General features: G+C 39.7%; 2 protein-coding genes across 3 annotated transcripts; one reads left to right on the top strand and one right to left on the bottom strand.

The window, feature by feature from the left end:
- Positions 1-1341: 1341 nt before the first annotated feature.
- Positions 1342-74715, top strand: LOC306774200 (protein FAM184A-like; the record flags this gene model as incomplete). 2 transcript variants are annotated; one of them, XM_079264184.1, is made up of 24 exons in its annotated part: positions 1342-1506; positions 22407-22484; positions 25476-25610; positions 25859-25957; positions 28024-28230; positions 28648-28821; positions 28922-29083; positions 29448-29583; positions 31121-31302; positions 31399-31584; positions 39517-39639; positions 39730-39891; positions 46033-46154; positions 46417-46567; positions 59409-59523; positions 60181-60278; positions 62922-63075; positions 64871-64998; positions 65106-65290; positions 67764-67910; positions 68020-68137; positions 68324-68428; positions 73404-73519; positions 74601-74715. In XM_079264184.1, the coding sequence occupies 24 exons, from the start codon at positions 1342-1344 to the stop codon at positions 74713-74715; spliced, it is 3363 nt and encodes a 1120-aa protein (XP_079120310.1). The 2 variants fall into 2 exon arrangements, with proteins under 2 accessions (XP_079120310.1, XP_079120309.1); XM_079264183.1 differs by having other exon boundaries at positions 73164-73519.
- A 7076-nt stretch (positions 74716-81791) lies between these two features.
- Positions 81792-91216, bottom strand: pln2 (phospholamban 2). Its single transcript, XM_079263625.1, has 2 exons — positions 91145-91216; positions 81792-85333 (listed from the first exon to the last, which is right to left on the bottom strand). Exon 2 carries the CDS (start codon positions 85207-85209, stop codon positions 85048-85050), a length of 162 nt encoding a protein of 53 aa, XP_079119751.1. The 5' UTR covers positions 85210-85333; positions 91145-91216; the 3' UTR covers positions 81792-85047.
- Between the last annotated feature and the right edge of the window lie 30680 nt (positions 91217-121896).

The following is a 121896-nucleotide window of genomic DNA, read 5'->3' as shown; positions in this document are numbered from 1 at the left end:
GTCCAGGTAAAAGATCAGTGCATGTCTGTATCCTGGTGTACTATATTTTAAATTCTGTTTTGGGTGACAGCACACAAAAGGCAGCAATGAAGAGATGTGAGAATTTGTCCAGAAATTAGCTTTATAATAAAAGAAAATATTAAATGTGCAGTGATTTAAGCATGGACTTTTGCCTGTATTTGAACCTGCAGATTTTTTTGTCTTATGCCTAAAAATGTTCATATTAAAATAGTTTGTGGAACTACATGTTTTCCATCCTATTTCTTTAACCTTTATCAGTAGATGTCACAGTCACAGTGGAAGCAAATAAAACATAACGTTGTTTTTTTTTATTTTTATTTTTTTTTATTAACCATAGCAGGTCTTTAGGACAATAAAGTGGTATGTTAGTAATAGCGGGGAACACTTCCGCCGCAGCAGATTTTTAGCTTTCTTTTTAACCCTTTCCAGTAACAAACTGTTGCACTTCCAGTACATCGCCACCGGATGGCAGTGCAGGATTAGTCACATCTTCCAGCACTGCGTTTATTTCTGCACAACTAACAAATGACTGGATTAAGGCAACAATAAGAAATTTAGAAGAAGTAAAAGTAAAACTTGTAATGTTTTGCGACATTTCTTATTTTGGCCCCCTCCACTCTCCCCTTCCATAATTATTTGAACATACATACATTTAGCTTTTTTTTTTATGTACAAGTCTGCACTTTTTATTGATTTTACTGTATCATTGTTATGGCTCTTTTTGCACTATTGTGCTACTGTATGTTTGTCTGCAGCTGAACACGCACTATATAACCATGGCAAGTTCCCCCTTTTTGGTCAATAAAGTTGAATTGATTCATCATTTTAAACAGCATGTTTGTGCGGCACAAGGACTCTAATATGAAATTTAAATAATAATAATAATATTAATCTTACAGTAGCTTTACATAGTAAGTATTTGTTATTGTTTGGTGGCTCACAATGATAGATAGATAGATAGATAGATAGATAGATAGATAGATAGATAGATAGATAGATAGCGCAGCCACTGAACGTTGCATCAAAACGTGAACCAACTGGACACGAGCGCGCGCTGCTGGATGAGCATCTGGCGCGCGTCTCCGCTTCTCTCATCTCCAGTCCAGTCGCGGCTCGCGCCCGTCCGTTGTGGCTGCGTGCGACGCAGCGGTCTCGCGCGCCTCGGCTGGTCTGTCCCATCTCCCTCCTCTCAGTATTTCTCCCTCACCGAAGCCGAAGATTAAGCACAGACACAACCATGGGGGAGAATTAACGCCTCGCTGCCGCCGCTCCATTTTATCTAAATTTGTAGCGCCGCGTTTGGGCTCATTCCCGGTAAAAATGGCGACGGGGGCAGGCTGGCAGCCTCCGTACAACACCTCGTCGAGCAGCACCAAATACAGCACCTCTCCAACGTCCAGCATGTTTTACGACGGGAGTTTGACGCTGGAATACACGCAGGACCTGCATTTGAAGATGAGCAAGAAGATAGCTCAGCTCACCAAGGTCCGTGGACGTGAATGAATGACGTATTCTGTTGTGGTTAAGTCATTAAGTGCAGGTTGGGATGCAGATATTTGACAATATGAAGGAATACGCTCGTGCAATAATGCAGGAGAGAATACCATTTATAAGCATTTAATTGTATTCAGAAAATCTGATAGTACCGTCATGTGTATTGGCTTGTATTTTTTATTTTTTAAAGATGATTTAATACTAGACCATTTCATTCACTGCATCATTGCAAGGTTCAAGCCATTGTTAAATTAAACCACGCAAGATTTGTTTCAGACATGTGCAGATGAATCTATTCAATGTGGAATACTTGCAGAGAAAGAGTTGTCCCGTCCTGCTTGCTGGTAGTACCTTACTCATGCTTTACAAAAATTGCCTTTCATCAGTGATGTCACCAACGCCAAGGGCTTTTCATTTGTTTTTAATGCCACGCTGCTGTTTAACCTGCCCATGGTTCTCTGCCATCACTTTGCAGCCACATCAGCCACAAGGACCAAGAGGAATTATGTAATCTTAGAGGGATGCACTGGGTTTGGCTGAGCTGCTTCTCTTTGCAGTCTACCTGACACCAGGGTAGGATGTGTCCATACTACAGTGTGTTGTGGAGTAGTAAACGATTTAAGGTGGCAGCTCCATTTAAAGCGTTTCGCCTTTGTTCTGTTGTGGATCTGATGAAAATAAGGCATGCTGCGCCAGGAGAGAGAAAAGCAGGAGTGGAAAACAAGGTTTTACATAACACTTGTGATATTATCCCAATGCAAAGTTAATATCCGCTATATTTATGTGGACTGAATGAAAAATAGATTGATAATTTGGATTAGTGGGCTGTAAGTATTTAACTGATTAAATATTTGCACTGTACAGTGTGGGTGATAGAATAAAGGTTAGAAAAAGAAGAAACACAGCGTGTAATTATTCAAGCATATGTTTTTTTATGGATTAAGTTAATTTGAACCTTTTTAAAAGCTTTTTCTATTTTGCTTATGTTTGATGTGTTTTAAGGCAGACTGAAAGAACTTCAAACAGAATAAAATAATACTAGAATAAAGAGATTGTACACAGATAGGTTGGTCACCTCACCTACTATCTTGTCGTTGTACACTTTAGTACACAACACAACTTTCCACAAGAATCTGTCCAGAATGAGCAACAGAGGAGGGAGCGATCGAGCTCTCCGATATGTTGCACTACGAAAGCCTTACGTCACTTCCTCTCTGAACTTCACTGGATGATCTGTTTTCTTTCACACTGTAAGCGAACCACCACGGGGCTGCAGGTTATTGGGAAAAACTGACATTGCGATTTTTTTTTTTTTTTTTTTAACCCTGCGATATAGCACTTTGACTTGAATAGCGCTTTAAGTTGTGCTGCCCGCCCGCCATCCTGTTGACAGCGAACTTGCACTGATCTTCCCTCTTTTTGTGAATGTTGCAAATATGGTTTGTTTCTATCTGACAGTTGTTTGCTTGCATTTATTGTGCCAAAACCCCAGGAAATGTTTCATTACATCATGTTTGGTTCACGACTGCCTGCATTTCAGTAGTTGTAAAGGAAAATGGACGGGCTGCATGCAGGTCTTAGATGGACAGATGAGCATGATGAGTTTATTTGCTTCTGCATTGCACACCTACGATGTGACAGTTGCACATATGTCCATTGCCATGACTATGCTTGAATGATATATTGTGCAGGTCTAGTTATCTTACAAGTAAGCTGAGATCCATGTTTTTCCAAGCCGACCACATTTCTTTCGATGCGCACCAGAGTCTGAAAAGCTGCCATGTTATCACATGTTACCCCACAAACGGGCCATGTTATCTGTGGAAGCAGACCAGGGATCATTTAAAACAGATTAAACTGAATTGGTGTGAATGTGTTCTTGCGTTGCGTTGGTTCTGGATCCTAAGGTTTGGCTTAGCTTTGGCTTTTTGGAGTTTTGCCCATTTTTGCTGAGAATTGGCGACTTTAGATTACAATCCTTGAATTAAATGAGGGAAAGAAGTTCAGAAGTTATCATCATTCATATTCATAATTTCCTTATCTAGACATTTCTCCTGGTTGTTATGGGAACAAACCATTTTGGGCACCTGACTATGACTGGATCCCAAAATCATTGACTTGAAATGGAAACAATCTGCTTCACCACCAAATTACAAGCATACTTGGACTTTACAATCCATCACAAACTGACACAGATTTTTTACATCGCACACTTTCTGATTCTGTCTTTAAATCATCTTGTTTGTGAGTTTATACTAAACCTGTTTGTAAGATTTGAAGCTGGGACAGTTTTTTGATCAGTTCATCACTTCATCCCAGTAAAACCCTGGCTGCAGCCTGGAGAATGGGGCGGGCCTGGATATTGGGTGGGGTTGGACGTCCAGTGGGGTGGTTGGATGTCAAATGGGTGTGGTTAGGGTTAGAATTAGGGTTAGGATTAATCCAATCAAAATGTTGAGGGGGAGGGGTTGGACGTCCAACCCCGCCCAATATCCAGCCCCGCCTTATTCTCCAGGCTGCAGCAAAGACCCACTTGTTCATCCTGGGTCTCCTTACATTGTTGACCCTTTCGTTTAAAAGAAAAGGGATAATTGTTTGTAGCTCTTGAGTCAGTTCCTAGATAGCCTAAAATATTTGGCCCAAATGTGCATTTTTCTTTGGCCCACCTCAGGCTTCGACACATGGAGTTGACTAATTGTCAGTGTGTCTGCATGAGCAGCTCATGTGGCCTGTAAGAAACTTGCCATAATCCAAGCCAGGCTGGCAAGTGTCATCTGGTCCACTTCTGGCTCCTGCTAGTACCGTAACTGAGCCATAAATGCCAAATTTAGCCCAGAATTGGCTCAACATGTCTGCTATTTGGGGTCTACTCTTGTCTGAGTGAGTTTAAAAAAGTCCTTGGTCATAAGTTAAATCTAAAGATGGACTTTGCAGGTTATTTCAGGAACTCGCTTGTACTTGACCGCATTTCAACTTTTATGTTCTCAAGAGCAAAGAGCACCTCTTAGCGCTGCGCATCCAGATGTCTTCGCTTTTTAAAAATTGAAAATGCAACAGCAGAGTCATGTCTGTTTTGCTTGTGTGTGTGTGTATCTTCAAGCTACAACGATCTGTTTACTAGCCCTGCTTGATGTTGTGCATATGTTGCTTTTCCGCAGAAACATTTGCAGAAGGCTTTTGCTTTCTCTTTTTTTCAATCAAGTGAGTCAGATATTGCTTCATCTCTGAGGTTTTAATTTTGGCATAAACACAACACACGTGCTCACGGAGGCTTTCAGTTTTCTGCTTTCATTTCCAGAAATATTTCCACTTCTGTCAGTTTCCTACCTTGTGATCCCATATTACATTTACGCATTACTCTTTTCAGAGATTTTTAAATAGCACATAGTTTAGTTAGGGCAGAAAATCAGGATGTTGCATGTCTCTGGCTGCAACATCTGTAGGAGCCTTCGCATGCTTTGGATATTTACTAAAGATTTATTTTTTTGGTCATTTTGGTCATTTAATTCTGTTGATTCTCCCATTAGTGCATTTAATTTGAAATGGTTTTTATACATAAGAGACTAAGAGACAGAAGGGAAAAAATTAGGTTATTTTAAACAAAGCACTCACTGGTTTTCTTTCAGACAATGCAGCAAATTATACATACAATGTTTTACATCCCTGCATTGTATACATTGTTCAATAAACCTAAACCCATGTGTGCATTTAAATGCCAGATTTAAAGTCATGTCCATGTCGGGACAAGCTTAGGTGTATACGCATTTGTTTTTTCTTTATCATTTGGACATTTTGTCCATATTGAATCAGTAATTTGGAAGCTAGAAAACCAATTTTTTTAAAGCCATGTGGCTGGAGAGAGCTAAATAGATAGATAGAATTGATAGATAGATAGATAGACAGATTTGATAGCGGGATTGATTGCCAATTAGCCGTCAATATGGGGTGCATGATGGGGAAAATGGTAAAAGTTATGTAATGTGTCTTTAAAGGTACAGTATAGAAGAATTACTGACATCTACTAGCAAAGTTGGCCATAGGAATTATGAATGGATGGTGGCTGTTAAGTAAAATTCTTCCAGATGTCTTCATCCGTGTGTGAATCCTGTGGCCTCGTGCAGCGATGACTGCACAAGTAACTTCTTTAAAATCTTGCCTTGTAAGTTGTTGCTTGTATCAAATTAGTTTTTTGTACATTCAAATACGCTGTAGTGAAAAAAATGGTGGCTCAAATATGGTGTCTGCCATGTATGGTAGATTTATGGCTCATTCTTAAAGAATGAAATAAAAAGTTATTTTGGTAAAATGATTAGATAACAACAGAAACACAATTTGTTGATGATATCACTTTTTTTTTTTCCATTGGACTGATTTAGTCACATTATGCAGCTTGAACCTGCACCTGCGCAAACCTCACTAATACTAACAAAAATGGCAGGTTTCAATGTTGCCTTTTTGAGCATGATGAGGCTTTTACAGCTTAGTCAGTAAAAACAACAATAACAACAAAATCCTCACAAATGTGTAGGGGTGGGAAAATCAAACAAAAACAAATTAATATTGGGATTTTTTGCTTCACAATTTTAAAATAATTTATATATTTAAAAAAAAAAAAAAAAAAAAAAAAATATATATATATATATATATATATATATATATATATATATATATATATATATATATATATTCCACTATTTTTTTTATATATTCCACTGTTTTTGTCATGTTTATTGTTTTTATTGATCTTTATACTTGTCTTTTTGGACATTATAGCAGCAGAATGATGGTCTGGCATATTGTGTTGTTTTTTCTTAATTGAAATCAAGGAAAATGGCAAGCAAAATAAGTTTTGTGTGTTTTTTTTTTGTTTTGTTTTTAGTCTACAAAAATCAGCAATATCAAATAACTGTGAGAACCGCAATTTAAATTGTATCGGCACCCAAAAAAATCGAAATTGAAAAAAATTGGGACAAAAGCATATCCTTACAGCCCTACAAATGTGTCCTTTATAGCTAGTTCTCTATCATGTTGTTCTTCATGTTTGTTTACATCATGCAAGTTTATGGCGACGTTCCATTTCTCATTCTCTATATTTGCTGTTTTTTCGTGGCAGCGTTATGGTGCCACCTACAGGCCTGGTGTGTAGACAACGGTGTTTTCAGTAAGTAGGAACACACGTTTGATTCCACCTCCATATGGCTTAAGCCTAAAACTTGTTACATACTCCACAAGAAGCAAGAACTTTTGTCTTGTTCTCGAGGCTCCGAGAAGAAAATGATGTCATTTTGTTCTTGCGGAGGCGTTTGAAGACACTTCTTGACACATCGGGCTGGCAGAACTTTTTTCCTTGTGGGGCTCTGAGAAGTATCGTGTGATTGGTTGGATATTTGAGGTTGGATATTTTAACACGGAAAAAGCATGAAGCGGAGTTGCTGCTTCTGCGTTTTTGCTGTTGCAGGTAAAACGGAACGTTTTGATAAAACAGCTGATCGAGGTGGTGAGAAAGTACAAACATTTTTACATGTGGCTTTAAAATACTCGGACCCAGCTGCGTGCATGACCCACCCTGCCGCGGACGAAGTTGCTTGTTAAATATGAAACTAAAAAAGCAATCGGAGAGCGGAAACATCCGCCATGCACAATGTTAAAGAATCCTTTTAAAAAACTCCTAGATCCAAACGGTGATCCGGATCACCACCAAAATTTAATCAGTTCTTCATTTTCACATTTCCAACAACTCTTTACATTTTTATAAAAATCCGTCAGTAAGCTTTTGAGTTATCTTGAGCATAAAGACGCCGGGAAAAACATCACCTCCTTGGCGGAGGTAACAACCAGGTTCATTGCACATAAAGCAGACATCGCCCCCCGCAGTGACTCCTCCCCGCTGTAGACGTGTTTCTCGTGGAGTATGTATGGACCTGACGAACAAGGCGTTTTTTCTTGTTCTTGCAGCCCCGAGAAAAAGAACTCAGTTCTTGCTTCTCGTGGAGGATGTAACAAGCCTAAATCTTCAGTATTTTCAGCTCTGTATGTTCTCGAACATTTTTCCATTTTTCTAATCAGACTGCATCATGAGTCAAGAAGCAACATGTAAATCATCAGAATTATTTTGCAAATAATGCTGTCTAAAAAAATAAATAATCCTTGACTAAATTTGTTTTGAGTTCAGTCATACTTCAGTGAGAATATTCCTTTCTTCTCTGATAACATGTCTTTAGCATTCAGCTGAAATCTGTCCAATCCATAAAAACTAGTTATTTTATTTAAAGAAAGAAATAAAAAAGAAGGTACCGTATTTTCACAACCATAAGGCGCACCGTACTAAAAGGCGTAGTATCAGTTATGTACGCCCTTTCTGTATTTAACACATACATAAGGCGCACCTGACCATAGGGCGCAGGTTTTATATACCGGTACAATCCACGCCCACACTTCCCCCTTTAACATTCTCAGTTTAATTCTGCAAACTTAATCCTCACCAGTTTATGTATTGCAAAGCAAACTATCCTTCTAAACTGGAAAAGCAAACAAAGTCTGTGTATCCAGCAGTTCAGAAATCTCTTATTAGATCACATCAGTATCGAGATGATGTCTGCCTCCTCAAGGGATCAGTCGGCTGAACTTCATTCCCTCTGGTTCCCTGTGATCAGCTCCATCACTTAGTATGGGGGGAGAATGTGACCTTATTGCGCTCGGGGTTGGTGGCCGGTTGGGGGTCTCTGGAGGCTGTGGGTCTGTGGTGGGCTCCTGGGGGGGGAATTTGACTGCTCCACTGCTGGGGTTGCTAGGTTTCTAGCCCTACGGTGGACCTGGATGGGCCGGCGGCTGGAGTTGCCACGCGGCGGCGGGGCGAGGTCACTGGCGGGTGATGGGTTGGCGGGCTTGACTCCATAACGGGCGCTGTGCCGCCGTGGGGTGGGCTGGGCGGGGTCCCGGGCTCCGGTGCCCGGGGTTGTCCCTTGTCTCTTGGGGGTGAGGGGTCGGCTTGTGCCGGGGGGGGCTGGGCTGACCTGGACCTGCCGCTGCGGCGGCGGGCAGGTACATGCTCTGGTGCCTGGTTGCGACCCTGGGACTTGGGGAGTGGGGGGTGTTTGATAGTGTGGATGGGATGTGTGTGTGTGTAGGGGTGTGTGTTGAGGACTGGTGGCGGTACATAGGTGTGTGTGGATGTGTGTGAGTAGGGAAGTGTGATGATGCGTGTGTGGGGGGGGAGTGGCGGTGGTGCATGTATATGGGTGAGTGTGTGTTTGTGGGGGGGTGTTGTGGTATCTGTGGGGGGGGGGGGGGGGGGGGGGTAGTGCCGTGTGTGTGGGGGAGTGGGGTGATGCGTGTATGTGGGGAGTGGCGGTAGTGCATGTATACGGGTGTGTGTGTGTGTGTGGGGGGGTCTGTGTGTGTGTGTGTGGGGAGGGGGGGGGGGTAGTGCCGTGGCGAAGCATGAATGTGTGTGTGTGGGGGGGGGGGGTAGTGCCGTGGCGAAGCATGAATGTGTGTGTGTGGGGGGGGGGGGGCGATGGGCAGGGGTGTATGTATGGGGGAGTGGGTGGTGCATGTGTGTGGTGGGTTGGTGGATAAGGGTAGATGTGATGGATGGGGGTGGGGGAGATTTGGATGTGACGTGGGGGTCAGGAGGATGGTTTTGAGGGTGGGCTGAATGTGTGGCTGGGTGGACCTGTATGTGTCGGGAAGTGTGTGTGGGTGTAGGTGTGTGTGCTGAGAGAGTGGCGGATGTGTGTGAAAGTGCCGATGTATGGACAAGGGGGGACTTCATGTCCCCAGGTGGGGGTGTTCTCTGTGAGTGAGGGGGCGGTGGACAATCGGTCTGGGATTCCCCTTCTGCCGCCCCTCCTCTTCTTTGTCTTCATGCCCCCCTTCTGCGTGTGGTGAGTTGGTCCCCTCTTGGGTCGGTGATGACTCTCTGGTTAGATTCGCCGAAGGCTCTGGTTACGGGGATGGCTGTCCCTGGCTTGTCCTGGTCCTTGGGAGGCCCTGGGAGGGGGGGGCATGCCTAGTGCTGCTGGCAGCTCGCCTTCTGGAGGAGGGTGAGCTTTCCTCCAGACTTAAATCCCTCGACCCCTCTTCCTCCCCGCTCCCCATCACACACAGGCAGGGTATTGGGAGGTGTGCATGTGGCGCTGGGTGGTGAGAAAGGCCATCAAGGTGGTCTTGATCGCTGCACCCAGCCTCGGCTCACCTCCCAGTTTTAATTACACTTAGACATCAAAACACCAAAACACTGACAACTCACATGATTAGGGGGAAGGGCATGCGGTGTATGGTGGGCGGGGCTGCTTAGGTGGTCCCTCTCCCAACACCGCGTGGCACTTCCCTCAATTTTAATTGCAACTAATACATACTTCACAATCAGTCATAAGCGGGGGGGAGGCAGGGACGATAGGGTCTTCTCATGCCCCTGCTCTCGGGGCTTTACTGGGGGGGGGGGGTACGGGTGGGGGAAGAGTGCCGTCCATTAGGCCTAAGTCTGGGCTGGCCTGGCTGTAGGAGGGTTGTCGCCGGCCCTGGAGGAGTGAGGGTATGTGTGTGTGTGTGTGTGTGTGTGTGTGTGTGTGTGTGTGTGTGTGTGTGTGTGTGTGTAGGGGGGGGTGTATATGCGGAATGGGATGTGTGAGTGAGGGTGAAGTTTGGAGGGGGGCTATGGGTGGTGGAGGGGTGTTTGGTGGGGCATGTGTGGTTGGGTAGAAGTAGAGGGATGGGGTGGCGGGGTGTGAGCGTGTGTGTGGGGGGGGTGAGCGTGTGTGGGGGTGGGGGCGATTGGGGTTCGTGTGACTTGGTATGGGTGAGTGAGTAGAGGTGGGGTGGGGTTGTGTATGTGATGGATGATGTGCATGGATTGCAGAGGGTTGTGTGGATGGGGGTTGAGAGGGGAGTGCGTGTTTGGGGGGGGGGGGGGGGGGTATGCATGTATATGTGTGAGGGGAGTGCGTGTTGGGGGGGGGGGGGTATGCATGTATATGTGTGTGTGGTTTGGTGGTGGGGGGGTGGTGTCCTGTACCCGGGGGCGCAGCTGGTGCACTGGGGTGCGACCTGGCTGCCGCTAGGTGGCGGTCTGGGGATCCTGGTCCTCCGTCGGTGTGGGCTGTACCCTCTGCCTGCGGGGGCGGGGGGCTGCTCACGGGCTCTTGGGGCCCTGGGGCCTGCGCTCTGTCTGCCCTAGGTGGCTGGTGCCCGGCGGGATCGGCCCTTGCCGGCCTGGGCCTGCTGGGGCCTGTTCCCCCTGACTGCGGGGGACTCTGGTTGGGCACCTCCTTCGCCACCTCCTGGGCAGATGCATGGCTGGCTCTGGAGTGGGGGGGTTGGGATCTGTACCTGGGGGTGACTGTCGGTTACCCGGGTCTCTGGGTTCTCCTGGCCTTCCTCTAGCTGTAGGCAGGCGGGGTCACATTGGCATGATCACTCTTCTCTGAACACGTTCCACTCTAAATGTTCTGCATGAATGTTCTGCATGTGTCACAGTCACTGAGTCATCCAGCAAGTTTATTCATTAACAGCAGGTAGCTCTCTTTCTGTCTTTTTGATTTAACTTGCTAGTTTCTGATCCTCCTGATTGTCAATGGTTTTGTTCCCCACAGGGACCATGAATCTAGAGTTGGCTTGTGTGGGTGTATATATTTATGTGTGTGGGTGGGTATGTGTGTGTACATATGTATGTATATATATGTATGTTTGTGTGTATATATATATATGTATGTATATCTATCTGTATGTATGTATGTATGTATATATGTATATGTATATACTGTATGTGCGAGTGTATATACATATATATGTAGGTGGGTATGTATGTGCATATACGTGTATGCGTTGATCTCTCTTTGTTTTTTATGTTCTCTTTTCTGTTCTCTTTCTGCCCCTTTCCTGTCCTTTCCGGTCAGGTCCAGCAGCATAAACTCTGTAACTAACTATTAACTATTTAATAGTTAGTTAATAATAATAGTTATTAATAGTTAACTATTATCCAAAGCAAATAGAAAAATAAAATAAGAATCAAGAAATACAAGGGGATCATTACATCTATAAAAGTTCCCCTTGGCAAAATAAATTTGCTCAGCAGAACACAGCATCCAGAACATCAGTCTGCTTGCTTAAATGCTGGAAAAGACAAAAAAAAAAAACATTCTCAATGCACACAAGTATACAAGTATGCCTTTTTAAAAATAGAGCGGGAACAAAACCGAGTTTGGTTGTGCTTTATTTAAGTATTGATTACAAAGTACTAACATTTTTTAATCATCAATCAATCATCAATAGGCGCGGGCATGGTAAAACACACGGATAAAACAAGCACACAAGTGTGCATATTTAAAAATAGACTGGGACCAAAACTGAGTTTGGTACTCACATTTTTTTTACCGGTAATCGTCATCAGTCAAACCCATCAAAGTCCTCATCCTCGGTTTCTGAATTGAACAGCTGCGCCAAATCTCCAGCAAACATGGGAGGTTCACTTTCTTCACTGTCAGAGTCACTTTCCGTGCCGTGCGGCTCCTCTGAAATGATGCCGGCTTTTGCGAAAGTGCGGACAACAGTGCCAGCAGACACGTTAGCCCAAGCGTCTGTCCTCCAACTCGGGCCACCTTGCCTTATGTCCACGGAAACTCAGCTGCATCTTCTTTACCTGTCGGAGCACGTTTTCCATCTTCCTCCACTTGCGAACCATCGATTCATTAATATTAAATTCTCTCTCGGCTGCTCGATTTCCATGTTGCTTGGCGTAGTTGATGGCCTTCAGTTTAAACTGTGCTTCATAAGTGTGTCTTTTTGCCATTTTCAGGGTTGTTAGAAAAAGGTGTTCTGCATAACGCACATACCTGTTCGCGATCAACGCCCACACTTCACCTTTTAACGTTCTCATGGTGTTCTTTACTACGTCCGATTACAACAACAACAACACGCACACAAAGGGCGCACTGCACTATAGGGCGCGCCGCACATTTTGAAGAAAATCTAAGACTTTTATGTGCGCCTTATGGTCGTGAAAATACTGTAATAATTTCCCCTTTTTTCCTGAACCAAGCTATTAAATCAAGCCTGCAACAGATGTGCTGAAGCTTAAACATGTTGTGTGACAGTAATAACCGCCCATTTGTAAGATGCCTTAATATTATCTCAGTGTCACTTCTCTATGTGACTATGAAGCAAAAATTACAACTTTAAATGCAGGATTTCTCTTTTATTGAAGCAATTTAGCAGGGGAAAGAAAAAAAAATAAATAACCGCTCATTAATGCAAACATTTAGGTGTTACACTGAAATTACATCTCTGAATTTATATCCATGAAATTATTGATGATTGTAAACTCCTCAACATATGTGTAATCACGAAACCCACCCATATTAATTTGCCCTGCTCCTGTGATATGTGCTGCTCTCGAAGAAGAGGCCATTCTGTTTCAGTCGTTGTATCAAACTCCCGTAACACAGAGCTGAGAAACAGAAACCTTTCCAAAATAGTACAAAAAACCTCTTCTCCTGTTTGGGGAAAGGATTTGAGGCAGATCTTGGTCAGAACTGTCCGAACTTCACTTACACCGGTTTCAATTAGAGTCCATGTCCTTTCATCTGGATCCACAAGTTCTTGTCCTGATCCTGGACATGAGAAAGCCAGAAGACTCAGAAGTCCTGAGTATAGGTCAGCTGTTTGGAAAGTTGTAATTCCTAAGATGGCTCTGCTCAGTTTAGTTTAGTTTAGTTTAGTTCAGTTCAGTTCAGTCATTTGCAGGATATAAAACCACATTGGAAAACAGTTGCAAGAGCACAACATACAAAACATACAAAACACACGTAGAGACATCCTAAAAAGCAGCACTTAAAGCTGGGGTAGGTAATGTTGGGGAACTAGCAAGATTTGAAAGTGGTACCCTGTCTTGGCTCCTCCCCCTGTGGTTTTGTTTCTTGCGTGATCCAAGGATTTTTTAAAAGAAATTAACAACTCAATTTCGGTCCAAACGCTTGGATTGGTCAGTTTTTACAGATTAACAGTAAACAGAGAGGTCTGACTCTATTTCTTATTGTTCATGATTACAGAATGTATAGACTACTATCAGGACGAGGAACCACTTCACCCAGAGTGAAATGTCTCTGAGCAAGATTACCTACCCCAGCTTTAAAACGCAGCTACAGTAAAACGATGAGGTGCGTGTCAGAAGATTTTCAAAGTGATTTAGAAGTGATAGCTGCTCATAACTGTGGGAAGAAACTTTTGGTCTGTCAAGATGTTGTACATTTGATCACACAATATTGTTTACCTGAGGGGAGGACATGAAACATCTCTGTAGCAGAGTGGCCGAAGGCATCATTAAGGATCTGTAAAGCTCTTGTTAGAAGTCTGGATTTGTAAATGTCCTCCAGGACAGGTAGGTTGCAGCCCATCGTCCTGTGAGCAGAGTGAATCACTCTCTTTCACAGTCACATAGAGCAGTGATAGAGCTGGTAAGAAGGCTTTCAAACCAAAAAAGTTTTAAAAAATGGTTTTGTTTTAAGTAAATTCCCTTCATTTATGTTAAAAGAGGAGATGCTGGCGAGCCTTTTTAGCAGTAGGTGCATTTCCATTACACCTGGAATTGTGCACAACTAAAGATCACAATAAAAAAAACGATAATAGAAAAACCTACATCTCGAAAAAAGTCTCAAATATCGCCAAAAAGTTCTTACGCTTCTCCTGAGGTGGTTTTTCAAACATTTTGATAGAGAAATATATGACAAAAGTCTGATGGAAACACTTTGCATTTACGTGTACCTGGATGGGACGTGATGGGTCGTGACCAGTTCATTTCCGGTAAAAAATGGTGCAAATGTGGAACTAACGACAGCGAATTTTAGAGTTCTAGAAAAGAAAATGAGGAAGAAAAGCTTCAAGAAGCCGTAATAATTACAAGTTGAAAACCCCAAAATAACGCCACGTGCCTACTTTGCATAACACTTAATTCTCGCAAAATCTTCTCACCCAAACAAGATTTTGCGAGAACTGAGGAAAATGCGCTACATACTGTTCAACGGAAACACCTGCAAATTGCAATTGTTGTTTGTCAAAACTTAGTAATATTGCTTTTGTTTTGCGAAAAAATGTAATGGAAACGCAGCTAATGTCACTAGTACATGACTGTCAGCTTTCATTTTTGGAGAGAGTGACACCCGAGAACTTGCATTTACCCACCATTTATTTCACAAGGTTCCAGGTCTGACTTAGTTCCTCTGAGAAGTTCGATTCCTTTCTGTGGCTGCGAGACCACAGAGGCCCTCTCTCCTTGCAGGAGTCTGTAGAAACGACGTATAACTACAGGTTGCAATAAGTTTTATAAAACTCAGTGACACTACATTATTAGTGGACACTGGTCATGCATGATACATCACCTGTTACAGACATTTGTAGTCTTCTACCTTCAACTCCATGGCAACACATCATACATAAACCTCAACCTTTACTCTAGTCATTTACTTCGCTGACATTTATCTGTCTCCGATTGTCTGTCACATTTTCTGAGTATTCCTTCAGGGCCCTATTTTCACTCACGTAGCCGACTTCAGCAAGTCTCATGGTCTTTACTGTGTCAAAACTTGAAGTTTTAACCAGCACACATTCAATAAGTTACATGTTGCATACAGTTCGCTCTTATTATTGACATTTGATTTCTTAAATTAATTTAAGATATCCTTCGTCTATATAGGTGCACACTTCAACACAACATTTTGTTAAATCAGTGTCCTCACAGCCTGTAAGATGGTCCCTCTTTAAGACATCTGCTGTCCAGACAACAATAAGAAGGGTGTTAACAGGCCTAAAGAGGCCTGTCTTCTAAAATGTCACTGTTCGACAAAATAGTCTGGAGGTACGGTATGTCGCTTGCTGGAATTAGACTGATCGTTGCAAAGACCATCATATTTTTCTGAGTCTTGTGCACATTTTAAAGCCTCATATCTGTGAAACATTGTTGTTACATATTGATCACTTACTAGAAGTTCATATCCTCCACTGGATATTCCCCACATGAAGTGAAGAACTGACAGTTCGGTCCAGATTGCAGACACTGATTTAGGCCACATGATTGGTTGAGTATAACATTTTAAAAATTCAAAAAGCAACAAATCAAGGTGAGAGCTGATATGAAGGCTGTTGTTTGTGCCTTGAAAGCATTTAATTTAGAGAGAACTAACAAAACAAAGGCCAGTTGCTTCACATCAAGGGACTTGTTCTCAGCTTGCACACCTTGAATGCCCTTGCTTTCACTTTGTGTGTTTCTTTACGTGATGGAAGGTGTGTGCGCTGGCTGTCCTTGGAGTACCAGAGCAGCGTAGCAATGACAAACAGAACATATGCAAAGTGCATTTAAAAGAGGACGACATGGCATGTGCTTTGGCTAATTGGTAGCAGACGCCACACCTCGTGGCATGTCTGATGAAGGAGAACACCAAACTAAAAGCTCAAATTTCAAGGGATCCCATTAAGACCGCAGCACCTCTGAGAGTCAGACTTTTATTAATCCTGTAATTACAGAATATGATGGTAATCCTTGGAAAATGATGAGAGTGGAGCAGCAGAGTTTTGTTTGAGCCAGTTGCTGCATTTGTTCTGCTCCAGTCATTAGTGGACTTTTTTTTTCAAGGGGGCTGATCAATAGCGATTGACTTTCTTCTCAGAAACGCCCCTCTTGGGTGCCTTATTGTCATTTTTTCCCATCGCTTCATTCGTCTTGCACAGAGCAACTCTCCATTTGACATCTTGGTGATGAAAGGACTCAGACTATGAATCCGGCTTATAATTGGCCTTTCAAGTGAAATTTGCTTTTGACCAATCCTTCACCCTCCTCTGATGATAAATACAGTCTGGTTGACTTGATTACATGACTGGAATTGATCAGCACCGTGCTGATTTGGGTGGTGATGATGGTGGGAATACTCTTTGTTCTTGTTTCCTGTTTTACTTTGTAGTTTTTCCTCTTTGTGCCTTGTTCTAGGTTCATGTTCATTAGCTTAACTGGGTTCATTTGGTTAATTTACTTCATGATGGTGTCCTGTGTATATATACCTCTTTGCTTTTAGTACGGGTTGCCAGTTCAATTCTGTTTTTTCATGTTAGGTCAAGTCTTTATCAACATCTTCTTCCTGCCTACTGCCTCTGTAATTGAATAGTCACCTCTGACAGTTTGTGACAGTGATCTACATTGTCTGGTGCTTTTAGTTTACTAAGTGGACAAACAGTGCTGTTTCCTCTAGAAACATAAAGTAAAAATGCTGCGAGACACACGATACTGCCCATGCTATTAGTGTGTAGCTATAGCAGTTGTTTAAAAAATTGGAAGAGACCCCCAAAGCTGCCTCAACGTTGTTCCTGTTTCATTAAACTGTGAAGATGTGAATGCTAAAATGTCAAACATACTTTTATTAGAATGAGCTGTCTCAAACAAGAAATATTTTAGACACTTTTACGTTGTTGTGGGTCAGCAGGACCTGCTGAGAGGAGGACACGAACATGTTGCATTCAGTATTATTAAAAATTTTGTCTGCATTCATTAAAACTGCCATGCATATTCAATTATTGAATTTCTCCACAGTCTTTGGGTCCAAACCAAATCACAGGAAGTTCTCATTTTTCACACTTAATACAAGAAAAAAAAAAAAAAAACTTTAAAAAAAACAAAAAAAAAAAAAAAAACCCCAAAACACCAATACCATTAATGCCATTTACACAACATACCAAAATAGAAATTTTACAATATGCACTGACATTAATACATCGATGAGCACGTAAGCATTGCTTAACCTTAGTCATGTTATTTTGTATTTGTTATTTTAATCTTCCTCATTTTCTTCATCCTTATATTTCAGACCAAAGAAGTGGACTCGGTTCGCCTACAAACGCAGGTCTTGGCACGTTTCAAGCGGACCAAATACAGGAAGCAGACTACAAAAAAAAGTCACTTCCTGCAGTTGACATAACATTGCATCACAGGGGAATACATAGCAATCGCATTAAGGGTCTTCTGCCTCCTCTTTTGTTCATACTTCGTCCATTGCTACAGTGTATTTCTGCAGTATACTTACATGAGACAAATTTAAAAACCCAAAACAGCGATAGTTTCGTGCTTCATGTTTAACTCAGAGTTTTCTTTTTCATGTGGGTCTTGTCCTCTCCTTTGCTATATACTAGTGCAGCACCACCTTTGGTGAGAATGAGGATATATTATTGTCAAGGTTTGGCACGTTTGGCCGAAGTGCAGCGTGAATGCAATCTCAGTCTGAATGGATACACCCTGCACTACAACTGAGCCAGTCGCCAATCAGACCGAGTCTCGCAGACTATCCTGATGTGAATGTATCCTTAGATACAACAAAACAAAGGTTAATAGCAAATAAGAAAAATATGACTAATTTGAACATATAAAAATAACTAAATTTGAGTTCTTACTAATAAAACTAATACTAAATAAATGCATAAATAAAAAGTTTTATAGAAGGATAGTGCAGTTTATGTAAAGGTGAGAAAACGGAAAATGTTAAAATATGTCGGTGGATGCGGGGAAACAACTTTTTGTAGATATAACTCAAATATAACACTGTAATAACCAAACAGCTCGTCATATGTCAGCCACAAGATGCATTTATTTCTAAAGATTTGCATGAGACAGAATAACCAACTCTGATAGTTCTCTAATAGATATGATGCAAAATGAAAACACACCCAGTCTGATCTTTGTGTAGATGTTGACAAGTAGCACCAGAGATCCATAAAGTTTTAGCATTATTTCTCCTGCTCTGCATAGCTGTGTGCAGCTCCTGTAGCTGCAGGCTGTTGTTGCCTTTAGGCTTGTTTTGGTTTGGAGCCTCAGACTATGAAAGTTCCCTGACAAGATTTTATTGTCACTTTGAACTATGTTTCTTTCTCAGTGCAAAATTTGCAGTATCTGGAAGCTGATGTGTGCACACCCCGCTTCACTTTTATTTCCTTCTCTCTGGGAACGAGCTCTGTGAAGTTGTTAAAAAAAAAAAAAAAAAAAAAAAAAAAAAAAAATCGCATGAAAACAGGAGATGTTGCACACACTTTTAACCATCTCATGGGCACGAGACACACACAGGCAGCAAATATATAGTTAGTGCAACAAAACCCACCGCAGTCATCGCGACCAATCGTGTTGTTTTCTGTTACTATACACGTTAATCAGCTTGTCACAGCTTGTCAGGTTGCACCTGTCTGCCTGACAGATGCCAATAAAGTCTGTTGAATCAAATCTGGTCCCACTGCAGTGGAACCAACACATTTCACACCATATTTACATTTTCATACATTTAAAACAGCTGTGACTTCATCCTCAGTTTCAAGCGGAGACTTGAAGAAAATTATCCCACAACATCGTTGTTGTCAGACTTTTGAAACTGCTGAATCACATGGTGATAAAACACCCAGTGTTAAAGGAATTAGTTGAACTTCAGAGCAGCCACTGATATCTGATATAAGCAACATGAAGAGGGGAAAAACCTAATTTTGGATTAAGATAAGAGCCCTAAATTTGCTCAGGCTGTTACTACTTCAAAGAAGAGTTGAATGAAGACCAACAGTCTACATCAGGGTCATATTTATTCTGCCCTGAGCACAAGTGCTAATAATATTAGTTGGAAGTAAACTCAGCCAATGTTCAACAGCTTTGCCAATTACCAATAATGACAATTATTTAATTGTCCGCATCTAAAAAAAACTGTTTGAATGAAATAATTGTAACTGGAAGAATTCAGTTGTTACAGGATCATTAGAAACAACTGCATTTTGAAAGATTATTGATTTAAAGTTAGCTTGACCTCGAATAGCCATGCGAGGTATCTCCATTCAAAGTAGAAAGAGAAACTGGAGAGGAGGTGGATGACGAACTAAAAGGGAGGAGAGATAAAAGGATGAAAGGGAAGGGAAAGTGGAGAGACAGATAAAAGCAGCAGGCACACCAGCGTCATTAAAATAATCATGTATAATTGAAGGAACATGGCTGACTTAAGGCTGGAAATCGAAGCTTACGCTCAAAGAGAGCAGCAGCTCATTGTTTACCTTCCTCCCTATATTACCACATGAGACGCTCACACACTGTCCATCGAACACCAGCCCAAACATCCAGGTAGTGATCATTAGTGGGCAAATAAAAATAAACTTTGTATTTTGAAATGACATATTTTATAGATAGGCTATATCAGGTCATATTAATTAGCAGGATGAGTTGTTTTTTGTTGTGTTTAGGATCTATGCCAGGTGGGCTGTAACCTCGTTTTTCAGCCTTGTTCTCTTCATGCAGCAGTTAGTTGCAAAGTTGTGCTCTCATCTCTGACTGGATCTAACTTGTAGCAACAGAAAAACATGCTTTACATGAAGTTCTGGTCTTTCACAGGTAAATGAAACCAGTACATGGCCAAAAATTCCAGTTGTTGCATTTTAGGTGTAGAAAAAGGGGTATCATCAATGGCCTTTGCCATCGAGACAAAAGTAGGGGAATGCTAACAGCACTAGCGGCTAACTTAGCTTGAAATAAGAGCAATAGCCTAAAAGCACCTGATGGAGCTTCTTGTTAGAACTCAATAAAGAGAAACTTTACTTTAAGCCGATAAGTTAGTGACTGAAATCACAGTCTGTTGAGTTCCAGGAGAAATTGCTTTTGTCACTTTTGATTTTGGTCAAATTTTGAGAAATAGGACCTCAGCACCCCAGTGATCAACCCAGAGCCCATGATATGTCTGAAAGACAAATCCTTCTTAGTTGCATGTAAGGAATGTGAACGTAGAGAAAGAAACAGAAAAAGGAAGATGAATGAACTTTGGGCAAATGCAAAGCAGAAATGATAGAAATGTAAATAAATTCTACAGATTCCAGAAAAGGTCCATAATTTCATTTAAAACACGTTGTAAAATAATAAGAAAACAAGGAGAATAATCTAAATTAAGCGATAAATAAATAAATAAATAAACTTCAGAGATAAATAAAACAAAAAATAGATTATTATTTACATATTCATTTACATCTTTATTGGCACATTACACATTAGATTAATATTAGATCAGCAAATAAATTGATAACATAAATAGTATGGGTGGGAAATCAAATAAAAAATTTGAATATTGGGATTTTTAGCTTTACAATTTTAAAATGGACTTCTTTTGTTAAAAAAAAAAACTATTATTTTTTTAAACTTTTTTAAACTTTTGTCATTTTCATTGATCTTTTTACTTGTCTTCTTGGGCACTATAACAGCACAATGATGGTCTGGCTACTGTGTTGTTTGAAACGAAGAAAAAAGACAAGCAAAAAAAAAGTTTTGTACATATATTTTTTTTGGTTTTAATCTACAAATATCAGCAATATCGAAGAATCGTCACTATTTACATTGCATCCGCACCAAAAAAATTGGAATCAAATGGAATCAGGACTAAAGCATATCATCACAGCCATAACAAATAGAGGTATTAATGGCTAAAATAAAATACAGCGTCTGTTAGTCATTGCATGGACACTGTGGTTTATTTAAAGTATTTATTGTTTGTTCATTGGAGCATCAAGATTGTTTTTGTATTCATTTTATATTATAGCAGTTCCAGTCCTCCACATAAACAAGTAAACAAGACTTGTTGTCTGACTGAAATGTCCTTGGAGAGGAGCACCATATCCTTTGATCGTAACATAAAATGTGATCTTATCTTTACAAAGCTGCTCTCATGCAGTTTAGGTATTAAATATTAATAAGGCAGCAAACCAAGAACAAGTTGTTTATGCAACGTTACTTTTGATTTAACATATCTGTTGTGTCCACTGACTTTTAGAGGTTAGAATTCAAATAAACGGTGTGAGTTAAATTATTTATAAAAGGTGCGAGGAAGCTGATGCAAGATGTTTTGCATGGTTATCAATCAGGCACAGTCCTCTTTCGCTGGTTTTCTACAGCAGACTGTATGCATGGTATTTTTAGATCACAAAATAATGCACGTTTCTTGGTTTTATTCTTCTACCATCACGTTGTTTGGAATATTTGCTCTTTCTTTTGATCTTATATGTCTTAAGGGTTATTTTATTTGCACACAGTTCAATTATAATCAGAGGTTAAGACACAATATATTACAGGGGTTTATAGGAGCAAGTAAAACCCTTCAGTGGTTATTACTTATAGGTGTTTATTCAAGTTGTCAAATGTCAGTGAGTCATGATTAAACCCGTGTATCTTTCTATATAAAAGCGGCGCATGGGTGTAACCTTGTCACCTCACTTTTAAGTGGAACTAAGCGTGAAACTGCTCTGATCTCAGCAGGTCTTTAATTCAGGCCGTGGCTGAATATTAGCAGCTCACAAGGAGCCTCAACCTGCTGAAGCTTAAGCTTTTCAAAGCTCCTGCATGTCATTTACTTCCAGCACTTGTGAAACCTGCTTATATTACTGGAAGACCAGCGCAGGCATGACTGGGAAGGTGTTATTCACTTTGGCTGCTGAAGTCAGAAGAGGAATATTCATATTTAAGGTTCATGCAGGATTGAAGGAAAACATTATCTATGTTTACTGAGGACCTCTCCTTTGCAGGTAGTTAATTTATTTTAACCAAAGACCTTTGCTGCATGTGATGTCAGGTTTGGGTTGGCTTTGTATGTGTTGCAATCCAGACTCGGTTTGTTTGGTCGAGGAAAATCAGGCGGACATATTTTACAGCAGCTGCTGTAATGCAAAGCTTTGTCTTGCCTTTAATCAGAGTGTGAATTATTTTTCTCCCCTTTCCTGATGTTATTGGTATCGATTTTGCAGCACTTCAGATACAGCGCTAATCTTCTTTGCCACTATAGACTTGTCGATCTTATGTTGAAACAGTTAATATGAGCTTTCTTTCCCATCTTCATTCTGTCATCTCCTCCTGTCCCCAGGTAATTTATGCTCTCAATACCAAGAACGACGAACACGAGGAGGAAATTGAGTCTCTGAAAGAAGCCCATGAAGACGAGGTACTGGCACAGCCCCCACAGCTATGATTATATGGAGACAAGTGCTGCGTAGCTCACATAAGATTAAACTCGTGCTGCACAATATGTAGAAAAGTTAGCTTTAAAGTTTTGCTATCACATTTGATTTAAAATTGGCCAAGTGCAACTCATTTACCCCTTGTCATATCAGTGTAATAGAAGACTTGACACTTGCATGATGTTTTATATATTGTATGATATATTATTATCACAATATTTAACAATGACATGGTGCATGTTTTTAATCACATCACTTTGTTTAATGAAAGACATGAACACAACACTTAGCAAAAAGCCACATTTCCAGCTGCCTCTTTAGGTTTTCCTTCAGCATATGTAATGTCGTGGAAGGATGGGGTCAAGTTAGTGGCAAAGTGGGATTTTGCTGTCAAAGCTGAATTTATTTCAAGCATTTCCCACATGAACCAGTTTTAGTTGGGTCTATGTGGGAGCAGATTCCATTACAGTAAGGTTTTGTAATGTCTGCACAGTTTAGGTGTAAAGCTTTTCTCTTTCAGCCCATTTCAAAGCCAGTTGGAAGTAGGTGCGATACCGCAAGATTTGGTATTGATCCACTACCAAGTGAATAAAGGGCTAGTGTTTAACAGGACTATCAAATTTAATGTGCTTTTGTGTTTATTATTCTGTGGGGTAATGCATTATTTTGTGACACAATAACCCATAAAGCACAAAGCTATTATTCACACCATCACTAGCCACTTTATCTTTATTTCATATTCTGATAGTTTTCAAACTCGACATGAGTAGTTTCCAACTCCGGTCATGTGAGCTACCATCCTGCCGGTTTCAGTGTTTCCCTGATACAACCGGCTGTTACAGCCCTAGCACATGTCGATAATTGGCCGCCCATCCTGGTACTCTTTTACCATCGTGCCTCCGGATTGGTGGACTACTACCTGGAGTTTTATCCCATTGGCCACAACCTCCGTCACTCCTATTTAAGGACGATCAGCAGCATCATTCGAGGCAGCTGTGTCTGATGGTGATACAGTTTACCTCCTTATTTGTAAATAAATTCATTCTTGAACTTTTAGTCACCTGTTCCGTTTTGTGTTACCACCCCCTTTTACCCCGAGACTCCGCACATGCACTTGCCTGTTAATGAGCCATTGATTTGGGTCAGGTGTGTCACAGCAGGGAAATATTAAAACCTCACAAGGACCAGAGTTGGAGACCCCTGCTGTAAAGTATCAATGTCATCACACGAGTATCCACTGATATCAATACCAACGTTGGTGTCGATATTATAAATATTTGGATGAATTCACCCAACATTAGTTGAAAGTGGCTTTGGCAGATCAGTGTTTTGTCTTTTACAGAGCTGTAAAAGAAAACACGATTATTCATCTAAATTATGTTGTTCAAGATCCCAGTCTGTGTCATTACTGTGATACTGATATGAAGGAAACCAAATTCCCTTCATTTTTCTGTACTATTAGAATGTACATAGAACAATATGCATTCATTATTCAGCTTGTTTGTCTATAATTAGTCACAGGTAGGCACGGACTCCATCCACAGTCTTTTATTTAAACGATAAACAGCAAAGTGTGGTGAATTGCCTCATTACTTTTTTACTTCAAATAAATCTTGTTCAAACACCACAATGCTGCAGCAAAAGAAATCTGCTGAAAACCACACAGCAGCAGCAGCAAGAACATTTGTTATCTCTTTAGGAGAAGTACAGCCAGATTGCACACATTGCTTACTTATATTCTCCATTGCTATCGGGAGAAAGCAGGACAATCCACCCACCTATAATACATATGACCTAGTATATACATGCTTTAACTGACTTTTTTCAAGTCAAACCTTAGATGAGACCATAGACTGAATATAAAAAGATGGACGTAGCCTCCGTGACGTCACCCATAGATTTCTGAGGAGCTGAATTGAAGCTCGGTGGGCGGTTCCATCGCCATCTTGGTAGGGGCATGCGTGTCGTCTCGCCTGAAAAATAAAAATATGGGCAAAGAGGTGGAGCTGAGGGGGGGGCTGTGAGCGTCATGGTGGATGATTGACATTGAGCGAACTCTGAGCTGCCTGTAGCTAAGAGCTAACCTAGGTAACCCGAAGATAACAGGTGATAACCAGCTAACGGAGGTAAGCGGGCTAAAGCAAAGAAGTCACGTAGTTCACCGGCTAAAAACTGCAGTTGTTCTGCATTCCTCTTACTTGAAGCGGGAGATCGGGTACCTGTCAATCAAAAGGACACGCCCCAAAATATGCCGAACTTTGAGATTAAATTACTTTTAGACCGGCGAGTTACTAAAAAAATTCCCTCCCCCTACAGTTGTCATGAAGGTAAACCTGACCTATTAAACCGAAAATGGATTTTTGAACCAGGCTGTAAACATGTTTATTTTTGCTGTGAAGTTGGTCTTTTTAACATGGGAGTCAATGGGGATTCGCTCTGGTTTGCAGCCCCTAGTGGATGAAGGGGAAACTGCAGTTTTACGCACTTCTGAACAGGCTTCACTTTTAACTGCTGGAGGCTCCGTCCATCTTTCTTATACAGTCTATGAATGAAACACTGTTTTTTTCAGTGACTTTCTGAAGTCTTGAAGCATTATAGACCTGGTTTAAATGTAGCCCATTACATTCTTTTCTTTCAAAGAAAAGCTTTCAAATACCAAGAAATATGTTGTTAATTTAATCAGTCCTTTGTTCAAAGTAAGATGTTTCTGTCCTGTCAACATTTCCTGGAGGGAACAGCGTTACCCTCATTCCCAGTTTCACTTATATCAACATTTTTCATACATTGTGCAGCCAAACAAAATAATTAAGATCATTTTACAAAGAGCTTTTTCTGTTCCTGTACATTGTAATCTAAAGTAGCTGAGCATGCCAAAGTCAAGCTTGCTGTCTTCAATTCCTCAGAAATCACCAAAACTGTGTTAAATGATATCTGCCACTTTGAAGATAATGGCTGGTTTATTTCCTCTCGTTCAGGTCCAACACATTGTGACAGAGACCAGAGACAAGATCATGCAGTACAAGAGCAAAATGGCGGACGAAGCGGACCTGAGGCGACGGCTGGCCAGTCTGGAGGAATCTGTCGAACTTCATGAGCACATGAAAAGACAGGTCGCTCACTGCTGCCGGGCACCACAGAGACTTCATGTAGCTGTTGGTCATGTTTAGTGAGGCTTCGCCTTGCACAGTCACAGAGCTTATATAAGTATATATATATATATATATATATATATATATATATGTGCTCTGTCACAAGTCTCCAGCATTTTAGGGAATGCATTTATTCATCTTACTATGTGTTGTAGCAGTAGTGGTGTCGAATGACTGTTGTAATGCAGAAGATATTTTGTCACCTTTAGGCTTTAGCGGAGTTCGAGATGTACAGGCAGAGAATGGAGGACTCGCAGCTCTGCACTGAAGCCCAACACACACAGAGGGTGGTTTCTATGAGCAGAGAGGTGAGGCTTTATGCAAAACATGATGAAACACAACTCCTAAAGCACAACCTCTGAGGACTTGCATGCTTATAGAATGTTTGTGTCATTCTGCCCATGCACATTTAACTGAGTTGTACTGAAGCAAAAAAAGCACAAAACACAGTCAACATGCAACATGGTTCCACCAGCATTAAATCGCTACTTATTGTAAGTGGTATGTGCAGTAAATGTTGCACGCTGTGCTGAATACATGACTCATATCACTTATCTTCCACTCATATTTCTCTTCTGTCTGCCATGTTGCTGCTTTTACAGCTGTGTCTTGTATAAGCTGATAATTACATCAGGGACAGCTGCCTTGGTTGTTGTTGTCCTGCCATGTTGCAATGAAATTTTACCACTTTCACATTTAATAAGCGGGGAGAGGTGTCACGAAGCAGCAGCAGCACAGCGGCAGTCAGCAATTACATGCTGAATGACAAAGTATTTTCACCTTTTCCAGGTCTTTTAAAGATTTTCTCTGGACTTTTTGGGCATTTTTCTCAAATTTTCCACCCAGTTGCTGAAACCTGACCATTTTAAGATGATTTTTTTGTTATTGTTAAACTGTTTAAGTTTGATCTTTGACACAGTTAAGCATTAAAAAGGTAGAAGAGGAAGAACAGGTAATGTGTTTACATATATCAGACTGCTTAACAAGGAACCCATTTAAATTGCATCTTCAGGCACTTTGTGACCAGTAGCTTAATCGTAAGACATAATTGGTTCCCATTTGTTCATGTGAATTAATGAAAAATGCCAAAGATTACAACATTGGACATAAAATAGGATTTTTGCTCCATCAAACTGATTCTTAAAGAGACATGAGCTGATGACTAAGCACATAAAGACGCACTTTCAGTTGATCCATTTGCCATTCTTCATCAGAATTGGTCTCCATGGAAGAATGACTGTTATGAAGTCAGTTTCAACAAATAAAAAAGGCTGAATACAAGAACTGGACAGATAATCAGTGACAAAAGGGACGTGGTGTTTGATTATAGGACAGGAGAAAAAATCCAACCAACATCCACAGAAAAGCTTGAAGTCCTTCAGGAAGCCTGGAGAACTAAACCTGAAGACTATGTAGATCAATTTCAATAAACTTGTCTAAGAAGGTTAAAACTGTTAGAAAAAAAGGGTTTCAATAAGAAACACTGACTTTTAAGCTTGTTAAAATGATACACACTCTGTTCTTGCCTTTTATACTGTATTTCCATTCATGTTACACATATTTCTGCAAATTACTGCACCCACTGTATAAATAAAATGCATTTAATAAGCCATTATCTAATCCCTCCTGGCACATTTTCATTCAAAACCAAGAGCTTAGAAAGCAGTAAAGCAGCAGGCTTGCCCTGAAAATGAGATGCTGCATGATGCAAAGTTTCATTATTACATAGGAGGAGTGATTATTTGTTTACACACAACCTGCTTGGGTAGCAGGTGATTTAAAAAAAAACTTCTACAGATGATATAAACTAAGCCAGTGATCTCTGATTTCCCAAAACTGTATGAAGTAAAGACTGTAAGTAGGATGTAAAATGATATTTTTCATATCACATCATGTATCATGTCACAAGCTTTTCTTTTTTTTTTTTTTTTTTTTGTCTGAATGCAGATGGTGCTAAGAAACATCTGAATGAATAAGCTCATCATTTTTACTTTATCTGTGTTGGGATCAGGACACGTTGATGTTGGTCTTGTCCCTCATTTTCCACTTTTGCAGTGCCACCAATAGCTTCTGCTCCCAGCCTGATGAAAGAAATTCCCTCCTCAGGAACCCGAATGAGCCCTCAGGCATCACATGGCATCGCATCACACTACATGTTTACATATTTTTTCCATCCTCTCAGCTCTCCTGATTGGTTGCTGCCGTTTGAACAGAGCCAAAGAGAACAATTTTGTTTTGACGCGAGAAAAAAAAAAAAAAAGAAAAATCACCAGGTTTGAACTTTTGTCACCGAATTGAACTTTGCAGTTAGAAATCGGGGTGTCCCATCATGAAGCATCCAAACAGAATAGATGATGTTTCGTGGTTTCAATAGGTGGAAGAGATGCGTCGGGATTTTGAGGAGAAGCTGCGAGCTTTCAGCCAGACTCAGGCCCAGTTTGAGGCAGATAAACGGCGAGCGCTGGAGGAGCTGAGGGCCACCCACCGGCAGGAGGTGGATGAACTGCGCAACAACCAGCAGAACCAGAGCGCCTCCTCCACTGAAGACCAGGAGAAACTGGCTGAGCTTCATAGACAAGAGGTGGGCTACGAGTACGAGAGACAGGACGATAGACGTGCTCATAAGGAGCTAGATCTTAGCTTCGTTTGACGCATGTGTTTTAGGGCTTTTTGTGGAAAGTTCATGCAGCAAGTTACTCTGTGGGGTAATTGCTGTTTTAGAGGATTTTTAAATAAAAATGAAAGAAAATGTTGCCAGACCTTTTCTTGCATGTCATCCCCTTATTTTTCTGTCATTTTTATTTCCTCTCAACTTTTTACCGATCTAATTTAATACATTTTCTCAAAGACTGACTGAAAAAAGTCAAATAAAAAGAAACATAAAAGAGCAAATTAAAACAAAATAAACCAAAGTTAATGGTTTCTTCCAAAATTTCCTGAATATTTTAGCAGTTTTTCAGCCACAATGCTTGATGTCTGTTTGTCCATGTCTGTGCAGGTGGAGTCACTGATGGAGAGAGTGGAAGAGCTTTCAAAGGATAAAGTCCATCTGGTGGAGGAATATGAGGCCAAACTGGGCAAGGCTCAGGAATATTATGAGAGAGAGCTGGAGGCCATGAGGAGGACACACCAGCTCACCACTGAGAACCTGCTGGCCTGGAAGAGGACGGAGGTGAAACATGAGATTTCAAGGAGCCAAAAAAGATCTACAAATTCTTTTAAAGTTGATTAAACATTGTAGCGATGTATTTTCTGTATTGTTTCACGTGAAGGTTGAGCTCCGAAAGGAATTCCAGGCTCAGGAAGCGGCGCTGCAGCGTTCGCTGTCCAAGCTGAGGAGTGAACTTCAAAAAGCTCATGAGGAGGCTCGGGAGAACCGAGACAAGACCAACAGACTGCAGACATCGCTGGCCAACGCGGAGGGAACCATTAAGGTATAATAAGCAGATATTTAGGCTTAAATTAGGTAAATAAGAACCCAGATCTGCTCAGATCTGAAAACTGCTCTACAACTGGTGCTAATTGTTGCTATTTAGTGTTCCCTAAAATGTTACAAATAGTCTGAGTCTTCCCTTAGTTCAGGTTGGGTTGACATTGAGTTCAATTGAATGAAAAAGATTTGCCAAAAACAAAGAAAGAAAAAGGAAAAGCCTCAGGGTTGAATCTGTTTTCAAGGATCTTAAAGTGATGGGAAAGGTAATGTAGTGTGAGCTGAAAGGCCTGCAGGCAGATGCGTACAGGAGGAAACTTTAAATACAGAAACGTTTCATTGCTGCTGTGGTTGTTTATGTGCTGCAGAACCTGCACAAGCAGCTGGAGGAAGCCATCCAGGATGGGGAGATCTGGGTGATGCAGCTGAAGGACACTGAGTATGAACTGGAGGGCAGCAGGGAACGGGTTCAGCAGCAGGCTACAGAAATCCTCCACAAAGCCAGTAAGATGGGCTTCTACCTGCTGATCGTCTATCCAGCTGCAACAGCTGCTGTGCAAAACCTTATGCAGTTTCACCCATTTACACCTGGATTTATTAATTGATTATTTATGACAACAACAAAATGAATATGAGAGAGTAAGAAAAAAATGAACATCAAGCTGTTTTTATATTTAAAAACATTGAATTTTTCTTTCTAATTTGATTTGAGTTTATTCGAACATGAGGGCAAATATCAGAAGAAAATTAAACTAAAAAACACAACATGACAAAAATATTCAGGAGTGAGAAGAAGCCAATGCTTCCTTAATCCCACCACGACTCAGTATCCCGCTATAAACACTGCAGTTTGCGTTCATTATCAGAAATATTAATCTACAGTACATCATATTATCATGCAACTGTGCTGTAATAATTATGTAGTAATGATGACGTTAATACTGACAGTAATATATAATTATTATTTAGTAATAATGCCACAACAATAATTACAATAACAAGAAACTCATGGTCAGTGTGCATACCCCAGTCCTATTATTTAATAATTACTAGGTAATATGGCCATAGGACCACACAGTATGTTATACTAAACTGTACAGTAACAACAACAATATTATGGATGATAATTAAGAAAAATAGTTTTTGGCCAATACAGTATTAGTATCAGTCCCATCTTAAACAAAACACATTAACTGAATATGAAGCTTTGATGTGGTAATGATAATAATTATTGTAATGACAACAGCGTGCATAAATAATTGTAAATAAATCAAACTGCATTAATTTATTTACTCAATAAGAGGACATGAAATGTTAACCGGGATGGGAAACTTGTGAGACAGTTGTGTGCCAGTCACTCTGAAACACCTTTTACAGAGTTTGTTTTATCATAAAGTCTTATTAAAAAGGTCTTTTGCACATTGCACAAATTTTCCATTACACAAAGCACATGGGCTGCAGTTATATATTGCACCAAAAATGTTTATTACAATCGTGGAGTATAATTGATGATGTGACAGAAATTGCAAAATAAACAAAAACCTTGTCACGGTGAGCCACCTCTGCAAGTAGTCTGGTTCGTTTTATGGTGAATTATGTGGCCTCTTCTCCTTTTTACACCTCATATTAGAGTCGCCTTGCACACAAAACACATGTACAGTTTGTATGAAGGAGGAACATCTCGACACATAGGTTGTGTGTTTATGCATCTCTGTTGAGATATTTTTACACTTCTGATGTTCTGTTTCCATGAAGCAGGACTTAATACAAGATGTTTTCACAGCATCAGGCTTTGGAATGAGTGTCAATGCTGCAACTAAACTTGATGTTGCCCAGAAGTACCACTTACACAGTAAATATGAGAAGAACCTAAATAGACCCTTGAGGTACTCCACAATGCCATAATGATGGTGTTGTTGGCTTTTTAAGTTTGCATTTAGCAAAAGTGGTTAATTCATTGTGTTGAACTGGTCACATTGGACCAGATAACAGTCTGTAAGGCCTGTTTGACAAACTTCTGGTTTCACTCTGACTATTTCAGGCCAGATCGGTTCCTTGCAGGCCACCCAGATGGCTCACGAGGCCACCATCAGGAACCTGGACCAGGAACAGAGCCGCCTGAAGGAAAAGATCAGCCGGCTGGAGGAGGAGAGGGAGGCACTGCTCAACCAGAACCAGGCATCCAACGAACAGCACAAACAGCAAGTGCTCAAGCTGGAGCAGGTACTTTACTTACTCATTTGTCCCAGTGTGAGGATAGACACAAGCCAACAGTCATGTAAGGTTTTTTTTTTTTTTTTTTTGTTCCATCTACCTCAGTCTCTGCGCGAGGAGCACCAGGGCTACGAGAAGGAGCTCTCCAGGTTGAGAGCACATTACGAGGAGGAAACGCATCGCTTTAGGGAGGCACAGGTCCGAGCGCTGGATGAGTTGGAAGACAAGCACCGGGCCATGAGGGAGGAGGCCCAGCAGGAGAAAGAGGAGGAGAAGAAACTCCTCATAACGGTGAGTTCAGTGTGAAGATTTAGACGTTTGTTTTGTTTTGTTTTGCAATTTCAACTAATGAAAACAAAGTTTAATCTAATTAGAGAAAAACGGTTATGGAGATTGTGTATATTCATTAACCTCTCTGTAAAATGTTATTTATGGAGTGATGGGACAATAAAAAACCAGAACTGAAACATCACCATTTAAAGAGTTAAAGCAGTAATTAAAATATATACAGCGCGAGTCGCTTTAGAGCGTGTATCTGTCTTTTTTTCTGCACACAAACACAAGTAATTAATTTATATCCTAAGAGAAAAGTGGCCTGAGTTGTTAAAGAAATATGTCTCTAAGAAAAAGGCGGCCCCCTTTACTGACCGCAAGCTTTTAATAAGGTCAACATCAAGCTGAAGACTTAAAAACAACATTGGTGTCTGTTTATTTCTGTTTCTTTCTTTTTTTCCTCCAATTTGTCTTTACGGCCCCCCTCCTCATGCTTTAGCATTTAAAGCCGCCACATGAAGGCAATACATAAGACAAGAGAGGTTGAACTAATCTAAACCTATTTACCTTAATCTTCAACGTAGATTCTTTGAAGAAGCCACTGTTTACTCCTTAATCTGATAAGGAAAGGAGACTGGAGATAACGGAGCGTGGGGGGATTAGGAACTGTGGTTTGGGTGGTCCAGACCAGACCATTCCTTACTTTACCAGAATTACATGTTGGACTTTGACAGGGATACTCATCCCCTGGATGATTTATACTTTGTAGAAACCTGTACGCATCCTTTCGTTGCCAACCACAGGACTGGAAATAAAAGGTGGATGTACTCGCTGTTGTCAGGCAGTGGTGCTTTCTTGAAAAAATGTTATCATAATTTTGTAACCAGAAAGGAGCACATTTGACATCATGGAGGAGAATTTCAGTCTCACACAGTTTTACAGATGCACCTAAATACACCACCACGCCATTTTGTTCAAAGCAGAAACACATTTAACTGGAAAGAGTTTAGTTCTGTAATTGGAGATAAGAGTCAGAGCTTTTACGAACTCTCCAGAGAGACAGCAGAGTCGTAGGTGATGTTTTACCTGCGAGACACGAATGAACAAGTTTCAGATTTGACTGACAAACCTCTCTTTAAAAGCGAACAACTGTCTGACTATGGGGCCATTTTTCCCCGAAGACCACCGGTACACTCATCGATCTAGGGTCATTTATCTGATGACAGTTTTTAGAGCCAATGTCAGTAGTTCATCACTTTTGTCTCTTCAGCATCATCTTCACTTCTCAGACCTCCATCTTTTAAAAAATGCTATGGCTGGTATTTATAGCTGGTATGGCCGGTATTTATTAGTAATCAAATTATACATCTGAGGTCAGGTTGCACTGGCAGCAACTTAAGCAGGGAAGCTTAGATTAGTCTTTCTGCTCATCTGGGCAGATCCCAAGGTGTTCCAGTGTGTCCTGGGTCTTTCCCAGTTTTTGTTCCCAGTGGGATGAGCCCAGAAAACCTCAACAGGAAGGAGTTCTCCCATGAGGCATCCTGACAAGATGACCAGGCCAGCTCTTCTGGCTCGTCTCGATGCAGAGAAGCATCTCTTCCACCCTGAGCTTCTCATCCTGTCTCTCAGGAAGAGCCCAGACATCTTACTAGGAAAACACATTTTGGCTCCTTCAGTAATGTAAATATATTTATTTAGGTTTTTATGCTAAATTCCACTAAATTGTACAAACATGCTGAAACAAAAACTGCAACCATCTTTATGTGTTTTTTGCTTGTGGAGTATAAAAAGCAGAGGCATGAAAGTAAGTTTGGGCTCTGTGCTGTCAGAAAGAAACGCTTACTTAGGTAATTATACTGCTTTCAAACATAATGACACTAATAAAATATACATTTTTTAAAATGATTAATTAATCACAATTTATACAACAAAGAACTCTTGTCTAAAGTCAATACACCAAGTAATGAGCGATACAACATGTCTTATTGGTGACAATGACAGCCCTAAAATCAAGGCCGAATTATCCAATGAGCATTAATGGCACAGGCCCAGGGGCCCACGCCCACTTGGGGCCCATGCGGAGCCCATGTGGGGCCCATGTGGGGCCCACGTGGGGCAAACATCAGCAGTTTGGACATGAAACAAAATGTACATAAAAGCCAGGTAGTTATAACACTGTCTAGTGTATTGCTATTGGTACCATTGGCTGAGAGATGTTAGAAATGTTGTTTCACAGTGTATAATTCACAATTTTCAATTCAATTCAATTCAACTTTATTTGTATAGTGCCACTTCAAAACAATGTTGTCACAGGGCACTTTACATACACAAATCAACAGACACATCATTTCGAGCCAATTCATACATATCCTATAATAGAAACCAACTGATTGCATTGAGTCATGACTTCGATCCAATCCCCCATCCTGTGCATGGGAAGGAAAAAACTCCCCTTTAACAGGAAGAAAACCTACGGCAGAACCCGGCTCAGGCAGGGCAGCCATCTGCATTTAAGTGGTTGGGGTGGAGACAACAGGAAAGACAGATCAACATGTACAATTGCACTTAATCAGGAAGACCTGCGGAAAAAAGGAGAAATAAGTTAGAGATGGCAATATTGGCATATATTTATACATTAAAGAAATAGAGCGAGGTACTTCTCAGTGCATCAGGTAACATCCCCATTGCTACAAAAGTAAAGGTTGGCTAGACTACCCATAACTATAAGAGCAATGAGCATAACGTGGACAGTTGGGTCCCGTACATGCAGACTCCAACTCAGGAGATGCTCATATCCTAACTATAAGAATCATGAAAAAGGAAGGTTTTCAGCTCGATCTTAAAGGTGTGGAGGGAGTCTGCCTCCCGAACCCACGGTGGGAGCTGGTTCCATAAGAGAGGAGCCTGATAGCTAAAGGCTCTTCCTCCCATAGTACTCTTTGAGACTCTGGGAACCACCAGTAAACCTGCAGTCTGACAGCGAAGTGCTCTATTTGGAATATATGGAACTATAAGATCTTTTATGTACAATGGAGCTTGGTCACGGAGAGCTTTATATGTGAGGAGAAGAATTTTAAACTTTATCCTGGATTTAACAGAGAGCCAGTGTAGAGAGGCTAAAACTGGTGAAATATGATCTCTCCTGCTAGTCCTCATCAGAACCCTCGCTGCAGCATTTTGGATAAGCTGGAAACTTTTCAGGGCACATTTGGGGCAACTCATAAATAAGGAATTGCAGTAATCCAGTCTGGAAGTAATAAAGGCATGGACTAATTTTTCTGCATCTTTCTGAGGCAAGATTTCCCTAATTTTTGCAATATTACGCCGGTGGAAGAATGTGGTTCGAGAAACCTGTTTTAAATGTGAGCTAAAAGACAAATCCTGGTCAATAATGACTCCAAGATTTCTCACAGTGGTACTGGAGGCCAGATTTATGCCATCCAGATTAATTACACAACTGGATAATTTTGGTCCAAGTTTTTCACAATGTTGCGGTGGGGAAGGGGGTCCCTGGAACACTCTGGGCCCAGGGGCCTGTGCACTTTTAATCCGGCCCTGCCTATACCACATTTAACAGTGTGTTCAGCATCTGAAAGCAACAAAGATTGTTGGTTTTAATCTAAGCGCCAAAGAGAAGTTGGTTATTTGATTGGTAAGTCTTTAAGTCTTCCAGTGTGGCGCAAGAAGTGAATGGCATATTTTTCCTTGAATTCATTGTCTGCAGTACATTTCTCCGTCGGTGTTAACTCTCACGTGGCTCCAGCTGCATGCAGTAACCTAGTTCAAAAGAGTCTTGTTCACACTGAAGCTCGCTGACATCCAGTCCGAGAAAATTAGAACAAAGACTTGAAGGCAACATGATATATAGCAGCTACAGAGCGAAACAAAACACTTGGTCTCAAAGCTTGCTTTAAATGAAGACATATTTTCTACCTCTGAAATGACTTAAGACTTCATAAATTTGAAGTAATTGTGAACTTGGTTTGCTCTCTCTGCCTCTTTCCATATTCTCCCCTTTCAGAAGGGAAGAATATGAGCTCATACTTGGGATGCTGTTTGAAGCTGGCTGCTAATTGGTTGATTTTCACTGACATTAAATCCTGCCTCTAAGCCAAGCGAGAGCCCTGTGTGGGTGTGTGTTTATGGATTCCCTGAAAGAGAAAGTGAAAAATTATTATTATGCAAGTCAGAGCTGTGCCTTCCTGCCTTATCACGTTGAAATGAACGTCCATTTTTATTTGGAGTGAAATCTCAGAGGAAGCAGGAGCGACCTGGGCATTTTTATAGAGCTAATTTAATCTTAAGCATCTTCCACTTATTACTTCATGTCTGTCAGCAAGATATTAATGAGTTCCACAACCAAAGCAATGAAATGGCTAATTTTACAAATTGCCTGTGATGTACTAATTCATAATTTACCACTTTATGCTCAAGGCCAAAGGAGACAGTGGGAGAATTAAAGGGTTTATTTATGTTCTTAATCTCTTCACAACTCATCAAACTGCTGTGGATTCATATTGACTTAATTCATCAAATGCAAGTTAACATTTTTTTCATCATTATTTATGCTTCTGTTTTTCTGAATCAATGGTTTAGTGTTTTGTTTAAGAGACAATTCCCCCATTTCCTTGATTTATACCATCAGATAGCTTGTTTTCTTTTGTCAAATGCCTCAATACAGAATTTGTTCAAATTACTGCAAAACAATTGAATTAAATCTGTAAATTCATACTTTTTTTTTATTGTCAGAGAAATGATTTAATTTAATTCAGTTCAGTAGTGCCACTTCACAACAATGTCATCTCAGGGCTCTTTACAGAAACATCAATTCAGGCTAAGTCCTAATAAATAGACAAGCTAAGAGAAATCAACAGATTGCATCGAATTTATACTTCGATCCAGTCCTACATCCTGAGTATGCATGAGGCGACAGTGGGAAGGAAAACTTCCCTTTTAACAGGAAGATAAAACCTCCAGCAGAACCCGGCTCAGGGTTACCACTAGTTGGGATGGAAAGGACAGGAAAGACAGATCAAGATGCACCACAGTCTTTATCCTAAAGGAGATGCGTTAATTTATTTTTATAACAAAATAAATTAGTAAAATCACATGAATACTCCTTTAAACTCTTTAAGTTTTATTTATTTTTGTCTTTTGGCGCCAACATAAATAATATAGTGTCATGATTCTGCAGTCTTGGTCTTGAGTCCAATATTCACCTGCCGTTACAGCAACAAGGTAAAGTAACAGGTGGTTAACAGATCTGCTTTGTAAACAATAAATAAGTCCTACATATCACCTCTCTTTGCCCAGATTTTGGAGGTTTCTTTCTGCAAACTACATTATGAATATGTTTTTGATCATGTCTTTTTAAGCTGAGTACGGAGTTTAGAAAAAGTGAAACAACACTGAAACATTTAAAAAAAAGGAAAAGACCATATATAGTAAATTAAATGAGATTTCTTCTTCATGATGAGTCAAACATGTTTAAAAACCAAAACTGTCAATAATATTTTCCGTTTTTGTCATCTGTATGATGCAATGTCAGTGAAAGCACTGCAAGACCAACTGCAATCTTACGAAATTACAAAACTGCAAATGAAATGATAACATTTCATTTCACTTTAGGTAAACATGAACCTGATTTAACGCAGTTGCGGTGCATGTAACACCAGTTTACAAAGCAGGGTTTAAATCCTTACGATGGTAAAACATAATCAACATATTTTATATGGATTTTGTACAACTTTGTTTTTGTTTTGTGCGCCATTTGGTTCAGACATAATCCTTTATAGAAGGTGGATTTAGGGATCTCAATGATTAAATAATTATGGCATTTAATACAGCAAATTGTTGTAAAATTAAGTAATCATGGCAACATTTATTTAAAGGGGTGCTATTATGGTATTTTGATTTTCTGAGCTTTCTACAGTGTTACAGTGTTGAATCCTCATCAGACATGTGAACGGCACTGTTTTTTTATCACCTAAACGCATGTTTGAGTTTGAGTTTCAGCACTCGCGCCGTTCGGTTTCCATGGCGACGAAAAACGCGTCGTTTTAGAGAGTTTTTTCTACTTGGAAATCCTTGTGACATCCCGGGGGATAAGGTTGGGTGTTTGGTTATCTTCTACTGGTTAACAAGGGCATGTACAAATACATCAGGCGGGTGGAAAACGTGGGATAAAGTTATTTCCAACGATGGCTGGTGAGTTTACCAAAGAGAGACATCCTGCTGCATTCGTTGCTGTGGGTTGCTGTTTTCCACTTCGTTTTCAGGGTCTGATTCAGGTTCCAACATGTAGGGCTGTATGCTATGTGTTGACATTGTATTTTGTTTTTTTATTGAGTTCATATGAGCCTAATCCTTCTGTTTATGAGACATTACAATGACGGCGAAAGCAGGTGCGGTGCGCGCTCCCGATGTAGTGCAGTGGCAGGAGGCGGGGCTTAATGTGGAAGAGTCTCAATCCACTCGTTTTGCCCACAGGCTGATCTGACAGCCTACGGAGAGGGTCGGTCTGAAGTAAATAAAGCGATTTGTGACAATAACTCGATCAATCCCAGCCCTTCTGGGCTCAGAAATAAAAATAAATTAGCCTGAAATGCACATAATAGTTCCACTTTAAGATTCTACCGTGGTCAGTGATGATTCTAATGCCAACTGGCATGCATTATTTTTGTCTATACGCACATGTAGTTCGGCAAGTTAAATCACTGTAATATCACTCTGTTACAAGCGTCACCATAGCAACACGTTAATTAACTGATTCAGATCAGCTTGATTTTGACTGGTTAACAAGAGAAACACGCTGTAGCTTGCTTGGTGATGGTTATTTAGCATAAAAAGCACATAAAGACCAACATTCCTATACTTTAGCATATTCAGTAAGTTTTTGGGAGAAAAAAAACAAACTTAAAATGTATACTGTGTAAGATCATGGTCTCAGGGGATTAAACAACTCGGATCTGTGCATTGCACTGTTATAATGCGCTGCACCTTGTGGTGTTCCAGACTCCGCATCGTGCATTATACCGTCACATGCACGACTCCTCGTTGTTTGATCCTTACTTACCAAACGAGTGTGTTTGTCACATAAAGGCGCAGGAGTGCAAGTAAAATGTTTCAAAAATCATTGCAATAAATCTGTTCTTTGCATGTAGTTGCAGCATTAATAAAAGTAATAAATGCATGTCGCCATTTGCATTAAAAAGGCAGATGAAGCAGGAAGAACAGGAAAGCAGCATCTACTTTATTCAAATATTTAAAACACAAAGTGGTCATGTGGATGTAAGACATGTAATATTTAATATTTGAAAGTCACTGTAACAGTAAATGTAAAATTATCTGTGAAGAATGGACTCTGTGTGACCGCTGCAATTTTCTACAAAGCACAATAACGTTTTGTATGTTATAAAGTAGCGTTTATGGTGGAGATATCAGAAATGAATGAAAAGGGAGAGACGTAGAGCAGAGACGATGACCAAAGAAGGAAAAACAGATTTTCCTCAGTGAAATTCAGAGTGACCCAGAAAGGATTTGATGCTCTGGTTTGAGGGATTATAGAAAGCAGTGGGTTTGACAAGATGGCCTTTTAAGTGTAAATGACAATTCACGTGTCCCTTCTTCATTCAATAGCCCTGTGTCACACTCAGCAGTTGCCATGACTTCACATTACGACACAAATGGGATTTACAGCACAGTTCCTTCTTAAACCTTCCACTTCTTTTTGTAGAGATTATATTTGTGTATTTCAGAGGAAAAGGGACCACCAGGCTTTCGCAGAATATGCACACACTGATAATTTCATGTGTCACAATGGTGATCAAAACCCTTGTTTGAAAGATGACTAACCCATCAGTATTCTCATTTTTTGTCTTGTCATCTTCTTGTTTTCAGCGTCTTCTCATCTTTGTTTCCTCGCTTCTTTTTCTTCCCTCCCCTCTCTAGAAACTGAGTCAGGAGTTTGAGATTAAACGTCTGTCATTAGAGGAGCAGAGAGACCGTCTCCAGCAGCAACTGGACAACTTGAAAGAGGAGCTCTCGGCCAAACTCAACATAGCAAATCAGGAAGTAAGGAACTATTTTCCATGGTTCATCTTCCTTATAATTCATTTCTCATTTTTCAGTAAAGAAATGGCAACCATCTGGTTATATTCCCAGGTGTCCCATCTTCAGGAGCTTGTGAGAGAGGGGGAGCAGAACCTGAGCTCAGCTCAGACACAGATCACCTGTCTGAAGGAAACTCAGGAGAAACTCAGAATAGAGCTGGATGCCACCAGAGCCAGGGTCCGAGAGACCAGCAACCTGCTGACTGACCTGCAGGTGAGGGTGAAACCTTGTAGTAACACTATAATTTAGCTTAATATTGACACTCTAGCTCACTTGAACTCATTTCTTACAGAGCTCAAGGATACCTCAAACAGTTGGTATCAAAATGCGAGGTGGTTCCTGGTTAGATCCAAATAAATGCGACGCAAATGTGGTTAAAGTTTCACAATATTTGAAGAAAAATGGCAAATTTTGTTTCCATTTTCTCAGATCTTTGTATGCAAAAAGTCCATCCATTTTCTTAACCACTTCGTAAAAGTCAGGGTTGTGGGGAAGCTGGAGCCCATACCAGCAGTCACTGGGTGAGAGGCAGGGTACACCCTGGTGAGGTCATCAGTCCATCACAGGGCCCACAGAAAGACAAGCAACCATTCACACTCACTCCTAGGGACATTTTAGACTAACCAATTAACCTAACATGCATGTCTGTGGATGGTGGGAGGAAGCCGGAGTACCCGGAGAGAACAAAGTAGACAGGGGAGAACATGCAAACTCCACAAAGAAAGGCCACGGTTTGAACCTCCCCCTGCTGAGGCTTGAGCCTGTGACCACAGTGCTAACCAGTACTCCGCCATGCAGCCCATGCAAAGAAATCATGTGTTATATTCTTCCTGTGCACCCATGATTGGCCCAACAGTGACGACCATAAATAACGGTCATCTAGCTTGTATTTCTAATAGCATGTTAGAGTTGCTGCGGTGGACTGGTGACCTGTCCACGGTGTACCCTGCCTCTCGCCTGCTAATTTCTGTGATTGGCTCCAAATTCCCTGTGACCATGATCTGGATTAAGCGGTGGAGAAAATGCATGAATGAATATTAAATTTGGTCATTTCATGGAAATGGTTAAAAATAGGTGATGACTCATCATCTGAAGCTAATGAAATGCTTATGTTTATTTTTTTTCTCTCATTTAAAACTATGATAGACAAAGTCTGAGGGCTGCACTAAATAGCTTGATTTCCTCTTATTAAGGTGACTGTTGAATAGCTATGGCGTTAATGCTGGCTCACTTCATATGGGGTAAATCACCATGGTAACTAAAGCTGAATGGCTAACCTGCTCCGGAGCAGGTTAAATTCTGGAAAAGAAATCAACGATGGTAAAGCATCACCTCCTGGCCAAGCAGTTGTCTTGGAAAAATGCCTGCCCATTCTTATCCTGTTTCACAGATCAAAAGTGGAGAACTTAGGAGAAAAAGACTTTTTAGGCATAGATGCAGTCCTTTTTATGTTTGTGGTGATACTATGTGAAAAACCATAGATTTTCATTGGCTGGTGCTACATTTATCCATACAACAGACGCAGTGTGAAGAAATGAAGCCATGTCTTTCACCGCCTTGAGGAATGTTTTTGACTTCCCAAATCTGTTTATCTCCACTGGGGTTGCAGCTGAAATAATGAGGTTAATGATAATGGCCACATATGGCAGAACTGCAGAACCATGAATTTATGGAATGCACAACTACTCATGTCATCACAGTGGGGAATTAATATTCCAACATAAAACATGCTCACACAGGGTGCTGAGCCTCAAAAGATCTTAATGGAAAATGTAATGGAAAAGGAAGGAGGAACCGAAACGTCTGTCCCCTAACTTATGCATTAACAGAGTTGGCAATTTTCCGCCTGCATTCTTGCTATTGACTGTTGCTGCGGCAGTGTTGCTTTTAGCTTGTATGATGTGTTGTAAGCATAGACTGTATATGAAAAGATGGGTGGAACCTCCGTGACATCACCCATAGGTTTCTGAAGAGCTTAATTGAAGCTCGATGAGCAGTTCCTACCATCGCCATCTTGGCAAGGGCATGCGTGTCATCTCGCCCGGAAAATACATATATGGGCAAAGAGATAGAGCTGAGAGGGGGGCTGTGAGCGTCATGGTGGATGATTGACATTGAGCGAACTCCGAGCTGCCTGTAGCTAAGAGCTAACTGAGCTAACCCGAAGATAACAGGTGATAACCAGCAAACGGAGGTAAGCGGGCTAAAGCTAAGTCACGTTGTTAACCGGCTACAAACCGCGGTTGTTCTGCATTTTTCTTACATGAATTGGAAGATTTGGTACCTGTCAATCAAAAGGACACGCCCCTAAATGTGCAGAATTTTGAGATTAAATTACTTTAAAAACGGGTGAGTTAGAAAAAAATTCACTCCCCCACAGTTGTCATGAAGGTAAACCTGACGCATTAAACTGAAAATGGATTTTTGAGCCAGGCTGTAAACATGTTTACAGCCTCATGCTGTGAAGTTGGTCTTTTTAACATGGGAGTCTATGGGGATTTGCTCTGTTTTGTAGCCCCTAGTGGATGAAGGGGGAACTGCAGTTTTATGCACTTCCGCATAGGCTTCACTTTTAACCGCTGGAGGTTGCCGCTTGGTTGTAAGTCGTCATATGTTTAAAGAAGCATTGCCTGCTCCTCTGTGGTGAAGTATTCTGCTCTGCAGGGTTTTTTATGTTCATAGTTGTTCAGACACTACAAACACCACGTTGATAACCAGCTTTGAAGTTCCTCTTATCAGGATTGCGAATGTCTGGGTAAGTGAACCTAGGTAACAGATATTCTGGGTATGTTAATCCCACGGTGTAGTACAAGGCTCTGATCAGGGCAGCAGAACTGACTAATCAGAACAGACCACGTCTAACTCACCTCTAATTTTGAGGGCTGCTTTATTGAGACGTATTGCAGGTGACGCTAATTTTTCTGTCAGAAATGCACATAAAAGTCTGCAGCAAGATGACAGAATTAAGAGTATGGGCTGAGCTTCAAAGGCTGAATTATTTTTCTTTGCTTGAACAGCTAATGTTGCAGCCATGTGTTCTTGCAAGAGCTCTGATAACAGGCTTTTGTGCATTTGCCACTTATTCACTGAACTTTAGCCGAACCCATTGCACATAGCTGCATTTACTTTCTGTAAATAAATTAAGTCATCACACCCAGAATGGAGCTCCAGAAAGCTTTCATGCCCAATCTTTGCTTTTGTTTAACCGGCGTCAAACGACGAGCCTCTAAAAGTTTGTTTCAGAGTCTCTGTAATCTCTGATAAATTGGTCTCCAGACTGCAGCTGTCACACCACTGCAGTCATGCAGAGTTAACAGGAACAGAGGAGTACCGTCTGAAAAATGTTCCAAACTTCAGCAGACATCACCTGGGATGTGATGATGGTTCTGATTGGTGCAAAGTTGATGTGACATAACCCTTTGGCAATCCAGAGGAGGTTAACACAAGGTTTCATCATCCTCAGTCAGGTTTCCGGGACATAATTCATAGGATTAACTTATTAATGTGTGTAGCTTTTTAGTTTTTCATGTGGTATGTTCTATTTTTTCATCATTTCTCTGCAATTTAAATTCGTTTTCTTTCGTAATTTCTCTTTAGTGTGTTTAGCCTCTCTTTAGAATGACATTTGATTTTAATCGCTTTTGTGTTTCTGATCATTTTGACTTTAAAAGTTGAGGCTCGTCTAAAACACGAGGAGGAGCCTGTAGCCCCAGAGCTGTGTTAAACGCTGCATAACGCTGCCTCAAAATAGACTTTAAATGCTCAAAAACCAGCCGTCCTAATAGCTTTAAAATAGTCCCCTTCAGTCATTCGCTGCCTTTGCTTTGATTTCCCCTTCAGCCATGCTCTTAGACTCTCCATTTATAATTCAAGCGTTTCACTTGGTGGACCGTCATCATCCAAGATCCAGATAGGTTTGTTGAGCTCGCAGAGGATTTAGCAACTTCTCCCAGAAGTGTGAAAGGAAAACAGGAGGGTGGTGAAATGGGGGCACTGAAGAACATTTTGAAAGCAGGAGAGCAGGAAATGGGAAAAACAAGTGCAGCTCTGATGGCCAGCTGTGACATGATGATGATGATGATGAAGCTATTATGAGCTGAGTGGTTTGAAAGGAGCCCTGCTGGTTTGAGAGAGAAGAGCATGTGTCCAAGAGAGAAGGCGGGATGGGACATTTTTACCCAAATTCTGATCGTCAGGGCTGTTAATAAGAATTATGTTTGCATGGAAAAGATCTGCTTTATTAGGCTGTTACGTTATGAATAAATTCTAGATAAATGAGAGGAGAAGAAAAGTGAAGCGTGAGCACAAAGTATGCGAGAGAGAGACTAAATGAAAGGCGGTAATTAGATGAAATTGCACTCGTCCGATTTGCTTTGCCGCCCGTGTTCTATATACAGAAAGGGATTTTCAGGGTAAAAAAGCTGAGCTGAACATTGGATTGTACCTTTTATTCACTCTGAGCTCACAAAACCAGTCGAGGCCGGCTTCTCAGTAAATTTAGACCAGCTATTGTTTAGCAGGAAACCAATGGTTTAGTCTAGAAAAAAGAAAAAGAAAACTGAGAAGAGGACTTAGAAGTTAAGGAAGTTTTGATGTTTTATCGTCGAGTTTTCTTCCATCTCTTCAGATTTGACCTGGAACTGTGGAAATGTTGTTAGAAATGTTCATAACTTTATTTTCTGATGTGAACATGACAGAAACATTGTATCCTTCATTCGCCAATTCACCAACACCTCTTCTAACTTCTACTTTTGGAAATATCCAGCTGTCCTCGAAGTCTAAACCTCACAAATTCAATTCAATTCAGCTTTATTTGTATAGCACCACTTCACAACAATGATGTCACAGAGCACTTTACATACACGAATCAACATACACATCATTTCGAGCCAATTCATACATATCCTATAATAGAAACCAACTGATTGCATCGAGTCATGACTTCGATCCAATCCCCCATCCTGAGCATGCACGCGGCGACAGTGGGAAGGAAAAAACTCCCTTTTAACCGGAAGAAAACCAATCACAGAGATGGCACACATTTAACTATGTTGTATGTTCCAAAGAAATGTGATCTCACAAGTTTTTCTTCACTATAAAAGTGAATAATCAGGCTGTAATGGTGTGTAATATAACACCAACTGGTATTTTAAAGAGTAAATAAAAAATCAGTCAAACACAAATTTCTTTTTTCTTTTTAATCTAAATATATTTACATGTCCATTTTTTACAGTGTCCAAACTTATTTTTTGAGCCAGAGTTGTATTTTTTATTTAGACTGTTATTTTTACTTTAATTTTTCATCTTCATTTTTCATAATGTATGAAGCTCTTCTGCAGATCGGTAGTCCTCTCTTAAACTCAGCAGGATGTTTTCTTTGGAACTCTTTGTTTTTTGTTTTTTTTTAACCCCGACACCCCAAAGCTTTATTTTGCCACACTTTAAAGAAACTTGAGCAAAGACTTTTGCTAAATTTGCAAAATATAGATCCAGATCATTTCATGTGAAGTCTTTCACCTCATCTGTCTGTTCTGTCTGAATGTTACCCACACAGTGGCGGCTCTTTACCTTTATTAAAGCACAATAACACTTCCTTCACTCATGCTATAAAGAATCATTTGGCCGTCGTGCAGATTTTCTATTTTCAGCAAATATCAGTCGTTACAGTGACTCATACTTACTATCATACGTGTCAGAGAACAATGGAAGGATCAAGGGTTGTTATTGGACAACACTGCAATGAATTTGGCCTCTTCTTCATGTGTGTGTTCTTCTTTGGGACTGTTTGCCAACTCTCCGAGGAATCCTGTGTGTCTTCCTGAAGCAACACAGGATTAATCACACTCAGTTCAATGTCTAACATTCCTACAACAGCTTACAAGCAAGGAGTGATGGCTTTGAGCAGTGAAATACCTCGTCTAGATCCTTCTCTTCCTACATATGTGATTCTTTAAAACACGTTTAGATGCACAGAAATGTAAAGTGTCTCTTTGACGTTACTTCTGTGGTCCTAAAACGCTTTTCTCATGGCTAAAAAGGTCTTTAGGTCTTTTAATGAGCTCTTCAGCACATAAGCCCTGCAGCTGCTACAGTAGCTGGAAACGGCTGACGTGGTGAAGTCTGACTTGAAACCAGCACTTTATAAATGCCCGGTAGCTCCTGCCTTATGAATAGATGTGTAGGTGGACATGACAGTGTGAGTCACCCAGCCTCAGCTACTGAATGTGGACAGACATGCAGCTTTTGGACGTGAGTCAGGACTCTTGCACCCAAACATATGTTGTAACACCTAACAGATTTTAGGCTTTTAACTGGTTAGTTAAACACTTCAAACCATCTTCTTTTGTGTTTTAGGAGGAAATTGAGACCCAGAAGCAGCAGCACGAGGCCAGAGTGATGTCCATCAGAACGGAGGAAAAACAGAAGATGGACAAGATGGCAGATGACTTGGATCAGAAATGGAGAGATGCACTGCGGTAAATAATAAGAAAACTAATTTCACTTATTTGTTCCCTTTTCAGTCTTAGTTTTCACCCTTTTTTTAACAGCAGAAGAAGAAGAAGAAGCTTTTTACCAGAGTCATGGATATTAATGAGAACAGAAGGAAATGAACACAGTTGGACTAAATTTACTGAGACATACAATATTTACAGATATCCTACAGCAAGAAACAGTGAGCACACTCATACACACAGTGAAACTAATCCATTTGATCAAACTGAACTGTTCTTTGTGCAGGGAAGAAGTGCGCTTGTTGAAGGAGGAGCTGAATGAGGAGTATGAAGCAGACAAACAGGCATTGCTGACTCAGCTCTCCCAGCAGAAGGAGCTGGAGATGATGGCAGCCAGAGAGGGGTGGCAGAGGAAGGTGGAAGACCTGCTGGAACAGGTACAACACACAGACTGACGCCTGATTCGGGACAGATCATGCAAATAAAAACATTTTGCTCAGTCAAATTTTTATGTAGTAATTAAAAATGCAAAGTTGATGTCTTTAATGACTTCAGCTTTCTATTCCGCAATTAACAAACATTAATTTTTCACATTAACTTGTAAACAAATATGACGAACAGCAGCAAACAAGTGTTGGCATCACTCCCTTCTGCCATGTGAACACTTTGCAAGCTGTAAAGGAGCTTGCTGAGGACGTAAAGAAATCAAATAGCCAGTAGACTGAAACCATGAAATGCTGTTTGGATTGAAGTATCTTACAGCAAAGCAGTCCTGTTGTATAAAACATTCCTGCTTTTTATCATATTTGGACTCAGATTTGTGAAGTTTAGTGGTGTGTGTATGATTTTTCACCTAAAACCTCACAAATGAACCCTCTAGCCTTTTTAGCCTTTGTGTTAATGTATATATAAAAATATATCTTTATATTAGGGCTGTGACAATGTGCTTTTGTCCCAATTTGATTCGATCCCGATTTTTTGAGTGCCGATTCAATTTAAATTGCGATTCTCACAATTCTTAGATATTCCTGATTTTTGTAGACTAAAAACAGAGAAAAAAATGGACAAAACTTTATTTTGCTGGTTATTTTTTTGAAGTTCAACAAGGAAAAAACAACCCAGTAGCCCGACCATCGTTCGGCTGCTATAATGCCCAAGAAGACAAAGTAAAAAGATCAATAAAAACAACAAAGATGACAAAAATGTTATATTATATGTAATCACATTTTAACAAATTTATTTTAATATTGTGAAGCAAAACATCCTAATATTTGTTTTTTTTTATATTCTATCTCCACCCCTAATGTGTATATATATGTATGTGTGTGTATATGTCTATATATATATATATATATATATATATATATATATATATATATATATATATATATATATATAACTGCATCTCATACAAATCTATGTCCATCTGTCCTTTAATCAATCTTTTTTTAGCATGAAGGGAAAATGGCACCAATGAAAGCTAACAAAATGCTTGGTGTCCCAAGTTGAAAACATCTAACAGGATCATAAAGTCTGACTGAACCATGAAGTGAGAGCGATGGCAGCATGAAGTCGAGACTGACATCTTTCATTTCAGTGCAAAGTGTGTTAAGTTAATCTCTAAGGAATACAGCACAGAAGCTTAAACAAGTGTGTTGGGCTCTAGACGAAAACATGGCGACTGTGAAGCTTTCAGAGCCACACGGCTCTACATGGAGCATGGAGCTCTACATAGAAACAGAGAAAGGAAGACTTGGAGAGTCACTCAGACAACATATCTGTATTCAGCTGGTCAGTGTACCCATCATAAGTATAGTTAAGTCAGCTAGACTGGGTGAAGGTTCTTGTAGACACTCTGCTCGCTTTCAGAAGAGCTTTTTCACTTCTGATGAACAGTTTTCACCTGATTACCAGCTGAAAGGATGCCGGAGCTTTGTGGGAAGAGAAAGGGAGTTACTGCTCTTGATCTGTAGACTCCATTCTGCACATTCCCGTCTTCAGTCCAGGAAAGGTCAGGTTGATGTGATCTGTGAAAACCTGCACTTCTTTGGCATTAATCTCGACCCATTAGTCAGTCGAAGTAATTACCTCTTCTGTGGTTAATTCTAACGTTATGTTGATGTTGATGAAGTAAAAATATATATTCTTTATGATGGCTCTACCGTCACCATGGTGGGAAAAGATCATTATTTTACAATTATTTTACTTTGAATTGATGGAAAAAAGAAGCTTTTTTCCTTTATGTGGCTTTAAGGATTCAAGGTCATGGCTTTTAGCCCTCCTTCCACTGTGAGAACGTCTTTGAGTGGCAGCCCCACTCAAAGCGAAAAACAGCCTGTCCGCGGAGAGATGCAAGCAGCGCGTCTCACACTCGCTCTCTCAGGCTTCCTCCTCCGTTAATGACTGTGTGGAGATGATTAAAAGCAACGCTGTGAGCTGCACCTGCTTTACCATTCAGTCAATTCCCACAACAAACACATTTGTACAAAAACAGGGAAGGGTTTAACTTCAGTCGCTGTTATTTTTGTCCAGTTTTTTTTGTTCTTTGCCAACAGCGACGCAGCCAGAGAAAGAGAAGAAAGCTTGCTGTTTTTAATTAGTTTTTCCCTGAGCTCCATTTCTCTCTGACCTTCTGTACATTTGCATGATGAACACCGGCACTTTGTACATAAACCGAAGAAGATCTGAGGGGTGTGTGTGTGTGTTTGAAACTGATAGCATATTAGTTTTTCTTCCCACTTCGGCTGCAGCTTCTGGACTTATTTCTAAGAGGAATGGGAATTATCAGAGTGTCTCGGGTCCGAACAAAAGCGCCGCAGTGGCGGAGAAAGGTTTGACTGAAAGCTCAGACACGTCTCTGCTGGAACTGGCGTCGCCGTTCGTCTGCGGGGAATACGCAGCTTCCCCGAGTCAAAGAGGCTCGTCCTGATTTCGCCAAGACTGGTGGCTTCAGATAAATATTTCCTGAGAAGATGGAGTCAGCGACCACCGCTGCCAGCTTGGCAACGTTTCAGACAGACTCCCAACCGGATCAATGATTCACTGCAAAGTTAATAAGCAGTTTGGCATTTTTAGGATGTACACAACAAACAAGATCATCGTTTGGAGCCAAATTTGTTTAGTTTTTTATTAAATGTTTGTTTAAAAGCGACATAATTTCTGGCATTGTTCTTGGTTTTTAGACTCAGCTTGTAGCTTCTTATACCGTCAGTCCTGACTTTTTATAATCATAAGTCATTTAAAAAGTCATTATTTAATCAATCAAAGTGAAAAAGACTGAAGCAGGAGCTGCTAAATGCATGATGCAGTCTATATGCTGGAGCTGTGTGTGGATGTCACAATACAAAACGCTGCATTTTAAACTCATCGCGCGGAGAAGCCTGAAAATAAACATCAAACAAGGTCACGGGAGAATACCTGAGGAGATTATAGTCGCTGCATAGGCATGTGTGTGTGTGTGTGTTCGGCCCAGTGAATGTGTGTATGTTTTCGTTCTTCAAAGCGGGTTTTTTTTTCAGTTGTGTTTTTTATTTATTTATTTAACACATAACCATTCGAATTGTGCGCACACACACACACACACACACACACACACACAAACAAGTCAGCACTAAATCGTATAAATTACAATTAAAATATACTTATTAGTTTGTTTTTTTTTGTAGACACATCCTGATTTGTGTTTCCCTTTTCAGACCAGAATGTGGGAAATCTCTTGGTCTAAGTCAGGGTCGTGATGCGGGGGGCGGGGGGTGACCCAGAGGAAACCCTCTGTTTCCTCAGCTGTTCCCAGGCGGTCTAGAAAACAGACTCTATATCCTCTAACTCTTCTGGGATGAGAGAAATGTACTCATAGAAGTGGGAAATTAAAATCCCGCTGGATAATCCTCTGCTAGCAGATTTCAGAGACTCCTTCGGGCCGATCAGGCCTGTCACACCTTCTCCCCCGACATTTTTCCAACTCACAGACCAGATGGTCATCAGCTCAACACTCTGCCCTGTTTTCCACCCTTGAGTTCGGAGTAAAAGGCATCATATCAGGTCATAACCAGGCCACTCCTGCTGTCACTGCACTTACTGATGATTTTTAAACATTATTTTTTGACATCTCTGGCATCATGAGCTAATTTCTGTTGTGAAATCTGAAGCTGCATGTTGACCAGGTTACGCCTTTACCTTAACCTAGTCTTCCATCATCAACCCCTTTTTTTATTTCCAATTGAAGAACCAGGAACCAGACAAAGTTTCTGGGAAGATATTTCACCCCTGAAACTAGCTCTGCGGTATGTGATATCACCCAGAACCTCCAGGCTGAGACACTTTCCTGTTTAACTCCTACCTTTTTTGTCTTTTTTTTTTTTTTTTTTATCTCCTTCACAGCTTGTAATATCTTTGAACCTTATCGGAGCAGCGGTTAAACAACATTCAGACTCAGTCATTCATGTCTGATTCAGTCAGCGTTTACGCACTGGCACACTTTAAGCTGCGGTGGCTGAGTGAGCTCCATGCTGGACCCTGCCAGGACCGTTTAGCCTCAGACTGTCACAGCAAGACGCTGATCAAGGAACGGTGGACTTAGGAAGCGATTTAAAAAGACGTTTTTCGTTCACATGTTTAAGTTGGTTGAATATCTGGTGCAATATTTTAATCTTATTGGCCTCATGTTTAGAATTCTACATCATCCTCTCAGCTTTCAGCTCACTGATGGCTGAAAGAATAATGCTAATGCTAAAACAGGTGAACTCTGAGGATAAGAGTGGAACCCTGAAACAGATCAGAGCTGTCAGTTCATAACTGGAAAATGATCTATTATACTGATGATTTCTGTGTTGTTTTGACCAAAACTTGTCACAAACATTTAAATCTGTTGAAGTTGTGTAAGCTTGTGATATGTCTCCTTTAGAGTTAGCTAAAAATGTCCGACATCCATCTATATCAGGAAACAAAAAGCCCAGAAGCTCTTATCTTGACTGCACCAAAAGCATGCACACATGCTTTACCTTGCATTTATGTGCAGAATATAAATATTGCATGTAGGTATTAGTACAGTGACCATTTGCTGTATTGACCTACTTAAAGCTTTGCTCAAACACCAACAAAACTGCACACTTAAAAATCCCTCATAGCAAAAAGAAACTCACATCCGTTCTCAAATTAAGAGCTTTATCACAGTTTTCACTATGAAAAATGAGAAATAGTCTCATCATTCCGTATCATTAATAATCTGTTTTCAGTGTTTTTATAAATTCAAGTTTTCTCTGTACTGCAGGCTATTTTAGTCAGAGAACTTCAACCACAACTGTTCTCAGTCATTAAGATGAGTGGCAGCTAATTTACAAAGCTTTTTATCCGAGTTGAAATGATCTACACACAAACTTTCTTCAAAATATTTTTATTGAAAGCAGTGAGTATTATTAACAGCTCTTCTATATGACATATGCTGCTTTGATTTTTTTCAATATATACACACAAAGAAAAAACAAAGAAAGTCACTAATCGTGATAGTAATAGTAATAATAGTGATGATACAAAAAAAAAGAAAAAAAATAAATAAATAAAATAAAATTATACATACAAATCTTCATCCAACGGACGAGGTACCAAAACACAGCAAAATCCCCCACCCAAACCCTCCCCATGACTGCACAGATTAATGGTCTCCGAGGAAGGAGATTAAAGGTTTCCAAATATTTTCAAACTCAATCATGTTATCATAAATAGTATGTCTTATTTTCTCTAGGTGAAGTGTATTTACTAATTCTGTGATCCACATCTTCAAAGAAGGGACGTCTTTTCCTTTCCAAAATTGGAGAATCAGTTTTTTTGCTAGTATTAATCCATATGATATAAAGCAGTGTTCCGCATACCCCAGCATGTCCGTTTTCTGTGTTATTCCAAAAACTATAAGAATTGGATTTGGACTTATCCTCTTTTTTTAGAACTTTAGCCAGGTAATCAAAGATATCACACCAGAAAGATTGGAGCTTAGGACAAAGTGCAAAGCTGTGTAAAAGAGTACCACGTTCTGTGACACATTTTTCACACAGCGGTGAACTTTCTGGGTAAATTTTACAGATTTTCTCTCTCGAATAATGTAGTCTATGTACTATTTTATATTGGATCAGGCAGTGACGTGCATTTATAGAAGCATCCTTTATCTTACTCAAAGCCTGTCGCCAAACACCATCTTCCAAAGGGGTACCAAACTCTTTTTCCCACTCTCCTTCGATGTGAGCTGTAGAAGGATTGGTACATTCTTGCAATGTATTGTAAATAACGGAAATATTATGTTGGTATATTGAACCATCACTTAAACATTCATCTAACATGTCCGGTTTGGCTGATTGAAACTGAGGAAGATGGGAGTGGACATAATTTCTGATTTGAAGGTATCTAAAGAAATGACTGTTTGGTAGCCCAAACCTCTCTTGTAGTTGTTGGAATGACATAAAAGTGTCATTTGAATATAGTTCTTTTAGAGTATACAATCCAGACTCTCTCCAGATGTTAAAAGCTCCATCAACACATGAAGGATGAAAGGAAGGATTTGATGAAATAGGAATGCAAAGCGATAGTGTTTTAAGTTTGAAGTTCCTAATGATTTGTTTCAGAATTTTTATAGTATTATGAATTACAGGGTTCTTGTTATAGAAAGTACTGGCCAAGGTGGTGGGTGATAGCAGTATAGCTCCGATAGAATAAGGAAGGCAATCCTCCCGTTCAATTTGCAACCCTTTTGAAAGTAGAGCTGTGTCATCAAGTAACAGCGAAACTATTCTGACATTGGTTGCCCAATAGTAATGCTTAAAGTTTGGCAATGATAGCCCTCCTACTGATTTATGCTTGGTCAAATGCTCCTTTTTTATTCTATGTGATTTATAGTTCCATACAAATGGCATAATAATTGAATCCAACTTTTTGAAAAAGGACTTTGTTATAAAAATCGGCAAGTTTTGCAGCAGGTACAAATATTGCGGAAGAAATACCATCTTTATTGCATTCACCCTACCTATTAGAGAAATTGGAAGAGTCCTCCAGAACTGAATGTTTTTCTTTAATTTCTCCATTAGTGGGTTGAAGTTTTCTTTTAAGAGGGAGGGATATTTTTTTGTTATTATAATTCCAAGATACGTGATTTTTTCAGGAGTCACTTTAAAGGGAAGAGTTGTAAGCCAGTCCTGATTACCCTGTTTAACAGGCAGTAGTTCACTCTTTTCCCAGTTGATTTTGTATCCAGCAAACCTACTAAATTCATTGATAACAGAGAGAATTACAGGAATGGACGTTCGAGGCTGTGTTATATACAATAAAATATCATCAGCATATAAAGAAATTTTATTTGCCGTGTATGCTGTGTTGAAACCATGTATTTGTGGGTGTTTCCGGATCGTTTCTGCCAGTGGCTCTAGTGCCAGAGCGAATAGCAGTGGACTGAGCACACATCCCTGTCTTGTGCCTCTGGAGAGGATAAACTGTGTTGACACTGTCTGGTTTGTAAGAATTTTGGCTACTGGGTTTTTATACAATAATTTTATCCAAGAAATGAAATTATTACCCAAATTAAACTTTTCCAAGACAGCAAAAAGGTATGGCCATTCGACCTGGTCGAATGCCTTTTCGGCATCTAGACTTAGCACTACCAAGTCCTCTTGATTGTTGGATGAATAAATTATATTACATAATCGCCTAATATTATGAAAAGAGCATCTACCCGGAATGAAGCCTGTCTGATCAGAGTGCACTAATTTACTTATGACTGTACTTAGTCTTCTTGCTAGTATTTTTGTCAAAATCTTTTGGTCTGAGTTTAATAAAGATATCGGTCTGTATGAGGCTGCTTGTTCCGGATCTTTACCTTTTTTGGGGAGTACTGTAATTATTGCTTCATTTAATGTAGGTGGTAAGGACTCATTTTCGTATGCCTTATTATACATTTTACATAAGTACGGAATTAATTTAGCTTTTAGACATTTGTAAAACTCGTTGCTCAACCCGTCTGTACCTGGGCTTTTACCATTTTTTAAAGAACTAATGGCTTTGTTTATTTCTTCAAAAGTTATATTACCATTAAGGACTTTGCGGTCCTCCTGATTCAACATTGGGAGATCACACTTGTCTAAAAAATTTTGCATTTCCTCAGGTCTTGCAGTCATACGGGATGCATAAAGTGATTTATAAAAATATTTAAAGCTATTATTTATGTCTTTGTGAGAAGTAAGAAGTGCTCCTCCCTCAGATTTAATTTTATGAATTGATCTGTCACTTTCCAGTTGCTTTAACTGTCTTGCTAAAAGCTTTTGCGGTTTGTCTCCAAACTCAAAGTATTTTTGTTTCATGTAAGTGAGAGTTCTACTAATGTTGTATGATAAGATTTGATTAAGCTGATATTTTAACGCACAGATAGTATTATATTTATCAGTTGAAGGTATTCTCGCATTGTCTGCTTCTAATTGTTGTATTTGCCCCTCCAGTAGAACTTGTTCCTTTTTATTATGTTTCTTTTGGGAAGCTTGGAAAGATATACAGCCTCGAATAAATGCCTTATAGGTTTCCCACAGCAGACACGGTGAAACATCACTCTTATCATTTGTTTAAAAAAACAGCATAGTTTGCGAATTTAAATATTGTTGGAATTTGGTATTATTCAAAAGCTGAGGATCAAACCTCCAACTCCTTTCCGATTTTGTTGGGTTACAGACTTGTAATGTAAATGTAACCGGACAATGATCGGAAATAATTATGTTATGATATTTTGCAACACATACATTGGGAAGTATCCTCGCATCTAGCATAAAATAATCAATCCTTGTGTAAACATTGTGCACTTGAGAGTGAAAGGAATATTCTCTCCCTGTTGGGTTCAATGCTCGCCATACGTCACACAGATTAAAATTTTTCATGAAGGTTTTGATGAGGTCACTTGCCTTACAATATGTTATTTTACGTGTGGATGACTTGTCTAGATATGGATCTAATACTAAATTTAAGTCCCCCCCTATAATTAAATTGGCATCAGATATATCTGGAATAAGACTAAAAATCTTCCTAAAAAATTCAGAATCATCGAAATTGGGACCGTATAGGTTTAACAAAATAACTGGATTGGCATGCAATTCTCCTGTTACAAGTATATATCTACCATTTTTGTCTGCTATTGTAGATGTCTGCCTGAAGGGCACACCTTTTTTTTATCAGTATAGCTACACCTCTAGCCTTTGCTGAGAAGGTTGAGTGAAAAACTTGATTAACCCACCTGCACTTAAGTTTATTATGAGAGTCGTTTTTTAAATGTGTCTCTTGCAAAAAGATGACATCTGCTTTAAGACTTTTAAGATGAGATAACACTTTGCCTCTCTTTTTCGGCTCATTTACACCTTTAACATTCCATGTACAAAAAGTTACATGGCCCTTTTTCTCACCCGCACTTGAATTTGGTCCTGACATCACCAATTATTACATGTAAATAATGCAACTTTGCAGTCATCCTCCTTACCCCCACCTGGGTAAACCCCCCTGACAAAACAAAACAAAACAAGACAACAACAACAACAAAAAAAAAAAAAAAAAAAAAAATCAAACTTAAACGCTGGAACATAACCTCCAACACGAGGAAGGTTTCCAAGAAAGTACTTGATCTCGAACTCCCTGACAACACAGGCCCCACAGCTGTCTACTTATTTGTAAGCAAAACAGGCATATCTTAGTAGTTATCTGTGGACCCTAGCCAAATAAAAATAATAACTGAAATAAGTGATTATACGGCAAATACCTTAACCACGCCATGCCCTCGAGAGTAATAAGAAGTGTCCGTAAGTCAAGACTTCAGGCTGTATAATCACAGGTGTCCACATGTAAAGGACCAATTTAGGTTCCAAAGTTCTCCAGCGCGAAGCGACGAGCAGCAGCAGGATCCGTAAACACCACTTCCTTGCCGTCGTGGGTCACTCTCAGCTTGGCAGGATACAGTAGACCGAATTTCACCCCCGGTTTGTCCCGCAGCAGGTTTCTAGCTGGGGTAAATGCAGCGCGGCGTTTTACCACTGCCTGGGGAAGGTCTCGGAATATCTGGATGCGGTCCTCCTCAAACGTCAGATTTCTCATAGCTGTGACCTTCCGCAGTATCTCATCCAAAGTTTGACTGTAGTGGACCCTGACGATAATATGTCTCGGGGGGCCATCCTCTCCGCGCGCTCTTAATGCTCTGTGGGCTCGGTCTAGCAGTGGGGTATCGTCCAGATTCAGCGTTGTTTTCAACAGTTGTGCAACAAAATCACTCACACGCTGCCCGTTCTCTTTTCCTTCCTTCACTCCGGCAATTCGTATGTTCATCCTCTTTGAGCGTCCCTCGAGATCCGTGCACTTCTCTGTTAGTTGTTCAACTTGGCTCGCCAGATGCTTGACTTTGCCCTCTAGGTCCGCTACCGTGTTAGATGTAGCTTTAGCCGAGTCCGCTATATCCTCCAGCTTTCCATTTTGACTAGCGATCTGCTTTTCCAAACTGGCGATAGCAGCGGTATTCTCAGCTCTTAGGGCAACAATTTCACCCCGAAGAGATTTGCAAATATCTGTTTTCATCTCCGTCAACTCAGAGCGCAAAGTAGCAATAGCATCCAGTACTTCTTGGTTGCCGGTGGTATGCGCCTCTTCAGTGGGGCACTCGGAACTTGACTCCGAGGGCTCACTAAGGCCTTTATTCCCGGACCCCGCCAGCTTCGTCGCGCTTGCTTTCTTTGATGGTTTTTTCGGCGGCATTTTTCACGCCAGGAGCAGTGCACCTTATAGTTCCGAATTAGTAAGAAAAAATAAAAAAATTAGAGCCTACTTTGCTGAAAATCGAAATTTTAACAAATAGCTGCGGGAGCTTCGCACTCGCACGTCTTACACTCGCATGACCGGAAACGGAAGTGTCCCACACAAACTTTAAAAGCTCGCCAAAAGCTCAGACTGCATAAGTGACCAGTGTCCTGATGAGTTTCTGATGTGAAACATATGTAAAAGTGTTGAGCTTCATGCAGCTGCCTGCTAAAGTTAGAGAAAGGATAGATGTAAACTGTCTTCCAAATCACTTTCCATATGCTGTTTTTGTTTGTTTTTCCTCCTATAATCTTTAGAAATGACAGCGAAAACAATTTTCTAATCATATTAGGTCACATAATCTGGATTTTATTCACTAAACCGTTAAAAAAGCTCAAAATAAAATGTTACAAATTATTCTGCTTAACAGATTCAAAGCATTAAAATAATGATGAAAAATCTGCTGTATGTTTTACATTTTTAATGTAACCCTTCTGTATAGAAGCCCTGATTGGATTTCACCTTAACTCTTATCATCAACTAAACTTGGAAGTCCATAGGTAGCTTCTGCCTACATCTCATGTGAGGATAAAGGCTGTTTGGACGTATTCTTCACTCATCTTCCACAGGTTCTCCATAGGGTTGAGGCTTTGCAGCACAGGACGGAGCATTGTCTTTACTGGACTGTTAGAAACTGCACAGAATATCCAGAGGTTATTATGACACCCTCAGGCAGCCTAAATGGTCCTTTTATCTATATTATTGTTGATGTGTGTGCTGGAGAAATCTTTGTGGATGAGAAATAACAATGTCGAGTCAAAAACTGTCTTTGTTGGTTTTTATTCACACATGTAGGTTAGCACATGCAGAGAGATCTCTGCAGAATGGAGAAAACCACCAGTTTATATAGTTTTCCTAAACTCCTCCTACGTTGCTGGGCAGATCACAGAAAACATCATCCTTATCTTGTTCAGAACTAAACGGATCTTACTCCCTAACCTTTAACCTCAAACCTTTAACTTTAAGCAACTGGTCCAGCAGGCAAATGACTAGAAACAGATGCACTGCAGGAACCTCTTCCTGTCTTAGTCATTGTCAGCGTATTCCAGTCAAGACTATGACTCAAGAAAGCAGTTCTCAAATGAATACAATGTTTATACTTGATCTACATGGACTACAAAATACAACAGAATCGCAACAAATCAATGCATATATGTCTAATACTTCATACATGATAGTTTTTCTCCTACACGTGGGCTTGGTGTCACATGGTGACCATGTACCAACCATCCGGAACTCCATCCATCCCCATAGATCAGTGAATACAACTGTTTGAAAATGAGTCTTTGTGTATTTCTACATGAAATGTGCTGGAAATACATCTTTCTGAGCACTAGAAGCCTCTGGAGTGTCCTTAGAGTTTACAGACACCAGCAGCTTCAAGACGCTGCTTGCTATATTCGACTTTTGAGCCACAAAAGTCGTGTCTATAAACCAAAATGAGGACTCGGAGGATATGCAAGGTATGGCGACGACGCATAATGTTTAAGTGGAAAAGGAATCACTTACCGCATATAAAGGCACTGAGGTGTCCCTGCTGTGTATGCAGGCGGATGTGCCTTCGTTATCTATAATGACTTCTTTTTCATTAAGATATTTTCATTACAAGATTCAAACCCCAGGCTGCTGCTTGTGTGTGTAGGTGTGTGCGCTTGAGAGTGGAGTTAATTAACACATAAAAGGTTTCTTTGAGGTTGCTCAAGGTGTTTTGTTCATCTTGCACATCGCGGCAAATGTAGAAACGAAGGGAGGATGAACAGAGCAGGTCAACTGTCCGTCTTTTTAAAAGAAGCTCACATGCTTCATCCGAGCCGCGCTTCTGGTCCTCCCACTTTTTAAATCCATCTTACCTTTTCAGCTTCTAATGTCGCAGTAAATCCCACAGAGGATTAAACGGTTGGAGCCAGAGGAAGAGTGGCGGTTGATGGACCAGAGCCGACTCTCTGCCACTCATAACTGCTAATAGGTCCAATATCTTGCAGAAACCAAACGGTTTTGTGTGTTCTGACGAGCTCATGCCAGTCAGCATTTGCTGTTTTTTGGGCCGTCAACTTGAAACTTTCCAAAGAAGGTTTGTTCATGCCGTAACCAAAAGAGAGGAAGAAAAATCTACATTTAAACAATCATATTAAAAGCGGGGAGGTTTATAGAGAGAGAGACATGCAGGAGGAAGAGCAAACGGAGTGATAGTGTTGACCTAATTAAACGAGCGCAGCCATTTGAGCGACTCGCTCCAATCCTGACGGTATGCAATCCGTTTGCTGTAAAAGAAGCAATCCAGTGGGATGTTGGTGCATAATTTGCCCACAAATGTGCAGCCCAGATGCACTGACCTGTCCATGTTTTCCTCTCAGCATCTGTTCATTCTGCACTTTGCATGAAACGAGCCTCATTGTGTCTGCTTCGTGTCTTCGCTCTGCCCAGATCTCTCTGCTCAAACAGTCCCTGGAGCTGCAGCTGTCACAGTCGCAGTCCGCTCTCCAGCAGCTGCAGTCTCAGTTCAACCAAGAGAGAGAGCTGCTGAGCCAACAGCTTAAAGGTAAGCTGGGCCGAAGTGACAGCTACAACTAAAGTCACTTCCTCGCAGCTGGAAATCATTTAGATTCCAAGCAGCTGAAGAAATGCTTCATCATCATCATCATCATCTCTGTGGAGCATTATGAAAGATCGAAACATTTCATTTCCCACTACTTCCCTTATAAAACATTCAACCAGAAACCCATGAGCTCATTTCACTGAAATCAACCACAGGAAGTGGAAGGTGTTACTGAGGTTAGAGATGAATGATCTCTACAAGAAAATATTGGTTATTTTAAATCAGGCATTTGCAAGAGAGAACTGGTTGAAGCGAGAAGCTGTTTGATGTCAAGCTGCAGTCGACAGGCTTTTAATGGGATTGCAAAAACCTCCAGTAATACCTTACAAGCCCTGGACTGTTTGAAAACTACTCAGGACATCTAAACAAGACGATTTTGTCCTAGCTTGATGAGAAGATGTTGTCTCTGTTAGGCTGCAGTGAATCACAATCATAGTTCTGATTTCCAGCCAGGGTTTTGTTGTCACATTTCTGCTCAGTTGTGTGTTTCCTGTTGTTGTGTGCCCAGAACAGATTGTCACATCGTCTGTCTTCTTACAGGCATGTCAGCCTTTGATGTGTCACAGCGTACATGCTCAGATTCTGTGTGTGTGTTTGCAGAGATGCAGAGAGAACACCAGAGGAGGGAGCATCGGTTACAGGAGGCTCACTGCTGTGCCCTCAGCACCATGGAGGAAGCCAGACAGCACCAGATAAGAGTATGATCTGATCACAAACACTCACTTCTGTGTACATGTTGATGCGCGGATACACCCCAAATCCCTCTTCTAGTTCCGTCACATGTTCACAGAAGGTGAAGCAGGATCTAAGGACATTTGTGCCAGATACTTGCTTATTTTAGTTTTTTTTATAAGTAAACTTTTCCTGTATGAACTGTAGGAAAGGGAATAAGTCAGACCAACTCATTAGTGCATGAATAGCATGTTACATTAACAATACCTCCTCTGTCACCTGCAGATTATTGATAATCCACCAGAAAGTAGAGGAACAACCTCCATTCTGTTGTTGCAATGAAACATAAATCATTATTACAAACTAGACTTCATTTATAAAAACCTGCTTGTACCTGCAGTAACCATCCAGGCCAAACCGGGTCCATTATCAATGTTTAGTCCACGTAGTTCTTCACTGAGGAGGGATTTGATTATAAATGCGCCGACACATTTTAAAGCCAACAGTCTTGTGCCAAACGAATGACTAATAACAGACACAGCCACTGGACTCTGGCCTCAGGACACAGCATTTAAACACTATGGGAAAAACTTAGTCTTACGTAGTTTCTCTTTGATTTTTTTCCACTTTTAGAGTGTGAAGTGAGTTTTTTTCCAATATTGCAAATGTTTGGCTTCATTCAGAAAACGGGAAGATAAAAAATAATACTCCTAAAAATCCCTTTAAAAGTTTTTTAAGTCCAGTTTTCCTTTGCTGTTATTCTCACAGCCTTCATTTCATGAAAGTAGAATGAGAGGGAAGCATCTGTAAAGAAAAATTAGAAATGTATCGACCGATATCGACATTACAATGCAATATGGAAAATTATCAGTATCGGTTTTTACTTAAATAACAAAATTTTTACACAATATACACATAATACACATCAAACTCTGAAGCTATTTCTCCTCTAACTCCATATGACAAAATAAAAGAGATGTCATCGATAGTTTTCCAGATATTTTTGTCTGTTTTTCACAACCTGCTACAAACACATCAGTATCGGTTGATATCGATATCGGAAATTAGGAGTTGTTCTAAATTGTTGGATATCGGTAAAAAAAAACAAAAAAAACATGGAACATCTCTAAAAAAAAAACCTTTAAATGTTGGCGAACATTTGTTATCAATCAGAATCAGTCCATAGAAATACAAATAAATGAACATTACTGCTTCGATGCTGCTTTGATTAACAAACTGCAAACTGGTGGAGAAAAAGTGTGATGTGAGATGAAAGATCACCAGAAAGGATGAAAAGAAAGGTGGTTTTTCAATCTGCAATGTTGGAGCCGGGAAACCCTGAGGAAAAGACAGGAGGCAGAAACTAAATGTTGAGGCTTTAATGCACTTTTATGATTTATGAGGCAATCTCTTAATGGAAGATCTGAAAAGGAAAATAATCTTTACAAACTACATACAAACCAGATTTTATAAAGTCTGTATCCCGAACGGTCTCTTAAGGATTAATTTGGCTGCTAATCAGCACTGCAACAACCTTGATGTCAGTGCCAGCGATGGTATCCAGCCTTATTGTTTCCTTCAAGAAAAATGTCCCGAATGATGGAAAGATTTCATTATCAGACAATAAACTGAGATGTTTGGCAAAAAAAGGGAAGACTAAACCGTAACGTGGGCAGCGACCTGAATAAATATTCTATCTTGAGAGTCTAATGGATTCATTTCAACATATGCATATTTTTTAAACATTGCAGTCTGTGGTGAGCTGAGGTCAGGTGAGAGGAAAAGCCTCAGTGGGGCGCTGTCGAGGAATTAAAGGCTTCCTGGCGCGTTACTTCATTTGTTGTTAATGACTCCATCCTGCAGTCATTTTCTCCTGAGAGGAAATTAGTACTTCTTAAAAGTCAAGGCTGCAATTGGGATTATCTTTGTTCCAGTTTAGTCCACACCAGCTTAATGATTATGTGAATGTGAAGAAGAATTTTAAGCCACAGTTATATTAGACAAGTGAGCCTCAATGAGTAAAAATAAAAATGATTTCCGTCGTTCTTTTGTTGTTGATTTTAATGAAATGACTTTATTCCTGCTGTAATTGGACTCAGCAAATCTATAAGTAATCAATCAAATTACTAAAAAAAAAAAAAAAAAAAAGCTACGTCAGCTATAATTGCCCTCATTTCACTCTCTAAATGAGAGAGAAAATGAGTCAGGATAATGGTTTATTGTTGAGTTTATGGTTAAAGCCCTCTATAATTACTCTGCAGTCAGATTTGCAGCTTTTACCGCCCTGATGAGCAAAATAACTAACAGTATGACAGGTGCCTGTTTATGTCTCAGTTCCTCCTCTTTCAGGCTGTGGAACGCCCATCACTCCTTCACAACCAACAAACTGTCAAATAGATCTGATGCTAATGGGAATAAAGATATATATATATATATATATATATATATATATATATATATATATATATATATATATATATATATATATATATATATATATATATATATAAAGATATATAGCACTCGTGGTGCGTTCAAAGGTTCTGGCATCGTAGGAATTCAAAGAACATGTTGGAGGACCATGAGAGATCTAAAACTTAAACTATTCACAGCTTTTTGTTTCTTCTCATTTGTTCTCCTCTCTTAACTCATCTACTGTCCTCTTTCAGGCCCTTGAGGAGCGTCTGAAGCAGGAGCAGCGGGAGGAGGTCCATGCTCTGAAGGAGGCCCACAGGAGGACCTTAGAGATCCTCAGGCAGCAGTCGGAGCAGGAGCTGCAGACGCTGCGGTTTGAGCTAGAGGATGAGGGCAAAGCGAAGCTGGGTACGTTGACATTTCTGTATTTGTAGTTATTTTATTGGTCTTCATGTTGACAACCTGTCTGTGGGATCATGTTTTCTGCTTTCAGCAAATCTTATTTTCATGTACTCTTACATACTGGAAGGTTTTACTCAACTGTGTGGATACTATGTAAAATAAAAACTTTTATGAAGTCATATTTTTCATGTAACAGGACATAGTGGAGAAAAAATACCAGGTCTTAAAATGAGGAAAATACAAGTTCAGATTAAGAGCAAAAGACTTACTACACCGTGTCATCGCTAAGTTAGCAAAAACAAGCCAGACGCAGAAAGGAAAAACTCAGTACACTCCGTGATTCATCAGCCTGCATTCTGGTCCCATGAACGCATCAGGACCAGCATCCGTGTGGTAGTGTCTAAAAGAGGAAGTGATACACTGTGAAATAAATATCACTGTAAAACATAATCTCTGTTAACATAAATCTCCATCTGCAGCATCCAAAAACATCCAGCATCCGTTTAAGATGCACATCTGATGTAACAAAGCCTGTCGGTGAGTCCGAAGTCCGGTCAGTAGGTGCGGGACAAAACCTCCATCGCCTCGTCAAGCTAGCATTAGCCGCTGATGGTCCATTATCCAAACCGCTTGGTCCGACAAATGGTCGCGGTGAAGCTGGAGCCGATCCCAGCAGTCTTTGAGTGAAAGGCGGGGTCCACCCTGGACAGCTGGCCAGTCCATCGCAGGGCCGTTAGAAATACCAATAATAAAATTGGAATCCCGATCGACTGCTGCTTGTTCTTAAATGAATGAAAAATAATCACATTTCTCTCCTGAGGAAAGGAAAATAATAACGTTTGGAAATATTCTGCTTGTAAATGACCAAGTTAATATGAGAAAAACATTCCTGTCATCTTATCATTGTATTAAACTGGACATCAGAACAGAGACAGACTTTGTTAAAAACATATCGGTGCTCCAGAGTTTGAAAGAGTCCTCCTGAGACTTCATAAATATGAAGACTTTTGTGAATATCAAAAACAGATCTTAAGAACGTATTTGTTCACATGGAACACTGTTCCACTGTTCCCACTGTGCACCTGGACCCGGTTTGTTTAGGTGCAACTTTACAAACTTAACTGTGCTGCCATGTTCTGTTTAGAAACAGTTTCCCTTGGCGACCCTTTCTGATTGGACTATAAGGAATAAAAACATGTAACCTGCTAACTAAAACCTGTAGAATCTGTTATGTGGGACTCTTTGGACTGGACATACTGGGATGAATCCTAAACGTTTTCTGCTTGTGAATGTTCTTTGTAGCCATGCATTGACACGTAAAACACTGGATTTGAACCATAAGCTTACTTCCCATTTCACTGTATGACAGCATGCTTGTAGTGATAACCAGAGAATCACCTCCATTCTTTAACTTGGAGTGTTACTGGTGCTGCATAGGAGAATAACCAGCTGTGAAGAAATGCTCATCACAGGCTGAAGTGTAATAGCCTTCAGAAAACTCCGCTGGATGAAAGGATTAAATTAGCAGACCTAACAGTGCTAACAAAGAGGTAACATCTCCCATCTGTGTGATCAGTAAACATGTACATTTACATTTTAACATCTCAAAGAGTCTGCATCTTTCATCTCTGACAGCGCACAGATGTGTGTGCAGCGGTGAGAAGAAATACCTTTTAAAAGCTTTCATTATAAGGGGGAGATAAGTCAGCAGCACTGAGAAGTTCATGTGGTATTTACCGCACCACACTTTGTGCTGTGATGTTGGGACTGTCCCTTCACCGGTGGTGTCTCCGTCTGGCAGCTTCTCTCCGTGCAGAGCTGAACCACCTCCATGCTGCAGCGGTAGAGCATGTAAAACAGATCCACATAAAAGAACACACTGCAGCCAAACGGGAGCTGGAAAAAGCACTGGAGCACAGCCACCAACAGGTAACCGTGACTGCATCCTTCTTTTTTCTTTGGGTTATATTTTCTCCTGTGTTGCTCTAAATCCTGTTAGTTTCTTAATATCCACTATTTGTGTTGGTCTTTTCAAGGAACAAGAACTCCTGGTTCGAATCTCTGACCTAGAAACAGAGGTGTGCTCCCGTAGCAACCGCATCACCGATCTGGACCATGAGATCCACTCCCTTAATGAAACTATTGACACTCTAACCAGAGAGCTGGAATTGAAGGGCAAAGAAGTGCTTCGGGTTCGCAGTGAAGCCAACCATCAGATAAGGTACGAGCACCAGTCGACAGCTTGACATCGATTTCACTACTACAGGCTACGCTTGGTTTCTTGCAGTTATCTATAAAAGGTGGAATATATCTGATGTGAAACGTTCCCATTTCTGGTATTGTTATCCAAAAGGCAGAACTAAGCCATGACTGTCATATTATTAACCATCTAAACTGAGTTTAGGATTAAAAAAAACATCGTGCTTTGAAATTTGAGGACATGTTCTAGCAGATAAAACACATCAAAGGATATACACACAAACCAAAGCATACACTCTCTATGTCTTTAGTGGCATCCTTTTCCAGAACAAGTAGTCATACTTTGTCTCATTGAGCGATGAGCTGTTTGTAAAGCCAGGCAACAAATTATATGGAAGACTATGTAATAAGCAACACACATTTTATCCACTGTGTGCAAACAGTTTGTCCCTCATCACAAAACAGTTGCAGTAACAGTGTAGGTTAGGGGTGGGAAAATTGAATCGAAAAATCGAAAATTGAAAAATTGAAAATCTGGATTTTTTTTCCCTCACAGTTTTAAAACCGATTTTTTTTTTTTTTTAACAAAAAAAATCTTTTTTTTTTTTTTTTTTTTTATTAAGAAAAAAAAAATCCAGTATAAAATTTTTGACCTAAAGTCAAGATTGGTGTGACTCTTACTGGCTGGAGAAACCTCAGGGAAGACACAGGACGCAAGATAGTTGCAGAATTGGTCTTCATTAAGGGGCAACACAGAAAGATGAAAATCAGAGTTGGACTTTAACATCTGATTTTGACATGGACCATGACAGCTGAAGCAGTTGGAGGGTTGGTTCAAGTCCAACCTCTCTAAAAGGATTAATGATTGTAATTCTGGCTCTGTTTGCTTCCAATGGGGAGTGCCACAAAGCTCCATTCTTGGACCTCTGTTCTTTTCTTTCAACCTGCTGCCTTGGGCTATTTTTTCTTTCATTTTTTAAATTAGAATTTATTTCAAACTAAAGAAAAACTTTAAAACAAAATAAATATTGGTTACAACCAACAAAAATCTTCCAAAAGAGTTTTGGAAGAAGATAGAAGAAAATCATATTGAAAAATCGAATATTGGGATTTTTTGCTTCACAATTTTAAAATAGATTTTTTTTTTTTTTTTTTGTTGAAAAACCTGTATTTTATTTCAATTAATAAAAATAATCCATTTTACAATTTTTGTCTTTTTTTTTTTTTTATTGATCTTTTTACTTGTTTTATTGGGCATTATAGCAGCAGAATGATGGTCTGGCTGCTGGGGTGTTTTTTCCTCACTGAAATCAAGAAAACATTTGTTTTGTTTTTAATCTACAAAAATCAGCAATATCGAAGAATTGTGAGAATCGCAATTGAAATGGAATCAGCACCCAAAAAATTGGTATCATATCTGGACAAAAGCATAATGTCACAGTCCTAGTGTATGTGTCTGTCCATGGCATGAAAATGCAGATTAATTTATTCCCAAAGTTTATCTTTTAAGCCACAGTGGGAACTAAATTATCCGTCTGTTGAGAATGAATTCTATATTGTGTTTAAACCTGAGATCAGTCCTTGGAAAATAATTTGCCAGTCCTACTTGTCAGGTGTGATATTTGTGACAGCCACATATCAGGTTGTGTTTATGTCACAAGCCCAGTGAAGGCAGCTTCTGACAGGAACATAGTGGCACGGGGGCTGGATGACATTAGGCAGTGTGTGAACCCGTCTAAATGGTTGTGTTTACCCAAAAATCTTTCTTTGACACTAAATCCGCTTGCAGGCGATTCAACCAAGACCTTCCACATCCTCAGGGCTGGAAATAAACTGCACTCTTTCAATAATTCTTTTATTTCCCATACGCCCATGAAACACACAAACTATTGTCCACGCACTGACCATCAGACGTGTGTGTGCGTGTGTGTGTGTGTGTGTGTGTGTGTGTGTGTGTGTGTGTGTGTGCGATGCCAGTGTTTGATCATTTTTTCCCCTCTCAGATTTATGAAAATCCAGTAAATGTATTTTGATTTTGTACAAATATGAATGTAACATAATTTGTGCTCTGAAGACGTGATACACATGCTGTTATCTTTTGCGGATAAATCAAAACCGTACCTGTAATTTTTCTCAACTATCCTGCAGAGTTATTAAAATCACAATTTGACTCTAGGGCTCCTGATCCAAGTGGAATAAGCTCAGGTGCATTGAAAATTAAAAACTGAGCCACCTAAACCCCTTTTTATCCCTTTTTTTTTTTTTTGCTTACATAGCCGACATGCAACATTAATAACCTGGTGCTGATGCAGTAGCCATGGATACCATGTATTTAAGCTCTGTAGAAGCTCTGCTTCTTGTCCCAGCTGAGCTCAGTTTGCAGCTGCACATCTCGCTGAAGTCCTCTATAATTTAATGAGACGGGGTATCACTGTGTTGGTTCCCAACCATGAAATCAAAGAAGTCTAAAATCCTCTAAACCTCTTCTGCCACAGAGCCCACGAACAAGACCTTGCTAAGCGGCACGAGAGGGACCTCGGGGAGCTGCATGCTGTTCATCACAGAGAAACCCAGATCATCTTGGCTGATTTCAACAAGGCTCAGGAGGTTCTCAAAGACAAAATTTCTGCTCTACAAATACTGTAAGCCACAGAAATATGTGTTAAGGTTCCTTTTTTCCAGGCTTTGTAACTTGATAATAACATGATGTAATTCTCACTTTGCGGGGTTTTTATGTTCATCTGTGTCCAGGTTGGAGGGGACGGAGGAGAAGTTAAGAAATCGAGAGAGCCGACCAGAAGACTTGCATCTTATAGCAGAACTGAGAGAGATGGTCACCGAGAGAGAAGCTCTGGTCAAAAAGCTCGTGGTGAGTGGACTGGCTGGTATCACGGTGCAGAAAGATGACATCTTAGCACATTTAAAACAAAGATAAAACATCTACAGACTGTTCATTTTTGCAACACAGTATGTTAAAATGCTCAGTTTGGATGGGTCTGTTTCAGAAGTTTAGTAGTATTGGAGGGTTTATCACTTAAACGTGTTGGTTTTATAGGATGACAAGAAGTTCTACCAGTTGGAGTTGGTCAACAGAGAGACGGGCTTCAACAAGGTCTTCAATTCCAGTGCCAACGTTGGTGTCATCAACCCTCTTATCAAGGTGAGGACTCTCTTACCCAGAAGCCCTCATCAGGGTCAGTGGCATGAACAGCCAGAATGTTATTATGACACCAAACTCACAGAAGTAGAATCACAAATAACACAACTCCCACACATCGTCTCAGAAGTATGAAAGTGACTGTTATGGATGCTTCTCATTGCTCTGCCTTAAAAACAGCTTGCAGTTTGGCAATCAATCTCCAAGTGGAAAAATATGTTTATATGGCGCCCTGCGATGGACTGGCGAACTGTCCAGGATGTACCCTGCCTTTCACCCAAAGACTGCTGGGATAGGCTCCAGCTTCCCCGCGACCATGACTTGGATAAAGCGGTTGGAAAATAAATGAATGAATGTTTAAATGGCACTGCTCCAACAACCTTTAGAGTAGTTTTACCACCATGCTTTATGCTCATGAGAAACATAGTTTCTGAGACATTTGGCATCACTTTATGGTTGAAACTTTGATCAAAATCCTGTTGCACACAGATTAGTGTCTTCTGCCACTTACACTATAATAGTTTTTACATATCCCATGATAATAAATGATAAATATACCTCAGAAATTTGGTACTTTTGTTTTACAACTTGCTAAAAGGACAAATGCAGACCTTATGTTAAAAAAATCAACTTATCTTACCATGTTTTTATTGGGCTAAAAACACAACTCAGCAGTGATGTGGCTCCCACTTTTAGAAGCCCGACTATGCTGTTTAATGCCATACACACTTAGCAAATGGGTCAAAATGATCACATAGTTAGGATATCTGACATATTCAGACTGCATTAAATAAGTAAATAGTTTGTCTGAAAGTATTAGAGTCTTTAGAAAAATGCAGAACTGTCTAAGTGGGTTAGAAAAAAAATACAAATAAGTATCTTGAAATGTTGGATCTGCATAAACAAAATACTCAGGATGATGAACATGGCAAAAATGATTGACTTCATCACAGCTACCACAGCTCTCTGTCATCTGTACTTGTCAGTACTGGAACAGAGACGCTGTTGAACATTAATGTATTAAATCAATAAGGAACCTTTCAGACACACATTTCCAAAACTCATGAGACATGTCCAAATATCACAACCTGCAAGCTGCCCTTTAAGGACAACATTTATAATTAATGAATGCTCAGAATTTTTATTTGTCGCTGTACACACAATGATTTATAACCACACATATGGAAAACATGCTTTTTTTGTAGCTTTGTGGTTGCAAACATCGTTTCATGTTGTCAGATAACAACTCTTTAAATGTGAGATTAGATGATTTCACCTCCTGAACAAGTATATTATAACTTGAAATTAATGACAGTAGGCATATTTAATCAGAAACGTCTCAGTGCTCCCAATCAGCATGTTATCATTAAGTTTTTGCAGACATTTCAGCTCAGTTAACAACCTCTTATCATTGCCAAAGGTAAGAAGTACTAGCATAATGATTCATGTCTACTCTGACTGCGTATGATTAAAACTGATCTGCAGACAGATCTTAGAGGAGATTCTTGGAATTTAACTTTTTGATTTAGTTTTATGCTTCATTTTTATGCTTCCAACCCTGTTTTCTGTTAATTCTTTCAGCGTTTAGAATCACTACAGTGCCACACACACTCTCACATCAAGTTTGTCATGAAGACTGATATCTGCTTACAGAGCTGCTTATTATCCCTCATGTTGTGTGTACACAGCTGTCACAGCTAATGTCATTCAGAAACAATAAGACTTCTCAGCGCCGGCTCATCATCTTCTCATTTTCCATCCTCCTCCTCATAGCCATGTTGCTCACTGTGGGTTGCTCATATTAAATTACAGATTCATCCTTCTTTCCCTTAATTACACCTCTATACTGAATGAGAGAGATCAGAAAATACTTGACTTGTGGAAATCAAACGAGCCACTGTGGCGTCCAATGTATCCCCTAAAGGAGCAGTGAGAGGTTTTTCTCGGCACACTTGCATATTGAGCCTAGATTTTCTTATTTAACTATTATTCAAACACATTTTTCCAGAAAATGTGAGTATTATACTGTGGAAGGAGATAACTCACCTAAATTTGTGGATTTTCTTTTTTTTTTTTTTTTTTTTTTTTTTGTATATGTGTTTGTTTTATTTTTGTACATAACCAAACTAGAAAAGAAGCGTGGTCACTGGGTTAAATGGTTTAACTGTCGGTAAAGCTGTGGTTTCGAGGTGTATGCAGCTCAACTGGTTGAGCAGCTCCCTATGTACAGAGACTGCAGCTCCTTGGCAAAACCAGCCAAGGTTGCGAGTCCTGTTCTGGACCACTTTGTTACATATTATGACCCCACTTACCTGTCCAGCTGATGTCAAGAAGAGACCACTGGAGCCAAGATGAAAAGCTAGTTCATGAACAGCAAGCTCGCCACAGTAAATGATTACTTATAAGTAATGGAGCTATTGTTTGATAGCACATAATTAATTTACTTAATTTTTATTCTAAATGGAGTACTTTTGCTGGTGACAGTCTTCTACGCTGCAAAACTTCTCTCTTGATTCTGTTACTGTATATTCAATTGTCTTCTGATTTGGACAAGTTTACATTTCAGTTCATTACCTAGGATAGCTTTACAACAAGCTATCTGGATAGTCCTGTCTGTTCAATGTTATTATAAACATAAGTACATAAAATGGGTTTGCTACCATACCATTTTATTTCTACATCGTTTTAAATGCTCTGTCTCCTTGATGTATAAAATATTTTATTTAATATTAAAAGCATCTGGCCATCTGAACTGAGAGCATGTGATGGCATTTAAGAGGGAGGCAGCTCAGAAAGACTAAACAGGGCAAGGCCAATAAGACTTTAATAAATAAAATAATTTGAAAATGGATCTAAAAAAGACAGGAAGCAGTGAAGGGATGCTAGAACTGGACTGAAGCCTGGCTAGTAGCGCTGTGGCAATATGCTTTTGCCAATTTGATTTGATTTCGATTTTTTGGGTGCTGATTCGATTAAATTTGCCATTTTCACAATTCTTCAATATTGCTGATTTTTGTAGATTAAAAAAAACAACCAAAAATAAAGTACAAAACTTTTTTTGCTCGTTATTTTTCTTGATTTCAATGAGGGAAAAACAAGACAGCAGCCAGACCATCATTCTGCTGCTATGACGCCCAAGAAGATATGTAAAAAGATCAATAAAAAAAATAAAAATGACAAAAATTGTAAAATGGATTATTTTTATTAATTGAAATAAAATACAGGTTTTTCAACAAAAAAAAAAATAAAAATCTGTTTTAAAATTGTGAAGCAAAAAATCCCAATATTCTATTTTTCAATATGATTTTCTTCTATCTTCTTCCAAACCTCTTTTGGAAGATTTTGTTGGTTGTAACCAATATTTATTTTGTTTTAAAGTTTTTCTTTAGTTTGAAATAAATTCTAATTTAAAAAATGAAAGAAAAAATAGCCCAAGGCAGCAGGTTGAAAGAAAAGAACAGAGGTCCAAGAATGGAGCTTTGTGGCACTCCCCATCGGAAGCAAACAGAGCCAGAATTACAATCATTAATCCTTTTAGAGAGGTTGGACTTGAACCAACCCTCCAACTGCTTCAGCTGTCATGGTCCATGTCAAAATCAGATGTTAAAGTCCAACTCTGATTTTCATCTTTCTGTGTTGCCCCTTAATGAAGACCAATTCTGCAACTATCTTGCGTCCTGTGTCTTCCCTGAGGTTTCTCCAGCCAGTAAGAGTCACACCAATCTTGACTTTAGGTCAAGGTTGGTCTTTAGGTCAAGATGGTCTTTAGGTCAAGATGACTTTAGGTTATCTCTTTCTGCCTTTCTTTTCCTCGCTTCCTCTGATAATGTCCTCTTTTGTTTGTTTGCTGACTCAGCCTACATATGCATTTAAAACAGCCACTGCGCTAATACCCAGTTGCCAGGGTGTGACAGTCCGGTAAAGCATAATGCGTCTTTAGTGTGATGCCGTTTGTCAAACTCGGGATGCTGCAGGAAGAATATACATAATGTGTGTACCATCAAAATGAGTCAGAATCAGAAATGAGTTTTAAGGTCAGAAAATTTACAATTGACGATTGAAAAGCACAAGTAAAACACACTCTCCAGAATCCATTACTATAAATATACCACAAAAAATACTTCAGAGTACCTGCTGTGGTACACTGAAAACCCAGACTGGAACACTTCCAGAGTTTTTTATTCGTTATGTTTTTTTAATGCTCTAACAAATATCAATACTAATATCAGTAGATAATCTTTTATTTTTACTTAGTCATGGAGAGAAAGAATGAATGGAATATAGTGGTCATTTGTTCAGCCTTTTCTAACCAAGTTAGAGTAAAATAAAATGATGTTTGACTTTGGCCATTTCCAAAAATGGTGTCTTTGTATAGAAAAGGACCACAAAATCAAATCTTAAAGTTTTGCTCAATGCTAAAAGTAAAAGTAATGCAGAGCAGCTAGTTTGATTACAGTTGGTTTTAACCAACGAAGCCAAAGCAGAATGAACGTCAGTCATAAAACGAGCTTCCACCCTAAACCCAGCCTGCATTATTCCCGCGTCGCTATTGCAAATTCCTCCTGTCCAGTGGTGGGTCAGATTTCAGTAAACACAAGTTTGGCTGTATAAAAAAAACATTGTTTTTATTCAATAATCTGATTTTGAAAACAATAATTAGTTCCATTTGGTACAATGTGATCAAAGTTAGCGGGAGATAGCTAGCACTCACATCTCGCCTTTCTATGTGTGTCTATAGTCAAAAACTGGTGGCCAATCAGATCGCCGCCTCACCAGCTTTCCTAGCCAGTCAGCTCTCCGATTCGTCAGCCCTCCCACCGTGAGTCATGAAGGCCAGGAAGAGGAGGGACAGGAGGTGGAGGAGGTAGGACCAGGAGGCCGCTTTGTGCCTCTTCACTCCCCCCTCCAGAGGTCCCTCCCCCAGGTTAAGAAAGCCCTACAGCTGCTCAGCCCTCTTCCTCCTTCTCCTCTTCCTCAGCATCCTCCTCCTCTTCCTTCTCCTCATCCTCCTCATCATCCCATGCCAAGCCTTGCTCCTCCTCATGTTCCTCAGGATCCATTTGTGCAGCATCAGTGCCTACAAAGCTTTAGGAGGTGAGAACGAATGTGAGTTTGTGCCATCGCTGCCCACAGTTCACTTTCACTTCACAAATACTGGGAAGAAAGCATGCGACCTCTGCTGCCCCTACTGTCTGCATCTCTTATCTTCCCATATCCTCAGCACCTCCCGTCCTGGCCTCCTGTTTGTCTGCTTTACTGGAACGAAGGCTGAAAAGTCTAAACTAAAACTAGTTGAAGTGTCAAAGTCATTCACTAAACCAGAAAACTATAAAAAGTGTAGTTTTAGAGTCGATCTAAAGTTTATTAAACTTTTGTTGTGATCAGAGACAGTGGCAAAGTGTGTGAGCCACATAAGATTTTAAATTGGAATTTTAATTTAGCCCGGAAGCAATCACCGAGCCCGACACTGATCTTTTAATTTCACTCAGTGCTGCAGTCTTACGCCATTAGATCAGGGTCAGTACACAAAAATAATGAAGATGTAACCCCCCCCCTTTTTGATCCATTATGCCTCAACATCAAATCTTCCATTTTTTTCCCCCGTTTACACCGAGTGGCTTCTTAAATATGCTGCACATCCTCCTTGTCACCCTCGTCTGCTTTCTGTTTCCAATAATTAAAAAAAACCTTGACATGTTGTATTTACATATCAGTCTCTACAGGACTGAAACCTTCAGGAAAAGGTGGAAAACATCACTGCTGCATAGTTGTAATGACAGAAATTGGTGATATTTATGTCTGCAACAAAAAGCATTGGACTCAGACAGAAGGATTGATGTTTGCTACAGCCACTGATTAGGAATCACTGGAAGGTCGACCGCTTGGGGGCGTAAACTGCAGCTAAACCAAGGCTTTGGTTTCAAGTCTTCGGGTTTGCTCATAACGGCTGAACCGCTTTCTGCTGTTTTGGCCATCACAAGCTGTCACTGCACCCCCCTCATCATGCTCTGGCTCTGGCTCTGGCTCTGGCTCTGGCTCTGGCTCTGGCACTGCCCGCAATTACAACCTTCAAGCCAATAACTATTATTTTCAGCTCTTTCAAGCTCCTGAGCCCGACGATTTCTCCTTCTCCTCCCTCTTCATCGTTCTAACAGATTTTTCTTCCTTTCCTCAGCCTTCCTGAAGCCTACACTGTAACACCACCAAACCCGAGGGGGATGGAGGCAGAAAAAAGCAGAGAATATATTACAAAAGAAGAGGAGCAGTACTCCCAGTACTTCTCTTTCTGACTGGCAAAAAAAAAACAACCACCCTAATTGTGTCATAAAAATGAATTAATGGGACAGAGAGCTAAAGTTGGACAGCAATCAAACTGTAGGTTCAGAGTTATTTGATGGATGCAGATGGGTATCACACATCCAGTCCTAACCACAGCACTTCCATCACGCATTGAGATTCCAATGCAACCTTTAACTTTAGGGCTTCCATATATGGTGAGCTTGATGAAGAGTGTCTTGTCAGTGCTTCATTGTAAAAAGTGTGTGTGTGAGCAGATTGTTTGCCTCATGGTGGAGACCAGATGCAATTCTGCAAAGTGTGACGTTTTTATGGGCTCTACCGCAGCACAAATCAGCTTAAACTTGCTGTTACTTTCAAGGTAAACTGACAGTGGCTGCAAAGGATAATTAGTTTTGTTAGTCCGTGTAAATAATGGTAATTATTGACCTGTAGCGCCTCCCTGAGGGCAGAATGTTAAACAGGTGGTTGTTGTTGTGAGACCATTACTGAGAGTTTTTGGTGTCCTGCAGTGAGGGAAGAGAGCAGCTAATGGTTTTTTTGAGCTGTGTTGAGGACCTCCTGTTGTGTTTTCATGAGAGCTGCTGAGAGGCCGAGGTAAGCAGTGAGTCAGGATGCATCAGATGTGGAGCAGTAAAAGGCCACCAGTAGCTTTTCAACCATGTTGTTCCTTATTACTCTCAGGATGTGCAGACACTGCTGTGCCTTTTGTACAACAGCTGGATAGTTAGTGGATGTTTTGAGGAATTTAAAGCTGTGAACTCTTTTCCACACATGAAGAAGAGAAAGGAGGGAGGGGGTTGCTCTGCACTTCCTGCAGTGTAGGATTATTTCTGTTTTTTCCTTTGTAGTCAGTGTCAGACTGTGCACAGAGCACCACGTTGTCAGCCTCTGGATCCCATCTCCATAGGCGGATTCATCATCTCCCAAAGTGAGTCTGCCCACCATCATGTCATCCTCAAATTTTATGGTTGAGATGGAGTTATTGTAACATAATTTTAGCAAGTTCAGGTCATACAAAGGTAGTCTGAAGCCTCATAAAGAATGGCTCCACATCTTTTCATAATTTGGAAAGGCATTAAACCGAACCATTCAGTTGTCTAAACTAAGCACAAAAAGTGAGGACATTTGTATTTCCTTGATTATTTCTCCCCTGTAAGAATAGCAATGGAAAGCCTGATTAGTCACCTTTACAACAAGTTATAACTTGTAATGATTGTCTAAATGGATTTTAACCCACTTTTAATGGGCACAACCTACATGTTTAGCTGTGTTGCTTATTTAGTTGTAAAGGTGACGAATCAGGCTTTCCACAGATGTGTAATACAACACCAGTTTATATAATAAATGTAGATAAATAATTAACCAACTCTCTAAATTTCAGTTTATTTTGTGTAGCACTAATTCACAACAAAGTCATCCCAAGGTTTTTTCCTGACACTGTCTAATGAAATACAACTAACTGTAGTCCTATTATATTCCAATTAAATCCACAATAGTCCAATTTATAGCATCCTTGTGTTGGATAAAAATATCTCAACCTTTGCTATAGGAATGACAGACAAAAGGTAGAATAAATTTATGTTGCAAGGAGTTCATTATCAGCACAAATACAGAAGACAAGACGATGTGAACTGAATGTGAGATAAGAACAAACTGTAGAACAGGTGCTAAAGGGTTAAAACTGCATTGTCTTAGCAAAGTCATGTTCAATCCTGTCCATGACAGGCATTTAACAACAAACACAAGCTATTTATTACTCTGTTATTACATTGCTATTACATCAACAAATGAAGAATATGTCCCAGGTTCATATTGTACAGAATTATCCAATAAATCAAGTCATTAAGATAATACGTGTTATTTTGGGTAGGACAGTAATTGCTTCGTTGAATAAATATTTTTATTTTTCTGAAAAGGTACACAAAAGCTGACTGAATTTGTTTGTAAATAATTTTGCTTATGCAAATGTTGACAAATTTCAGTATTGTAGTCAAAGGAAAATACTTGCATAATGTACAGTCAGAGTTTTTCTTTCTTCATCGGTATGTGTCTTAAATCTGACAGCGAGTGAACCCAGAGATCGATGCCTTGATACTCATCTTTGTACTTTCATGTTGTGGATCCATCTGGAGCTTATATCTGTATTTCTCATTCAGAAAAAAGAAAGAACTCGGAAGACCTTGCTGTAGAATTTGGTTTGGGTTTTTTTTTTTGACAGGGCCGGATTAAAGGTGCACAGGTTCCTGGGCTCAGCATGTCCCCCGGGCCCCCCTTCCACACCACAACATTGTGAAAATTGTGAACGATACAGTGTGAAACGACATTTCTAACATCTCTCAGCCAGTGGTACCAATAGCAATACACTAGACACTGTAGTGTAACTATCTGGCTTTTGTATACATTTTGTTTCATGTCCAAACAGCTGGTGTATGGTCTCCAAATGGGCCCCAAATGGGCTCCAAGTGGACGTGGGTCCCTAGGCCCGTGCCCATAATGCCAACTGGATAATCTGGCCTTGGTTTTTGGGTTCGGCAGTGGGTGAAACTACAGTACATCCCAATATGGACACCAGCAAAAAAAAAAAAACCAGACCAACTTTAGCTTGCTGTCCCAGTGCTTTGACTGTGTACATACACCATGTGTTTGAAAGTTTGTAAGTTACCTGATAGGTGCTTGATTTGCTGTTTCAGACACCTCGGTAGTCTCCAGAGACAAAAGAAATCAAGCACCTCTCAAATTTGTCTTATTCCACTATTTCTACTGTAAAAAGCTACTACTGTTTTTCTGTGGTCTGTTTTTGATGCCATTGGACCAGAGACATAAAGACGAAGAGTTCTGTCATTGATATTAAGACATTGATTGACTCCTAGCCTTTTTTTTTTTATTTTTTCCAATAAAAAAAAAAAATCACAGCAAACTAGGAGTTGATTTCTGGGGCTGAACTCTTCTGCTGCATCTCTCTGCCTGCGGGGCAGACCATAGAGCATGTGAAAACAGAAACACTCATAAAGCTGCTGTGGCTCACTTGAAACCCTCATATCTCCAAGTCTGTGGTGTATTGTCCTTTTTTTTTTTTTTTTTTTTTTTCTTTTACTTGACTTGAAAGTTTACATCGTATCCGTGCTGGATTCCATTCAGTAATCTGTAAAGTTTCCAAACCGCATGGTCATCGTCATCAGCATCAGCCTGAAGGAGACTGTTTGATACTTCTGGAAAAGCAGGCGGAGGAACTTCCTCTTGCTCTCACGCCACACGTCCATTCAACAACACGCATATTTCAGTTCAGCATGAATACTCGTCTTCCTAACAGAATCGACTGAAGCTTCAGTGGCTCAGGAAGTGTTTGTTCTTTCACTGCCTGCTATAGTTCCGACAGCTACATATAGCCTAGTAGATTTACTCCTTACCAGATGTGAAACACTTTGTTGATGACCTGTTGTATTGAGTTTTTATAGGTCCGAGTGTGTTGATATTTTTTCATCCGGTCCTTGTAGATATTTGCAGAAATGACCTGGAGTTCATGTTCTTATTTTAAAAAACAAAGTTTGTTTTGTTCCTTTAGAAACTGTGCCGCGTACTTAATGCGTCTTTGTCCTCTTACCTAAAGCCAACTGAGAAGTTATGCCTCCACTTTAAACAGAACAATAAACTTTTACACGCTGTACATCACACAGGCTTTTAGATAATTCATTTTGATACCATGGTACAATATAAACAACCATTATTTAAATCCAGTTTAAAACTTCGTCCCTAACTAATTGCCAAGCATTCAAAGTCACCTGATTTAGTCTGTTTTTGTTGTTACAATTACAAAGCTGTGACGGTTTTAATTAAAATGACTAAATTTACATTTCGGGCAAGCTGCCTGGATTTAACCTTTTAAAGCCAAATGTATCTTATTTGATACACAAAGTTTCTGAGATGTTTTGCATCACTTCATGGTAAAAACTTAAGTTTTTTTCATTTTGTTCATTTTTGTTTAAGGGCCAAGTAAATACCTCATTAAAACTAATTGGATTTTTCTTACCATTTTTTCATGGGCTTTAAAGGGTTCATTTTACCATGTATAAAAGCATAACTACTGAACTTTGTCCACTTTTTGTGCTAATTTGGCCATCTTACATCCTGTCTCTTCTCTGAACTCTCTCCAGCCTGTAAATGTCAGTCTGATGTTACCTCTCTCACTTTTCTTTTTTTGCCCCTTCCTATAACAACCTTTTGCATTGCATTGCTAAATAAGGGTTCAAATCAGCTGATGTGTTGTACACATCAGTACTTTCTCAGCCTGATGATGCTGCAGGGCAGCGACGGCTGCAGGACTGTACGTAATAATTGTCTGTGTGCCAGAAAAGCGATTCAGTAACAAACAGTTTTATGTTCAGAAATGAATGTAATGTTGCTTAAAGTTACTTCAAGCCTGTGAAAAAATTAGGCTGGTTTTAGACTTTCACGTTAGTTTTGTGTTAATTTAGTCCAATATATTGATCATCTTTATTGGCTACAATATAGTAACAACAAGCTAATCGCTCTCTGGTTGTAACTCAGAATGAACAGTCAGCAAATAGACTGTATCATCTTGTCTAACTCTTGATAAGAAATTGATTGATTCTTTGATACTCCCTCATGTTTGGGAAACAATCTTTACAGCTTTCTTTCGTTTTTTAAAGTCCAGAAATAGTACTTCAGGTGATTTGATCAATTCAATTCAAATCAACTTTCTTTATATAGCGTCAAATCACGGCAATGCCATCTCAAGACGTTTACAGACAGGGAAAAAAAACAAAAAAACAAACAAACATAATGAAAGCCAAATCATAATAGCCTATACAAGAAAACCAACAGATTGAGTTGGAGGCTCCAACTCAATCTCCCATCCTAAGCAAGCACACTGGCAACAGTGGGAAGGAAAAAACTCCCTTTTAACACGAAGATCCAATCAAAACACAAATATATCGCAGATATTATAGATATCGTGGCTTACGTTAGGGATTAATTGATATATTAAATGTCCAATTTGGTGTGTGAACTAATGTGTAATAAGGAAACTTCTCATTTGGTTGGTTGATAAGATGACAATGAGGCATATCTCTCCTAAGAACTAAGCCGCCTCATGCAGTGAAGACTAAAGCACTTCCTGAAACCAGGTCCAGACATCTTCCTGACATGTTTGGGTGTTTGTCGCATGCGGGAAATAAAAGTGAACCCATCATTTAGGGAATTCTGTAAATATTCCACAGGACCAAAGGGGCTGTAATCTGATGTGGTGACTCTGACAGCGGAGCAGCTGTCCTGTACAACAGGAATGACACTGAATCTGAAGTTGTGCTGAATGTTACTTAGTAGAATAAGAAATGGTCTAACTGTAAATACCGACCTGTAAAAAAGACTCGTGAAAGAAAATGACAGTAACCTCTAAGGGACTGCAGTTCGGATACACTGAACCACAGCTGGTTCTTTCCTCCATGCACACTGTGACGTTTAGATTTATTTAACAACGCTACGAAGTATTGACATGTTAGCTTCGACGTCTGCATCCCACAATGCAGAGATCTTTTCTTTATTTATTTCTCGTTTTGTTATAAATATATTTTCTCACAATCATCAAAATGTTACTGCATCTTTTTCTGTTTTGCTGCTGGAGATTTCAACAAGCACATTTCTGTCTCCTCTGACATTTGGCTAAAAATACTAACAAGCTGGGAAAAAAAGACGCACATCCTGTTAGACTGTTCTGCCCAGCAGGGATAGTTAAAGGAGCATTTCCAAGTTTTCAAGATTACAAATAAATTATGTTTGAATGTTTTTCCATGATGTCATTGATTTTAGATCACTTTTAATTAAATAACACAAAGACTTGAACATTGTTTAAGTTTAATTATTGAGAATTTAATTTCATTTATATATTTATTTTTTGTCTGATTTAAAATAGAATAAATTAATATTTGTTTCTTTATTACAGATTTATTGCTTTTTTGTTTTCTATGAAAAGAAATCTGTTTGTTATTAAGTTTCTGTCCTCCTTTGTTTTGTGATTCTTTCAGTTCTTTTTTTCACAAACCTGCAGAAAAACTGTGAGAGATTTTGGCTTCAGTAAAATAATAAATAATCAACCTAAAAGTTATCTGATGTAACGTTATGACTTATCATTTGATGATCTCTGTCTTGCCCTTTTTGAAGTAAACACATATAATAGTTATAACAATAACTATTTATATTTATATCATTTCTGTTGTATGTTATGGAACAATAAAATTCTGATTGTGAGATAAAAAAAAAAAAAAATGCTGGTGTGCTCGTTTCCTTGGCAACAAATACGAAGCCTAATAGTCAATATTTGGTGTGACCGCATTTATTATTTATCCCATCCCTGTTGGAAGAGCTTTCTTATGACTTGTTTAAGTGGTTTTCAGGCTTCTTGAAAGACATTTCAGAGCTTTTTCTCTCACGTTGGCCGCCTTTTCTTCCGTTTCCTGCCAAGATGATCCAAAACTGCTTCAAGATTGATGAAGCAGCACAGGATGTTTCATTCCTGTTACAATACAGTCATTAATTAGTTAGTGTCTTCCTGCAGCACCGAGGTTGATCTCCAACTTTGGTTGCGTCTAAAATATAACATGCAGCTATTTGCAGTGATTTTATGAAGAACTTCACACACTGCACACCCTTTGTTGCACCAGTACACGATACTGAAGAGAAAAAAATGGAAATAACTACTTACATTTTCCTACAGCCCTTCCAGATGGACACCTTTAGATATTGTGTTGTCAATTAATGTAAACTCAAAGGCTATTTTCTTTTTTAAAAATGGTCAAATAAAGCAGCGTTTTAAAGGCTACCGTAATTACAGTACTGTAGGATTAAAGGTAAGTTTCAAAATCTGTGAATATAAAAATAATCTAGTACGACTTTACCTGTATTCAGCGCTAAGAGAGATTTTACATGATGATTTGAAAATTACGAGACAGAAACTTAAAAACTTTGAAGCCATTTAATTCAAATTTAAATACTACAATTTTAATGAATGCAAAAAAAAAAAAAGAATAAAGAATCTTTTTGTAATGGGATGGTGCTGCATACATAAAGTCATGTTTTAATCATATCTAGGCATAAAATTGTGTTAAAGTATAGTTTGAAATTAAGCTACCATTAGAGTTTTACACATTTTTATTTGTTCAAGTCTTCCAGCAGATGGAGATGTTTGTCTCAGACAGTTTTCTTTTCTTTGACCACGCCTGCAGGGTTAGTCCCACCCATAACTGACCCACCTGTTTCTGCATGCCTATTAGTGTGAAAAGTGAGCCAGCAGGTGGGAACAATAAGCATATAGAGGAATTCCCCCTTCCTCCTGAGCTCTGCCTACACAGGAACTTCTTTTGGATCACTTGGCTGCTGTCTAACTACCCCTCAAGGTGTTGAACTGATATTTACTGATGTGATCCTCAAATTTTCAAATCCAAGTCAATGCAGCCCAGCATACACTCAGGTAATATGCATCCCTTCCTTTCAACCATGAACAAGAATGAACTGTTCACAGGTGATGGCAAATGGTAAGAAATGGTTTTACAGTAAAAAAAAACAAAAAAAACAAACCAAAAAAACATAGCTGGTCTGGTTTGACTGTAAAGTTTAATAATATGGAAAATAAAAGCTAAATGACTATTCTTGAAAAATTTGCTACAAACCATTTCTAGCCTTAAAAAAATTTGTTTCAAATAAATATTTGTCCAATGAATTAATTACCTTTACTATTAATTTATTTAACATTTTATTTTAAAATTTATTTATAATTTAATTGTATTATAGCAAATTAATTTTTGTTTGTTCTTTTTTTTTTTTTTTTTTGCAATGTTTGTATGTTTTTATTTAATTGTAAATAAATCCAAGCATTAATGGGTTAGAAATAGCTGCTGCAGCCTTCAAACACAACACAGGAAGCATAGTTGTGCTAGCTAACATCAGGAAGAGGACACAGCTGTAAACAGCTGCATGTGTGGCTGCACTGAACAACTGGAGGAACTTTTAGCTAATTTAGTCTATTAATAATAGGTCAGTAATATCCGAGGCCATGAAAAGAGCACCAGAGAGGCAAAGTCTCTCATTAAGATCGTCAGAGATTGGCAATCTGCAAAATACATTTAAGAATTTATCAAATAGAATTGTAAAAACTTTGAAAAATCAGCAAACGCAGAGGATAATCGTTGTCTATTTAAGTCATTTTAATGCAGAGATCTCTTGAAGCTTATATTGGTTGGTATGGCAAAACCTGGAGCATGTTCTTGTGAAGTGGTCCAAAGTCTGTTGCTTTCCCAGATATGGAAGCCTCTTTTTTTTTGCCCTAGGCTTTTTTTTTTTTTTTTTTTAAATTACATATTTGGTTGTGTAAATTATTGATTGTAAATCAAATCCATTTTCTCTCTATCGGAGAGGCGATGTTTTCAGCTAACTGAATAAACAGCTGTGATTGCACTGACTGATCCAACACCAGTATGTCGACTAAATCATTTAAGAAGTTTTGTTTAAAGGCGTGGTCTAGACTTTTAAACATGACAAGCTAAAATGCATAAAGACCAAGTTCAGTTGCAAATGCAAAGAAAAGAAGCAACTGCAAATGTATTTACATGCAGTTTATTTGGTATTGGACAGTTTGAAAATGAGTCTGCAGAATCTTTCAAACATGTAGAGAAAACGTGTTTCTAATTTTACAGTATCATACACAGTAACAGACACAGCATTCAAAGTCAGTCTTTTTTTTTTTTAAATTAAATTTTGTAGACTCAGTTCACTCGGGTGAGTTTTTTTTTTTTTGTTTTTTTTTGTTTTTTGTCAGCGTTGCCTAAAGATGTTCTTGCGTTGTATGAATAAAAAATGTGCTTAAACTTCCTATTTGCTGTCGTGACAGCCTACAACAGAAACAGACCTTAAATGACTTTAGTAAAAACTGTGATTTTAACTCAAACCATGCAAAGTAACAACTGATACTGCAGCTGTCAGATTCCACAGTATGTCGAGCAAATATCAGAAATGTGTGTTTAAAGCTCTACTCAACCCCCCCAAACAGTTTGATCTCTGAATGGGGGAAAAAAAAAAAAAAAAAGCAACTCAATCCCATGCAGGCAAGCTGCATAGATATTAAACACTTCACAAACTATTTTGTTTATCTTAATAAAGTTTATATTTATGGTATGCTTTATGTTAAATAAGATAAAATGGAAGAAATTACAGTCTTTTCTGTCTGCTCTGCTGAACACAACGGTTCAGGTTGTTTTCCATTTCCATGATGGGGTTGTTCTAGCCAGGCAACCTGAAAGCCCCGTTATGTTATTTGTGTGTCAACACAAACGTGACACACAAAGCGGGTCCTTGTCATTGGACCTGAGTGTTTTACATTGTTGACCACCATAGAAATGATAAAACTGCACGGTTACTGTTGCCAAGTCTTTAGAAATGGTGAAGATGCTTTTTCTCCATGAAGTATGACCTCATTCTCTGGCCAATCAGAGGTCTGCGTCTACAGACATCCTATTTGTAGTTCAACTCCACCTGACCTGAGTGTGTGAGCAGGTAGCTGTGGAAAAGGGCCTTTACTTCACATTAGTGTCAAAGATCTTATCCAACTTCAGTTTACGTATTACATGTTTAGAAAAGTTTAAAGGAGTTTGCTTTTTAAGGGGAGCTAAGGCAGAAACGGTGTATTTCTGGGGCACATGTTAACAGTCAACCCCTGCCACTTCCTGTCACTTCCGACCACAGTGTTCACTGCTTTCCTGTCTATTTCATGTCTCTTTCTTTTTGATAAAATAGCAGCACTGAAGCTTAAAGAAGTCTGATGTGTCTGTGTTGGGTTTTATGGCTGCAGTGGAAGTAAAAAAAAAAAACTCATGCGAAGGGAAAAAAGAAAAAAATTCCAGTGTGTTCATTGTTTTTCCCCTGGGTGTGTTGGCTGCAGGAAGCAACACGGCCGATGGGAAATTTAAGTTAAACAACAGTGAGGCATTGAATTTAGTATTATATTACATTTAGAAATGCTTATAAGTAGACGTAGACATACATGTAGCAGATCAGTGATGTTTAAACAGCAGAAGAAGGGTCACTATAGATCATTCCCTTGAGAAAGAGGGACGGGGAAGCCGATCCCTGATCAGCTCATAGAGGGAAACAAAGAATTGAAGGAGTTTGGCCTTGGAGCTCCATCATCCTTCTTCAGAGCTGCGTGCAAACGGGGTCATGCTGATACATGGGGGTGGATGATGTTACAGCTTCTTAAAATGGGAGTAAAACCCAACAGCGGGGCCAAACTCTCCCTCCATGTGGCTCCGCTGCCCTCAGCTGCTCAGCAGGACGATGATGTAGATAAGAAGAAGGCAGATGAGGATGAGGGTGAAGTTGACAAACAACTCCTGCAGGTTCCTCTTGGCTTGTGGCGTCACCTCGATCTGAGACGCGCGGCGGATGGCCGACTTGGTCATGTGCTGAACGCGCTCCATGGAGGCAGCCGGCTGGTTAGATTTTGACCGACTGGAGTTGGGAGCCGAGAGTGAAACTGCAGTCGACTGGAGGCGAACAAAGACGTTACAGGTAACGATCTCTGCTGTTTTTTTCTCTTCGCTTCTGTAGATTCAGGAAAAGAAAGCAAAACAAAATTCCTTGTTAATTTCTTTTTCTTTTCTTTTTAAATGGCGCGCAAACAGCCCACCACACACACACACACACTCTCCTCTGACTGATGTCTCCATGTTGAGATTTGTGACCTTTCCGTATCGCAGTACATGGTGTGATGATAACAGAGCTGCTCAGAGGCGCCAGCTGAGGCCTGATGATGTGTTAAGCTTGACTCTAGCCAGAGTGGCTGCAACACAAATGTCACAACCACAATGTGCACAACCTTTGTTGTGGAGCAGATATTTAGAGGGAGTAAATGATAGCTGCTTCACTAGTTAAAGGAATAGACGACCGAGTCTTTTCACCGGTGTAATCAGGATGTTATGAGAGAGTGCTGCTGCCGACTCCATGCAGTTGGTTAAATCCCTTCTGTCATCTGATCCGGGGGCTTACCTGGGATCAGACTGACAAGGTTACAACCCTTTTGCGTTGGTGTTTTTGCCAAACACTTGTCTATCTTTAACAAGACCGGAATTCCTGCCAGACGTCCGTGCTGCATGCATTTTTCACGACATCCCAACATAAAAAGGGTTCGAGCTGCTGGAGTCTGCCACTTTTCAAATCTTGTTTCCTCGCTGGCGTGTAGGTCCAGTAAAGATAAAAGCTGCCGTAGCAACAATCCACTGCTTTCTATTCGCTTTTCAGCATGTCTATATTTATCACTTCACTCTCTTTTTCTTCCACCCCTAATCTGCCTCTGAGTCGCCCATTATCACTGGACATGTTAACACCTCTAACACACACATGCTTGTACGCCATGAGTTAGTTCATTAGCTCTGTTTGAGCATCAGTACGCTGAGGTTAGGCAATAAGTCCATAAATCGCACGATAAGAAAAAATGTGCGCAGTAATTTTCTTGTGTCTTTTGTTTCTCTCTCGGGTGCCACATTTGTTTTATGACAATATTAACTAAACCCGGCAATACAGCAAGCTTCCATCTACACCTCAACTGCAGTTTTCCCAGCTAGGAAAAAAAGACCCTAAAAACAGGCTAGCTCCATCTTCCCAACAGTCCACAATCACTGGGGTGTTTAACCAACAGATAAATGCAAACAGGACAGAACAACATGGTGTGCACCCAACAGTGTGGCTGGTAAAGCCATGCTGCCCTTTAATATTGTTAAAAAGGCGACATTTTGAAAAATGTTGTAAACATTTCACAACCAGAACTGCCTGGATGAACATACACGTTACAAACGGCAATTCCACAACTTTACAATGACATGAAAAATAATATACTGAAGGCATTGAAAGACATTCAATTTCACCATTCCACCTCTGGTCAAAGGTGTACTTGCATTATTGTGGCATTATGGTTATTTTAGTTGGAAATGGTCTTAAAATGACAACAAGAATCACTTAGTGCATTATTATCGTTTATCGCAATCATTTCTGAGGCACTTAATCGCATGGCAAAAATTGTACCATGACAGGGCTAGCTGAGGTGAAGGAAAGTGATGCTTTGAGTTTCATTGGATGCCCCGAAAACATTACAATGTTTGAAAAAGGAACATTTTTCTGGAAAGTTTGCTTCATTTTAACAGTATGTTCATTTTTCACAGGGAGCTGTGTACATTTAAAGCTAAACAGTATCATGGCTAATTGGGTCACAAGCACTAAATGCAGGTGTAAATGTACTCATGCCGGCTTGAGGTGGCTTGTGGAGTTCTTGACTCAGCAGGTCTATGACTTCCCTTCATCCACCAGTGTGTTGGCAAGCTTTAATTTAATCCACCAAGTCAAACATGACAGAACTCATTGAAGAATAAGATTAACCTATTAAAAGTAAATGGATTTATTGATTGATCCTTTCTAAACTTTTAAAATCTGAGCTACAAGAATTGAGGATCCTAAAACTTTCTTCATTTATGGTATATGCCATCTTCACCTATCATTGACACATAAACAGACATCTAGACATCTTAACAAATATCACAGTTCCATTTGCTATGACTCCAGATGTATTTATATAGACCTTGTGGTTGCAGAGGTCAACTCATTTCATGGGTTTACAGATTTTAAGCTGAGGGCTCACAAAGATCAAATGCAAAACACAGCATCTGCCTTGGCGTTGGATGTCCTCTGACTCCCTGACTTTGTATTTTTATCTCACAACATAACTGCTCTGATTCAGTCTAGCTGGTTTCATCCATAGCTTTAAACGTTTTTCATTATTGTTGATCCTTAAAGCCACCAGTCTTACACACATTTTCATTCAGGAAGTCCAGCTAGTCAAATCTTTTTCATTTTGGAGTTCTGTGCTACCGCCATCTGGTGGCCATAAGGAGAACTGCAGCCTGAAGCTGAGGTGCAGTGGCTTCCTCACTCAGATGTGTTTGCTTACACAAATAATTAAAAAAAAAAAAAAAAAAGTTGTATAAGAGGAGGATTTAAAATCTTGACATTGCCAGATAACACTCAATCTAAAGCAATAAATGCTAATTACTACTGGCTTTTTTTTTCAGACTGACCAGTTTTGTTCCCCTGCATCAGTCGGTACTCCACCACATGATTCTTCTGTTGTTTTCAGTTTCTGTATCAGCCTCCTTTAGTTTGTCCTTTGAGGGGGAATTACTACCATTTTGGATGATCCACATCCACCACATCTAAACACATCGTGTACTGACTGACAGCCGTGTTATGCTGGAAGACAGTCGCTCTCTTTGAGCCTGATGAACAATTAATCCTCATTTCTACATGTAGCAAGGAATAAAAAGATTATTATTGATTTAAAACATCCCAAAACGGTTTGTCTCTAGTTGCATTTTGGAGTCCACAGCATATGTTGCTCACATCTGTCATTTGCAATGAAGCAACTATTCTCATTTTTCAACAAACAATTCCCTTGTCATCGCTTGCTACTCTGCTTTGTTTGTACGTCTTGCACCTCGCAGGACCAAACAAACACAGCTGTTCGGTCAGAGCCAAGCAGTGATTGGTCAGTGGGAAAAATAGCAGCAACTGCAGAAGTTGGGGGACTTGGAGGTCACTGTGTCATGCTACATGAGCTATTCGGGTGGCCATGTTGAGTCTAGCTTCCATGTTAGGAAGGTAAAAATTACTGTGCATTATATTTAGGCTCTGAAAATCCGAAAGAATGGACAGCATAAGCTGTGGTTTCAGCCTAGAGGCCACAGTGAAGGCCAATTTGTGTTGTAAAGCAAAATTGTTTGGGGGATAACACATGCGGAAGTTTTTCCTTCTACATTACGTAATTTGCTACTTATTGGCTCTGTGTTTTCTAACTTTGCTCGTTATCCAACTGTAATCATTAACCTACAAAGTGACGAACAAATATCCAGGTGGATCGTAGATGGTAGATTGGGGTAACTGGAGAAGAAAGATGAGGTCTGATGACTAGTTACAGTATATGCTGATGATGTAGCAGTATTCATGTTATATCTTTTTGACGTCAAGACCTTTTAGTTACACTTTAATTAAATTTAATTTTGTTCTGACTTTTATTGAAGTATGTTTTCAAATGTTGCAGTAAAATACATATGATTTTAGAAAGAAATTATGTCACACCAGAAGACCAAAAGTGTGTTTTTTTCTGGTAAAGCTGTGCAGAAAACAAAGTGACATTAGATATATTCCATACAGTTTTTTTTATTGCTTGTAGAAGATATTTTAAAGATTTTAACAAATTCTTGTTTCTTTTCAGAGGTCATGTTCAACCTGGTGGATCAGGCTGGCAATGCATGGGAATAACCACCAATAATGCTTATGAGTAAGGCTGAAGAGGCCTGTCGACACATATCAAGGTAAAACAAACGTCTTCTACCTTAACTTTGTCTGAAAGAAAACACTGTTAATATACACTTAAAATAAGACTAAAATAACTTTTTAATCTTTCTACCAAACAGCTGAACAGGACATTAAAGGGTTGTTTCAAATCCGTTTTAATGATTTGTTTTAACTTCACCTGTCATACAGAATCTCTTCTCATTCATCATTTTCTTTTCTCTATCATGAGCATCACTTGACGACAATGTGGACATGTGGACTGGAAACCAATAGATTTATCAAGAGAGAAACCAGCTCTGTGTGAGATTCCTAGGAAAGAAAAAGACCACCCTGTTGCAGTCTTTCTTTTTCTTGCACCGACCCCCCCGCCCCCCACCCTCTGCTCTGATAAACTATCTCTCCTTGTACAGATGCAGGCTGTGTGTCCTGCATTGGTGGAAATCCTCTTTGTGTTGAGTTCAAGTGCTGTTCTGTTAGTTCAGAAGCTGCCAACACTAGGTGCCCCAAGAGGGGGTCTTTCATTGTCACCTTGGCTTACTGCTCTCTTACTGCTCGATGAATGCGTCATAGAATATACTCTAGTGTTACATATTTTAGTATTACCAGTACCAATAAAGAAATGGCTTTTCATGGTAATTTGACAGGTAGACTTACCTGATAAAGACATATGACTTCTTTATTCTCTAATCTTACCTATTTTTAATCTGAGAGCTAAGAAAAATCTCAGCCTCTCTGTGCAGTTGGCATATTGTTCCTGGCATGTGTGAGTTTTCCAGCTTCCTCTGACTGTCCAAAAACATGTATATTTGGTTAGCTAGTGATTCTTATTCACGCGGTTGTGATGGAGTGGTAGGTAACCCGTCCAGGGGGTTACCGTCCCACCCGGTGGCAGCAGGGAGAGGCTCCAGGCCTCCTGCGACCAGGAATTGGCTTAAGCAGGTAGAGAAAATGGACGGATGGTTTGGAGCGCTCTGAAGACTGTAAGATACCGGCCTTTCCATGGGTGTGACATTTATCAGCAACAGTAGCCATTATCTTAAAATGAGTCTGTACACGCTTGTTTTAGACATGTATCCATTCAATTTGCCAAACTTTTGTCAAAATAAGTGACTTGAGCACATCAGTGTGACATGCAGCAGTGAAATGTAGGTTGGACTGATACTTTGGCATGCTGATTCTGACCTGTTATTTAAACTGGGGCATATTCAGTGCCAACCACATAAACAAGCCAGTTCTTCACAGCAGAATTTTAAAAAATGGAACAGAAAGTGCATTTATTTATCTAAAGCAATGTGTATTTTACTCCAAAAGTCATAATCCAACCATTTTAAGTTGGTTTTCATGATGCAATTTTCTCGTTTGAAGCTTTTTTGTATTTGCTTTTGCTTTGTTTTGTACACTAAAGCATAATGTTCCTTCTTATTCCAGGTTTAGTTCTTCCCACAACTATTTCTGCCATTAAATGCCACATCCAGTTAATGATAAATCAGAAAAATGTTGGCCACAGTCATACAATTTGCCTGCATTTACTGCTCTAACATCACACCGTGAAATCGTGTTATGAAATCAGTGATTAGATTCAGCTGATTTGGCTCCTCAGCGCTCTAAAATAAAATCATGTGCTTGGGATGGGAATGTAAGAAGAGTGTTTATCCCTCTGGGAGGTGAAGTCCAGTTTCCATTCCCCCCTGCTCCTCTCTTTAGAGCTATGTTTACTGTCTGTGAACAATGACTTTTTTATAAGAGGCATTGATTTATACACTTCTCTCCAACTTTCTAAACATTAAGCAGAGTTTCCTTTTACCATCTAGGATAGATGATTGTGGCTCTGTAGTTTCAGCAAACTTCCCATTTCCTAACTCATCCATCATTAGTTTTCTTCTCAAACTGTAAAATTTAAACATTTCTATATCACATATAACATCTGTAGTCATTTTTTAACTCTTAATCTGCTTTTCTAGCACGAAACAGAATCAGGGAGCCAATTAGCGTGTAGAAGATGCTAATTCTTACCTTGCAGATGAGCAGAGAGCTGGTTGGAGTTTGAGAGAGAAATGTCAGATATGCGGTGCTCTCTGAGGCTGTAAACGCACTGAGAGGGAGAGAGGAGGAGGGAAAGAGGCAGGACATCCCAGCAATGTTTTTAGGAGAGTGGGGATACCAAGTTTGTATCAGATTTGCTGAATTATAGCCTATATGGAGGCACAACTTGAAAATTCCTATAACCAGTGGTGTGGTTTTCCCTCAAGAAGTGGGTATATTTTTAATTTTTCGCCCTTGTTTTAAAAACAGGAATAAAAAAAAGCCCCGAAAAACACAGAAAAAGTGAATAAGAGTACCCCAAAAAATCCATCAGTATATTTGCTCATTGTCACATAATTTCTGCTCTCAGTTTCAGAGAGGAAGAGTTATGAAATGACTAAACCAGTACTGGCACACAGACTGGTGAGAGATGGGCTCATGGGCATATATACATATATCTTAATTAATTTCTATGCTCAGGCTTAAGTTAACACAGCTGATGGCTAACTGCACCCGTGTAGCATCGGTGACCGTAGCTGAGCCGCTGGGCGATGTAGGTACATGTGTAGGGACATTTGTAATTGTAAAAGCAGCATCACAGGGGGTCTAGAAGTGGGTCAACTCAATGCTGACTAAAAAAGAAGTGGCTATTCTCCGTATAGCTGCATATACCCTGGACGACACCACTGCTTATGACCAAATTTTGGAGAAGAAAAACATGTGGGGAATGTTTACAAACTTTTAAAACTTTAGATTTGACCTGATAACACATATAAGCTGATAGGTTTCTGATAGGATCTGATCCTGCTGTTAATTCAAAACCTTTAGAGGCTCTTAATGGTTCGCATATGTTTGCTCATGTAAGAGGCCTGTGTAACCTGAATGTTCATCAGTCGGCATGAATCCACCAGCGAGTGCGCCGTGCGACTGATCAAGCTAACTTGATTTGTGTCTGAAAAACTCTCTATTAAAAGAAAATCAACAAGGAAGAAGCAGGAAAACATGAATGCTTGTTTTTGTGGAGACTTTGAAGGATAATCATAGTTACTCAAACTTCTGTAAAATACTTTTAAATCGAATACGTTGTTAGGTGTGCATAGCTTTGGTGTAGCTGGTTCAATTCTTACATGAACTTAACCACGTGTTAATTTCAAAGTTTTAACCAGATGGGCACTTTGACGCAGAAAGAAAACAGATCTGACAGCATCAGTTAGAGGCTAATTTTTCTAGTTTTCAGTAATTTTGCATGTAATTAGTTGCACAAAACATTAGTAATGCAGAAAGAGGCAAGCTAAACTGGGTTAGCTGTGTGCTAGCCATGTTTGCTAAATATGTTTGAAGACACATAAATCACCTTTGAATGCACTTTGTCTGCTTCCCAGCCTTTAAGTATTGGCATTAGCTACATTCAGCCATAAATATTTCCCTTGAAAGTGTTCAGAACGTTGTGATTAGATGCCAGGCTGGAGGTTTGTTAGCCCGCAAGCTAATAAATTCACTCGACATTCACTGACACAGACCTGACAATATTTCTCTGGAATTCATCAGAAAGTATAGCATTTTCAAATATACTTGGACAAATTATATAAAATAAAAGAAGTTGCAGTTTTGTGCTTAGTGGAGATTATAGGAATTCCCGCAGGATTGAGGAAAGAATGGACTTCGTGCGTATGAGCTTGCTTGTTTGTAGAAATGAGTATGAGGGAAAAAATGGTGGTAGTTTTCATCAGAGTGCTTGGAGACAACTTTTAAAAATAATAAAGAAACCAACATATATAACAGATAAACATCCTGATCTTGGTGTGATTTTTTTTTTTTTTTTTTTTTTTGTATTCTATTTTGTTCCTTGAAACATAATTCTTTACAGATGTTTTTCAAGACAAAGAGAAGCACTAAATCGAAGACATGGGGCTCTGGGAGCTCGTCTAGCTGGGACAGAAAGGCATCAAATTTTACAAAAACAATGTTTTGCTCTCATTTTCTGAACTTCCTCCCATGTTGTGATTGTAATGAGCGGGTCACTTTGTTGGGACTCTTCATCCTTTCTTTCATATGTTCGTGACGTGGCAGCTGAGGGAGCTTACACATCACAGAGATCACTTGCAATCTGGCCCACAATCAAATATCACGGCTGCACCGCTCGATTGTCTTCATCATCCTGGCACCCTGATGGACACACGCAGCAAGCACAGTACCTACGAACAGCTGGTGGCACTTCTAAATATACAGTTTGACTGTGATCCCACCAATGAAAAGCCTGGAAATTGATCCTTTGGGACAGATACGGTTGAGGCAGCAAGGACAAAATGAATTCATCCAGGTTGTTTTGTTATCGGAATATGTATGACAGTAATGCTTAGAGCCTGTCACATCTACTTTTGAGTTTTTAATTTGCTCTTGTGCATGGATTTGGATGTGCGTGAACCCTGGTCAGCATACATCACCATGGGGAAAAGAAGAGACAAAAGGTTAAAAAAAAGTCTGGAAAAAGTAAAAAATAACCCCCCTAAGGAGGCCCAGAAAGCATTGCATCTGCCTTATATGGAGGACCAGGATGTAAACACGCTGTCAGTCACGTACAGGCCGGTCAGCTCTGTTGTTATTGCCAGTAGCTCCTCTGTCTTGGAAACACACTTTAAACAGTATGAGCTCACAGGGCAGATTTCTTAATGACAACCGTAGTTTTCCAAAGATAAGATGAGAAGTTTGTCCTCCTTCTGGGAGACATTCCAACTGCTTCAGGAACATTTGCAGAGAATGCCTTGACTTGATTGATAGTCAAAGAGATATATCTGCTGAGATGAAAGAAAAACGTTGTGTGCGACAGAAATTAATAAAAGATTTGTTACAGAATTGACTGAGTGGACATATTTAGGACATTTTACTTCCTGATGTACTTTGTTTGGATTCCCAGGAAAGAGAAACATGACCCCGTCCTGTCTTCTATTAACGGTTCAGGCTGGTGGTGGTGGTGTAATGATGCGGGATGAACACACTGATCTGGCTATCTCAGTCTTTTTTTCCATCTACGTTACACAGCAAAACCATCCTATGTTTAAAACTTCCACATGACGATGGAAGTCCGCTGCGTTAGAGCCGTGAGTCATGGTTGGGCCAACATAAAATTACATACATGTCTAGACGGTCGAGCCATCTCCCCGATGTCCACTAGGACAAAAATGTTGAGATCGAAACAAAAGCTGTGACACTGGCAAAAATGTATAAAACAAATGAGGAACAAAGAGCTTTTTATTTATTTTTATTTTTTATTTTTTTAAAGTTCTGTACTGAAAAGGTCTTTGGTGAGAACCTGCTGCATTTTCACACAAACCAGTTGCAACGGCCATGTGTTTTATACATATACACACTATCAATATCCCTCCTTCTAAATATTTTTGACCATATTAGAAGATAGTTTTGCAAAAAAAAAAAAAAAAACAATTTAGGGGTTTACAAAATAATTTATGCTTCTTTCTTGTTTTTGTTTTTTTTTTAACCTCTGAAATAATTCTTGCTTATTAGCTTTGGATGTTTCATGATGTTGTGACAAGCTCCTTGTCATGAGACAGTTCCTTCCTGTTCCCCAGGCCGTCCTGTTCCACCTGCAGCTGTGTGTAAAGACAAGCACACCGATCCCTCATCACAGCCGTAAAGCCAGATCCCTCCGCTGTGGTCGAACTTCTCTGCCACATTCCTTCCCTGAAGCTTCTTTGAACTTTCTTCAGCTCGAGTTCTTTCTTAAAAGAAACGTGACGCTCCTTAATTTGTTTTAATAGTGTAGAAGGTTTGAAGGTTAAAGAGGTATGCATGGGACTGATGGGTAACTTCGTAGCAGGACTGGCAGGATAAATCCAGTTAGGCCATTGCCAGCTCTGGAGTTCATCTGAGGAGCTTAGTGGTCAGCAGACGAAACTGTAGCTGGACTGGGTGGCCTTCATGTGTGAAAGAGTGCTGCAATCCTAAAACTAAGCTTGTTGCTTTCATCAAAGGTTCAAAATAGAAAGTCATTCACAGTTGATCATAAACCTAAATAGCAAAAGGAAAAAAACATTAATTTTCTTAATGACATGTTCTTCATTGAAAACGCGCGGCCTGATTTCCAGTCACAAAATGATAATAAAAAAAAAAAAGTGTTCAACAAGAAAATAGTTTACCTCTTTTTCCTTTTTTATGTTCTTTTTTTTTTTTAAATCCCAGGAGTGGTTTAGCTTCACAGCCTTACATGGTGAAATACCACACTGCTCTGACTTGGGCTAGAGGAAGGGGAAGATGCAGAGAAAGAGAAGAAACTTGACTGATTAAAAAAATAGATGAAATAAATAGAAAAAAAAATACACATACATACAGCTGGCCAAAGAAACCAAAGATAAACACACAATGATGCTGTTGAAGTTTGTTGTTTACTGTAAGTATGAAACAAACAGAGAACCAGAAACTTGATAACAGTTTTGTTGTTCTGAATGCTTGTAGTGGATATTAACAGACCCCAGAGAATAACTCCCATCATCTCCCACTCTGCAACCTCATGTCAATGTTTGCACGCATTTCTTTTACACTGAATTTACAGAAAACTTGTAATCTTGGCAGTAAATGCACAAGAAAACAGTGCATGCACACAACATGCTTTGCGTGTTGAAACAAGGAAACATCGAAAACCTGCAGGACAGCGGGCCGTGAAGACCAACTCCAGGCACTGCTGCATTACACTTACCAACTAACTTAACATGCACATCACTGGATGGTGGGAACATGCAAACTCCACACAGAAAGGCAGCTGTTTAATCATCCCCCCAGCTAAGGCTCAAACCAGCAACCTCTTGCTGTGAAGTCACAGTGCTAACCAGTACGCCACCGTGCAGCCGATGCAAGAACAATGAAAGACAATTAACACATCTTAGGGGTGGAAAAAGTACAGAAAAATTGTACCCATCTAAAAATCTCCTCAAGTACAAGTAAAAAAGTAAAAAATCTAAAATTTACTTTGCGTAAAAGTAACTTTGTTACTTTCAAGTATCAAATTTATAAAAGGAAGAGTTACAAATCCAGTACAACACTGTTTTTAATAAACTTTATCAGTAAGAATCCAGCCCACCAAACCCACATACACCCTCGCTTTTTCCTTTCAGTGGGTGTCAATGTCACCAAGTTCATTAGCAGCAGAGTGTCATGATGTGATATTTCCTGTTCTCTTTGGTTCCTGGTTTCCTGCCTTATTTTGTAGTTTTCCCTGTTTAGTTCACGTCTCTTGTTTAGCTTTTGTTCCTGTTAACTAGAGTCACCTGGTCTTGTTAGTTTCATCCATTTCACCTGTTTCTTGTTCTGTGTTTCAGTATTAATACCCCAAGGTTTTTGTTCCCCGTCGCTGGTTCATGTTTTAGTCGTGTTTATCATGGTAAGCGCCTGTGTCTCTGTACCCTCCGTGTTTTAGGGATTAAAAACGTCTTCTTTTCTGGATCTCTGGCTCCCGTTTCCTGCATTTGGGTCCTCACCTCCACCTTTTTTTTTATTTTATTTTTTTTATTGTACTGAAAAATGTACTGTTGAGTGTCTTTTCTCCAAAGAACTGTTTTATCAGTTGTACAATGGATTGTATAATGGTTGTTATATGTCATTGTAATATTATTGTATTTTTTTATGGACCCCAGGAAGAATAGCAGCAGCATCTGCTGTGGCTAATGGGGATCCAAATAAATAAACAAACAAACAAACACCTGTGACACAGAGACAGACAAACGTTTGGCACAATTCCCGTTCAGGTGGACGATTTTCCTTACATTAAATTTTTTACTCAGTAACCGGTTTCAAATGTAATATTTGTGAGTCAAAATGTACCTAAATAAAAGTAAAAATACCCATTTCAAAAGCCACTCAAAATATTATATTACTCCCAAAAACTACTCAATTAGATTAAAGTTAGTAAATTGTTACTTCTTGTAAAGTTACATCTGCACATCTAATATTAAAGTTAATTGTGTAGTAAATCTTGACTAAATTGCCATGTTTATGTAAATTTATCTTTTAAAAATGAAAAGCAAAAGCTTTATTTATACAGAACTTTACACAAATAAACATCTCAAAGTGTTTTACAGGAAAAGTAACTCAGATTAAAACACACAGTGACACAAAATTAAACCATAAGAGCCTGAGTCTGTTGAAAACTCCTGCAGCGTGTGCGAGGAACTTCTGATTTGATCATACTGCAACAGGAACTGCACGTATGGACCACTTTAAAGCTCCAGAGGTTCACACCAACATTTTAAAATGAAATCAAAGATGAACTGGTAGCCAGTAAAGTGACTTAAAACTGGAGTTGTGTGTCTTGCAGCAGATTTGTAGATCATCTAAAAAAGACATTATCTTCTTTTCATTGAGGCACGTGAGCAGATTGTGACAGTAGTTTCATCATGACAAAGTAAAAGCATGAGTTACCATCTCTAGTTCGTATGGTAACCACTGATTTGAGATGTTCCTCAAATGAAAAAAGCATTTTCTTATTGTTTTGAGTCATTTTTCAAAGACTAAACTTTATCTCAGACATGGTGCTGATGAAACTAGTGCAATAAGTAAAGTTTTATTTGTCTGACTTTGGCTAAACAAAGTTGTTCGGCCACAGCTTAATGGTGTCAAACAGTTTAGAAGAAGGACCTTTATGGACCACAAATCGTTTAAATGACTAGTACGGATGGATATCATCAGTATACAGATGCTAAGAAACATATCTAAATAACTGAATTACCTAAACTCAAGGAAAAACGTGAGGAAAATAAAATGGGTCCCAGAAAGAAGCCCTGAGGAACTCAGCAGAAGTTCCTGTCAGACACATTAAGCAAATCAGTTTAGGATGTCAGTTATTTCTCAGGATCTTAGGACTGACTATAAAAAACTGGTGTGGAGAAGAGCTTTAGCTGGCCAAAAACCAGTTACAACTTAATGCGCAGGTTTTGCTTGAATATATCGAGTTCAAAAGCAACACAAAAAAACAAACAAAACTTATAGCTGAAGAAGAAAATGCAACATTTTCTCCATCATTCAGTGAGTCTGATTTATATGGCGATCTCCAGACTTACAAGGTGTTGGGACAGCAGAGAAACGCTGCTCGCTAACATACAGGATTTTCCCAGTGAGTCACATTGTATCTACTTTACTAACACATACATTTGTGAGGCTGGTAACATGGTTGCTGTGTTTGCATTGAGAAAAAAACCAAGTCTAAATCATGGACCGTATATGAAAGATGGACGGAGCCTCTGGCAGTTAAAAGAAGCCTATCCGGAAGTGCATAAAACTGCAGTTCCCATTCATCCACTAGGGGCTCCAAAACAGAGCAAATCCCCATAGACTCCCATGTTAAAAAGACCAACTTCACAGCAGAGATAAACATGTTTATAGCCTGGTTCAAAAATCAATTTTAGGTTTATAGGTCAGGTTTACCTTCATGACAACTGAGGGGGGAGTTTACTTTTTTCTAACTTGCCTGTTTAAAAGTAATTTAATCTCAAAATCACATAGTTAGGGGATCGTCTTTTTGACTGACATGTACCCGATCTCCCGCTTCAAATAAGACGAACGTAAAACAACCGCGGGTTTTAGCCGGTGAACAACGTGACCTAGCTTTAGCCCGCCTACCTCCGTTACCTGGTTAGCTCCTGTTATCGTCAGTTTAGCTTGGTATAGCCCATATTTGTATTTTCCAGGCGTGACGACACACATGCCTCTGCCAAGGTGGCAATGGTACAAACCGCCCTCCGAGCTTCAATTCAGCTCTTCAGAAACCTATGGGTGACGTCCATCTTTTTATATACAGCCTATGGTCTAAATACAAATATTTACCTTTTGAGTAAATTGTGCCGAAGGTGTCAATGTACATTTAATCAATAGTCCATTGTACATCAGTTCCTCTGCAAAGTCACAATCATTGTCCTCAATAGTTTCTCATACCTATATAAGTTGCAAATATATTTGGGCTACGACCGGGTGGCCCCAGGTTTTCCTTGGGACATTTTCAAATGGGTGAGGGTGACATCATTTATAGCTGTGGACATTAAATCAACCTTAAGTCCCTACAGACAAAAGGGTATGTCACATGATTCAGTTTGCATGCAGCCAAATATGTTCATACTGGAGAAAGCAGAGTATAATCCCGCTGCTGTATATTTTAAATATGATAAACAGATTTACCTCTGTGTGTCTGTTATTACTAAACAGAAATACAGCAGCCTGCCAACTTCCTTTAATCCTTCACAGAGGTCTAATATTCGGTATTAATTGATGACTTTATAGAAGACATTACTAATAATTATAATGTTTTAGTCTTTTCTTTTTTCTTTTTTTTTAACTAATTATTTTGGTTAGGTGTATTCAGACGGACAGACAGATGAGGATGAGAAGGAGCATTTTAGGAGTGAAAAAGGGGATGAAGGGAGGATTTCCCCTCATCGGCTGCATTTACTTTGGAAGCCCTTCTGCTGCTGTTGGCAGCTTCACGCACATTCTCTCTTTCACTCTTTTTTCTGCTCCTACTTTCTTCTCCAGATATAGCCAGCTATGTGGCAAAGCCTCCAACTAGTTTTTCCCCAGAGGCCTCTAAGAGCAGTGTTTATCTGATATGGACTTCTCAGGCACAGTACCAACCGAAAAACAGCCGTGTGCCACTAAAAACCCGCAATAATGACATTTAGGTGACTCAGAATAGAATTTCATAAAGATTAAATTAAAGAAAATCTAATTTCAGAACTCACATGGGTTAAAGCTTCCTTCACTGTTCATGCTGAACAGTTGTTTTTATTCTTTAACACTTGAGCTTCACCCGTTTTGGTTTCTTCCTTCGAATGGAGAAAACAGTACTGAATCACTTACATTTTACTTGCAAATGAGACAACACGCTGAAGCTTAACATGTTGAACTGATTGCTAATTTCAGGTTTTAGCTGAGTGTAAATGAATCACTATTTCATCACTGGCTTTATAAAAACAAGTCCTGATATTTCTGACAAAGTTTTGACTGCATCAGTTTGAAGACAATTGCTCTTAATCGATTACAAGACGCATTTATTTTATTCTGATGACATGCAGGGAAGGTGGACCCTCTTGGAATAAAGTTTTTCATTTGTTCCAGGTGTTAATGCATGGTTTTTGCTGATATGTTGACCTACAGTATATCTTCCTAAATTATTAACTTACCAGTCATAAAGCAAAACTCTTCTTGCAAACAATTAAGTTACATGTTTTCATTCATTCTCCAAGCTGTCCTGTGTCAGTTTGGTGCATGCTAATCTGCATGTTGCGCTATGTGAGAGAGGAGAAAGACACTCAAACTATGCATTTGGATTAAATTATCTGGTAGCCACAGCATGTGGGATGAAACTGTGATGCATATAGCTCCAATTACATTAGAAATGAGAAAAGGGGAAGCCAATTATGTGACACATCATCTTAAGATGGTAGCTAACCTAGTGGGCTGCTAGCCATGACATGCTAATAGCATTATTAGTACCTCGCTTTGCCATATTAGCCATGGAATGAGTATTTCCTGCTCTATCACTTACCAACCCCTACTTATCCGTCAACTCTGACACAAAAAAAGGTTTAAAACATATTTGTCCATTTCTACAAGACGGTGTAGCGTCACAAGCAGTTGTTGTGGATTGTGTGACATTAAGATTTCCTTTCTTTTCTGCCCGCCAACGTTGACACAATACCGTAAATTTATAAACAGTAATTGTACAACTGTTTTGTTACATGTAGACCCAAAAATGTACATTACTTCTAATCTTTAGCATGCATTTCATGTCCTATCCTATCCATTTGTAAGTGACAAAGCAGGAACATAGAAGGCAAGGCAGGTTTATTTATGCAGCACAATTCAACAACAGGGGATTCAAAGTGCTTTATAGAGACAATAAAGCGTTAGAAAATAAGAGACATCACTTAAAACTAAAACAAGAAAGGAAGGAAAAGTAATTAACATTAAATAAAGACTTCAAATCAGGATAAATTTCAGCTTAAAGAAACATACGGATTTGGACTTAAACTGCACGGCTTAGAATAGAAAAGAACAATGGCTACTAAAATCCTTGTGCATGACGAGTCTTGACTCCACAATTCTTTCATAAAGGCAGATTATTGTCATACCCTCATTTGTATCTCCTTAAGTGTTTTTGGCAAAGTTGAGATATGGAACATTTTTATCTTGACATACAAGTAAGAAAACCGACTGATGTGTAAACAAGGCTAAACTTCAGCTGTAGCTGTCGAACAGTGTGAAGGAAATGTTTTTCTTTTCTTTTATTGACCTTTAGATAGAAAATGAACCTTGTACAATATACAAACAGGTTAGGTTTTCCTATGTAGCACGTGTTTATTTCACAAAAGCGCGTGTTGCAATGAAGAGAAAAGATATGACTCAGGAAGTAAGTAAAGCAATAAAACACAACAGATATCACATAACTAAAGTTAGCTCACATGCACCCAGCTAACTCACATGTCCTCCCTTAAACAGACAAAGCAGCTTAAATAACATTTTGTCCTCTTTATAAATGAATTAATAACAATCATACCGTTTTAACCAACAAAAAGAATTAAATTTATTCTCGGTCTTGAACTTGATGCTTATGTATATTAGCTGCATTTTATTAGAAGGCAAAACACAAACAGACCTTTATCTGAGTCTGCTGACCACTAAATAAGATGTAGCTGACATTGTTAAATCTAATAAAATGATTATTTTAGGATTCCTGCACCATTAAGAATGTGAAATATTGAGTAACAAATGTTTTCCCCTCACCCACTTTGTCATTTATCTTTACTGAAACAGAGAACGGGAACAAAACTTTGAACCAAGGGTGTGTTTAAATCCATTCTCTGTTTTAAACATGATTATTTAAATGTTTCTTTGCAAAAACTGCAAAAATTGTTCAGGGTGTAGAGCATCTCCTCCTGGAGAAATCCTGCTTTTATCTCAGAACTTTTTGCATTCCTCCTGCTGAGGCATCCTCAAGCAGGAGACTGAATCCTTTCCAGCTGTAGGCACACTGCTCTGCTCTACCAATAACAATATATTTGTCCCCTCAAGGATCTCTCGTCCCATAAAAGAAAAAAAAAAAAAGATTGAGGTCCCAACCACAGCTCCCAGTATAGAGCCCACTCTCTAAAGCACAGCATCATCATCTGTCATTTTGATCTCATATGAAAGATGTAACACATTCAGTGGTATCCACATGTCCGAGCTTCTGAAAACAAGCACACCTCATTTGACCCACTAAAATAAACCAAACCCATCCAACCTATTAAAAATAAAACAACAAACCCAGCAGTCGTGTTGCGATAACGCAGATAGTTTCTAAGCTAGTGTTGTATGCAGATGCACCACAATACCTGAAATCAAACACACTATTATACTTTTGTAACACAGATTTATTACAGAATGGCATCAAATAAATGCTCCTCGACATCTCAAAATAAAATCAAACAAAGCCACCGCTCCTCATCAGTCTGCACCCCCCTGTGCAATAACCCCTTAAATCCAGCAGCTCCGAAGGGCAGCGTTCCCTGGAGATACCAGCTATGTTCACTTGAATTCGGAATGCCCTGGAAGAGTCATGTGTCTAAAAATAACAGACCGTCCGCTGTTTTTTTTTTTTTTTTTCTTTTAGGTCTCCCTTGTTATTCCTCTAAAGTAGAAATATAGAATCCAGTAAAGGTGCAGAGCGACTCGGTCTGGGTGTTTTAAGCGAAAAGTGCTATAAAAATAAACTTATGGTTATGTTAATCTGAATTAAAATAATCCTGATTTATGTTCTGTGTTTCTGTTCTTTGCACTTTATTTATTCACCATCAAACTGCATCACAAATCATACTTTAGTAATGCTCAAGTCATCCAGCTGGTCCCAGTCGTATCCTGAGAATAAAGATGAGACACAAATGGTGCAGCTGCTTTGTCCTGAGGCTGAAATCAGAATTGGAAAGATGACTTTGGAGTGTATAAACCAATAAAGCTTTAGTGGGATTGCTGCACAGTGGAGCTTTATTGGAGCTGTACCTTTGCTCAAAGCAAATATCTTTTCTAAAATATCTTGAGATTTATTCTCTATACAAATATCAAGTTTTGTAGATGCTGAGTAGAAAAAAACTGTTTGCCTGTTCAGAAAGTTGGCCTCTATGACATTGTCCTGTGTGAGACCAGAGGAAACAGCAGCTGCGCTAGTTGGCATCGGCACTATTCTTGATTTTGGGTTTTTTTTCCACAGTGGGCTACTTTTTTTTTGTCAGCATGTATGTTTAAAGGTAGAGTATGTAAGATTTTCAATATTTTCAAAATAAATTAACTTAAAAAAAAAAAAAAAGAACTACAATAATAATTAGATAGTCTTTAAAATATGTAGGTTCCAGTCTGTCCATATTTGATGTGTTATTAAATTACAAGTTTAATTAATGACAAAGACCCTTCTTGAATGTTTTCTGACCAGTAAAAAAAAAAGTACTTCTTTTCCACCAGTAGGGGGAGTATAAGCCCATTTATTGCAGAGCGGCTCTGAGCTACAGATCACAAGCGATTCCTGCCCTCATTGGAGCTGGCAAGGAGGAGGGGTGAGGGGTGAGTTTTGCTCATTACTGCCAACATGTCGTCGTTTGTGGAGGTAGCAGTTTTGTGGTGTTGCTGACGACCTGGTGTTTGCCACCTGGTGGTGGAAAGAATCACCTTGAAATCTTACATACTCTGCCTTTAAGTAATATTTAAAAAAAAAAAAAAAAACTCCAAAGATTAAAGTTTACATGTGTTTTTTTTTTTTTTTTTTTTTTTTTTTAAATCTGTAAAAGATAAAAGTTTGAACACTATGCAAGGTCATTTCTTACTAATATCCTCTGTACAGATGTTTGACTCCATAGTTTATTGTGATGTAAATTAACAATAAATGAACAATTTGAAATGCAATGGAGGTTAAAAAAAAAAAAAAAAAAAAAAAAAAAAAAAGTTGCTCCAATGTCTACTTTCTGATCTATTCTAGTAATTTTGTCATCTCCATTGTTTTATCCAGTCACCAATGAATATTCAACAATCTGTGATTTTTCATTCCTACTGAAACACAAAACTACTGACATAGAAAAATAAATGAATTACATAAGAAAAATAGAATAGGTGAAAATAAAATAATGGTAAAGGAAAAATGGCCAAAACAATCCCACCACTGCTGTACTGGAGAGTAAGGCAGTAAGTTGCATTAACAGCTAATTCAGCATCCATCTTGCATCCTGTCTCTTTTCTCTGAAGTGACTATAAGTCAGTCCAGCGTTGACTTGTGTATTTTCTCTTCCTCTGTTATGTTCTCTGGTTCTTCTTCTCTCTTCCTCCAATAATGCTGTCTAAAGCTTCTGTCAATCAGCTGCACGTTCATGTTGATATTCAGTTGCTGGTGTGTGACATCGGGAGTAAAGGTAAATTCTGATTGTTTTTTTTCTTCTTAACTGTTCAGCAAAGTTATGTAAGAACTACTTAATCACATTATGTTGACCCAAAATTCACATCTTGCATGAAGAATGTGCCTCTAATTTAGCAGCAGTTGTGGTAGTTCTGATCAACTATTTTTTCACTTGTTTGGTGGCTTTGCTGTTAAACTGGTTTGTTCTTGTACATTGGAATCTTCAAGATCTTTTATGTTGTCTTGTTGCATCTGTGTGAGTTTCCATGATAAATAAAGTTATTTACCAAGGTTACCCTGACTAAGCTCTCCAAAACTGAGGTAAAATAACAAAAAAAGAAATAAAGAAAAAAAGAAAAGAAATAAAGAAGATGGAGGACCAGCAAGGCAAAGATTAGAAGTGGGAAATTTAAACCAATTCCTCCAACTTTAGATGGGAAATATAAAACTGCTAGTTAACAAAATGGATAAGTTCTTGGTACTAACATGGGCATGTAAGGAATACAGCGAATGCAGTATTATGAGACATAGGTGCAGGGACATTCACTTGACTTTCATGCAATACTCTGCTCTAAGATTCTCTGAACAAACCAAAACTTTGTTAGCAAAAAGCTAAAAGGAGGAGATGCTGTGCTTTCCAACCTAAACATGATACAATAAAGGAAAAGATCTGCTCATGGGAAATTGAATGGTTAATTTTTATTCAAAAACCGTTCAATCAGAGGCTGCTTCAAGTAGCCACAAAACAGAAACACAGGTCGGAATTCCTGTCAGCAGCCATCACAGAATAAGTTGATGGACAATTACTTGTAAATAGGGAAAAAATAATAAGAATGGCGGTGAAACATACACTAAAACACCATCATTTCTCCTTTGTTCAAGTCAAAAGAAAAAAAAGGTTTTGGCCTTGCTTTCTGTTGTGTGAACTGAAACTGTAAAATTTATATCAGTTTTTCCACAGCAGTCGACATAGCTTCTGAGAAAACACTGACACTGCCAAAGCACTTCCACTTTATGTGTGTCTTTGTGTTTTCAGGAAGCAAACTACAGAGTCTTGGCTGAACTGTAAAGACAGACCTTATTTTTTCTGAACTTTTCCATTAGTTTTCACTACCTGACTATAGATAACACCAACAAATTGCACTGTACTGGACAAAATACCCACCTTGCATTGTGCTTGCAGCTGTGACTACCTTTCTTAGGTCAAAGTTTATTTGCTGAATAAATCAAAGTATTATTAAACAGAGTGTCAGTGAATCAGTAACTCTGTTCCTGTCGTAAAGTCCAAAGAGGATTATGGGAAGTATGTTGCAGATAGTCCAGGCTACTAAACGCATAGCTGAACGCTCTTATCAGTGGCCTTCAGTGGAGCACAGTGGGCATTCTTTCCATTGATGCAGAATTGTCATCACACTGAACCTATAAAAAGATTCTCTTTTCACAAAGGCAGCTTTAAAAGTACATCCAGCTGGACCGAACTGTGACAGGACAGTTGTGTCATTGAGATGTAGCAGTGCTTTTTCCTGTTATTCTCACGTTAATGAAGTTGTGCATTGTGTATGGAATCCTGCTGAAGTAGTGACTGAGCTCTGTGGCAGATTGTCAGGTAACATGTGGACTCAGTTTCCGTCCCTCTCTGTCACACACTGAACTGTAAAGCCTCATACAGCCAGCGTGATGGGAATTTGGCTTTGCCGAGATCTTGACTGGCTTTTGAGCTGAGTGAGAGAATATGGGTGGTGGATTTGGCTTTATTTCTTTCTAGTAGTTATGGTAAACCACTCACAAATGATCTAAAAGGAGAGCTTTGAAATGATCTGATGGACTTTTGATTGACCAGACCAACATTTCCTGTCAAGACGGCATATAGTCATCATGTTTAGACACTGAACCAGTGCGGTTTCAAAGTTGTCTAGGTCAAGGGCAGCCCCTCTATTCATCACATCCACCAGCTGATCCAAGAGCAAGAACCATCTGGTTTGATGCAATCCTCATTCAGCATCTGATTTGCTGCAGTTATTTAGAGCAGTCTGATATGATGATGATGAAGTCATCTAATCGGCTCTGATTGGCCGTGAAAGGCAATTTAAACGATGATGATTGGGTGCTGCGGTATCCAACAGGCTTTTGAGGTGTCTTTGACTGGTGTGCATACAAGTTGGATCAGAGCAATGGAAACATATTTGATCTATTTATAAAGGCCCATTTAACAGAAAAGGGTCATCTGTGGCCCTCAGTGGAGCACAGCAGGTCTGCCATGATTCACTCCATCTTAGATCTGATCTGGACTCCCGACCACCTGCCTTACCTCTTTGCACATAATCACAGAAAAAAAATCTAATAATCTAGATGATAGTGGTTCTGCAGTGCATTTCAGATAATGTATTCTGAAAGTTGGATAAATTTGCACCTCAGGCCAAATTTCCAGGATTTCTGATTGAAATCAGAAACTAATAAAATTGATTTATGCTTTTACTTCCTTATAAACACTGCAGAACCTCTGGAGTGCTGGGACACTTCTGCATCACACTGAATGTGTTTTGATAGGATAGAAAACCTTCTAATTACTCATTATAAAATCTGTCAGACGTTTCTTTCAAATATTAAACATGCGCGTGGTAAAACAGTGCCACCTTGTGGACAACTGTAGGTACTGTGTAGGCAGTGATTAACCACTTCCTGATGCTGTTGAAGGGAGAACATATATAGTATTTGCAAAGCTTTGGGATCTGTTACAGTAGTGTTTTTTTTTTTCATATTTGAAGATATAAACAATAAAAACTACAATTAAGAGTACATTAATCTCTTTTTATGACATTTCCACACAATTCAATTCAAATCTGTCCAACCGCTGCGCGTTGTCACGTTCTAGACTCCACGTAGTGCGTTGAAACCATGACATGCATAACTTTGCAAAAGAACATCTGAACAAGCTGGATGCATTTTGGAAAGAAGTCCTGTGGACCAGTGAGGAAAAAGTAGAACTCTTTTGCTGCTTAGAGCAAAGGTACGCTTAGAGGAACAAAGAAACCACCTGTTCGACTGTTTCAGAACTGGAAAGGATCAGTCATGTTTTTGGGTTGTGTTGCAGCCAGCAGCACAGGAAGAATGGGTTCAGTACAGGTCCAAACAATTCTAGATGTGAATTTAAAACCATCTGTAAAGAATCAATTATCGGTGAAAGTTTAAGCTTCACTATGTCCTCCTTCTGCTCCAACCTTCTGCTGGACGCCATGTCCATGCAACAAAAGTCCCTCTAATCGTTAGTTGGACCACATTTAACTTTGATTACCCTTGTTTTAATCATTTTTTTCCTTGTCACATGTATATTCATCCAATGTTGCACCAATTTTTCACCAAGATCTTGTAGTGATGATGGGAGGGTCGAACCGCTGCACAAATCTTCTCCGGCACATCCCAAAGATTCTCCATGGGGTTCAAGTCTGGACTCTTTGGTGGCCAATCTATGTGGAAAAAAATAATGTTTCATGCTCCAAGAACCACTCTGAGGCCCAAGAATCCTGGCATTGTCAGCCTGGAATATGCCTGTGACATCGGGGAAGATGGGATAACTTGATCATTCTGTACACATCTCGGTTTCAGCTGAACTCACTCTTTAAGCCAGGGGTGTCCAGCTACGGTCTTCAAAGACCAAAACCCTGCAGGCTTTCCACGGATCCCTGCTCCAACAGGAATGCATCTGAAACCTGCAGGACAGCAGTCCTCGTGGACCAGCTTTGGACACCCCTTTTGGCACATGAGTTTTATAATCTTATCACAAGCTGATGCTAACAGTCTAACTTACTTGTGCTGAATGGTTCTGATAAACACTTCAGTGTATTTTCAGCTACGGGTGACAGAAACCACCTGCTCACACTAGTAACCTCCATCCCTTTCATACCCTCTCCCTTCCCAGCCCTGCTTGCCTCCATCAGAGCTGCATTTGAGGGTAACACACTGACCATGAAATAAAGGGGGAAAAAAAGAAACACAGGAAGACCCACACCCCAAATTCTTAATATTCCCTGATTGGTGGTGACCAAGACACAACATGAAAACAAACTATCCTGCAAAAGTCTCAGATGAACAAGAAGAATTCAAACTATGTACATTTATTCCCTAGATCAGGGGTCGGCAACCCGCGGCTCTGGAGCCGCATGCGGCTCTTTAGCGCTGCCCTCGTGGCTCCCTGGAGCTTTTTTCAAAAATGTTTTAAAAAATGGAAAAAGATGGGGGAGGGATATATATTTTTGTTTTGATCTGGTTCTGTAGGAGGACAAACATGACACAAACATTCTTAACGTTTTTCAGTGCTATAAAAATGTGTAAAATAAATATTACATTTTAACATTTCTGTCAAGGAAAATTTGCGTCATAGCCTGCGACACACGTAGCCTTTCTATCAGCAGCGCGGGATGCCAGGCAGGTGTTTGTTGCAAACAGATCCCAAAGGGAAAAAGAGAAAAATAACCGAGGAGAACAGAGGATTCAACGTTTCTTGGACTGCATTTGTATTCATTGCCAATGCGGAAGGATTGCCTGAATGTTTGCTCTGTAGCGAGAAGTTGTCAAATAACAAAAAGAGTAATGTGGAAAGACATTTCCAGGGAAAGCATGTGCGATTGCATTACTTCTGGAGAAATTCGAGAAGCGCAAAAATAGATTTAAGTGGATTGCATCTCCAAACTCCACTACTGCTGCAAGTTTTGTTGTAACCCGGGAGATAATAAAGCGTGGAAACCCGTTCACAGATGGTGACTACATGAAGGAGTCAGTCATCAGCATATCAGAACACGTATTTCCAGACTTCAAAAACAAAACTGAGATAATACAGAAAATCAAAGACATGCCCCTCTCCGCTAAGACATTGAAGGAAAAGGGCCATTAAAATGGCGGCAACATTACCGATCAGCAAATCAAGGACATTAATTCAGCACAAGTTACATCTTACATGCCTGATGTTGAGAAGCTGACCAGTGATGTCCGACAACAGAAGTCACATTAAACGGGTAAGAACATAATCCTCCATAGACACATATTGAGTAACAAAGTGGATGTTTTCATGAAATTATTTCTGATTTTTGTCAGTATATATCTGGAAGGACACTGGGTCATGGTGCTCAGGTCGGAGGATAGCTGCGTTGGTTGCGTGTCTAAAGAGAAGAGGATGCTGAGTCTTACCCTTGCACTGACTTGCTTGACAGAAATCAAACTGTATTAATTTGATTTGATATACTTTACCTTTTTTTAAAAAGCTGCTGGTTTATTTTTTATAAATGCAGGCTGCGTTTTATTGCGCTCTGTTTGTTACCCAGATAAGGGGTGCGTTATGCACATTACATTTTGTTGTTTTTTTAAAAAAAATTCTTATAAATAAAAATGACATAAAAAAATCTGATTTCTTTATTGCATCGTTTTAATTTGATCAATGCAACGAAACATAATTCATTAATATTGTAATGAAGTTAAACGTGGTCACGTGGTGCGTCATTCTCTACAGGATGCGCTGCAGGGAAAATAAACATCTTATCATTAAGGCTCATTATGTATTTGCAGCCAACTTAGTCATTTTGATAGTAGGCTAATATAGCTAATATAGATACATAAAGCATGTGTTGCCTTCATGAAAAGGCTTATATAAGGCTTATAATTTTTTGCGGCTCCAGACATATTTGTTTTTTGTTTTTTTGGTCCAGTATTGTGTTGATTAAAAGTATTTAGCATTAATACAGCTAGACCGCTAGGGGGCTGTCATGTGTAAGGCCTACATATTTAAGGTGTTAGAAAAAAGGCTGCAACGGGTTGTCTGGAAGTAGGGATTTTTCGAGAGTTCAATAAACGGCTTAAGCAGAGACCCACGTCTAATTTTTTATGTTTTAATCAAAACATAACATAGTACCAGGAGTTGGCCTGGGAAGACGGATATCATGGAAAGTGTGAGACCGCCGGATGCCGTCAACTGGAGTGGAAACGTGGACTGCGAGTGGCGAACTTTTAAGCAGCGATTTATGCTATACCTACAAGCTATCGGGCTAGATGGCAAGCCAGATGCACGGAAGATTGCACTGCTTCTTACCGTGGCGGGTCCACAAGCGGTGGAGGTATACAACACGTTTGTTTTCGTGGAGAGAGGCGGATTTAACGCTGGTTGGAGCAGTGAAAATATGCCATGCCAGTGAACTCGCCCTACAACATGCAAAAACTTTCAGCGGGTCAGCGAGGGACGCGGACGCGGACGCGGAAGAGACAGCGGTGGCTGCGGTGACTACACGACACAAATATACAAAAGCACAAAACAAAGGATCGAAAGAGACAGAGACGTTTTATTGCAAAAGATGTGGAACCAAACATGCAAGACAACAATGTCCAGCTTATGGTAAAATATGCAATAAGTCCAAGGGACAAAATCATTTTGCCAACTAATGCTTTACAAAGAAAAAGCAAAATCATAAAGACAAAGTACACACAGTGGAGGAAACTGCTCTCAGTGACACATTTTTTGTGGGCATGGTCACACAACAGGACACACCCATGGAACAGGTGACAGTCAATGAGGTGGAGCAGGACAAATGGACAGAGACGCACATTTAAACTGGACACAGGAGCCAAAGCTAATCTGATTAACGAGCTGGATGTGGAAGCAATGAAGGTAAAGCCACACATTTACCAAAACAACAGTTCACTCCAAGCATATAATGGACAGCCAATCAATACCAAAGGTAAATGCAGACTTAAGGTACGAGTTAAAGGGAAATCTCACAACCTGATGTTTATTATTGTACCAGATGGGCATGAGTCATTATTAGGAGACAAAGCATGTGAGAGGCTAGGCCTAGTAAGACGGGTCTACAGCATAAACAGTTCGGAGCCTAAAAGTGTGAAAGTTATTGTTGACCAATATCCAGACATATTCAAAGGGTTTGGAGTCTTACCTTTCACCTACAAGATACAGCTGAAAGAAGGAGCTCAGTCTGTAGTTCATGCTCCACGTCGTGTTCCAGTAGCACTTAAGGACAAGTTAAAAGAGGAACTAGATAGGATGGAGTCACTAGAAGTGATAAAAAAAAAAAAGTGGAGGAACCCACTGAATGGGTCAACTCGATGGTGTGCATTAGCAAACCAACCGGTGCTCTTCGAGTGTGCATGGATCCAAAAGACTTAAATATCAACATAAAAAGAGAACACTATCAGATACCTACAAGGGATGAAATAACAAGTGAAATGGCTGATGCAAGGTTTTTTAGTAAACTGGATGCATCCCAAGGATTTTGGCAACTCAAGCTTCATGATGATAGTACAAAATACTGTACCTTCAACACGCCATTCGGACGGTACTGCTTCCTGAGAATGCCTTTCGGAATTTCTTCAGCTCCTGAGATTTTCCACAGGACCATGGAGCACATGATTGAAGGCATTGATAGAGTCAGAGTGTATGTGGATGACATCATTCTGTGGGGAGCAACCCTTGAGCAACACAATGAGAGACTCACCAAAGTGCTGCAAAGAGTCAGGCAGTATGGACTTAAACTGAACAGAACAAAATGTCAGTTCGGTGTGACTGAAATCACCTTTCTAGGATATAAGCTGACAGCAGATGGCATCGAGCCGGACAAGGACAAAATACGTGCTATATTGGAGATGCCACGTCCCGAGGACAAAAAGGGTGTTCTGAGAGTACTTGGGATGATCAACTTTATCGGAAAATTCATTCCTAACCTTTCTTCAAAAACAGTACACCTAAGACAACTTTTACATGACAATTGTGAGTTTAAATGGAGCGACGGTCTGGAAAAATAATGGAAACAACTGAAAAAGACACTGGCAACAGAGCCAGTCTTGGCATATTTTGATCCAAGGCGAGACACTAAGATATCCACTGATTCATCAAAGGATGGGATCGGAGCTGTGTTGTTACAGGCTTATGGAGACAACTGGAGGCCAGTGGCCTATGCCTCAAGATCAATGACTGCAGCAGAATGTCGTTACACCCAAATTGAAAAAGAGGCTTTAGGGCTAGTCTATGGATTTGAAAAGTTTCACAGCTATGTTTATGGGTTACCAACATTTGTGGCTGAGACAGACCACAAGCCGTTGATAGCCATCATCAAGAAAAATTTGAGTGAAATGTCTCCACGCATTCAAAGACTAATGATGAAGCTACAGCGATATGACTTCAATTTGATGTATACGCCAGGTAAACTAGTCGTGATGGCAGATACTCTGTCTAGGGCAACAACACAGAGCCAAGAGCCAAGCTCCACAGAGACTGATGTAAAGCTACATGTTAACCTGGTAGCTAAATCACTTCCGCTGTCGGACAAGAAATCAAAGCAAATCGCAGTAGAGACACATAAAGATACTTATCTGCAAAAAGTAATAACACTGTTAAATGGAAAATGGCCAAGAGGTGAATGCCAAGCATATTACAACATAAGAGCAGAGCTAAGTGTTGTGAATGGACTTTTGCTAAGACAAAATAGAGTTGTAATACCACAGTCACTGAGACAGGAAATGCTTAAAAGACTGCATGAGGGACATCTCGGCATAGAGAAATGCAAACGAAGAGCCAGAACAGCAGTATATTGGCCAGGAATGAATGCAGATATTGAGACAATGGTATCGACTTGTGACACATGTATCAAACACCAGGCAAAACAACCAAAAGAGCCTTTGACCATAACGGACATTCCAGACGAACCATGGCAGAAAGTTGGCACGGACATTTTCCACCTGGATGGAAAAAACTATTTGTTAGTCATAGACTACTTGTCAAACTATCCGGAGATGGCGCTATTGTCCAGCATGTCGGCTCCTTGTGTTGTAACACACATGGAACACCTCAGATTGTTTACAGTGACAACGGACCTTGCTATAGTTGTCGAGAATTCCAACTATTTGCTGAAGAATATGACTTTAAACATGTGACCTCAAGTCCACTGTATCCTCAATCTAATGGGAAAGCAGAAAAAGGGGTACACATAGTGAAACAGTTACTGAAGAAAGCACGAGACAGTAAGGCAGATCCTTACTTGGCACTTCTGAGCTACAGAGCGGCACCATTAAAACATGGCAAATCTCCGGCAGAGTTACTAATGGGAAGACAACTACGTACCACTCTACCTTACTCATCAACTAAGAAACATAAACAAGGGAAAGACAAACTGAAAAGGTTGCAGAAAAGACAAAAGGTTAATTATGAGAAAACGGCAAAAAGTTTAAAACCACTTGCACCCAATGATACAGTCAGAGTGGAAGATGCAAACATCTGGGCAAAGAAAGCAACTGTTTTGGAAGAAGTCAGCCCAAGATCCTACAATGTGAAAACTGAAGATGGACTGATACTGAGAAGAAACCGGAGAGGTTTATTGCGGACACTAGAGACAATGAGATTGCAAGATGGACAGTGTCAGGTCAATGATAACAAAACACCTCAACTGTGCTCACCTGAAAAGGACAGTGTTGTGCATAAGGAACAACTGCCTGTGCTCAGAAGATCTGGACGCACTGTCAAACCACCTGATAGACTGAATCTTTGACTGTGTTTGGAGGCTAAGAAAAATAAAACAAAACTATGTGGTTGTACTGTAAAAGAGAATACACTTATGCATGTTCATATGTTTATGTTGGTTGGTTAAAAAGAACACTATTATATACTGGATATGTGTAACTATATAGTTAGCAATATGTAATGCCTAGTGTTGGTGTTGTAAAGCTAACATCTAAAGCAAAGGGGATGTGTTGATTAAAAGTATTTAGCATTAATACAGCTAGACCGCTAGGGGGCTGTCATGTGTAAAGCCTACATATTTAAGGTGTTAGAAAAAAGGCTGCAACGGGTAGTCTGGAAGTAGGGATTTTTCGAGAGTTCAATAAACGGCTTAAGCAGAGACCCACGTCTAATATTTTATGTTTTAATCAAAACATAACACAGTATGGCTCTTTCAATATTTTGGGTTGCCGACCCCTGCCCTAGATATATGTCTTTGACATCCAGAATGGACCACTGGCCAGATTAATGGACAAAATGGAACTATGTGAGAAAGAAGAGAGATTACTGATCCCACATTAAAGAAAGGAAGACAGTAACTTAGTTCATTAGTCTGACAAACATGAGGAGAAAATAGAAACGAAGCGCCAGTTCTCTTTGAGCTGCTGGTGGCCGAGCCAGTAAATATGACATCATTTTACAGTGTATGATCGTCATTACCTGCACACGTCCCTACAAAGCCTATTGTTGTTTGTCTGTGAACGTTGTGCCGAAAAGGAAGACATTCAAACCAGCTACACACAAAGAAAAAGTAGATGTGAAACACAAAATAAATGAACAAGTTCAGAATAGAAATATTCTTCGGCTTATCTGGGCTCACAGCTTTCCTCCTTTCTTCTCACACATTTACAGTGAAGTGTTAAAATAGACAGAAGTGGTGCATTATCTCAGCGCTCATGCCCTGCCTGCAAGAATTCTGTTTGTTTTTGTTTACATGGCAGCAGCCCACATACTGGTGTGTTATTACAGTTAAGATCATAGCTGGTCATTTTTGATGCACTCAAGTCATCTGATGATCAAACTCAAAGCAGCAGTGAGATCTTGTTTTTATGTGGTTGTGTTTTTTTTGTCATTGTGCCACCACTGCGAGACAATTTCCTCCTATGTGCAAACGTACTTGCCAATAAATTATGGTGGTTCTGACAAGATTGTCTTCCTCCTCAGTAACACAACTACACAGTTCTTCATGGGAGCTGGTTGGATTAAAAAGAGGAATCCTGCGCCGTTCTTTGGGGATACAAGCTGATGGGGAAACTGGAGCCTATCCCAGCAATTAGCAGGCGAGAAGCAGGATGAACCCTGGACATGTTGCCAATCCATCACAAGGCTAGCAGAGAGACAAACAACCACTCACACTCACTCCTAGGGAGGAGCTAGTGTGACCATTTAACCTAACACACGTGTTTTTGGACCGTGGGAGAACGCTAGAGCACCTCAAGAGAACCCATGTATACACAGGAACATGCAAAGTACACATGGAAAGGTGACTGCTCCACCCAGCTGTGAGGCCAGAATGAATCATTGGCTGTGTCTCAGGATCTGCACACTTCCAAGTGCGGAATCGTCGGCTGTGTCATAGTGAAGCGCCAAGGGCTGTCCCAATTCAAAGGCTCCATCGAGTCCACCCTTCAAATCTGCCTTTTGTTTGGCTCCAGATTATCTTAAAACAAAGGATACAAGTGATGTATCCTATTTGGCCTCTCTTATCCCAGAATTCATTGCGCTCATGATAGAAAAGAATGAGCAGCAGAACGCCAGTGTAGGTACCACCAGCCAGACCGTTTGTTTATTTTTTTGAATATATGCACACATATTTGTCCCAGCAGACAAGCTGGGAGGACAGCAGTATTGTGTTCAATAACCACAAATGAATTTCATTCCAGTCGTCCTCAGATGTCTTCACCTCCTTTAATTTCAGTCACTCAATTAATTGGAGACTGAAAAGGGAACAATAATAATAATAATAAAAAAAAGATAAATTATAATTCAGTGATATAAGACACTGTTTTGTCAAAAAAAAAAAAAAAAAAAAACGAAAACAAATGGGTCCTGGACAAATTAGAGCATTTTTCTGATGAACGGTGGGAAAAAATACTTGTCAACAGTTGAAGCCTGACTGGGAGGAACAGAAAACACCTGACTGGAGTGGAAACATCAAAGGATTTAAAGAAAATACTAGTTTGAGTGATGTAACATATATTATTTTATCATATTGGTTTGGACCAAATAAGTCATCATATTGGAGAGCTCGTCTAAACCGCCTCCTCCATATTTGTAATTTAGACACAAAGGAAAATGAAAATAAATCTAATTAAAACTACAGGCACCATTTTCTGTCATTTAAAAAATATTTTCATGTTTTTTGTGAAAGAATGGGATCAGTAATTAGATAAACTTGGCATATGTAGTTGCTAGGCAACGGAGGACTGGAGCACTATGGGTAATTTTTCTACACTAGATAGGCCGTCTCATTTTACTGGCAGTAAGCGCACTTCGCTGTGTGCAGACGATGTAGAACACTTCGTAGTCTATGTAGTCTGCGCACTTGGAAGTGTGCAGACCCTGAATTGAGACACAGCCGTTATATTTATGAAGATAAATCCCCGCCTCTCGCCCAGTGTGACGGCCTGGCCTAACTATGTTTTTCTTTTGTTCGTAGGTAGGTGTGCTATGGGCGGTTCCAGTCATCAGAGCATCTGGCTGTAGCACACCTGCCTATATAAGGCTGCGAGCTGTTTTGCTCTCCCTCTCTCAGCCCACAGCTTGGTTTGTTCAGACACTGACTTGCAACCACTTTGCACCACTGATTTCCATGTTTACACGCTGCATTCATATACTTTGAGTTATTTCTTTAAATAAATACATCTGTGTGTATTTACAGCGTGGTCTTCCCTCATTGTTGCCACGGCCTTCCACGCCGGTCGTGACAAATTGGGGGCTCATCTGTTTGTTGTTGTTGGCGTGGCGGCGTTCTTCTTGTTGGCGTGGTTCTGCGCGTCGGTTTTGTTAGGCGGGGGAAGGTCTGTGGTTAGCGGGTTTTGGTTGTGTTTTGATCTGCTTTTGCAGTGTCTGCTGTGGGGGCTTGGAGAGCTTGATTTTGGCTAGCGTGTTGTTTAGGTCAGATCTGGTGATTTGAGTCGAGTGCATCTATGGTGTTGGCGCCACATTTTGACTGACCGTTTGAACTCCAGGTAGATGCCAGCTTGGTTGGGGCAGGTGTAATTCTCCTTCAAAGGGATGACCAAGGTTTGGCAAGACCTGTATGCTTCTTTTCTAGGAAGTTCAATGCATATCAACAGGACTATTCTGTAATAGAAAAGGAAGCTTTAGCTGTGGTTTGGGCACTACAACATTTTGAGGTGTACGTGGGTGCTACAACTCCTCTGGTGGTTTTTTCAGACCACAATCCTTTGACTTTTCTCAAGTCCCTGAAATGTCCCAACCAGAGGTTGATGAGATGGGCTCTGTTTCTGCAAGCCTATAATCTGGATATTAGGCATATTAAGGGGACAGAAAATCTAATAGCTGATGCTTTGTCTCGTGCCCCTTTGCCCCTGAACGCAAACGTTTGACATTGTCGTTGTTTGTAATCTTTTTTGCTGGTGTTTTCAGCCCACTCTGTCCGAAGACTTAAATGTGCTTCTCAGGTACCGGAGTTGCTGTGTTCTGATGGGGGAGGTTGTTGACACCACAGCATTGAGGTTATATCTTCCTGTTTTTCAAATGTTCCTGCTCCGAGTGGTGAAGGACTTTACCTTTTGTGGCCAGGTATTATGTTTTTGGGGGGAAGTGTGACGGTCTGGCCTAACTATGTTTTTCTTTTGTTCGTAGGTGGGTGTGCTATGGGCGGTTCCAGTCATCAGAGCATCTGGCTGTAGCACACCTGCCTATAAGGCTGCGAGCTGTTTTGCTCTCCCTCTCTCAGCCCACAGCTTGGTTTGTTCAGACACTGACTTGCAACCACTTTGCACCACTGATTTCCACGTTTACACGCTGCATTCATATACTTTGAGTTATTTCTTTAAATAAATACATCTGTGTGTATTTACAGCATGGTCTTCCCTCATTGTTGCCACAGCCTTCCGCGCCGGTCGTGACACCCAGCGATTACTGGGACAGCCTCCAGTTTCCAGCAACTAAGTGGTGAAGCAAATGGATGGATGAAACTTTGAATTGTCTTGAAATGTGCAAAACAAACAAACTTGCCTTGGTCTGTATATGGAAATCCCACAGGATATCAGCACTCCCATTTTCTTCCACATCAGGAGGTGTTTCCCATATCTCAATTCCCATTCAGGGTCTCCAGTCATTTTCTGCACGTATGTTTCTGCAGCTACTGGATTCTGTCCCTGCTGGGATTTTACATCCTGCTGTTGGATGCTGGATTGTTTCATATCAATAAAGTTAGTTTTCAATTCACTTTGGCTTTAAGAACCAAAACTAAAATAGTTTCAAATCTACTTCACGTTTTTCATGTTTTTCTCTGCCTTACTCCACATTTGGAAATACAAATCCTGACAAACATTTCTTCTGTTTTTCTCTGCAGCACGACTTCCACACTACGAAACTACTTTGTCGTTTCTAGAAATGAAATGGTAAATGTCAGGAAATCACACAACATGTGGTTATTTTGGGAGGCATGTGATGCATTTGAAGTGATCTGATGCTTTTGTACATGCAGGCTTGAACAAGGGCACACCTGATATTTACAAGCGACACACATTTTGGCTCAGTTGTGGGAACGGGAACCAAACGATGGACTAGATTGTGTGTTCATACTTATTGAATCATCAGAGGTAAGACGTTAACTGGTTTGTATGACCAGTTTAAACTTCCATACAAAGCTCATAAAAGAAGGTTTTAGTTTTTCTCTTTGATTCGTTTCTTGAGAAAAGAGCTGCTGATGTGAAGGTTTTAAATGTAAAGTGAGGAAACTAGTTAGTTACCAGGACAATAAGTCTAAACATTGGAACATTGATCTTCCACTAAAATAATGGCAGAGGAAGTAGTTTCAGACCTAAATAAATGACTGTAAAACTTTGTTTTAAGGGGTGAATGTTAGCTGGTGCCCACCCTGAACAGATTTCTGCAGTTAGTTACCTTTTGGAGGATCTTTAAGTGAATATCAGTGATTGGGTTTATATTTAGAAGCAGAAGCAGCAACGACACACACATTATCTACGGTCTAAATATGACATTTACTTTGCTTGCCTTTGTTCTTCGACTTTGAAAGCAGATGGGGCCTCTTGGATCACTTCCTTTCTCAACCAATTGCTCAAACACACACACCTACATGCACAGACAAGGGGCACACATGCACTTGCATCTGAAATAAGCGCTGTGACAGGAAATAACTGACAATGGAAAGTTCTTCTTTTCAGTTGAATGTGATGAGAGGAGTGATGAAGATGGCTTCTCTCTCCCCCATCGCTGTGTTTCTGCTCTGCTGCTCTGTCATCGCCTCCAAAGGTAAGAAAACTCTTCTTTGCTGTGAGTTTTGTTTCTGTCGGATTATGTTGGGGTTTTTTTTTCGTTTTTTTTAAATACAAATAGTGTGTTAAGTACGTTTTGGAGTTTTCCATTAGAATTAAGACACTTTCTTAATACTAGGTGTAATCTAGGTGTAAATATTTGCCTTGTAGGGATTCATATTTATACAGATTTTCTGTTTTCAGTGTCAGAAATGTATCCAGATAATAAAACATGATGAGCAAAAAAAAAAAAAAAAAGACAATTACTGTAATGGTCTTTTTTCTTTATTTGAATTCGGTAAATGTACAATAAAGGGGAAGCGACAATAAACAGCAGTGTGGCTGGAGTTTCTGTAAGGCTGGGAAGTAGCGGAGATGAGGATTCACTTCCCAGTCAGCTTTAATAACAATTTAAGGCTCTACTGTTTTCTTTTTCTGCATTTAGTTTTATGTTTAATTCCATTTGCTGCTGCGGTTACAGAAAGTGTGAGAATTATGAGCCCAAAATATACCAGAGTCAGATTAGAACAATCATCCAGAAATGTTCGCTGCAAGACAAAAAATGTTGCTGATGTGGTCTGAAATAGGAGGCTGCAGCGGACAAACAGGAAGCGGTGCAAAAGCAATAAGATGGAGGTGGCCTGCAGAAGCTGTAGCACAGGAAATACTGACGAATCAATAGAAATAGGATGTACTGAAGTGAGGGACCTAAAAAAAAAAAAAAAACTGGATTTGAGAACTTACATTGACTGATATTTTTAATTTCAGTTATTCAAGATTGAATTATTCAAATTTCTATTTATTTTACTTTCCTAATAAACTCTTTCAAATTATTTTAAAAGCTGCAAAGTTATATATTTAAATTAATAAAATTTTTGAACATTTTTCTAACCGGAAATTTGTTCAGTTTCAGTATTTTTTATAAAGATAAGTGAATAAATACGATTTTTCTGGAGTTTTAATGTTAATGCAGATATTTTGAAGGTTTTGACAGACGGTGACAGAATGAGAAATTCTACAGAACATGTGCATTTCATGTGATAAAGGAGGACAAAACCAGCTTCATTCTGCGACAACCCCACCGCCTCTCTGTTGGAGTGTTTGCAGATGCCGTCTTAGTTGCACGAGCTACACCGGCGTCTGGTTATACGCTGCCAGAGCCAGGCCTGGGTTTGTGCAGGCATAGCGCCTTATAGCTTGTTTTGGTTTAGTTTAGTTATATGCATCCATGCACCCCCTACGTTACTGATACAGCCTTTCACACATTTCACTTCATTTTCTTCAATAAAATCTGTTTTTGCATTAAACCCCTTTGTGCTGCTTCCCTTTCTGTTGCAGCATTTAAGCGGGGCTGTAGGTAAAATTTGTAAAAAAGTGACGCTGTAAACCGACAGAAGCAGCATTATGTTCATCAGCGACAACGTCTAAAATGTTTTATTATAGTTGTTTAAATCTGCTTCAAGTGAAGTGATACTATGATTGTTCTAGGACTTTTAATTTCCATCAAACTGAGAAGAAACGATTCTGAAAAACTGATTTTTGTCGGTGAAGAGGCGCAGATGTCTGTGTTACGTTTACTTACCACATAAAGGAGTGACATATTGACATACTATTGCAGATTAAAGCAGTTTACTAACTTAGAAATGGTTCCTCTCCATATTTTAATGTCATGAATTTAATCATTGTACTTCAGTTTAATTTCATAATCAGACATCGATTTGAGTCTAAAGCTTTCTTTATTTCGAGGTTTGAACAGGAAAATCTTAATTTCCATTAAATTATGACTCATTTATCATCTATTAACCCCCTGCGGGTTCAGTTCACGCTCTGCAAATGAGAAACAGTGAGGTTGATTTTTGACAGCAGTGTCACTAAAACTTTCCGTCCACTAAAGTTATGTATTCAGAAGAAAAAGTGTTTAGCTTCAGAGCGGCGACTTCTGTGGCGAGACCAGAGAGACGATGATACACCACCGATTCCCAGAACTCTCAGTGACACGTGATTTGTGCAACATGGCTTGAGGGTTTCATTTCTTGACAGATGTGATGTATTCACTGTGGAAGATCAGCAGATTCTACATAATATTCTGTACGTTTCAGAAGCAAATATTGGGTTTTCAACACATGCCCACAACTACATGCCTTTACTTCTAGGCAGCCAGGGTGGCATCTGACATAAAACCGAACACTTTACCAAACCATAACCAGGCATCTGGGTCCTAATCTTTACTAAATATTTTCTCTGAACCTCAAAATCATGATTTTTATAACATAGATGTACATTTTTGTTAATTCCAAACGGTGTTATACGA

This window comes from Telmatherina bonti (genome assembly GCF_933228915.1).
Source record: "Telmatherina bonti genome assembly, chromosome: 24".
NCBI lineage: Eukaryota > Metazoa > Chordata > Actinopteri > Atheriniformes > Telmatherinidae > Telmatherina > Telmatherina bonti.
Note: the sequence above shows the minus strand (reverse complement) of the source record. Positions and strands in the feature narration are given on the sequence as shown.

Bases quoted from the DNA above. Each gene is read 5' to 3' on its own strand.
- pln2 (XM_079263625.1), bottom strand. From the start codon at position 85,209: ATGGAGCGCGTTCAGCACATGACCAAGTCGGCCATCCGCCGCGCGTCT.